General features: G+C 43.5%; 2 protein-coding genes across 3 annotated transcripts; one reads left to right on the plus strand and one right to left on the minus strand.

Moving 5' to 3' along the window:
- The first annotated feature begins 293 nt into the window (after positions 1–293).
- GPHA2 (glycoprotein hormone subunit alpha 2) lies at positions 294–4,247 on the plus strand. Its single transcript, XM_075837161.1, has 3 exons — positions 294–390; positions 1,206–1,390; positions 4,011–4,247. The coding sequence occupies exons 1-3, from the start codon at positions 294–296 to the stop codon at positions 4,110–4,112; spliced, it is 384 nt and encodes a 127-aa protein (XP_075693276.1). The 3' UTR covers positions 4,113–4,247.
- Positions 4,248–16,075: 11,828 nt separating this feature from the next.
- PPP2R5B (protein phosphatase 2 regulatory subunit B'beta) lies at positions 16,076–109,183 on the minus strand. 2 transcript variants are annotated; one of them, XM_075838745.1, is made up of 15 exons: positions 108,176–109,183; positions 107,641–107,740; positions 106,905–107,246; positions 76,437–76,633; positions 43,820–43,921; positions 39,227–39,319; positions 38,687–38,817; positions 37,630–37,689; positions 29,793–29,901; positions 27,597–27,650; positions 26,334–26,384; positions 22,737–22,856; positions 21,773–21,900; positions 20,575–20,676; positions 16,076–19,230 (listed from the first exon to the last, which is right to left on the minus strand). In XM_075838745.1, exons 3-15 carry the CDS (start codon positions 107,095–107,097, stop codon positions 19,095–19,097), a joined length of 1,476 nt encoding a protein of 491 aa, XP_075694860.1. In that variant the 5' UTR covers positions 107,098–107,246; positions 107,641–107,740; positions 108,176–109,183; the 3' UTR covers positions 16,076–19,094. The 2 variants fall into 2 exon arrangements, with proteins under 2 accessions (XP_075694860.1, XP_075694859.1); XM_075838744.1 differs by lacking the exon at positions 107,641–107,740.
- Positions 109,184–144,179: the final 34,996 nt, after the last annotated feature.

Raw genomic sequence — 144,179 nt, forward strand, 5'->3', positions numbered from 1 at the left:
CATATCCACAGGATATGTCATAAGTGTCAGATAGATACGGGTCGGGTTTTGGGGGCTCCGTTCTAGAGATTGGTGCGGGTCCCAGAAGTGGGACCCACATCTATCTGACATTTATAAATGTCCCTCATGGGAGAACCCCTTTAAGTACCATCTCTCTTTATGTTGTCATCAGTAGACACTAATGTCTATATGTGCTGTAGAAGATTAGCCCAGCAGACCTATACATGATCTTGTTGGATTTTGCACATTTGGCATTTAATGCTGCATTCATTGATTCCACAGATATTTTCACCATGTCCCTTACTTCAGCACCCGTCTTCCTCATGTTGGCTGTCTTGAGCTTTGAGACGCAGAGTTTTGATGCCACCACTCCAGGATGTCACCTCCATCGTAAGTGATCATTGCGGTAGGAAAAGTTCATGGAATGTTATAATGACAGGTTCAGATTGCCTATAAATGGTTTTCAAAGTAAGGCTGGGTTCACACGAGCACATTAACGTCCGTAATGGACGGACGTATTTCGGCCGGAAGTCCCGGACCGAACTCAGTGCAGGGAGCCGGGCTCCTAGCATCGTAGTTATGTACGACGCTAGGAGTCCCTGCCTCTCCGTGGAACTGCTGTCCCGTACTGAAAACATGATTACAGTACGGAACGTTGTCCTGCAGCGAGGCAGGGACTCCTAGCATCGTACATAACTATGATGCTAGGAGCCCGGCTCCCTGCACTGAGTTCGGTCCGGGACTTCCGGCCGAAATACGTCCGTCCATTACGGACGTTAATGTGCTCGTGTGAACCCAGCCTAAACCAATAGGTTCATTGCTATGCCAAGAGTGAAATCCATGGCTATAGCCGTACCAAAATCTGCATGTAACACGTGGATTTCATTACGAATTTTGGTATAGATTTTTAGAACGGTGTAAATTTTTCGCTGTGTGTGAACCCAGTTTTATAAATTTTTTCCTACTTTTATTTCTGGTCTTGGTCATATTTGTGTAAGTGTTCTTAAATGGAAATTTTGATATGTAAATACTACTTTCAAGCATATCAATGAATACATTAATATTTAAGCATCATAGACTGGTAAGATTTTTCCTCTAAATTCATGGTATTCACTTCAAATTGAATAGACTCCTGCATTTTATTATTCAACATCCGTTTTAGCAGACTATACTTGCAATTACTTTTATTTTCCATTATCCCACAGCATTTAATGTGACCATAAGAAGTGACCATAAAGGGACTTGTAGAGGGACCCAAGTCATCAATGCATGTGTGGGATACTGCGAATCCAGTGCCTTCCCATCAAAGTATTCAGTGCTGGCAGCCAGTGGATACAAGCACAATATAACATCTGTATCACAGTGCTGTACTATAAGCAAACTACAGAAGGTAAGAGCAAATGTCAAAATGAACTGGAGTGGGAATGATGGCAGCTGCTTTATTGAGCTTTAGATGTCAGCTGTCATTTCTAGCTCTTTGACTAATCGGTTGTATAATTATTGAGCCTTGTAAGGTTTACCTATAAGGCTATGTTCACACAGGTCGACTGCGCTATCCGTCAAATAAACTTGAACCTTACGGAACGGAGACAAACGGAAACCATTAGCAACGGAACATTACCATCAATGGTAAATCAATGGTAATGCAAACGGAAGCTGTGGTTTCCGTTTGCCTTTCCGTTGATGGGTTCCTCTGATGGAAAGCTCGATGTGAAGAGGCCCTATAATAGACTCTTGTAGGCTGTGTCCGGTATTGCTACTTATCTATGTTCACATGATTATGGCTGGGCTGCAATACCAGACACAGCCTATGGATATGAGCGCACACATTTTTTTTTCCTAATCTCATTCAACCCCTTTAAAGACAACCTGTCTGCTCTCCTGATTTGTTTGTTTCAGTAAATACTTGTATTTCCCACGAAACAACAAATCTGGAGCATCTTTTCTTACAACAGAGGAATGGCACATGTAGAATTCTAACTCCTATAAATGTATGAATAAATTGACCGCTGGGTGTTACCATTCACCTTGTCAAAGGGGCATGCCCCATACGGAGTTTCACTCTTTCAGCACTGATTGGACAGTGTCAGTCAGTAGGGACACCCCCCCCCAAATGGTAGCACCTAGTTGTCAAGTTATTCGCAAATTTGTAGGAGGAATAACAGAAGAGAGGCACAACATAGAGTCCTAAAAAAAAATTCGCCAGAATTATTATTTTATGGTGAATACAAATATTTACTAAAACAGACATGTCAGAAGAGCAGACAGGTTGTCTTTAAAGAGGCTCTGTCACCACATTATAAGTGCCCAATCTCATACATAGGGAGATCGGCGCTGTAATGTAGGTGACAGTAATGCTTTTTATTTAATAAAACTATCTATTTTCACCACTTTATTAGCGATTTTAGATTTATGCTAATGGGTTGCTTAATGCCCAACTGGGCGTATTTTTACTTTAGACCAAGTGGGCGTTGTACAGAGGAGTGTATGACGCTGACCAATCAGTGACCAATCAGCATCATGCACTCTTCTCCATTCATTTACTCAGCGCATAGGGATCCTGCTAGATCCTTATGTGCTGTCTTATACTAACACATTAACGATACTGAAGTGTTTAGACAGTGAATAGACATTCCCCGGGATGTCTATTCACAATCTCTGCACTTCGTTACTGTTTCTATGGTAGTTACAGCAGAGGAAGCGTAATCTCGTTGTAACCTGTCATTTACTGCGTAATCTCGCGAGATTACGCTTCCTCTGCTGTAACTACCACAGACAGAGTAACGAAGTGCACAGATTGTGAATAGACATCCCGTGGAATGTCCATTCACTGTCTAAACACTTCAGTATTGTTAATGTGTTAGTGTTAGGCTATGTTCACACGGAGTATTTTGCCGAGTTTTTTGACGCGGAAACCGCGTCGCAAAACTCGGCAAAAACGGCCCGAAAACGCCTCCCGGGAAAAAGAAGCGACATGCCCTATCTTCGGGCGTTTACGCCTCTGACCTCCCATTGACTTCAATGGGAGGCAGAGAAAGCGTATTTCACGATGTTTTATGCCCGCGGCGCTCAATGGCCGCGGGCGAAAAACGGCACGAATATCGCTGCGAAAATCGGCGTGCAGGGAGAGGAAAATCTGCCTCAAAGTTCCAAACTGAATTTTGAGGCAGATATTCCTCCTGCAAAATACTCTGTGTGAACATAGCCTAAGACAGCACATAAGGATCTAGCAGGATCCCTATGCGCTGAGTAAATGAATGGAGAGGAGTGCATGATGCTGATTGGTCAGCGTCATACACTCCTCTGTACAACGCCCACTTGGTCTAAAGTAAAAACACGCCCACTTGGGCATTAAGCAACTGATTAGCATAAATCTAAAATCGCTAATAAAGTGGTGAAAATAGATATTTTTTTTTAAATAAAAAGCACTGCTGTCACCTACATTATAGCGCCCATCTCCTTATGTAGGAGATAGGGTACTTATAATGTGGTGACAGAGCCTCTTTAAGGCCTCATGCACACGGCTGTGCCCGTAAACATGGCCCGCGTGGGAGCACGGCCTGTAAAAAATGAAAAGTAGGACGTGCTCCATAACTCAGGGCACGGTTCTACGGCACATACACCTATCCGTAGCGATATAGAAAGGTGTCCGTGGCCAATAGAATCAGGTGGGTCCATAATTGTGGACCGTGTAACGTTCCACAATTACGGAGATTTTTATGGTCGTGTGCATGGAGCCTAAAAGAGTTGAATGAGATTAGAAAAAAAGGATTTTTTTCTTCCAGTAACAGCACCACTCTTGTCCATAGGCTGCGTCTGGTATTGCAGCTCAGCCATAATCACGTGAACAGAGATACTTTACCAGACAGAACCTACAGTGGGGCTTTTTCTGGCAATTAGCAGAGCCATTTTTCTAATCTCATAGAAACCTTTTAAGAAGTTAGAGCCATCCTTTTCCCAAAAAGAAAATAATAATAATTTTAAAAAAATTATCTTTTTTTTTTTTTCAGGTAAAGGTTCGCCTATTTTGTGGGGCATCTCGTTGGGAAGAAATAGAAATTGGCTCAGCAGAGTCGTGCCAATGTGCCACGTGTCGCTTATCCCGTTACTAACGTCACAACATTCACAATATGCTAGAAGTGGCGGGCTTTAATTCGCCAGTAATCCACAAAGTTGATAGCAGCGCTTACGCAACTACACATTCTATCCAAGATAATATACAACTACTAATAATCACCTTTTCTTCATACTGCTGCAGTGTAGGCCTGCAACCCTCCATGCACTATGGGTACTTTTATACAAGCTGGTACACAAGAAAAAAGGTGCTGGAACCCACAGCATCCAGATTATAGCTGTCCTCCTCTAGTACATTACTTATTCACCAGTTTAAGTTCACACTGAGTATTTTGGCGCTGTTTTTGACGTGGAAACCACATCGGAAGCAGGTTTAGGCCTGATTCACGCTGGCGTTGCGCATCTCGGACGTGAAAAACTGCAGTTTTCCACGTCCGAGATGCATCCGTGCTCTACGCTGCGGGACGCAACATCACGCATCCCCCATAGACTAGAGTGTGTGGAGGGATGCGTGAAAAAATAGGACTTGACCTATTTTGTCACGGGCCCTTGAAACAACGGCCATGTGAACGGCTACATTGAATTATATAGGTCCATGTGACGGCCGTTGTTTCAACAGCCGTCACACGGACATTTAACACGTTCGTGTGAATAAGGCCTTAGGCTCTGTTCACACCTGTGTCATGGCTTCCAATCATAACAGAATGGATCCGTCAAACAACGGATAGCACTGGAACTCAATGGGCCCCATTGACTTACAACTTTGGGGTTTGCGACGGCTTGTCTGTCGTATTGACGGGAAGGATAGCCCTACATGCAGCACTATTCCTCCCATGAAACCTGACGGAATTTGCGACGAAGGCTCCAAGCAAAGCCTTCAACGCAAAATGTGAAAGGAGCCTAAACTATTTATATTAAGATTGTAACTTTATTTATAAAAAAAAATATAAAATTTGTGATTAAGCTCTGAATGGGAAATCTGTTCTTTGATGTGTTATTTTATTTAAGTATTTATAATAATTATGGTTGAATTGTTTTAAAATAAAATAATGAATTTATTTATTGGCCTCAGTATTTTGTTTCATTCAAGAAATTGACGTGTGGTCACAATGTACAGATGAGATCCTGACCACTCAGTCACCAGTCCCATTCCCCATGAAATATGTATGATCACTTTTGCCAAATCACCAACTAAATTGCTGAAAGTCATTAAACATAGAAGCCCTATAAGGCTATGTTCACATAGGGAGGATATGCTCCGTAAAAGCACACTGCGTGTCCTTCCTGGTGGCCGCAGGGAATTCCGGCCGTCCCTCTGCTGTCCTGTAGCTCGGCCTCCTGGGATGAAACGTCATCCCAGGAGGCCAACATGGACAAAGTAGCACCGAATTCTGGGTAAGAAAACAAGTCTTGTTTTCAGAATTTAGATTTTTGTGGCGGAATCGCATCTTTTCCACCACAAAAATTGCAACATCTGCTGTTTGTTTGCGAGTTTCATCTGCCATTGAATTAATCGGGGAAAACCTGCAACAAAAAAGTAGCGATTAAGCAAATACAATTGACATGCCGCGAAGTAAAAACCGCACCGCAAGTCAATTTCGGAGTGTTTTTTCCGCTTATCATTTACGCAGCGTGTGGAGGAGATTTGTTCACATCTCATCCACTCTGCTGCTACTGTATTGTGCTACGGGTTTTCCGCAACTAAATATGTTGTGGAAAATCTGCAGTATTTATGCTACGTGTGAACTTACCCTAAGGGCATGGCCAGACGTGTCAGAATTGCTCTGGAATTCCGCTGCGGCCAGTCCGCTGTGGAAATCCGCAGCGGACATTTTCTCCATTGGTTTCCACACCTTTTTAGTTATGTTTGTGCACACGTGGCGTAAAACTCCGCTACGGACCATAGGCTGCGGTGCGGAATTTGGTGTCCGCAGCATACACTGGCTGTTGCGGACGTGTAGCGGACTTGTTGCGGACTTATTGCGGAATTTCTCCATTGACTTCAATGGAGTTTCAAAATTCCGCAATTAAATCCGCAGATGTTATGTGTGTTGCGTTGCGTATTGGTTTTACAAACAGGATATTTCTTCATTCTGGCTGGACCTATGTGTCTCGAGGTCTATAGCCAGACTGAGATGAAATGTTTTAAAAGACAGTAGGAAATACTCTTCACCTGAATATGCAACGGCTAATCCGCATCAATTTACTGCACATTTTAGGCAAAGCCGCAACAGAATCTGCAACGCAGATTATGTGCGGCATTGAGGCGGACAGTGTCGGCAGAAATACGCCACGTCTGGCCATGCCCTAAGTGTCCATGCACACGACAAAGCTGCGTGCAAGGACCTGGTATGGTGATACATAGAGTCCCTGCGGTTCCATATTACCGAGTCGCTATATGTAGCACTGTATGCTGCCTCTGTGAGCACTGCTTCTATAGGAGAATACCTCTGTAATATGGCATACAATGGAAAATGGCACAATTTTTAAATTTTAAACAAGAGGCACATGGAGGTTCAGTATGGGCACAGAGCAGGCTATGGATGCATTTAATGGATTTATACAGTGCGGATCTGTAATACGGCCGTGTGCATCTGATTTTGTGGCGCTTTAGATAAAACATTATGTCATTGGACTTACTATTCCTATCTTTAGTCTGCCAGGGCTACAGCTGGCAATTTGAAACTTTTGATCACCCCTAAAATATTAATGAACTGCTATGCTGCAATTTAAAATATTTCAACTGAAATAAGATTTTCCACCTTAGTCCAAGTGAACAGTCCACAAGGAGCAACAACTCTAAAATATAGACGGGTCTATAGATGGGTGTCTTTGGTTTGGCTGATAAAAGGCCAAATATTGACCTACAGGGTAGTCACCTACAGGTGGCACTAGAGAGAGAATTTTCTTCCCTCTGGAGGAGAGCTATTTTGCATACTTTTATGTAAGATTACCTTGCAGCTGACATTCAGGTAAAAGTCACTTGCATTGTTTTGCTTTTACCACCAGGTGTTGCTGCTCTACAGACGGAAATCCTTCCATGAAATTTCTAAATTTGGGGTGTTGAATCCCGTTTGCCTGAACTTTCACTGATCTCACTCAAGAGTCCAGAGTTCACACTGTACGAGAGTTCTCAAGTTCATGACTGCCAACATCTAAGGTCACACACATGTTTACATCTGTGAATCTGATGCTAGTTACAACTTTGTAAAAATAGCGATTATTGATCTTTATCATTACTAGCTGCTGCAGCAGTACCTAGATCCATATAACCCAAAAAAAGAATGATGCTGAAAAGACACGTAATTTATGAGGAAATAGAAAAATACTTTATTAACATACATAATATGAGTCAGTAGACAATGCATAAAAACAGAAAAAATCCATAGACCAACAGTTAAAAAGGGACAGTGGGCTGTGTATCTGTCAAATACTCATAAATAGCAGATAGGTAACTGTGATTTGACTTCCAGGAAATAGCATATATGAGGAGACCAAGAGGTAGAAACTATATATCTTGTAAGTTTGTGGATCCGAATGAGGTCCACAGATAAATAAGTGGTTTAACAGAAAGGCCATATATAAACATAGCACTGAATAGGATGGCGACAGACCATGAATATAAAATATTGGTGAACTACATGAACACAAGTAGCAAGAATACATAGACCATATGTATGGTCAAATGTGAGTAGGTACAGCAATATAGATACAACAATATATAGTACAAAGTGTGGTCGATATGTATATAAACAAATACAACCTGGAAGAAAAAGTCAATGAATGCATGGTAGAAGTGGCAATTTTAGCAGAGGATAAACCATACCCATAATGAGATGCCAGGAGAGACACACAGCCAACGTCCACCCCAACGCGCGTTTCGGCCACAGAAGAAGGCATTTGCGCCGAAACGCGCGTTGGGGTGGACGTTGGCTGTGTGTCTCTCCTGGCATCTCATTATGGGTATGGTTTATCCTCTGCTAAAATTGCCACTTTTACCATGCATTCATTGACTTTTTCTTCCAGGTTGTATTTGTTTATATACATATCGACCACACTTTGTACTATATATTGTTGTATCTATATTGCTGTACCTACTCACATTTGACCATACATATGGTCTATGTATTCTTGCTACTTGTGTTCATGTAGTTCACCAATATTTTATATTCATGGTCTGTCGCCATCCTATTTAGTGCTATGTTTATATATGGCCTTTCTGTTAAACCACTTATTTATCTGTGGACCTCATTCGGATCCCCAAACTTACAGGATATATAGTTTCTACCTCTTGGTCTCCTCATATATGCTATTTCCTGGAAGTCAAATCACAGTTACCTATCTGCTATTTACGAGTATTTGACAGATACACAGCCCACTGTCCCTTTTTAACTGTTGGTCTATGGATTTTTTCTGTTTTTATGCATTGTCTACTGTCTCATATTATGTATGTTAATAAAGTATTTTTCTATTTCCTCATACATTACGTGTCTTTTCAGCATCATTCTTTTTTTGGGTTATATATATCTATTGTGATGCTTTTCGGTGAACATCCTCGGATCAGCCCGTGTGACTTTGTCTAACATTTTTTCTACTTCGTATATATCGTGGGCTATATTGATCCATGCTGCATTTTCGGTTGTAGTACCTAGATCCAGTTTGACAAATGTGCTCACTCTCATTATTGAAACTGTTAAAAATCCTTATTTAAAGGTTTGTCCTAACCCTAAAAGTAAATGACTACGGTGATCAGCTAAGCACTAGGGTTGTGCCTGTGGCAAACAACTTTTATCACTGTGGAAAACTGACGGCAGCAACTTATTTTCCCTGCAACAACATAGTGGAGGACCAACTAGTGCATATAGACATGGTTGTGCAGTTTGGACGATCCCTTTAAGTGCTGCAAACCTCCATCTCCCCTCTCAGTTCTGTGGCCATTATGATATAAATAATCTGAAACAGACTGGTTATTATGGCAATACTACCTGACAACTCCGTTGGTAGGACTGTGCTTGCTAGGTAGTGTATTCCTAGGTAAGCAAGACATCACTCTATAACATGACTCTACATGACTATTCTGACTGCATTGAAAGAAAAAAGCAGCTTTGCAGTAGTCAAACCATCCCATCTCCCATTTCAAGCTGTGTTATTAATCCGATTTTTTATAAAACGACAATTCTGTGAAACCTTTAAAAGGAGCAATGCAGTGCAAGCCTGACACACTCTGTGCAATGGTTATTGCCCCTAAAGGGCATCAATAATAGCATCACCTATCACAGGATGATAAATATCTGGTTGGTGGGCGTCCGTCTGCTGGGACCTCCACAGATCTCGAGAATGGTCTTACGTGGCACCCCATATGAATGGAGCTGTATTGCGCATGCTCGGCCACTGCTCCATTTACTTTCCATGGGGCTGCCGCTCGACTATCTCCACCAGCCCATTAGAAAAGGAATTAAACAGTGGCCGAGCATGCTCAGTACGGGTTTCATATGGGGCGCATAGGGACGGCCCGTTCTCTGGATCGGTGGGGGTCCTAGAGGTTGGACCCCTACCAATCAGATATTTATCAACTGTCCTGTGGATAGGTGATAAATATCTATTCTTGTAAAAACCCTTTAAAGTGAATGTCCACCCTTGAACACCATCTTTATTTTTATATATATATATATATATATAGGTTCAAAATCCTGTTGTGCCTATTCATTTCTTAATATATCTTTATAGATGTCGGAGCTGAGTTTTTCTGATGCAGAGCTACAAATCTCCAACATAAACATAGATATTAAACATAACATTGTGGCTGTCTGCCACCACTAGAGGGAGCTTACTTTATACTGTTATACGTATCTTAGCCAGTGTTCACATCTGCGTTTGAGGCCTCCATTGCAGATTCTGTCCAAAAAATCCCAGACAAAATAGCGCAGCATGTAGCTGTTATGGAATCGCTAGTTGAGCAATTGCCAGAGTGATAATTTATGGAAGAGCTAGGTGAGCGATTCCCCAAAAGGCTGCTTGAGACTGTCAGGATCAAGTGAGCAAGTAAATACGCAACCTCAAATATGTCACAATTCTGATCAACAGAGTCTAAGACTACACTATAGTTTTCGCCAGAGCCCACCGCAAGGCAGGCTGGACTTTGCAGCATAGAACCCTGTTTTTTTTGTAAGAGAGTTCAGTATTGGATAAGAGGTGCAATACAGGCAATACCAGAACAGGTAACAAGACAGCCAGAGGGTAAACAGAGAATCCAACTCAAAACGCAGGTGGATGTCAGGAATAGCAGAGGTCAGAACAGGCCGGGAACAGGCAGTCCAAATCAGAAAGCAAGGGGTAATCCAGAGACAAGCCGAGGTCCAGTTCCAGGAAGTCAAAAGCTAAAAGGGGATAGTCAGTAGCTTGATTAAACACAGGAAACCAGGAAATTCACAAGCAAAGACACAGAAGCAACCCAGGTTTAAGTACTCCACCTTTCCACCTGATAGCAAAAATGACAGAGAAATGGGATAGGCTCAACACTAAAACCAGAACCGCTCAGAAGCTAGACTAGTAGTCATGGTAATCTTAAAGGGACGGACGTTTCCTAACAGTACCCCCTTTCCACGAGAGGACCCTTAAACCTCGTCCTAGGTTTCAAAGGAAACTTTAAATGAAATATTTTAACTAAACGATTAGCATGTAATGAAAAGGCAGGAACCCAAGTTCGTTCTTCTGGTCCATACCCCTTTCTGTGAACGAAGTACTTCTGGAATCCACAATTCTCTGAACCTCAAATTGCATATCTCCTTCTACCTTAACTGGAAGAGGAGGTTTTTTTTAAGTGGATTAGAAAGTGAATTATTTTTTTTTTAAGGAGAGATTTGTGGAAAACATCATGAATTTTGAAAGATCGCGGAACACGAAAAGTCACAGGTTTAATACCTTCAACAATTTCATATGGACCAATAAACCTAGGAGCAAACCTATGAGACGGTACTTTCATTCGCAGATTTTTCGTAGAAAGACACACTTTTTTACCCATACAAAACACAGGACCCACCGTAAGTTTTTGTCAGCATTTTTCTTTTAAATAATTTGGGAGTTCTTCATGTTCAATTGAACCTGAGCCCAAAGTGAGCACAGTTTATTTTATTCAACTTCTACCTCAGGGTTATCACTCGAAGAGGCGGAAAATGAACCAAAACGAGGATGAAAACCATAATTACAGAAAAACGGCGAGGCATCAAGAGAAACATGGTTACGATTATTTATAGCAAATTCCGCCTTGGAAGATGTGATACCCATTCATCCTGGTTATCAGCAATACCACGCCTAAGATATTGTTCCAAGGTTTTATTTAAGCGCTCAATTTGACCATTAGTCTTAGGGTGAAATGCAGAAGAGAAAGATAACTGTACACCATGTTTCTTACAGAAAGCTCTCCAGAAGTTAGCCACAAATTGTACACCTCTATCAGAGACAATATTTTCCGGAATACCGTGCAGATGAACTACCTGATCAATAAATAATTTAGACAGAATTTTGTGGTTTAGGGAGTTGAGGCAATGGAATGAAATGACACATTTTACTGAAACGGTCAACCACAACCCAAATGACAGTTTTCCCTTCAGAGGGAGGCAAATCGATGATAAAATCCATAGACAGATGAGACCAAGGTTTCTGCGGAACAGACAATGGAAGTAGTTCACCCATAGGACGAGTTGAGGAGTCTTAGCGCTGGCGCAGGTATCACAAGCAGAGACATAAGAACTAACATCACGAGATAAAGACAGCCACCAATAGAACCATGAGACAAATTTTTTAGTACCAGTTATCCCTGGATGACCACACAAAACAGTATCATGCACTTCATTGAGCAAACAAAATCTGAACTGAGGAGGTACAAACAATCCCCAAGCTGGAATGGTTTGCGGAGCGAGTTGCTGACATTCATTAATTTCAGTAGCAAGATCGGCCGATATAGCACAAACCACTATCCCCTTAGATAAAATAGGTTCAGGATGAATGTCGGGGACCTGGGAGGAACAGAAACTTCGAGATAATGTCTCGGCTCTGACATTTATAGACCTGGGTCTGACGGTTACAATAAAGTCAAATCTGGTAAACAACAAGGCCCACCTAGCCTGTCTGGGATTGAGTATTTTGGCTGATTCTAAAAAAGTCAGGTTTTTATGGTCAGTCAGTACAGTAATTTGATGTGTAGCCCCCTCTAGAAAGTGGCACCACTCTTCAAATGCCCATTTAATAGCAAGATGCTCACGATTACCTATATCATAATTCCTCTCAGTGGCAGAAAATTTTGTGAGAAAAAAAAGTACAGGGACGCAAATTAGTCAATACAGAAGATCCTTGAGACAACACAGCTCCCACACCTATTTCTGAGGCATCAACCTCAACAATAAAGGGGCTAGAAAGGTCAGTTTGAACAAGTACAGGCGCTTCCGAAAAACACTGTTTTAGGGTTTGAAAGGAGGAGACCGCACTAGGTTTCCAATTTACAAGGTCAGAACCCATTTTCGTAAGATCCGTCAAAGGTTTGGCAATAGAGGAAAAATTATGAATACCTTTTCGGTAATAATTAGCAAATCCCAAGAACCTCTGCAGCGCTTTTAGTGAAGTAGGTTGGACCCAATCAAGAATTGCCTGAACCTTAGTGGAGTCTATACGAAAATCATGAGGAGACAGCATATATATCAAGAAATTAACTTCCTGTATTCCAAAAATAAATTTTTCTAATTTCGCATAAAGACAATTTTCCTTCAGTACTTGAAGGACGGACCTTAAATGTTGAACATGAGAGGACCAATTGGAAGAAAACACAAGAATATCGTCCAGATACACAACCACAAAGCGCCCAATAAAATTTCTGAAAATGTCATTAATCAGGTTTTGAAAAATCGCAGGAGCATTACTTAAACCAAAAGGCATGACCAAATACTCATAATAACAATCTGGAGTATTAAATGCTGTCTTTCATTCATCCCCTTTGCGGATACAAACCAAATTGTAGGCCCCAGGTAAATCTAGTTTAGAGAACCACCTGGATCCTGAGATCTGATTAAACAGGTCTAGGATGAGTGGAAGAGGATTTTGACTCTTAACGGTAATCATATTTAATTCATGATAGTCGATACAGGGTCTTAAACCGCCATCTTTCTTTTCAACAAAGAAAAAACCTGCACCCACCGGAGAAGTAGATGGACAAATATGACCCTTACGGAGACTGTCTTTAATATAATCTTTCATGGCCAGTCTTTCCGGAGCAGAAAGATTACAAATCCGCCCATTAGGCAGCTTAGCATTAGGGAGAAGTACAATTGGGCAGTCATACGGCCTATAAGTAGGGAGAGATTCACAAACAATTTCAGAAAAGACATCCTCAAAATCTTGAATACACTCAGGCAACCATAGTGTGTTGCAAGATACAGTAGTAGTAGACAAAGACATGCAATATATCATGAGTCATAACATTTAGAATTCCACTTAATCAAATCTGCTTTTACCCAATCAATAACAGGATTATGTGACTGCAACCATGGAATACCCAATATTACCTCAGAAGGCAAATTTTCTAGGATAAATAAAGAGATTAGCTTAATATGCAAGGTACCCACTTCCAAAGTAACAGGCGGAGTAGAGAACTTTACTGTCCCTTGAGAGAGGGGTATTATCTATAGCAGACACTTTTTACTGGGGTACTCAACTGAACAAGAGGGATAGCCAATCTTTTTGCAACCTGAAAATCCAAGAATTTAGCCGCAGAACCACAATCTACAAAAGCTTGACCAGAAAGACAAACATTACTAAATCATAAGATTTTTTGAGAAAATGTGGGAAAAACCTGACTGTCCAGATGGCATTCCCGGGGACCATCTAGGCTCTGAAGTTTTCCGGAGCTGGATATTTTGGAACAGTTCTTGAGTATATGACCAGAGTCCCCGCAATAAAAACACAGCCCATTGCTTTTCTGGAAAAAGTCTCCATTCTTGAGATGACATAGTGGAGCCCAAGTGCATGAGCTCTTGTGCAGGGAAGGGGAAAGGCCATTGCTAATCTTTCATTTTTGCACTCTCGTAGTCGTCGGTTAATATGCACAACAAGAGTCATCGTATCCTCCAAAGTCAAGGGCAGAGGGTAATTTATTAGAAGATCCTTCAAGGTTTCAGAAAGGCCTCGGTGGAATTGACATCAGACCACCGTCTAAATTCTGAACAATAATCTTCAACAGGACACGGTCCCTGCTGGAGAAAATAACAGATTGGCCTCAGCCACTGCAGTGATATCTGGTTCTCCAAATATTAAACGTAAGGTCTCAAAGACGATCTCCACATAAAAAAGTTCAGGGGCATCAGGTCTCAGCGAAAAGGCCCAGGTTTGAGGATGACCCTGCAAAAGTGAAATGATGACACCAACTTGCTGCTGCTTAGTTCCAGAGGAGAAAGATCTTAGTCGAAATACTACTTACAACCCTCTCAAAAATTAACAAAAGACTTGCGATCACCAGAAAAACTATCAGGTAAGTTCACTTTAGGTTCAACCGGAGTTGCGACTGGAATGAATGCTTGGACCTGCGCAGTTTCATGATGCTTAATCCTTACGGCCAGACCTTGTACAAGCTGAGTTAGATCTTCCATCTGTTCCACTAGGGCGTGCGTATGTTCCATAGTGAAAAAAAAATTAAAATGTTATGGCTTGTAAATATGTTATGGAATCGCTAGATGAGAAATTGCAAGAATTATCATTTATGGAATTGCTAGGTGAGCGATTCCCCAAAAAGGCCGCTGGATACTGTCAGGATCATGCGAGCAAGTAAATCCGCAATCTCAAATCCATCACAACTCTGATCAACAGAGTCTAAGGCTACTCTATGGTTTTTGCCAGAGCCTACCGCAAGTTAGGATGGTTTTTGCTGCATAGAACCCCGGTTGTTTTAACAGAGTTCTGTGTTGGATAAGAGGTATAATGCAGGCAATAGCAGAGCAGGTAACAAGACAGCCAGAGGGTAAACAGAGAATCCAACTCAAAAAGCTAGGGGATGTCAGGAATAGCAAATGTCAGAACCAGCCGGGAACAGAAAGTCCAAATCAGAAAGCAAGGGATAATCCAGAGACAAGTCAAGGTCCAGTTCCAGGAAGTCAAAAGCCAAAAGGTACAGGGGATAGTCAGTAGCCTGATCAAACACGGGAAACCAGGTTTAAGTACTCCACCCTTACACCTGATAGAAAAACAGACAAAGAAATGGGAAAGGCTCAACACTGGCAGGAAACTAGACTAGTAGTCATTCGTCAAAATGACAGAAACATGACAGATACCCTATGGAATGCATTAAAGTCAGGTTGTTCAATCAAGCGCCATTGGTTTCCATCATGTGATGGATCCATCACTACCGTAATTTTTGTTGTTCTGCTCCTATGACAGAATAGAACAATGGAAATGACTACTGAAAATGTGAACTAATGATAAGACAGTATACAGTAAGCTCCCTCTAGTGGTGACCGCAGCAAGCCAGAACATTGTGGGGGGAATTTAACAATAGTTCTACGCCAGAATGTTGATGGGTTAATGAAAGGGGGCCGGTCTTCCACGACCCGACAAATTTACTGCCAGAAACTGGTGTCAATTATAGCAGAAATCTACTTCAGCTCGTAGCTGGTATAGATTTTTCTATCTGGCGCACGGATGGCGAGAGAAGAGCCTAATTTATTAAGAGGTGAGCGCTTCTTAATAAATTATGTGCATCTTACTCCAGCGTTCTATAGATTAATACTGGCATATAAAAAGCCAGTCTTAATACATTTCCCCATTGTTCAAATCTATGTCTATACCGGGATGTTGATCTTCGTATCAGAAAAACAGGGCTCGGTACGTAATTTTGGACCTAAAAACGACAAGATGATAAAAGTTGGACATTACTTTAAGCCAAGTTCTCACATTATGGTTCATTTACTGTTTATGTGTTTTTTTTATTTCTTTCATGCTGTCTGAACGTACTCTTACAATGGTTATAACACTTAATCAATACCATCTTGGGGAACACCGAGATTAAAATTTTGTTTCAAGCACGTTTTACTGTGAAATGCAGTTTTGTATTGTTTGCCACCTGTGTGTGTATATAGCAAGTGTGTTAATAATTCCAGATAGTAAAACATTACAATGTCAATACTAACAAAGCATCACTCAGACATGATCTTTGCCCTTATTTTACTCAGCAAAAAGAGTCATGCAAAACATATCGTTTCCATAAAATAATACATTTTTCAGTATTAAGTTTGTTTAAAAAGAATCCCTAATAGGCACCTGACCTCACTGACTATGTACTAAGCGTCCCGTTAATCAGTCATGGACAGCGAAATTGTACAAATATTAAACTCGACTTCTATAAGACATTCTTTCTTTTATTGTTCTTAAAGCTAATGACTATGTGTGCGAATAAATATATGCCATCACAAGTGTAGACATAAAAACAGGACATATTTCAGAGACCCAGCATTTAATTCAGCAGTGAACAGGTTAAATATCATAGTCACCCCCACTCCTCCCCCTTCCCTCCGTGAACTGAACAGATCAAACGCTGACCATATTAAATACGAAATAAATAATACAATAAATAATTATTTAAAAAAATAAAATTAAAAATGAAAACATTGCACGCAATATATTTGTATTTATATATACTCTTTGCGAATAGGTTATTTTAGACCGTTAATAAGGGGTACAAGGCCCCCCCCCCACGCACACACAATTGAATACAATGGCAGGAAATATGAAATCTTCTGCTCATATTTTAAGGTGGTTAATGGATATTCCTTTACAGCAAGGACTAGCTGCGTCAGAGCAGTATATGTTTGGAATGAAAGAAGAACATCCAAGATCTAGGACACTGTTTGGAGGAATAATTTAGAGGTGTCAGTCACATTTATCCTCATTTAAAAGAAAATCATGGTCTGACTCGCGATCACTATTGAGGTCAGTTTTGTCCCAGAATCCTTGACAAAAAAATAAAATGTTATAACATGGTGGCCAAGACATCTCGCCAGTTTGTTCTCTGCTGAAATATGCAACAATTCCGTGATTTCAGTAACCGATACAGATCTCTGCTAATAAAAGGGTTTCACTCATAGATAAATGGGAAGAATCGGGTTATTAAGAGACATATTTGATACAATCATATGTTCCTCTGACCATCTTGTAAACTAGAGGGATACTAAATCTATGTGCCCTTCACCAAAATCAGAGTCTGAAAAGTTTTACACTGTTTTGCCAAGTACACGGAAATAAACAGGTAGATCACTATTGTGAAAGATCAACTCTGGTCATTTTAGACACCAAGTGGACACCTTATTGCAGTGATATCTAAGAATGTAGCTACTGGGTAACCGGCTTGCCTTGCAATTAGATCTTCACTGAAATTGGTCAAAGCTTCATCAGAAAATGCCGATATATTTATGTGTATTATATTCCTGCTATTTAGCAAGCATACGGTCCTCGCAGTCAGTTCAGCCAGTCCAGCTGACCACAGCACAATTCAGTTGTCCGCTGTGAAATCCAGAAGCCTTGTTCTCACAGATGACAATATGAAGCAGTAACATCGGAGGTTGAATTTGAGATGGGTAACTACCATCAAGCCCTTTGCTGCTGAACATGAAGCTACTTCTTTAATCGAGTCATGATTGTGTTCATTCCCGAGAGCTTCCATGAAATGCTTGTTCATCTTGTTATTCAGTTACAACTGGGAGAACGCTATATTGACGACACATTAACTATCTGTATGGGGAAAGCTAGATAAACAAGAATAATTTGCTCTTGTTAAAAAATAGGTTTCCCCGTGTATTATTCCATGAACAATGCGGTGGTATCATTAAAATGCTACTTTCCCACAATCACTTTATTTAGCAGCATGACATCTTTTAGAAAGTCTTAGGATTTAAGGAAAGGATCTGATGCCAATTGTTATGCAAAACTTTCCATCACAAGTTATTCAATTTCAAGTCATTGTCTTTCATGTATTTTCAGAATCCATATATTCTCCTTTTATTTATTTCTATTCATCTTCTGCACAACAGCATTGATAACTGGTCATGTACATTCCTACGATGCAAGCCAACTACTGGGTGGTGGCGGTGGTGGGACAGAATAGGCTACAATGAATACTTTGTGCCCCATGAACCCAGCATAGTGTTTAGTTCAGAGATTGACATTAGTTTGACATTATTTTCTCACTAATGCTTACAACAGTAGTAGTGTCTGTGAGTGGGGGTGCAGGGGTGGTCATGGTCATAATAGTGGTTCAGAAGTGGCTTCCCAGAAGCCTTGTCTCTTATTGACGGACTAAAGATGATTGCTCCAGAGACTTTCCCAGAAGTCTCTGCTCTCACAAACAGAAAGTGACAGACAGGAGACATAGGCCTTTCCAGAAGCCTATGTTTTTACAAACAGAAAAGTGACAATGGTTGATTATTAAGAAGGCTTTCCCAGAAGCCTCAACTGTCATGGTCAGAATATGACTGAAGTAGATCTGTGACAGGCTTGCCCGGAAGCCTTTGCTTTGACAAAGAGTGATAAGTCCAGGGAACTTCCCAGAAGCCCCTGCTTCCACTGGACAGAGAATGACAAATTGTTTCACTGTTCTTCTCCAAGGAGCCTTCAATGTGGTAGAGACCAGTGCAGAAAACCTTCTTCATGTGACTTCACAATGTCATTTGATAAGACGCAACAAAAGATGGACAATGGCTTTTCCCAATAGTCTTTTATGTTGTCAAAAGGGGTCGGTGATTTGTACACAAGCCTTCCAAATGTTTTGCCCCCTAGGAACAGGAAATGCACCAGCTACATCATGAAAGGTAGACCTGTAATGTTCTAAACCTTGTGTCACTGATGGTCCTATAAAACATCGTGAGCTGCTGCTATTCCCCTCTTTGGGAAGAAGTGAGACATTTTTTAAACAAAGAAAGGGTATAATATGGGGAGGAGGGGTGTGGATTGGCTGCAGTGGTCTTAGTGGAAAGTGGTGTTGGGGTCTCCTAACTTTTATTCCCTCGGCTGTGCTGTAAATTAAGCTGGTTCATCTGCGCTTCTTCTAGGCCATTAAATTTTTTAAGTCGAAGTTCATCCAGTTTTCTCCAAAGCTCCTGACGTTCTTTTTCTCGCTTCAACTCCCTGCGGGATAAAGTAGACATGTATGGGGTGACTTAAGTATTATACACATTCGCATTCTATAATTTGTATCAGACAGTGCAGACTAGTCTTAAAATTTAATTATTGTCTGCAAAAAGCGAGACACCAATTTTTTTAAGGGTAAAACACGAAATGTAGCAGAGCCCTACATGAGTAATTTATTAATAAATATGTAATTTCTGTTTAAAGTGTAGCTAAACCTTTGACAAACTTCAAAGTCAGAAGTTTGGATTGGTGGAGGTCCGAGCACGGAGACCCCCACCAATCGCTAGAACGAAGCAGCTGAAGTGCTCCTGTGAGCGCTCAGCCGCTTCGTGTCTGTTCGGCTTTTTCCGGAAAGCCGATGTATAGGAGTATGATCCAAAGAAGAAATATGAAATCCCCTTTTGTGGCGCCGTTCCTCTGTGAATAACCTTGGATGTTTCCTCAAATTTCCATATGATGAGGTCGAATGGTAAAGAAAGGGAGGTAGTCTGTAGTATTAAGTATTTTTGAATTTATTTAATGTGTTTTGAACCGGTCTCTTCCTCAAGCTAAAAACATAATTTATTTAAACTATTTATTACTAAACAAATTTTTAAAGATAGTATTGAAGTCACCTTTTTTGATATAGGCATACATAGTCGCACAGATATATTTTCAAGCGTTTGAAAAAAACACACCCTACATTTAGACTTACATCCAGTGTTACACATATAATTAATTATGAACCCTGACCTCTGACCAATGAGTTTCCTTCCAAGAGCTACGGCCCGCTATGAAAGGTACATTGAGGATTGTTTTTAGTCATTGTGTTTTTAGCCTGAGGAAGAGACCGGTTCGGTCTTGAAATGCGCTGCTTTATTACTTTAAAACATGTAAAAATAAATTCAAAAATACTTTATACTACGGACTACCTCCCTTTCTTTACCATTCGATCTCATCATATGGAAATTTGAGGAAACATCCAAGGTTATTCACAGAGGTTTTCTTCTCTCGCTTTGGATCATATTGCCAACAGAACCTGTGTGGATCTCCGTACGAACCCTGAGCTGCAGCATTCCTATACTTTATATACATGTTAAGGCGTTGTGGGTAAGGAGGCCCATTTCCCTTAAAATATGACTACAGTACATCCTATTGCCTATCAGATTGTATGTATGGGTCTGCACTTCTTTTAATGGTGGGCCATCAGTGAGGGCCACAATGTGCTGATCAATGAGCACAAAGCTCTTTGCGAAAAAGTTGTTGGAAAGCAAGTGGCCCACATAATATTTGCACAGGGACCCTCTGCTATCTGTATCCGCCTCTTAATCTGTCCATAAGATTTCTAGAAAAGGCACTTACTGTTGCCTGTCCAGCTTATATGATGCTGTGAGTTCATCAAAGAGCTTCCCATTCATCTCCATGAAAGTCTTCAAGACATTATATATCAAGGAGACAATTGTTCTAGAAAAATACATACAAACATAGTGAACAAGTGTAGAATGGCAAAACATATGGATACCTAAAATGTAATGCTGCATAGTGTTGCCCTCTGTATACAACAGATTCTAAAAGGTATATGTACCTCCACAGGTTTTATCAGAATAAATTCCCATGTATACCACCATATAAGTTCAGAGTTGAACGGAGCCGTAATATGGCACCCATAGAAGGTTTTTTTTCTCTTGGATTCATATGGCGTATAAGAGAACAAAAATTGTGCCATGTGTTATCGGATGACATATTTTAGGAGAAATGCCTCTAGGAGTGTATACCTCCATAATACGATGCTTTATGGAGGCACCATACAATGGCATGTAGAGTTCTTACGGCTCCATAGTATGGAACTGTAGGGACTACGTGTGCCAATATACAGACTCAGTGCCTTCGGCGGGTTTTCCACGGGACGGATATGCTGCGTAAAAATCACGCAGCGTGTCCGACCTGGAACCCGCAAGACATTTCCGTCAGAAAAATCGCACCACATTGGTGCGATTTTTCTAAAGGCAATTCCGATGCAGAAGAAAGCCGTTCATACTTACCCCCTCCCTCCTCGTACGTCCGCTCCAGCCTTTCGGGATGACATTGCAGGCCATGCGACACTTTAGCGTGTGATTGGCTGCAGAAGGCACATGGGATGCAACATCACCCCAGGAGGCGGAACTACAGGAAAAATTAGGGCGTTCTGGGTAAGTATTACTTTTTTTTCTTCCGGCGTTGCGATTTTTGCAGCGAAAATGCTGCGATTACCCCGCAATTGTTGCAACGCCGGACTTTCTGTTGCGGGTTTTGCATTTTTATTGAATACAATAAGGAAACCCCGCAACGGAAAATCAACAAAAATGCAGCATAAATTGACATGTTGTGGCGTTAAATTCCACACCGCAGGTCAAGTTATTAACGTTTACGCTGCATTTTTTTTCCTCACTGCATGTCCTATTCTTCTGCGGTTTTTGTCCTATAATAAATTGTGCGTTCATGTCCTATAATAACCCATGTATGAATGTAATGTGGGCCTGATATGAGACAGCCTGCTCTTCCCTTCTGGTCCAACACTTACTGGTTCCAATGTTCTTTGGAAACCTGGTACAGGGTGCCAAATATCAGAGGCAGGATAGTGTGACAGTTCTCCTCTATCAGACTAAGGATATACTCATTGTTCCAGAAATAAAGTGCCCGCTCAGCAACCTGAGAGATGATATTAGGAGATATAATAACATCATGATGTAAAAGATAGGAAGAGAGGAAAGAAGGAAATGACAAATAGTGAATAATGGGTGTTACATTTATCTGCTAGTTGGGTATAGATGTGTGTAAACATTGTGCTACTGCAATATCTATCTATCTATCTATCTATCTATCTATCTATCTATCTATCTATCTATCTATCTATCTATCTATCTATCTATCTATCTATCTATTTCCAAACGAATAGGCAGCACTACACAGGACTCCAATTGAGTGAAAAAAAGATTTATTCACCCATACGTCGGTGCAACGTTTCAGCCCACATGGGCCTTTCTCAAGCATGCTTGAGAAAGGCCCATGTCGGCTGAAACGTTGCACTTACGTATGGGTGAATAAATCTTTTTTTCACTCAATTGGAGTCCTGTGTAGTGCTGCCTATTTGTTTGGAAATATATATGTGGGACCGGAGTCTGAGGTCCTAAGGCTTGTGCACACACAACTACGCATATTTTGCATTTATATGTGCTGCTCTTCCTTTTTCTACTCTATCTATCTATCTATCTATCTATCTATCTATCTATCTATCTATCTATCTATCTATCTATCTATCTATCTATCTATCTATCTATCTATCTATCTATCCATCCATCCATCCATCCATCCATCCATCCATCCATCCATCCATCCATCCATCCATCCATCCATCCATCCATCCATCCATCCATCCATCCATCCATCCATCTATCTATCTATCTATCTATCTATCTATCTATCTATCTATCTATCTATCTATCTATCTATCTATCTATCTATCTAAAGAAGGCTTAGATAAATACCTGAAAATGCGGGCTAGAGACACAGTGGGCGATTTGTTTAAAAAGTGGTTCCTGGATCTTAACAAACTGGGATGGTTCAATGACATCCAAAATCTCTTCCAACTCTCCAAGGAACATCACCTGTCAGACAACACCATGAATTATATTGTTAGTGAAATATCAGTTTTTGGTTAAGAAGTCATAGCAATGTAGTCACACTTAGCAGATCAAAGACAGAACCAAGGCTTTGTAAAATTGACCACTTCATTAAGTATAACGTAAGGAAAAGTGACAGAATGCTCCCTGGACTACCTTGAAATTACCGACAGCATAAAATGTGAATTTCATAGACTAGACAAGTAGGTTGCGGAGCTTTCCCTAAACTGAAAGAAAACCCCCAATGCCAATAATTCGATTTTAGAAATAACAAGCAACTAATGTGATGATTATATGTAAATCTACGGCTGTGCGTACAAGTGATATACAAGCGATATATAAGTGATATACGTTTACACATTGCTACTGAAAGGAGTGGTCGCTGAGCTTCAGGCACATCTTGTTGGAACCACTGTTTGCCCTCTGTATTAGACATTACAAGGTGGAGGCAGATTTACACGTGTCACATTGTACCATACGTATAGAGGAATATAAGATCCTTGGATATCCCATATACAATCAATGCAATATTGATTTAACATTAGGATTCTGACAACAAATAGGATGTGCACGGCAGGTGTGCCAGAATAAAGGCTCAATTTGAGCCAGAATTCTGGTGCATTGTCATTAGAAAAATCTGCTCCAATGTTTCTGAAATAAGACTGAACCATCAGGGCACAGGCCAGGCAGTGTTATCACGGAGACTCCCTACCTAAGGGCAACGTAGAATACAGCTTGGGAAAATGAACTTGGGAATATCTAATGTAAACGTATGGGGTGCAGAATTTATAAGCTGATACAAGGAAAGTTGTCAATCACTTTGTGTGGGAAGGGGAAGCGGAAGTGACTGCCCAACCTAATAATAACCTGACATATTTAATTTTGCATTATTCATGCACATTTAAAACAGTTATTATAACTTTTATATGTGACAAATCCTAACTGGTGAGGGCTTGTTAAAAATTGTTCTAGTAGATCATACCGCTCTCTAACCTGTTAAATCGTGCCTCCCGTTATAAAACAACTCTTTATAAAAAGTACAGTTCAATATAAAATACTTTTTAATATATTTTATGAAAGAATTATGCTACCTTCTTCCCTTCTCATGCTGCATACCTCCCACTTCTCTTCACTCAGCCTCTTACCTCTAAGAATCAGTCAGACTTCTCCAGCCTCACACGCAGAAGTTTATGAAGAGGGGAGGAGGGATGAGGAGGCAGCTAATTGATTTATTACTAACTCTAAACAGTAGTAGAGCATTATCTTAGTAGGTATAGCAGAAGTGCTAGATGTAGTAGAGCTAAGAAACTGCAGTTTGTGTGTATCTCTTCCAGCAGCTTTCTCCTTCCCCCTCCCCTCTCCATAGACTTCTATGTTAAAAACAGAAGAGAGCAAGACAGCCTGATAAATTGAGTAAGAATCATATTTCTTTAATAACATATATTACAAAGTTTCTTATATTTACCAGAACTATTCAATGGTAAGAAGTTGTTTTATAATTGGAGATACACTTTAAGGCAACCTTGGTATTGGCCGGATATTTCCTTAAATCAGCAAATCCAAAACAATAGGGTAGATTTATCAGTGTATTTATGGCAGTTTCCTGTCTTAAATACATAGAAAATATGGTGTTCTCGCTGAACACCATATTTATGAAGCCCCTGCGCCACTTTTTACAGTACATGGAATGAATATTATGGTACCACAGACAATGAATATTGGTAATGATATTGCCATTATTAGTCAATAAGGCAAAAAGTAGTTACATTTATGGCTAGCTTTAGTAATCTCTAGAACAAAACAGAAAAACTATAGCTAGCAAAACCTGTTTCCATGGATACCATGGTTGCTAAGGAATGTCAGATATTCACAAGATATCTGCTGCATAGGTACAAATGGTGTGTGATCATCATATGACACTTCCATATAGACCTAAAGTAACTGATTTATAAGTAACAAATGCAAACCCAAGTCCCTGAAAGAAAGTCATGCAGACGACAGCATTATAACACAAATTATTATTTTTTTGTCATCACTAGACCAGGTTCACACACACATTTTTAATGCAGTTTTTGGCTCAGTTTTTTTGAGCCAAAGTCAAAAGTGTATCTAAAAGGAAGGAAAGGTATAAAGAAAAGACTGATGCATCTCAGTTGTTTGTCTCTGCCTGTTTTTGGATCAAAAACTCATCTGTACAAAACTCTTCAGTCTAAGTACAAAGATATAAATGTGATGGGGTAATATTACCTGGTGCCCTAAAATGGCGGATCTATGGCAGAGGGGCACAGCTGGAGGGCACCAGGTAATATTACTCCATATACTCCATCACATTTAAAAAGTACTGTCCGTTTTTTTTTGCGGAGCCATACACTAGAATGGTGAGACAGACTGCAAATACTGCAAGAATAGGACCTGTTCTCTAATAAAAAAAGATTGTGTAATTGGCGCCATATAAATTAATGGTTCAGTTTGCTATCGGCAAAAATTGTCCTCTTCTACCTTTGTTTCAGTCTACATATAGTGGTGCACTGCGGGTAGAACTTTTGAGGGCACTAAATTTCACAGTATGGGTAGCAACAGGCCTGTCACTAAACAGGGGGCAATGTGGCTCGCTATTTGTGGAGGCACTGTGGCTAATCCCTGTTGAAATCTTACTGTGACTTAAATTATTTCTGTGTAATATATTGTCAGTATAAAGTTTGCACTTCTTTTAGTATTTTGTGAAAGGTAAAAGGCAGGCAGTCGCAAGTGGTATCAATAGTGGCTTTTATCCCCACAGTAGTCACTAATGCGAGTGTCTGTTAGTAGTACATTCAAACACAACTGAGTCTTGGGCTTCTTAATAGGGTCAGGGACAGAAAAGGAGGAAAGTTATATTGTTGTCTTTCCTATGTATGGGTATAAGGGCAAATGTGCCTGCTCTGGCATCCCTGTGGTTCCTTAGCTTTTAAAGGGAACCTGTCAGTAGGTTTGGAGCCACTAAACCACCAGAATGCCGTTATACAGCTGGGATTTAGTGTTCCAAACCTGCCCACATCAAAAATGTCTGTTTTGGGAATAGTTAGCAAACTAAATTACACCATACCGTGAGGAGTCCGGGTAAAGAATCCAGTGGCATCGAGGCATGCGCATTGTACACATGAAGCCTAGGTCAGTACTCCTCGCTTAACTGTGCATGCGCAATGTACTGTACTCAGCTTCATGTGCACTGCGCATGCTCCAGATGTCGCGTCCGGGCTCATCCCGGTAACTTATAAGTTACTTTAATTATTATTCCCAAAGCCGGATCCGGTTTAGAACACTAAACGCCAGCTGCATAACGGCATGATGGTGGTTTAGTGGCTCCAAACATTGTAACAGGTTCCCTTGCCATCTTTTGATTTGTGCTGTAGTCTCAATTGCATTTGCATTCTCCTTTTCTATATGTATTCGGCCTTTATAATATCTTAAACATTGACTTACCTCTTTTTGGGTACAGGTCTTTGGCCAATACTTTAGTAAACCTCGAATTACCTGCAAAAAAAGAATTTATTACACCTGAAGTTATTCTCATGAACAAAAGAACATATTTAATTGTTCTGTTTAGCTGATATCAGTCGGTGACCGTATTCAGTTAGTGTCAAGGGAAATGTTCAATAGGTGGGAATAAGTCTAAGGGGTTTGCGTATTTTAAGAGGGCTGGATATTTGTTAAGGAACAGAGATGAAATTCAGTGTTAATTATGCTTTGTTTTGACATCAATAAAGGAAGAACAGCATATAAATGCTGCAAAAATAAAGCATGCTACAAAGAAAAAAATGCAATATTAAAACGTATTCCCCCTTAAAGGCTATTCCTATCTTAGCAAAAAATGAGCATTATGGCCCATCCATTCTAGCGATCAGTGAGGGATCCAGAGGTCGGATTCCCACCAACCAGCAAGTGATGACATATCCTAGCGATATGCGTGAATGAAACTTAAAAAAAAGCCCATTCACTACTGCTGTGTGAAAAACACAGTGGATAAACGTAAAGAAACCTGCCCAAGTGAATATACCCTTGTGTACATTACTCTTCTTATGTTTATATAGATACAAACCCAGCATATGTGTGAGCACACAACCTTACAGGAGCAGAGGCCAGTATGATCAGAACGTGTTTACAGTCTCTGGATATAAAAAATTTTTCTATAACTTTTTTTTAACTTCATATAATAACTAAATCTTATAGACAGGACCTTAAGTTTGGTGGAGGCCCGTGGGCCAAAAATTTGGTGGGAGCCCACATCCTACCTCTGGAGCCTGGTCCACCCCCTATTGCACTAACAGAAGGCAGAGGGGGCCATGCATGCACATGACCCTCTCCACTGAAGTCTATAGGACAGCCGAGCCAGCAACACTCACTCGGGCCCACCTCTCCACCTCTGAGATGAGAAATGTGTACACTACAAATATAAATAGCTCCTTTGCACCCACCGGACAACTATTCTCCTGATCTGGTTGTAATTTTTACATCTGGATCAGAACAAGCATGTGGAGAGTAAAGGCCCTCCAGGTTCCTAATATGGTAGAGGCCCCGGGCAAGTGCCCTGTGTGCCATCCCTGTAAAACAGCTCTGCCTATACAAGACTACAGAACCCCGTTAATATCTCACTTGATCACTGTGTTATAGTACAAACAAATACAAACTAACAATACAGATACTGATTAAAGACTGAAGTAAGAGAGATAAAACAATGGTACTTACATGCTCTGTTAATGAGGAGTCTTTTTCCAGGAACTGAACGGCACAATAAGCAAGCTGAGAATAGAATATATCAGCTGTTGTTAGTTTCAAATTCTTCCACACATGAAAAAAGAAAAATGGCTTTCCAAATGAAAATGAATTGGGTGGAGGCCTCCCTCCAGATAGACTCATTTGTCCAACGCTACGATGAAATCTGGGAAACCGTCATAATGCTTCTACCTCAACACATCCATTCAAGATTGTTTTAAGCTGACAACCTGGTTCCAGGTAAGGATCTAAAAGTGTGATGACCTTATCTCGTATAAGAAACTTATAGTATATACCAAGTGGAAGTTTCACGCCACACACCATCATGATGGGATTCAATCAATTATCTAGGTCTGAGATTCCACATTACATTTCATTATTAGTTTTTTCATATTGTCATCGGGCTGCCACCTTAAATACTGTAAGATGATAAGGTTGGGAAACAAATGTTGATACTTTTTCTCTCATTTATATTCATTCTCATTTAAGGATATATACTGCCTTGTTTTCCTCTCCAATCCCCTTTCCGCAAGCCCCCTCCATTCAAGCTTAAAGAGGCTCTGTCACCAGATTTTGCAACCCCTATCTCCTATTGCAGCAGATCGGCGCTGCAATGTAGATAAGATTAACGTTTTTAAGTTATGACCATTTTTGTATTTATGCAAATGAGGCTTGCAAAAGTACAAGTTGGCGTGTTTAAAGTAAAAGTCCAACTGGGCGTGTATTATGTGCGTACATCGGGGCGTGTTTACTACTTTTACTAGCTGGGCGTTCTGATGAGAAGTATCATCCACTTCTCTTCACAACGCCCAGCTTCTGGCAGTGCAGACACAGCGTGTTCTCGAGAGATCACGCTGTGACGTCACTCACTTCCTGCCCCAGGTCCTGCATCGTGTCAGACGAGCGGGGACACATCGGCACCAGAGGCTACAGTTGATTCTGCAGCAGCATCGGCGTTTGCAGGTAAGTCGATGTAGCTACTTACCTGCAAACGCTGATGCTGCTGCAGAATCAACTGTAGCCTCTGGTGCCGATGTGGCCGACACGATGCAGGACCTGGGGCAGAAAGTGAGTGACGTCACAGCGTGATCTCTCGAGAACACGCTGTGTCTGCACTGCCAGAAGCTGGGTGGTAACGAACAGAAGTGGATGATGCTGATTCGTCAGCATCATACACTCCCATTCTTAACGCCCAGCTAGTAAAAGAAGTAAACACGCCCCGATGTACGCACATAATACACGCCCAGTTGTACTTTTACTGTAAACACGCCCAGTTGTACTTTTGCAAGTCTCATTTGCATAAATACAAAAATGGTCATAACTTGGCCAAAAATGCTCGTTTTTTAAAAATAAAAACGTTACTGTAATCTACATTGCAGCGCCGATCTGCTGCAATAGCAGATAGGGGTTGCAAAATCTGGTGACAGAGCCTCTTTAAAGTCATCACAAAATACCACTGTGTGCCTCTATTTAAAAACTGTAGGCACATGAAGGTAAAGTATGGGCCAATAGCAGACTATGGGGCTGTATTACATACCATTCAACACAGTAGATAATACAGCCGTTTGTATAAGGCCTTATTTAAAGAGTTGCTGACAGACAATATCTAAACTCCAACCACCTACCACCAGGACATCAATGCACTGATCATATGGTGATGTCTCTCAGTGCTCTTAGCCAGAGAGGAAAGAAGAATAAGGCTATGTTCACACGCTTAACAAAAAACGTCTGAAAATACGTAGCTGTTTTCAAGGGAAAACAGCTCCTGATTTTCAGAAGTTTTTTAAGCCACACGCGTTTTTTGCTGACATTTTTGGAGCTGTTTTCCTATAGAGTCAATGAAAAACGGCTCCAAAAACGCCTCAAGAAGTAACATGCACTTCTTTTTTGCGGGCGTTTTTTTATGCGGCCGCTTTTCAAAACGGCCCCGTAAAAATACGCCCCATCGGAACAGAACGCCGTATTTCCCATTGAAATCAATGGGCAGACGTTTGGAGGCATTCTGCTTCCGATTTTGTCGGCCGTTTAGGGCCCGAAAAATGGCAGAAAATAAGCCGTGTGAACATACCCTGACAGGGACTAGTGCTAGGACTAGTGATACAAAGAAAATAAAATCTCTTCTCCCTTGATAGAGAATGCAGTAAATTCTTAGCTATTCACGTCTCTTACCTGTGCATGAAATATAGAAAGGGATTTTGCAGAGTGCAGTGGTATCAATACTCGGACGAGAAACTGCTTGTGTTCAGATTTTAGAGGTAAAGCAAATCCATTGATGATACTGTACAACATGAAGAAAACTCAGTATATATTAAAGAAACATGAATCCACCTATAGAGACATTTATTACCTATATACTGGATAGGTGATAAATATTAGATGAGTGGGAGACCGAACTGATCACTAGAATGGAGGACCCCACTCCTCCTCCCCAAACCTCACTGCACGACAGTGCAACGGAGGAATTTGAATGGAGCGGTGGTCGAGCAGTCACGCTGCCGCTCAATTCAAACTTTATGGGAGTGACGGAAACAGCCAAGCTCTGCACTAACATATTATAGAACTTCAAGCAATTTACTGAAATACATCTATTACCTACTGAGCTCCAGCAACTAAATGCATGGATACACTTAAAGGAATCATGGACACACCATTAGGAAAACTGAACATACAAACATAAGACAGGACATTTTGGACATTTTGGAAAAACACTATTAAAATGGTTTCCAGGAGATATTAAACAATTATTAGATTGTGAATTTTTGAAAAACAGGTAAAATCACTACAAAATTGCAGCATAAAATTAGTTTTGACAACAACGTGTGAACACACCCTAAACATTCATGATTCAACAGACCAGCTCAATTCTTTGCAGGTGGGAGGATTATAAGCCCCTGCCAGACACATAGCCTCTTATCTTAGGGAAACAATGCATTCAAACATATAAAGTCCAACCTATCCCATCTAATAATTTATTTTTCTCCAACATCAAACATTGGGCTATGGTCAGCTGATCTCACCAAAATTGGCAGAATCTGTTATTACTTTTTGAAACTTTCTGGGTAGCTTTACTTTTTGAAGAATATAAATAGCATAACAAGTATAAAAGTAAAAAAAACAAACAAACAGATTAGCAGAGATGAACAAACATTAAAGATGTTTAAAACGGGGGGGGGGGGGGGGGGGGGGGGGGGGGCGTGGCCAGCTACTGATGTGAGAGGACGTGTGTGGCGATAGCTCCGGGCCGGCATCCTGTATTATATCCTCCTGACGGTACTGTACTCCGTGAAATTTGCCAAAATTCCTTACCAGCTGCGTCGGAAGGGAAGGACATCTTCCAAGAAAAAGATGAGTCCGCCTAAAGCGATGGACGCGGCGGAAAAGCTGAAATCATATGCCCGCGTGGTGATCCAAGTTGGCGCCGGCGGGAGCTCTGCTGGGCAGGCCGCGGCAGTGGCAGGGACAGCCACCCCTGTTTCCTCGGAACAGGATGCGGGAATCACGCTGCAGGAGGCATCGGATAAGCTGCTGACAGCCATCATTGAGACACGCACGACACTCACGGCTAAGATAGATGAGGTTAGAGTGGACGTGGGCCTATTGAGGCAGGACCTGCAGAATGTGCGGGAGAGAGTCACGGAGACGGAGGGCAGGATTTCGGCCTTGGAAGATCTTACTGCTAATATCCCTGCGGCTATTCAAGATCTGCACCGTAAAGTTGATCTGTGGCGCCAGAAAGCCGACGATTTGGAAAATAGATTGCGCCGCAATAATCTCCGCATTGTGGGGTTGCCGGAGAGGGCAGAGGGGCAGAGATCTGGAGAATTTGTGGAGAAATGGCTGAAGGAGACCTTCCCAGCTGCATCATTGTTGCTGGCGTATGCGGTAGAAAGGGCGCACAGGGTCCCAGCACGATTACCACCTCCGGGTGCTCCCCCAAGACCTCTGCTTGCTCGGATGTTGAACTGCAAAGATCGGGACACGGTTCTGCTGGAAGCTCGGAAGGCCGGAGGGATCCGATTTGAAAATGCTTCTGTGTCCATATATCCGGATTTTTCTCCTGATTTGCAGAGACAGAGAGCGTCTTATGTCCCTATCAAGCGCCGGCTTCGGGACCTGCAGATTCCTTATTCGATGGCATATCCGGCTAGATTGCGGGTTGTGGATGGAGATAGAGCCATATTCTTTACGGATCCAACTGAGGCGGAAGAATGGCTTACGAGAAAGCATAGGCAATCTCTCCGACGATGAGTGCTGTGGCTGTGCAGGATGGGAAGTTGTTTCCGACATATGGAACTCATGGATACCCCATATTGCTTATATTACAGAAGTTCCAGTTGAAAGTATCCTTATAAGATAATGATGTGATGATGTACCATATTATCTGCAACATGTTATGGGGGGCATGAGGGCCCTGTTATAAGCTGGGCAGTTTAATCCCCATAGTCTCATCCTTATATGTTCTAAATAGGAGGGATGGGGGACCGATAATATGCGTCAGGTATTAAAATGTCTTTATAAATACCTGGGGATGCTGGCTGGGAGAAACGCTATACCTATACAGATAGTGTAATTGCGGCAGAAATACGCTAGCCGTAGAAACTACCCCCTAGAGTATAGGCTACAAAGGTTTGCTCCTGTTGAGCAATGTTTGGTTTTGAGGGTGTTATGAAGGATATTGAGTCAACTCACATTACCGCAGAAATCGGCATTGATATTGCACACCTACGAGTCATGGAGGGTACTGTATACGGGAGTGGGACAATTGTCACTCAGGGGTTGGGGGGTAGGCTCCAGGGCAATGGTGCTCCAATATGTGTTAACAGTATGAAATGGCAGGATTATGGTTAATGTCCTGGAATGTCCGGAGAATGGGGTCTCCTGAAAAGAGGCATATGATATTCGCTACTGTGCGGGGACAGCGTCCACATTTAACGTGTCTACAGGAAACACACATGACACCGGATACTGTGTCGAGTCTGAATAAGCCCTGGGTACAGTGGGTGGGACATGCCTCGCACACCTCTTTCTCCAGAGGGGTGGCCATCTTAGTGCACGTAGAGCTTCGTTGGAAATTGCTACAATCCAATATGGACCCGGAGGGGCGGTACATTTTTTTACATGCGGTCCTAGATGACTGACCATATGTGATCTTGGGGATGTATAATCCTCCACCAGCCTCACTGGCAATAATCCAGGAAGCCGTCCGATTTGTATCAGCACACCCGGGGGTTCGAGTGATCATGATGGGGGATTTCAACTTGGTTATGGACCCAGGTATAGATAGACTGCAGGGGAATGGGAGTAGAGGTCCTGGAAGCCCCACTCAGTTGAACCTGCTGGTAAAGGAAATGGGATGGATAGACTTGTGGAGGGTGACACATGAAGGGATCAGAGAGTTCACATGTCACACCCCGCAATACAATGCTCTGTCCAGAATTGATTATATATTTGGATCACATGCGGTTTTCCAGGAGGTGGATTCTGTGGATCATTTACCGAGGGGGATCTCGGATCATAGCCCGATCTTATTGACATTAAAAAGGCCACAGGTAGGCAGAAGGGGGATGGGTAAAATACACCCGTTTTGGCTTCAGCTCATCTAACAAAATGATCGCGTACCGGAACAGTTATCAATATTTATAGAAGCGCATGCTCAGATGGAAAATCGGTCACTGGTGTGGGATACCCTCAAGGCCTATTTGAGGGGTTGTCTCCGATCCTCCATATCCTATGTAAAACGAGCTTCCGCCCTGCAGGAGGAGGACTTAGCATATCAATGTTCACAGGCGGAAGGGGCATTTGTTCAAGATCCCACACCAGCTAACCGGAATGCATGGCTGGATTTGGGTAGACAGTATTTACAAGTCTTGAGGGATAAGACGTCGCGTAGTTTATTCTTTAGAAAACAATCTCATTTTGAATTGGGCAATCAATCGGGTAAAATTCTGGCACATATGGTGCGGAACAGTTCTAGATCCCCCCCGGTGATGGGTATAGCGGGGCCTGGAGATAGGATCTACACCTCCCCGGGAGAGGTTCTCGAGCAATTTACACAGTTTTATGATCAGCTGTATGCTTCAAAAGTTGATTATAGGATGGAGGAGATGGAGAGGTACTTGGATGGAATATCGTTTCCTACATTGACAGCGGAGGGGGTGGCATTGCTTGAGGCTCCATTTACGGTAGATGAGATTTTGGAGGGAATGGCTTCATTGGCTAAGGGGAAGGCTTCAGGGCCGGATGGTATTCCCCTGGAGGTATATCTACAGTATGGGGAGCTGCTGGCCCCCCAATTGTTGGCCCTATTTGAACATAGCTATCGGAGTTCTGCTCTTCCGGAATCCATGTGTGACGCCACCATAATTGTGTTGCTGAAGCCAGACAAAAAACCAGATGAATGTGGTTCATATAGACCGATCTCGCTGCTGACAGTGGATTACAAAATCTTGACTAAGATGTTAGCTAATAGGCTATGCAGAGTGATAAAGGAGATCATCCATTCAGACCAGTGTGGCTTTATACCCGGCAAGTCCACCTCAAAGAATATTAGGCGGGTACAGGTGGTGACGCAGATTGGATGGGAGGAGCAGCAGGACTGGGCGGTGGCATCTCTGGACGCGGCAAAGGCATTTGACTCGGTAGAATGGCCTTATCTGCTGGCAGTGCTGCGAAGATTTGGGTTTGGGGAAGGATTTATTAATTGGGTCTCCTTGTTGTATAAATCTCCACGAGCGCAGGTGTTGGTGAATGGGGCCCTGTCCCCTTCCTTTGGCCTCCATAGGGGCATGAGGCAGGGGTGCCCACTTTCGCCACTTCTCTTTGCATTGGCCATTGAACCACTGGCTCTTAACATCAGGAGGGATCCTGCATATATGGGAATTAGAATAGGGGATAGTGAGGACCGGATAGGGTTATATGCGGATGACATGGCGTTGTTTATGGCGAACCCCAATGCCACCCTTCCTAGGGCCATTTCCCTCATTAATGTTTTTGGAAGATACTCAGGGTTACTAATTAATTGGTCCAAATCGTATCTGATGCCTTTGAGGCAGGATAACTGTGGATGGGGCGCTCAATTTTGCGGACTGCCAGTAAGACCAGAGTTCAAGTACTTGGGGATTAATATTGCCAGGGATAGCTCTAGATCGTATGGGTTAAATGTAGCACCCGTGGTCACGTATCTAAGGGACAAAATACAGGTGTGGAAAGGCCTGCCTTTGTCAGTGGCAGGACGCGTCAATCTATTAAAGATGATAGTATTGCCGAAGTTCTTGTACGTGTTGGAGCATATGGATGTGCTGGTGCCTAAAAGGTTTTTTAAAATAATAAACTCGTTGTTCATGCCGTTTGTTTGGGGGGGGGGGGGAGATCTAATCTCAAGCTGTCGATTCTACAAAGACCTAAAGATGAGGCTGGGGCTGCGTTACCGGATGTTTTTCTATATTACTTGGCGGGTCAGCTCAGGTACTTGATCTCTTGGGTCTCCCCCCCCTAAAGACTAATGCTGAGTGTCATCTAGCCTTGGTACTGGGCTTAAAAACCTTGTGGCCGATACTGGAGCCGCATGATTTCAGACACCGCTCCCTGTTACCCTTATATAAGTTGGCCAGACGAGTCTGGCAACAGGCTAAAGATCTACTGGGGTTTGTGGGGGTGGTGGCGGAGAGCCCGCTGTGGGATAACCCGAGCTTTTCCCATCTGCACGGGATGGTGGGGAAACGTTACTGGGCCTCTAGAGAGGTAGCCGCTCTGTCACAATTGCTAACGGAAGAAGGGTCGGTCATGACGGTGAGTGAGATTCGGGCAGCATTCAATATACCGCCAGGGGATGAATTATATTGCATACAGCTCCATCATGCTCTATTAGCACAATTCCCATTGAACTCTGTGACGTACTCTAGTTGTGATTTGGTGGTGAGGTTGAACAAGCCGTTTACAAGAGGTGTAGTTTCCCAAATATATTCTTTTCTAATGGAGGCTAAAATGCGAATGGAGCCCCTGGGGGCTGAGGATAGGTGGCGTGCATTAATTCCACAACTCACAGCGGAGGAATGGAGGGAGGCACAGGGCTCCCATTTGCTGGTTTCCCCAGCGGCAAATAATAAACTAGTGCAACTGTTCATCATCCACCAATGTTATTTAACGCCCGTAAAGTTACATCGTATGGGAAGAATGGAGTCCTCACAATGTCATAGGTGTGGAGAGATACGGGCAGACTTTATACACCTAATGTGGGGTTGTCATTGGATTCTTAGCTTTTGGGAGGAGGTGGTTGCATTATTAACGGCAGTGATGGGGAGGACGATACCTTGCAGGCCGGAGGTGTGTCTACTCGGACTGCTAAATGAGGAGCAATGGTCAATATATGAGAGGATTTTTCTCAGAGAAACACTATTTATGGCAAGGAAGTCGGTGGCCATGAGATGGATGGCGGATAGGACCCCGACAGTAGCGCAATGGCGTAAATTGGTCAATGACATGCTTCCATTTGAGAAAATAGTGTATAAACACCGGGGAAAACCGGCTAAATTTGATCTGATCTGGGAAGGTTGGTGCTCATCGAATCTCACTCACTGTACAGTCCAAGGGCTTTCGGCTGCTCTGGCACAAGCTGGGGGTGAGAGCAGGTAAAAGAATCGGGAGGAGGACACGTCCAGGTGCTTCGATATATGACGTACGAGATGATTGGGGCGTTATGGCAGAATAGTGAAATTGGGGCGTATTCCTATTTTCATGATGTACTGTAATAAAAGTAGGGTTGGATTGACTTGATCACCCTGTACTATGTATATGTGGTCTGCGAACCATGGGTTAATATCATGGATACCTGCGAGTATACCCTTTGTATATATTGAATCTTCTGACATATGTACTATTGAGTGTATAATGTTACCCTGATGTATGTGATGGTTTGACTCTGACAGTTACTTTTAATAAAACGAGTTTAAAAAAAAAAAAGATGTTTAAAACATTAAACATTCCCATTTTAGGCACCACTGGGAACCTCACCTACTGGGAGAATGGGGAGGCGCGATTATGGCACAGTGTCCATACAGCTACAAAAGAGTTGGAAAAAACCTAAGTTGATCAACCTTTTACAAACCCCAGGTGATCGAGAGGAAATAAAAAAACACCCCTGAATGGCAAAGACCCAATTTGCCATAAAGTAGAAAAAAATCCTTCCTGAACCCTACTGGCAATCGGCCAGATCCCTGGATCTACATTCTACATTAATACCAGTAAGCTGTTATTCACACGAACGTGTTAAAAGTTTGTGTAACAGCCGAACCTATATAATTCAATGTGGTCGTTCACACAGCCATTGTTTCAATGCATTGTGTGAAGGGTCCGTGAGAAAATAGGACATGCATCCCTCCATAGACTCTAGTCTATAGGATATGCGTGATATTGTGTCCTGCAGCGCAGACCACGGACGCACCTCAGACGTGAAAAACTGTAGTTTTTCATGTCCGAGATGGGCAACGCCCGTTTGAATCTTGCCTTACCCTGTGTATTCTCTTGCCCCAGGAGGATGCCTAACCCTTTCCTAAATCTATCCACACTCTCAACCATTACCAAATCTTCTGCAAGCAAGTTGCATACCTTTATGGTTTGGTTTGGACAGTAAAGTAATACTTTCAAATATTGTAATGAAATGTGGCCCTCACTATTGACGTCTATGGAAGCAACAGAAAGTGCTGAGCAGGCAGTGTGTGTGCACAACCACTTCTTCACTAAACTATATGGACACTGCGTCATCCATGTAGATGCGCGCAAGAGTCACTAGAGACCCGCTTTCCTGATAGGTGAGAGTCCCAGAGGTGGGATAGGCAAATACGAGATACTTATAGCACATCTTGTGGATATGTTATAACTGCTTAATATGAGAGTATCCCTTTAATGGAAAGTAACATTTGGAGATTAGTGGTCTCTTTACTTAATCTGAAAATCTGTAATGTCACCCACTAAGAGTACTGTAAGGCCAATGCTTTTGTGCACCACTCACCTGCCCAGGATTTCAAGCAGTTCGGCCACACCATTAAACCGCTCTGTCTCATAGATAAATCTGCAACACAAAAGAAAAATAATGAATAAACACTAAATAGAACAACACCCTGTGAAACCCGTGTAATGTCACGAACGGACTGCAGTAAATTTAACATAAAACTCTAACCCTAGGATAATAGTGTTGCAATATACAACTCCAGTCCAGACCAATAAAATGTTTGATGGATCAATGTCTCAAAAACTCTATATGTCAATCCACCAAAAGAACTGACAATGTTAGTGATGATATGCAGTATATGATGACACATGTAATACTGGGATGCAACACATCTGACTGGCCAGGAGCTGAACAATCTTAAACCTGGAAGAGATATTACCAGAGATAAGTAACTTGTTTCTTTTATTATTACTATTCTATTATAACTTTTCAGTATTTTATATTATTATTTAGAGTCAGACTGGGTCAAAGGAGTATAGGAGCATATGGTCCCAGGCACAGTAATGGGCACCACAGGTCCAGCAGAAGACAACCTTATTTGCAGCCAATCACTTGGACATTTCCTATAGGTTGATTCACAAATAATCTATAAGACTTTATTAATAGGTCTTGTGTGTACAACGATAACAGTAAAGTGGACGGACACATGTTCTGTATTGATGGAGGGTGAACATTTTCTCTGGTGAGCTTAAGGTACTGGAGTCCAAAACTGTTATTATCATCAATATGGATATGTAAGAGTAATATATAATTATCCTAAAGTATGTTTCATGTTTTAGGGCCTGTTCACATCAGTGTCGGGTTCCGTTTGGGGTTTCCGTTCATCGATTCCGTCAGAGGAACAGATGAACGGAAAGCCGAATGGAAACTACAGCTTCCGTTTGGATTACCATTGATTTAAATGGTAATGCTACCGTTTCAATTGGTTTCAGTTTGTTTCCGTTCAAACAATTATCATTGGTAATGAATGGTAATGCAAACGGAAGCTGACTTAATAGATGAACGGAAACCCCAAGCGGAACCGACGCTGATGTGAACAGGCCCTTATAGCCTATACCTGAGAAAGATGTTGTTGCACTGTTTTCTGATATAAGCTCTGAGTCCCAGGAACTTTCCATAAACACGATGCAGAATGGTCTTCAAATATTCTCGCTCACGGGGGTCCTCACTGTCAAACAGTTCCAGTAGCTATAAGAGTATGAAGATCAATAAAGAAAGGAAGTAAAAGTCTCCACAACCTTAGATGGATTTCTTGAAAGCATTATTATCATACAAGACAAGTTCTCTACGTCAAGTAATCTCCATAGCACTGGAGTACGAACGTTAGCAGTTATATTTCATTCTTTACAAATTGTAGCTATTAAGAGAGACAAATCGAGGAGAGGGTGGTAGATGGAAGACAGTAATGCACACCGGAGAGTGTAAGTAGGTGATATTATATCTGTCGGCATAAAAATGGTTACCTAGTAACATCAATATTAAATATGTTTGCGCTGATTATGGAAATTACAGTCAGGACCGCTTATGTTGTGAGCTCCGAGAACAATGCAGAAGTCGAGGAACTTGGTTTCTGGTAGTGATATGTATGTACACTCACCATAAGGACAAACTTCTGGTCCACATATCTCTTGGCCAATGAAGGCTGGAAGTCCTGGCTTTCCAGGAATCGGAGAAAGAACTCATATACCAACTAGAGATATAAACAGAGAAGGAGGAAAATAAGAAAGAAGTAGAACATAGGTATCAGTCTGGGGTATTATACGCCTTTTTCTGTTAACTGATTCTCGGCCATAGGTTTTGTCAGGGATCATTAGCCTGTATATTGCTTGCGAAAACATTATTACTTTATATCAGTATATTCCACAAAGAACCTGAATGTAACAAGATGGAGCCTGCATCGGGAACACGCCTATGGAGACGCCGCCCCTGGAATGCAAGAGGAGTGTACAGATGAACTCACAGCTGAATAGAGCCAATAGGGCTTAAGCACGTCCCACATATCTAGGGAGGAGATTTTGTAAATTCTTTGTTCAATAAAGTTAGTTGAACTTCCTGTCTCACTGAGGGAGGATCTCTACCAACATTTGTCTGTCTGGTACATATCTTCCATGCATGCGCTCAGTTTCCAATTTACAGAGTTGGCTATTCGATGCGGAATAACAGTGAGAAGGAAGTTTCCCTGACAGTTTTACTCGACTCAAACATCAGGTTTGTTTTCAAGTTTTATATATTTTATTAATAGTAGTAATACGGAATAGTTCCATTAATGCTGTACCCCTGGCATCCAAGTGGCGTTGGATTATCAAACATTCTGGATTATCAAACATGCAATAAAATGTAAGGAAAATGTCTGTAGTATAGAGACACTCCCATGTGGACCAATGTAAATAATTGTGAATAATTTTTGTTTAAAATAAAATGTTATCACTGAATCAAATGTATATTCTAATTATAATCTAAGTTTCTCACTTCCATTCAGGTAAATCAAATCAAGTGCTAGACTATAGTAATTGTTGGTATAGAAAATTTTGACTAGACAGTATTTTTTTCCATTGAGAGGATAGACTATCAATGTTTGCTTGGTGAGGGACCGAACCCTAGGACCCCCACCAACCATCAGAACGTGAGGGTTTATTTAGGCACAGAGACTCATCCACATGTGTGGCTGTGCCTGGTACTGCAGCTCAACCCCATTAATGTTTCATTCCCCGGAATATCACTTTAAACCTTTTTATGCTTTTCCATTTAGCATATTGAGGTGAAATATATCACGCCAGTTTTCTGGCGTTAAAAAAGTTGCACATTTTGCCGCATGCCATAGTTGTGCTAAAATTTGTGACTCTTTACTATTCTCCCCCCTTTGGAAAGAAAAGAGGTCAGAGTTTGGCTAAAGGGGCGGGGCTCCACCGGAACAATGGATTTATGATTATTTAGACCAGTAACTGGCGTAAATTATGGCGCAATTCTGCACGACTCATAGAATGTGTAGATTTGCATTTCTGTCACATGGACAGCCAAAAATGCAGCAAATATATTAAGAGGTTTGCACCTCTTAATATATTTGGCACATTTACCACCAACATAAAGAAGTTTAAAACTGGCATTTGAAATGCCAATCTTAATATATTCCCCCTATTGACATTATTTTTCATGCAGTTTGTCTGGGTATGTAGGTGCCACAGATAAGTGCATTGGGTGAGCTGATGTTAGATCATGTGGGAGACTGCTGATACTTTGTCAGTGTTTTCTCCCCAAAAAAAGATGACCAGAAGATCAACCATTACATTTTGCTATTGGTGTCCCTGGTGAAAAACTGTCTTCAGTAGAGTTGTGGTCAATGATTGATACTCTAGATGCTCTACTGTCGTCCAAAGGTTCCGTGCCGCAACAGTTATTCTTCAACTTATTTATAAGTGATATAGATCATGTCATTCATTGCACTGTTTTCCATGGAAAATATTTACAGGCTTTCCCAGACACATTATTATTTTGGGCATCGACCTGGAAAATTTGATTCAATATAGGTAAATATAAAACTATGCATCAGGGGGTTAATAAGATACTTGCGCTATACATCCTGGGAGATGTTAATAGTGCTGGAGAATTTCTGCTGGCGACGTACCTGTGGGTATTTGGATGTTAAAGATGAAGTAAAAGCATGTAATGACAATCTGCTGCTTCTGAGGTCCGCAGTATACTTTATGTGTTAGGCTATGTTCACACGCTTAGCAAAAACGTCTGAAAATACGGAGCTGTTTTCAAGGGAAAACAGCTCCTGATTTTCAGCCGTTTTTTAGCAACTCCCGATTTTCACAGCGTTTTTTACGGCCGTTTTTGGAGCTGATTTTCTATAGTCAATGAAAAACGGCACTTCTTTTGCATGGGCGTTTTTTTACGCGGCCGTTTTTCAAAAAGGCCGCGTAAAAAACGCCCCGTCGGAACAGAACGCCATTTTTCTTATTGAAATCAATGGGCAGATGTTTGGAGGCGTTCTGCTTCCAATTTTTCAGCCGTTTGCGGCCCGGAAAACTGCCGAAAATAAGCTGTGTGCACATACCCTTAAAGAATCATAGACTGAAAACGTAATAATGCCACTAAACAAAGCATTAATGCGGCCTGATCTTGAATATGCAGCTCAGTCCTGGGCACGAGTTTATAAAATGGATGCCCTGAAGTGCAAAGAGAGATGCCAAAAAATTGATAAGAGGCCTGAAAAAGTTCAGCTATGATGAAAGATTTGCAGGGTTAAATGTATTTCATCATTAATAATGGAGACATAATTCATTTTTAGAAATGGTCCTAAGGTGTAACTTGATGCTCCCAGACCCCACCTACATTGTGTAAGACCGGTATCTTCTTATGTGGCAGATGGCCCTTTGTGGACTAGATGTGACTGCTATCTCTGCACCCTCTATAGCCATGCCCCTGAAATGGTCCATTCATAAAAAAACTGTGAAAAACTATGAGGTCACACAAAAGACAAGAAGGCGCCATCTCTAACTGGCGAAAAAAAAATTCTATCTCCAGTTGTAAAAAAGGCTTCTTTGTCGTAAGACCTGTGAAAATAATATGAAGCGTTATGTAAATATATAAAATACTTAGTTGATCATTAATCCCTCTTATATCTTATATCCACTATATGAATTTTTCCCTTTCATGCTAAAATAGACAATGTACTGTTAGGGTATGTTCAGACAGCATATTTTCAGCCGTAAACTGAAGAAAAACGACCGGAAAATCGGAAGCGGTTCCGACGGAACGTTTTATGCTGCGTTTTTTTTACGCGTAAAAAAACGGCCGCGAAAAAGATGTGCAGGGCACTTCTTGGGACGTGTTTGGAGCCGTTTTCCATAGACTCTATTGAAAAAAGCTCCAAAAACGGCCGTAAAAAACGCTGCGAAAATCGCGAGTGGCACAAAAAACGTCTGAAAATCAGGAGCTCCGTATTTTGAGAAGTTTTTGACTTGCGTGTGAACATACCCTAAGGGTTTTTCCACCTCATCTGGATTAAATCATTTTAAAGGGGTTGCCCAGGATTCTAAATCGTTTTTTTTTCCTGCCCATGGGTTGTTTCTCGTATTGAAGCTCATCTATGCATGACTCATGGAGAAGAATGGCGCTGTCTCTACTTTACAAGCCCTTTAACTACTATTCTTTTTGGTCTGTTTTTTGTTTTGTTTTTTTCCTCCAAGAACCCCAATCTTTTTTATGCTTTTCTCTATCTTCCACAACATGTTAGCAAAACTATAATATGCTAGTTATTGTAAAATCCAACCTGCAGGATTGTAAGAACCATTAAAGGCAAAAAGAAACAAACTACTTACAGGTTTACTAAAGCTGAGATTGTCATGCAGACAATGCACTATGATATAAAATTGTTTTATCAGATATTTTCTGTAGAATTGCAGGTAAACATATTAAGTTACCATGGAGAACATAAAAGCAGTTAAATGACTAAAAGTGGTTTTACACGGGGCGATTATCGGGCAGACAACCGTTTATAGAAGACTCGTTGCCGATAATTGTCCTGTGTAAACAGGGCAGCGATCAGCAGATGAGCGAGTAAACGCTCGATCATCTGCTGATCGTATCGTTTTTAAAAAGAGAAATATTATTGTTGTCGGCACCACATCCCCCTGTGTAAACCGGGAGACGCGCTGCCGACATGATAACAATGTATGGGGACGAACAATCGGAGTAACGACCGCTCGTCCTCATACATAGCTCTGTGTGGCAGGAGCAAACGAGCGCTGATCAAAGAGCTGTCTCCTTGATCGGCGCTCGCTGCACCGGCCAAAATTGGCCGGTGTAATAGGGCCTTAATTCAGCTCTGTCATATCTGTATGAACCTTATAGATTCCAGCTTGTCTATACTCTCCCTTGAACTATAGAAAAAAAATTGACTCTAGAGGAAGTCCAGAAATGTGCATAGTGAGGAAGTATGTTTTTGGGCAGCGGTAGTATGTATAAAGCAGCATGAAAGATGGCCATTATTATATTCTGCATCAACATCTCAAAATGCCTGTGAAAAAAATATTTAAAATTATGATCATCATATAATTTTCTAGACCAAAAAAATTCATTATGTTTTTAAAAAAATAGAGGAATTAAAACATCAACATTTATCCAAGTATCAATACATTTCAGAAGTCATTGCCATAGCGCCCAGTACAGGCGCATCCGTAGTTACCTGAAGGTGTGGCCAGGAAGGCTCAAAATTAGGCTCATCCTCCTCAGGGTCAAACTCTGGGTTGTCAGTTGGAGGCAGTGTTCGAAATATATTCACTGAGATCTGGGGAAAGAAGCATAATATTTGATGTATTATATGTAAGGATGTAATATTCTAATTTGTATTAAACTTCCATTGTTCTTCAAACTCCCCTTTAGGGGAATTGTGACTTAATAGAGTAGAGTCCACTATTTAGGACCCTCATCTACGGTATTAGCAAGTGCAGACGACTACAATAAGCATCTCTAGCTCTAGCGGATAGCCTATTGATTTCAGTGCAAAATGTGTAGTGCTTCATTTCCACGTGGTGGCGCTGCAGGAAAATTGAACAACTGCAGCTGGGTACCCCCCAAAGATTACAGCAGAATACTAGGGGTCCCAGCAGCAGGACACCCTGTTATCAGCTTACTGTCAGGTCACTATTTTACCAAAAAGAGACTGTCCAAAGTAGGCCGTCCTTTTAATTATTTTATTTAAGCATTACTCGCTATACACATATATGCAGGGCCGCCATCAGGGGGGTATTAGGGGTAGTGGTGTGAGGGGCCCGGCCAAAACTAATTGAAAGGGGGGCCCGGCAACTGCCTCGACATTCTTTTGGTAGGAAAAAACGGGCCCCTGCAATGGGGCCCGTTTTTTTCACCATAAGAATGTCGTGAGCTGCTGCTGCTGCTGCGGGCCCCCTCCCCTCGTCATGGGGGGCCGTCAAACCGTCCGCCCGCGCGCGCACCCGATCGCGCGCACAATGAAACTGCCGCGCGTGCGCACTCGCGAGCGCATCCAGGAACGCCCGCACTGGAGACCGCCCGCGCGCGCACCCGCGATCGACCACGCGCGCACCCGCGATCGACCGCGCGCGCACCCGCAAACGAAGCGCGCGCACCCGCGACCGGCCGCGCGCGCACCCGCGAACGAAGCGCGCGCAGCCGCGGACACACATGGACAAAACTTACCTGGAGCCTGGCTGGAGGTGAAGGACTGGACGTCTGGACCGAAGACCTCCCCTGGAAGACATCGCCGGAAGAGGACTGGAGTGGGAGTAGCTCTTCTGACAGTGAGTAAATTATCTCAAAGTGTTGTTTATGTATGGCCCTGTTCACACAGTATTTTGCAGGCAAAAAAAAATCTGCCTCAAAATTCCTTAAAGAATTTTGAGGCAGATTTTGACCTGCCCACACTATCTTGCTGCGTTTTTTGCCCGCGGCGATTGAGGACAGCAGACAAAAAACGCAGCGAAAAATGCATTTTCTGCCTCCCATTGATTTAGATGGGAGGTCAGAGGCGGAACCGCGGCAAGAAAGGACGTGCTGCTTTTTCTTTTTTCCGCGACTGGCTCCCATTGATTTCAGATTAAATCAATGGGAGGCGGTTTTGGAAGTTCTTTGGTGCTGATTCTGACGCAGTGTCCGAGTCAATATCAAGGCCCAAAAACTCTGTGAACTGGGCCTTATTGTTAGGGCTTATTCAGACGAACGTGTAATACATCCGTGCAACGTGCGTGATTTTCACGCGCCTCGCACGGACCTATGTTACTCTATGGTGCCGTGCGGACTGTCAGTGATTTTCACGCAGCGTGTGTCCGTGTGTCCGCTGCGTAAAACTCACGACATGTCCGATATTTGTGCATTGTTCGCGCATCACGCACCCATTGAAGTCAATGGGTGCGTGAAAATCACGCTCAGCACTTCCGCAGACGTATAAACTATGAATGAAATTAGAAAAGCACCGCGTGCTACAAACATACAAACAGAGTGTCATAATGATGGCGGCTGCGCGAAAATCACGCAGCCGCGCATCATACGCTGCTGACACACGGAGCTGTTATGGACCTTTTGCATGCGCAAAACGCCACGTTTTTTGCGCGTGCAAAAAGCACATGCTCGTGTGAATCCGGCCTTAGGGTAGGAACACTCTAGGCATGAACACTGCGGATTTTATGCAACACATTTTATTGTGGATAATCCGCAGTGTATTTACAGTCGCAGCAGAGTGGATGAGATATGAACAAATCTCATCCACACGCTGCAAAAAAAATGGACCTGCAGTGTGGCTTTGGCTTTTTAAGTCGCATGTCAATGTATTCTGTGGAATCGCTGCTCCTCTGTTGCGGAAATGCTGCGGTTCTGCCGCAAAAATCACACAAGAGAAGAAAAAAAAGGTACTTTTTTAAATTGATAAAGTTTAGACTTGCCCCGGCCGTAGTCCTGGTGACGCGATCCTCTATTCTTAGCGCAGCCCCGCCTCCTGTCATGACGTTTCATCCCATGTGACTGCTGCAGCGGTCACATGGTCTACAGCGTCATCCCAGGAGGCGGGGCTACGTTCAGAAGAGAGAGATGCGGCACCAGGACTACGGCCGGGGCAAGTCTAAACTTTTTTTTCCCTGCAGGATTCCCGCAGCGGACACGCCTCACGAAACCTGCGCCGCTATTTCGTGCGGTTTTGCTGGCAGAATTCCCTGCGGCTCCCGGGATAAGCTGTGTAGTTTTACTCAGCATATCCGCCTAGTGTGTCCCTTATGATGTCGCTCCTGGAGCTGCTGCCGCTCTCTAAATAGGAAGTTGGTCCAGTAGAATTTGGAATTATTTTTTTTTGTGAACCAGCTTAAAAAAATACAAAACTTTTGTGTTAGGGCCTGTTCACATCACTGTTCGCTTCCGCTCCGGGGTTCCGTCTGAGGTTTCTGTCGGGTGAACCCCGCAACGGAAAGTGAAAGTGATAGCACAGCTTCCGTTTCCATCACCATTAGCGCAGTCGACTGCGCTATTAATTCCGTCCGAAAACCAGCCGGAATGGTGACGAACCACCGCTCCGGGGTTCCGTCTGAGGTTTCTGTCGGGTGAACCCCGCAACGGAAAGTGAAAGTGACAGCACAGCTTCCGTTTCAGTCACCATTGATCTCAATGGTGACGGAAACATCGCTAATGGTTTCCGTTCGTCACCATTCCGGCTGGTTTTCGGACGGAATTAATAGCGCAGTCGACTGCGCTAATGGTGATGGAAACGGAAGCTGTGCTATCACTTTCACTTTCCGTTGCGGGGTTCACCCGACAGAAACCTCAGAAGGAACCCCGGAGCGGAAGCGAACGGTGATGTGAACAGGCCCTAACACAAAAGTTTTGTATTTTTTTAAGCTGGTTCACAAAAAAAAATAATTCCAAATTCTACTGGACCAACTGCCTATTTAGGGACCGGCAGCAGCTCCAGGAGCGACATCATAAGGGACACACTAGGCGGATATGCTGAGTAAAACTACACAGCTTATCCCGGGAGCCGCAGGGAATTCCGCCAGAAAAACCGCACCAAATAGTGGCGCAGGTTTCGTGAGGCGTGTCCGCTGCGGGAATCCTGCAGGGAAAAAAAAGTTTAGACTTACCCCGGCCGTAGTTTAAGTGACGCATCTCTCTCTTCTGAACGTAGCCCCGCCTCCTGGGATGACGCTGTAGACCATGTGACCGCTGCAGCAGTCACATGGGATGAAACGTCATGACAGGAGGCGGGGCTACGCTAAGAATAGAGGATCGCGTCACCAGGACTACGGCCGGGGCAAGTCTAAACTTTTTTATAAATTTAAAAAAGTGGCTTTTTTTTTTTTTCTCATTTGTGATTTTTGCGGCAGAACCGCAGCATTTCTGCAACAGAGGAGCGGCGATTCCACAGAATACATTGACATGCGACTTAAAAAGCCAAAAAGCCACACTGCAGGTCCATTATTTTTGCAGCGTGTGGATGAGATTTGTTCATATCTCATCCACTCTGCTGCGACTGTAATACGCTGCGGATTTTCCACAATAAAATGTGTTGCATAAAATCCGCAGTGTTCATGCCTAGTGTGTTCCTACCCTAAGGCCGGATTTACACAAGCGTGTGCTTTTTGCGCGCGCAAAAACGTGGCGTTTTGCGCTTGCAAAAGGTCCATAACAGCTCCGTGTGTCAGCAGCGTATGATGCGCGGCTGCGTGATTTTCGCGCAGCCGCCATCATTATGACACTCTGTTTGTATGTTTGTAGCACGTGGTGCTTTTCTGTTTTCATTCATAGTTTATACGGCTACGGAAGTGCTGGGCGTGATTTTCACCCACCCATTGACTTCAATGGGTGCGTGATGCGCGAACAATGCACAAATATCGGACATGTCGTGAGTTTTACGCAGCGGACACACGGACTCAAGCTGCGTGAAAATCACTGACAGTCTGCACGGCCCCATAGAGTAACATAGGTCCGTGCAAGGCGCGTGAAAATCACACACGTTGCACGGACGTATTACACGATCGTCTGAATAAGCCCTAACAATAAGGCCCAGTTCACAGAGTTTTTGGGCCTTGATATTGACTCGGACACTGCGTCAGAATCAGCACCAAAAAACTTCCAAAACCGCCTCCCATTGATTTAATCTGAAATCAATGGGAGCCAGTCGCGGAAAAAAGAAAAAGCAGCACGTCCTTTCTTGCCGCGGTTCTGCCTCTGACCTCCCATCGAAATCAATGGGAGGCAGAAAATGCATTTTTCGCTGCGTTTTCTGTCTGCTGTCCTCAATCGCCGCAGGCAAAAAACGCGGCAAGATAGTGTGGGCAGGTCAAAATCTGCCTCAAAATTCGGTGCGCGCTTCCAGGCGGTCGCCGGTGCGCATGCGCGGGAGTTTGCGTGGTGCGCGTGATCGGTCGCACGGGCGGCGGTGTTTGACGGCCCCCATGCTACCCAGGGCCGCCATCAGGGGGGTATTAGGGGTACTGATGTGAGAAGCCCGGCCAAACCTAATTGAAAGGGGGGCCCGCAGCTCATGACATTCTTTTGGTGAAAAAAACGGGCCCCATTGCAGGGGCCTGTTTTTTTTCTACCAAAGGCAAGTCGCGGCAGTTTGCCGGGCCCCCCTTTCAATTAGGTTTGGCCGGGCCTCTCACATCAGTACCCCTAATACCCCCCCTGATGGCGGCCCTGGGTACCATGATATAGTACTGGACGGAGTACCGTTAACAGGCGGTGCCACGGTAGGGGGGCCCAGAAAATGTAGCTGTAGGGGGCCCTGAAATTCCTGATGGCGGCCCTGCATATATGCAATAAATCTGCCTCTATTGCATTGAGCAAGCTGGACAAAAACAAAATATTAAAACTCATAAATGTTAAATCAGTTCTAGTTCTGAGACAGTTTAGCTTTATTATGCACGGTACTATAATATAACTGCTCCTTTTAGCGTTCCTGACATGTCTGTTTTAGTAAATACTTGTATTTGCCAATAAAATAACTATGTTGGGTTTTTAGTACGTTGCGTTGTGCCATTCCTCTGTAATTCTTCCTGGAAATGTATTAATAAATTGACAACTGGGTGTTACCATTCCCCCTGTCAACAGGGTTTGTTCCTACACAGCCTAAGGGCACGTTCAGACGTGGCAGAATTGCTGTGAAATTCCGCTGCGGACAGTCCATAGTTGAATTCTGCAGCAGACTTTTTTCCATTACTTTCTATGGCTTTTTAGGTAACTTAGTGCAGACGTTGCAGAAAAAGTCGTTGCGAAAAATAGGCTGCGGTGCAGAATTTTCATTCCGTAGCATGCAAGGCCGCCAGCGGAGAAGCAGCGGATTTTAACTGTGGATTTCAGCCTTTGCAATGCAAAGGTTGAAATCTACGGCAAGTCCGCTTTGATATCCACAACGTCATTCTGCCCTGCCAATCAACGATGGTAGCGGCACTATGACGACATCGCAATGCTTCCGTTGTTGAAGGGCGCTAATTGACGGGGCATGTCATTCTGCCAGGCCAATCAGCGGATTTCAACGACGCAAGCGGCGTGGGAACGGGATCACGGTGAGTATGTAAAGTTTGTTGTTTTCAACGAAAAAGTGTTGCATTATCTACAGGTGGGGGGGAGCTATATGTGGGGCACAATCTACAGGGGAGGCTTTATTTGGGTCACAATCTACAGGGGAGGCTTTATGTGGGACACAATCTACAGAGGGACTATATGTAGGGCGCTATATGTAGAGCGCCATCTACAGGGGGCTATGTGTGGGGCACCATCTACAGGGGAGGCTTTATGTGGGACACAATCTACAGGACGACTATATGTAGGGCATTATATACAGGGTGCGCTATATGTAGAGCGCAAGCTACAGGGGGCTATATGTGGGGCAAAATCTACAGGGGAGGCTTTATGTGGGACACAATCTACAGGGGGACTTTATGTAGGGCACTATATACAGGGGGCGCTATATGTAGAGCGCTATCTACAGGGGGCTATATGTAGAGTGCTATCAACAGGGGGGCTATATGTGTGGCACTTATCTACAGGGGGTCCTATGGGGGCACTATCTATGGGAGCACTCTCTACAGGGGCTCTATGGGGGCACTATCTACAGGGGGCTCTATGGGGGCACTATCTACAGGGAGCAATGTGTGTGTGTGTGTGTGTGTGGGACACAGTGTATGGTGCTATTATAATCAGGGACACAGTGTATGGCATTATTATAATTAGAGGTGCAGTGTATGGGGCTATTATATATAGGTACGTATTTTGCGGCACCATGATAACTTTATCTTTGTTTATAGATGCAGAAATGTTTGAAAAGTGGGAAGCTGAAGACATCTGAGCGGAAAACTGCAGAAATATGTCGTGGCCAGGAGAAGTTATCAAAGAGGTCTGGACCGGATGGAGAAGAAAAGAGAAAAAGAAGAACTAGAATCTGAAATGAAGTCACTGGTGAGTCACTTAATGTAAATGTTTATTCTGCCTCTAATCAGTAATGTAGTCACTGTATGATCTGCAGCGAGATGAGTGGTATGATATTTTTTGGGGGGAAACAGCAACTCCCAGCTTACCATTGTTCGGGCCATGCTGGGAACTGTAGTTTTATCCGTACAAACCTATACGTCAGGGGTTGCATTAAATTGAACTGTATTTGTGCTGGTGCTGTATTTATGTGCTGAGCTTGGTTCTGGTGAGAATATATGTGCTGAGCTTTGTTCTGGTGCTGTATTTATGTACTGAGCTTAGTTCTGGTGCTGTATGTATGTACTGAGCTTTGTTATGGTGCTGTATATATGTACTGAACTTGGGTATGGTGTTGTATTTATGTGCTGAGCTTGGTTCTGGTGTTGTATATATGTACTGAGGTTGGTTCTGAGGCTGTATACATGTATTGAGCTTGGTTCTGGAGCCGTAAATGTCAGAGCTTGGTTCTGGAGCTGTAATTATATAGAATATATTTCTAATAACAAAATTGCAGGGCAGATGGAATGGTTTTCAGGGGTTGTTTTAACCCCTTGAATCGCCACCATGCAGTGATACATAACCTGACAATATTTCCAAACATTCTCCTGTATGTTTTTTTCAGATGCAGCAAAATCTATAAAATCAACTTTTAAAACGGCGCACATTATATGCTAATTACTCATTAAAGGGTCATGGGGCGGTGCTGCTATCCTAAAGAGTCACATAGTCCTGCCTTTAAACCCACCTTTCCATGCTTGATTGACATCCCCCCGGCTGTTATACATCACTACCAGTCTCCTCCAACTTTCTCGGATGCGCCATTCCCTTGTACTACTTGGGCACACACCGTGCAGCGAGGTATACTCTGCCCGGCTGCACCGTGCATGCCAGTACAAGGCAACGGCGCATCCGCAAGAGTTGGAGGAGGCTGCTAGTGATGTAGAAAAGCCAGGGGGATGTCAATCAAAATCTGAGGGGCGCCATTTCAATTTTCGCCTCAGGCAGTAGAAAATCTAGAATCGGCCCTGGGGGAGGGACAGCATTTGCAGGGGCGGGATAGGGCTAGCAGACGTGCATCACAATAGGCACATCTGCTAGCGGTAGAAGTTAGAACACGCCTCTGTGACAATGTACGCACCGCCAGAAATGAACAGGAAATCAGGGCAGTGGTCATGCAGTGAGGTTAGTGTGGTACTCGCCCCCTGCCCCAGCCAACTTTAAACTGATCGGCCAATGCTAGGGAGAGATTCGATTAATTATATAGCCAGTGGGGGTCCACCTAACTCACTGCAGAGGACTCTATGGGGGGATAACAATATCCCTAACAATGTCCCCCCCCCCATAGAGCACTCAGTAGTCAGACTCTCAACCCCCTCTGCTGTATAATAAATACTGAGGGCTCTATGGGGGATGGGGGGATTACTCCCCCTATTCATAGAGTCCTCGGCAGTCACTTATATGGTTAGACTCCCCTTTCAGTATAATCCCCCCTTGCCTTAGAGCTCTCAGTAGTTACTAATACATTGCAAGGGGAGGTTGTCTGACTGACTGCTGGGGACTTTATAGGGGGGGGGGTCTGAGCGACTATCTGCTGAGGTCTCTATGGGAGGGATATCCCCGCCCACGGAGACGTCAGAGTCAGTCACTCAAACCCCCCTATAGAGCCCTCAACAGTCAGTCGACAATCTAACCTCCTCTTGCAATATAATCTCCACATACAGCCCTCAGTAGTTCTTTTACTACAACGGGATGGGTGTCTGACTACTTAAAGGGGTTTTCCCATTAGGGACATTTATGGCATATCCACAGGGTATGTCATAAATGTCAGATAGATGCGGGTTCCACCTCTCGGGCCCACACCTATCTCTAGAACTGGGCCCCCAAACCCAGTTCTACCTCTTTCTGCTCTCGCTGCCTCCTGGCCACTTTCTGACTTCATGGTCGGGAGTTACGAAAACAGCGTAGCACGCTGAGCTACACAGTTTCTGTAAGTTCCATAGAACTGAATGGTAGTTACGGAAACAGGGTTGCTCGCATGCTACGCTGCTTCCGTAACTGCCATTCACTACTATGAGAGTTACGGAAAGTCCATGGTCAGGCAGTGGCCGAGAGGCAGCAATAGCAGAAAGAGATAGAACAGGGTTTAGGGGGCCCGGTTCTAGACATAGGTGCAGTTCCCAGAGGTAGGACACGCATCTATCTGACAGGATCCACAGGATATGTCATAAATTTCCCTCACGGGAAAACCCCTTTAAAATGTGACTAAACTTCTAAAAAACTTCTGACATGTCATAGTGAAATGTCAGAAGTTTTGATCGGTGGGTTCCGAGCACTGAGACCCCCATGGAGCGCTAACAAAGATGACCGCTGTGCCACTTCGTTTCTAATCTGCTTTTCTCGGAAAGCCGAGAAAGCAGTGTACGGACGTACACCACTCCGAGGTATGCCGATTGGAAACAAATCGGCGCAGCATTTAATCGTGCGCTTCTGCCGTTTCACTTTAGCGATCGGTGGGGTCTCAGTGCTCGAGCCTCCCACCGATTAAAAGTTCTGACATATTACTATGACATGTTAAAAGTATAGTTACAGTTTAAAGAGAGGTGTTATAATTTTTTATTATTATTATTGTTATTATTATTATTATTATTATTATTATTATTATTATTATTTTCTCTTTAATAAAACAGTCTATCAGTGTGTTTAGTGCAACTTTCTAAATGCTTTTTCATTAAAAATGATTTTTACTTTTTGAGATACAGCTGCTTTATATCCTGAATACACAGCAGCTGTATCTAGTGCTAAAACCCCTATCGGTCAGATCAGCGGTACTGAAGGGTACGGTGTCAGCGGATTGGGGGGGTTGAATTGCGTGTGAGGGGGAAGGAGGGGGCCCAAGTTGTGTCAACAGCCCAGGGCCTATGGTACACTTAATCTGCCACTGATAGCGCCACACACATCCCCCCCTTGTAAATAGCTCCACACACAGCCCCCCTTGTAGATAGTGCCACACACAATCCCTCTTGTAGATGGTGCCACACACAGCCCCTCTCTTGTAAATAGCGCCACACAACCCCCCATTGTAGATAGCTCCACGCAGCCCCCCGTGTAAATAGTGCCACACAGCCCCCTTGTAAATAGTGCCACACTGCCCCCTTTAAATAGCGCCACACTGCCCCCCTTGTAAATAGTTCCACACAGCCCCCCTTGTAAACAGCGCCACACAGCCACCCTTGTAGATAGTGCCACACATAGCCCCTCTTGTAAATAGTAGCACCCAGCCCCCCATGTAGATAGTGCCACACACAGCCCGCTGCCCCCCCTTGTAGATAGCGCCACACTCCCTAAATAGCGCAACACTCCCCCCTTGTAAATAGTGCCACACTCCCCCCCTTGTACTTAACGCCACACTGTAAACAGAGTGGAGAGCGCTAGCCTACCGCTACCACTCTTCGCTCTGCCTGACGTGACTCATCGGAGGAGCCGGGCGCAGGCAGCGGCGGAGTTCCTTTTTACTATGGTCAGTGACAGCACAGGAGTGGACTAGTCCAGTCATCTGACCTGAATCATCTGATTGCCATGACTAAGAGCACAGGACGTGCTCGAAACTAGTAGGCCAGGGCAGAACCGCCTACTCACATTCTTCTTGGGACTGCGTCTCCCTACAATTTTAATCTACATCACCCCAATAAAGGTGGGAACATCGCTTCCTTTTTAACTCACAACAGGACTCAGCGCTGGATCATTTCTTCTGTTTCTTCCAGTACTTCTTCTACACCGTAGGAAACATCGATGTCACTACATATGTATCTCACCACCAAACAGAATTAGAAAAAACTTATCACTGAGATGAGAGAGAAGAACTAGGCCATGTCTCCAAGTCTAGGTTGTCAACACCACATGATTGCAGGAATATGACACAATATTGATTATGGAAGAAAGTGAACAGGATATAATTCTGACTGGTCTGTACCTGGCAAATCGAGCGGCACTGCGAGGCATGTCCCCGTTTCCTCACCTCAACCAATCATCTGAGCGCAGGCATCAACACGTCACACAGCGCAGGCAGGGGAAGAAGTTAATATAATGCTATTCTAGTGCTTTTAAGTGGGTCCTGGTGCTGTCACTGTTCTGGGAGCACTGTGGCTGGCATTGTTGAGCGGTACTGTGCCTGAGAGAATGTGGCTAGCAATATAGGTACACTGCGGCTGGCATTCATGGGAAAATGTTTGCTGGTATTTGTAGGGGCAGTGTAGAGTCACCCATAATCCCCTTTTATAGCGGATGATAAGACTTTAGAAAAGGTGGCTTCCCTCATTTTCTTCTACTCCCTTCTGTTTCTGAGGATTCCTAAACGTAAATGTTTGTGATAGTATAAGCCAAAAATACATCTGCCCGGCCAATGAACATCTCATGTAAATGGCCAGCTATACTCACAGCATTAAAATACTATAAAATCCTAATGAAAACATCTGAGGACCCACTGCAAAATATTAAGAAATATTGGGAACAAAATCTTTTTTGCTTCTATTTCTGATATTCAATTAGAAACAGCCTTTATGGCCCTTTTCCATATGAATGAATCACCTAGAAAACCTCCGATAGGTCCCTTATAGATGGCATCTCCCTCCCAATAGAATACTCAAGATTTTCCTGAATACATCACCACGCTGCTGGAAATATAATCATCTTTGGTGGTCCTGCTGAGGGTTTTTCAATTTATGCAAACAAGTATTTCAATTAATCTCAGAGATTGCTGGCTCCCAAATGATGCCTAACCCATGTCTAAGGCACTCTTCATTAGGCGGATTTTGCGTGGCGGGTACCGCCACAAAATCTGCTATGGAATTATTCCTGCCGTCGGCAGGAAGATTCCTCCTCCCATTGACTTCAATGGGAGGTTCGGGTGGAATCCGCCCTGAAGATTGAGCAGGACGCTTCTTTTTCCCACTTTTTGTATTCCATTAGTCCCCTTGATATCAATGTATCACTGACCGATTGCTCTTTTAACCAAGGCATATGTATTTTCTATTGAACATTATTATTATAATAACTTTATTATATTATTGTTTTTTTATTTTCCTTTTTCTTTAATGGGGTTTTCTAGTCCCTAAAAATTGATGGCCTGTCCTCAGGTGTAGCAGCAATTCACAGGTATTGCAGCCTTCTTCGCCTATTCCCTTCAATGGGAGAAGAAGCCTGCAATACCTGTGAATCGCCACTAAATGCGCGTCGATGATGTATGGTGAGCAAGAAGAAATTAAGGGGAAGCAGTACTCGTAGAAGAGCTGCACCCCTTCAAAGCAGCTGATTGTCGGGGGACCCGGGAGTCGGAACCGACCGATCAGCTATTGATGGCCTAGGCCATCAATTTTTAGGGGCAGGAAAACCCCTTTAATGATGTAAAAAAATAAAATTCAAGAAAAAAAACTAATGTTTCAAAAAAATAAAACACAATGTTATGCAATCCAGCAGTCTGTGGGTAGGTCAGCGATGGGTCAGTGTTTTTTTATGTTGTTTTTTTTTTAAGCATTCATGTTGGCGAACGCTAAGACAAGTCTTTTAGAAAATTCATCATAACCTGTGGCATCACTATGGCATGTCATGTACTTCATGCCTACTGTCTCTGCATTGTCACTGGTACATCATGAATCAATAGACTAAATATAGATATGCAGCTGAAAAACATGCATCACATTATCGCAGTAAGTGTATTACTATTTTTAAGTTCTAGATGGTCTTTTTGGCAAGGATTTGTCACGGTGGAGTAGGAGGGGTGCACTGATACCTCTGTTTTGGCCGTCGATCATTGCCTTTATGTAACAGAAATGAGGAGAAGCAGTGACACAAAGCTGCCAAGGGGAATTTGCATCAGAGATTCATATAAAACAACCCACGTAGCTGACTCTTCCCTAGGTCTATGTAAAAGGGTGCCTGACTTCTGTTGAGGGTACCGATAAACATGTTTTTCAGCAGAGATTGACTAATATTGCACCCACAGTGGCAGAGACTGGGCGACGGTCAGTGGCATAACTACCGCCGTAGCAGCCGTAGCCCGCGGTATGAGGGGGCCCGTGTCGCCCGCCGGCACGGGCCCCCACTATGGCCGGAGGCTCCGCTAGCAGCCGCTATGGCTGCTACAGCGCGACGACACTGAACACTACGCAGAACAGGGAGGTATCTCCCCGCTCTGCCATCAAACAAAAGACAAGTATCCCCTATCTACAGGATAGGGGATACATGTGTGATCGCTGGCATTGATAGGGACAAACGGGTGACTGAAAGTCCCCTGAAGTTCACCCTCACAAACCTCAGACTTCCGGGGTCTGTGTCGGCAGCTCCGTAGAAATGAATGGAGCGTCGGTCGCGCTTGTGTGCATGCGTGACCAGCGCTCCTTTAATTTTTATTGAGCTGCGCAGACTCCGGAATTCAGAGGTTAGTCATGGAGAACTTCGGGGGACTTTCGGTCCCCCGTTCTCCTTATCAGTGCCAGCGATCACACATGTATCCCCTATCCTGTGGATAGGGGATACGTGTCTTTTGTAGGACACACTGTAGGTCGCATTTTTTTGCGGGGTTGGGGACGCTGTATGGCGTTCCCTACAGGGGGGGGAGCTGTATGGCGTTCCCTACAGGGGGGGGGGCTGTATGGCGTTCCCTACAGGGGGGGCTGTATGGCGTTCCCTACAGGGGGGCTGTATGGCGTTCCCTACAGTGGGGGGCTGTATGGCGTTCCCTACAGGGGGGGGCTGTATGGCGTTCCCTACAGAGGGGGGCTGTATGGCGTTCCCTACAGGGGGGGCTGTATGGCGTTCCCTACACGGGGGGGCTGTATGGCGTTCTCTACAGTGGGGGCTGTATGGCATTCTCTACAGTGGGGGCTGTATGGCATTCTCTACAGTGGGAGCTGTATGGCGCTCTCTACAGTGGGGGCTGTATGGCGCTCTCTACAGTGGGGGCTGTATGGCGTTCCCTACAGTGGGGGCTGTATGGCGCTATCTACAGGGGGGGCTGTATGGCGCTATCTACAGGGGGGCTGTATGGCGTTCTATACAGAGGGGGCTGTATGGCGCTATCTACAGGGGGCTGTAGGGCGCTATTTACAGAGGGGGCTGTATGGCGTTATCTACAGGGGGGCTGTATGGCGTTATCTACAGGGGGGGTCTGTATGGCGTTATCTACAAGGGAGCTGTATGGCGTTATCTACAGGGGGGGGCTGTATGGCGTTATCTACAGGGGGGGTCTGTATGGCGTTATCTACAAGGGAGCTGTATGGCGTTATCTACAGGGGGGGCTGTATGGCGTTATCTACAGGGGGCTGTATGGCGTTATCTACAGTCGGGGCTGTATGGCGTTATCTACAAGGGGGGGGGGGGGGGGGGGTTGTGTGACACCCAGGGGAGGGGGGCCCCAGTCAAAAGTTTGCTATGGGGCCCAGTCTTTCCTACTTACGCACCTGGCGACGGTAATACTTTTCCACTTGCCATCATCCATCCATCATGAGTTAGGGTGATGTGGGGGGAGATAATATACAGCAATGCATGCATCTCACCAAGTTGTGATACAAATTGTGTGCAGTGCAAATTGCAGTTAAAGCTGGTATTGCCATTTCAAAGGGTTATACATTTTATTTTCTTATAAAGGAGTATATTCATTAATTAAACAAATAACTTTGCAATATAAACCTCTTTTCTGCACCATTTTCCACTTTAATAAATGCAACCATCCAGAGTAAGGACTTGGATTTGATAAATACTACAATAAATATATTTATATGGAGAGGTAAAACATGACACATTGTACTACTCTGCACTTTAAAAGAAAGCGAGAGATGTAGGTACCTGCCTGTTTTTGTCAGCTGTCCTCCAGTGATGATGTGCCAACTACTTGTGCGGGTAGTCATGATCACTGCAGGACAGGTAACAAAGACCAGCAGGACCACCTGAGCAGCAGCACTGGAGTGGCGGGGGATATACCAGGTAAGTAATGTTTCTTTTGTTATTTTATCACATCCCCTGCAATTTTAGACAATTTTTTGGGGATCTCTGAAAACACCTTAAAGGGGTTATGTGGGGACCGAAAAGTATTAGCAGTGTACTGACTGCAGTATGTGACTACACTCGCTAATATACATTCCGGTCCCCTGTCACGCTGATTATGAAATTCTAATATATTTTTATAGCGCTGGCGGGGGACCGGAAGTCTAGTGGCACAGTCTTCCTTGATGACAACACGACACGTCATCATATGACCGGCCCCGCTGTACTCTATGTACAAGAAGTAGCAGTAGTACATCGATTACATAGAGTAAAGCGGGGCCGGTCACATGATGAAGAGTTGTATTGTCGTGAAGGAAGACTGCTAGCGCTATAAAAATCTATTAAAATCTCATAATCAGTGTGATGGGCGACCAGAATGTATATTAGCGAGTGTACTCACATACTTCAGTGAGAACCCTGCTAATAATTTAACCCCATATAACCCTATTAAAGTTATATAATATAGCCGGTATACTAAGAAATGTGTGTTATTGGCTGGCAAATAGTGAAAGAACTGTTAATTTTGAATTGGAAGAAAACTTGGTTAAACCTATGACTTTATACACTCTAAGGCCCAGTTCACACTGAGTTTTTTTTACATTGATTTTGACACGCAAACCACGGTGGAAATAGGGCCAAAAAAACGCAGTAAAAAAAGTGGCACGTTCATTCTTGCCGCGGTTCCACCTCTGACCTCCCATTGAAATCAATGGGAGGAAGAGAAAACGTAAAACGGTGCAAAAAGACAGGGAAAGAAATTGCAGGCAGGTCAAAATCTGCCTCAAATTTCCTGAAGGAATTTTAAGGCAGATTTTTCTGCCTCCAAAAAAAGGCAATAGCTGGTTACAGTCTATATTAATAAAGGGCTTGATATGTGTTTGAAGGAAGGTACGAGGCATTTTAAAATCCCAGAAATAATTTCGAAGTATTGGGAAACAAATAAACATAAAGTAATTTATAAATTGGTGGATAGTAAATCTACAGAAAAGTTCCAGGCTGGGGAATTCTTAGGCCTTATTCACACGAACGTGTTATACGTCCGTGTGACGGCCGTTAAAACAACGGCTGTCATACGGACCGATGTAATTCAATGGGGCTATTCGCACGGCCGTTGTTTCAACGGACCGTGTGAAGGGTCCATGAGAAAATAGGACTTTTTTTTGCTCTTCCCGCATCCCTCCATAGACTCTAGTCTATGGGGGATGCGTGATAACGCATCCCGCAGGGAATAGCACGAATGCACCTCGGATGTGAAAAACTGCCGTTTTTCATGTCCCAGATGCGCAACGCTCGTGTGAATCTAGCCTTACAGTGAAGGATTGGGAAGAGATGGAAAGGGGTAGATTACTATCTTTTGAGGAAATGAACGAGAGGTTTTGGATTCAGTGACTCATCTTTTTATATTACTTGCAAACAATATCCTGTTATAGGAGATGATAAAAGATATGAGCATTATATTATTCAAATCTTAATGTGACAAGTTGATTAATTCTATGGGTCAAAAGTTGTCTCCCTCCGAGACCTAAAGAGATTTATTGAACCAAGTATATGGCTCATGCATGGAGGAGGTAGCAGGTATATGGAGAAAAGAACTTCAACTAGAGTGTCATGAGGATAGGTGGGAAATAGTAAAGACTTTGATAAACTCAGATTTGGAGACAGACTCAATGAAAGATAATAAGATAAGAGGGGAGCAAGACATGTTAAATGTTCACGTGATTTTAGATGTGTTGGTTTGTACTAAAGAAACGTTTAAAAAAAATATATATATATATATAAAAAGCAAAATAAACAGTGGAAGCTTTCAGTGAGGTTGGGTTCACACCTGCGTCGGGTCTTTCCGTTGTTCTATTCCATCAGAGCAGAACAAGGGAAACCCGGAAGTGACGGCTCCATTGCATCACGGATAACACCGGCGGCGGACAGAATCTATTGACTTCAATGGGTTCCATCGGCTTTCCGTCGGGGTGTCCGTGTTTTTACCGGAAACAATAGCGTAGCATGCGCTCAAAGAAAAGAGTCCCACACATAAAAAATGAAAACAAATGTGGATAAAATCTGTGAAAAAATAAAATCACATTTAGAAATGAAAGGGTTAATGTCATTTAAAACTAAGGAATTATAATTCTCACTATTGTTGGCATTTCTATGTGACAATTTCACTTCTTCTCTATTGCAAATCAGTATCGCAAAGACAGTGGATTCCCTACACTAAGCCCAACTCTGAATCATAATGATTGGCACTGCTGATGCTAGGAAAAGATGCCACGGTGACATCTATCACAGCACCAGGATGCATATTCTTCAGAATAGGAAGGTACATTATGTGTAGGCGGGAATACTAATCCACCACTTCAGCGATCGTCAGCACTCTTGCCAACCACAAAGCATCTCCAGCCCGCTGTGTCATTACTGGGTAAGGGTATGTTCACACGGCCTATTTACGGACGTAATTCGGGCGTTTTTGCCCCGAATTACGTCCGAAAATAGCGCCTCAATAGCGCTGACAAACATCTGGCCATTGAAAGCAATGGGCAGACGTTTGTCTGTTCACATGAGGCGTAATTTCCGCGCCGCTGTCAAATGACGGCGCGTAAATAGACGCCCGCGCCAAAGAAGTGACCTGTCACTTCTTTGGGCGTAATTGGAGCCGTTATTCATTGACTCCAATGAATAGCAGCGCCAAGTACGTCCGTAATTGACACGGCGTTCAAGCTCCTGCACATGCCGTTACGGCTGAAATTACTGGGATGTTTTCAGGCTGAAACATCCCCGTAATTTCATCCGTTACGGACGCCCTCGTGTGAACATACCCTCACAGGTCTGGCTCTGGCATGCACCTCTAACATCCAGACCCTGATTTTAATTAATATTAGATATATTAAGCTTTCTTTGAAGCAAATGTTTTTTATGAACCTAAACAGATGTCACTGAGATTTGATGCCGCATTAAACGGACACATTCATGTTCTTCATAATCTATGGTAATCTTGGTAATCTATGGGGTTCAGACACCAATGGCCCTTTTACACCGGCAAATTATCGGGTAAACGAGTGCTCACAGGCTGATTGTGTTGTTTATGCAGCCGAAAATATTATCGTTGTCGGCAGCAAATCTCTCGGTGTAAACAGGGAGACGCACTGCCAACATGATAATAATGGATGGGGACGTAATAACGAGTGGCTGACGTCGGGTTGTGTAAGAGGACCCTAAGTCAGATATAACTTAATGTAGGCTGGGCTCATAGATCAGAAGTAGTAACCTAAGACATAATAGAAAGCAATAGTTTGAGAAACTTGGCTCCTGATTTCACGTTTCCTGGTCTTCATATTTTTTAATGATGAGACACCATTAACCAATTTTTAATACATGCTGGTTTAATGGCTATTAATGTTTTATTTGATATCTCAGCGATTTTTATGTCTCTTTTTTACTTTCGTAGACTAACAAGTATGTGTTATGGGCACCAAAGTTGGCGTTTTAATGGGTTACTTTGGCATTTGTTTGCACTACTAGAGAAAGTGGGGTTGTGTTGCTAAAGAGCAGGAGAGATGTGCTGCAAAACAGACGAGCCGTGTGGCAAACTCAGAAGCTGGATGAAGCCTTCATGACGGTCTAAACCAGGTGGAGAAAAAAGGGAAAAGAGAAATACTGCATTCTGAGAGGATGTTATCCAATGCCGGTCATACACATTAGATGTATGTTGGCTGAACCCGCCAAATTTCGGCGGGACTGGACGACCATCTAACGTGTATGGCAAGATGTCGGTGGAGAGTAGGGTCGGGCATGGTGAATTTCCACATGCACGATCCTTTTGTTTGTTATGACATAAGCTGCTGCCTGACGAGTCTGGATTTCTCCCTGAGAGCTTGGCCGAGCCGAGGCGTGCATGAGTATGGGGGAGTTGAGAGGAATGACGAGCGTTCGGCCGACAGTTATCTAAAATATATGGCCAGCCTAAGAGGATTGTATTTAATTGTTGTGTACTGTACTTCTGGCTTTTGTATCTCCATGTGACCAGTACTGTATTCTTTATCTGGTCTGCAAAGTGATCATGCTACTGCGTGGTCACATTATTTAGCCACTGCCTGACTTTATTATTCAATCGCTCTATAGTGGTATTATTATCCAGTCACTGTATGGTGGTATTATTATCCAGTCACTGTATGGTGGTATTATTATCTAGTCACAGTATGGTGGTATTATTACCCAGTCACTGTATAGTGGTATTATTACTCAGTCACTGTATGGTGGTATTATTAATCAGTCACTGTATGGTATTATTCAGTCACTGTATGGTGGTATTATTACTCAGTCACTGTATGGTGGTATTATTATTCAGTCACTGTATGGTATTATTCAGTCACTGTATGGTGGTATTATTACTCAGTCACTGTATGGTGGTATTATTAATCAGTCACTGTATGGTGGTATTATGATTATTCAGTCACTGTATAGTATTATTACTCAGTCACTGTATGGTGGTATTATTCAGTCACTGTATGGTGGTATTACTCAGTCACTGTATGGTGGTATTATTCAGTCACTGTATGGTGGTATTATTATCCAGTCAGAGTACAGAGGTATTATTTAGTCACTGTATGGTGGTATTACTCAGTCACTGTATGGTGGTATTACTCAGTCACTGTATGGTGGTATTATTATGCAGTCACTGTATGGTGGTATTATTATCCAGTCAGAGTACAGAGGTATTATTTAGTCACTGTATGGTGGTATTCAGTCACTGTATGGTGGTATTATTACTCAGTCACTGTATGGTGGTATTATTAATCAGTCACTGTATGGTGGTATTATGATTATTCAGTCACTGTATAGTATTATTACTCAGTCACTGTATGGTGGTATTATTCAGTCACTGTATGGTGGTATTACTCAGTCACTGTATGGTGGTATTATTCAGTCACTGTATGGTGGTGTTATTATGCAGTCACTGTATGGTGGTATTATTATCCAGTCAGAGTACAGAGGTATTATTTAGTCACTGTATGGTGGTATTACTCAGTCACTGTATGGTGGTATTATTATTCAGTCACTGTATGGTGGTATTATTACTCAGTCACTGTATGGTGGTATTATTAATAAGTCACTGTATGGTGGTATTATGATTATTCAGTCACTGTATAGTATTATTACTCAGTCACTGTATGGTGGTATTATTCAGTCACTGTATGGTGGTATTACTCAGTCACTGTATGGTGGTATTATTCAGTCACTGTATGGTGGTGTTATTATGCAGTCACTGTATGGTGGTATTATTATCCAGTCAGAGTACAGAGGTATTATTTAGTCACTGTATGGTGGTATTACTCAGTCACTGTATGGTGGTATTATTATTCAGTCACTGTATGGTGGTATTACTCAGTCACTGTATGGTGGTATTATTATTCAGTCACTGTATGGTGGTATTATTATGCAGTCACTGTATGGTGGTATTATTATCCAGTCAGAGTACAGAGGTATTATTTAGTCACTGTATGGTGGTATTACTCAGTCACTGTATGGTGGTATTATTATTCAGTCACTGTATGGTGGTGTTATTATGCAGTCACTGTATGGTGGTATTATTATCCAGTCAGAGTACAGAGGTATTATTTAGTCACTGTATGGTGGTATTACTCAGTCACTGTATGGTGGTATTATTATCCAGTCATAGTACAGAGGTATTATTTAGTCACTGTATGATGGTATTATTCAGTAACTAAATGGTGGTATTATTAAGTCACTGTATGGTGGTATTATTCAGTCACTGTATGGTGGTATTATTAAGTCACTCTATGGTGGTATTATTCAGTCACTGTATGGTGGTATTATTATTCAGTCACTGTATGGTGGTATTATTATTCAGTCACTGTATGGCAGGGTTGCACGATGCATCGAAACTTTGATACTGTTTCGATACTGTGCACCCTCAAACGGTTCGATACCGTTATTTCATGTATTTCTATACTAAGCTGGGCGGCCGCACATCTTAGTATAGTAACACATGAATGTATGAGAGGGGGGCTGCAGCTGTGTAATGCAGCCATTTCCTCGCTCCTGAGTCCTGACAAGTGCGTGCACGGTCAGCTTGATGTGATGCGACCAGCGCTGCACTAATGAGCGGCGACACTGAAGACAGAACATGGTGGGCGCATTACATAACACCCCCATGTTTTGTCTTCAGTGCAGCGCCAGCCGCATCACCTCATGCTGACCGCGCGCACACTTGTCAGGAGCGGGGCAATGGTTATATTACACAGCCGCAGCACCGCTCAAACAGCGGAGATGAGAGAAACCTCTCATCTCCGCAGCTATTCCCCTAAATGCTGCGTTCAAAGCTGGCCCATGGCCTCCCCAAGTACAACTAGTTTTTGCTGCGATTTTGTCGTGAATCGCGGGTAAAACTGTGACAAAACGGCGTTGTGTATGTCCTGTAAAGGACCTGCAGACATAAAGGTCACATGACCTTATGTTTGCAGTTCTTGTTACTAACTAGAGACCTGCTGGTCACATGACCGCAGGTCCTCCAACAGCAGCAAAAGAGAGGACCGTGAGGTGAGGTGAGCAGCTAGGTAAGTATAAGGGGATCATGGATTTGTTTAAGGGGTCTGTGTTTAGGGGGTCTGTAATTTGGGGTCTGTATTTAGGGTGTCTGTATTTAGGGGGTCTGTATTTAGGGGTCTGTATTAGTTTAAGGGGGTCTGTATTTATGGGGTCTGTATTAGTTTAAGGGGCCTGGGGGGTCTGTTTTTAGGGGGTCTGGTCTGGGGTCGGTATTTAGGATGTCTGGGGGCTGTATTTAGGGGTCTATATTTAGGGTGTCTGTATTTAGGGGGTCTGTATTAGTTTAGTGTCTAGTTTGGGGTCTGGTCTGTCGTTAGTATTCAAGGGGTCTGGTCTGGGGTCTGTATTTAGGAGGTCTGGGGTAGATATATGCCAGTACATTAAAGTTTAAAAATAAAAAAGTAAAAAAATAGTAATGTTAAATAAAAAAAATACACATACGCATTATTTACAAAAAACATTAAAATAAGTCTCAATACATAAAATATACACATATTCGGTATTGGTGCAGCTGAAATAATGAGCACAGCAATTTTTTTTCGTCATTTATGATGTGTACGCTATAAAAAAGTAAAATATAAAACGTCTTTCTTTTACTTATTAATGTAAGGCACAAGGTGTGATGAATTTAACTTCCATGGGCCTCATATTAATAGTAATAAACCCCATCATGTACCTTACACATTAACCCAATGTTGTCAATTATGACTGTTGGCAGAGTATCGTTTTGGTATTGAAAATCGCAATACTACACAAAGTATCGGTATCGAAGTCCAAATTCTGGTATCGTGACAACCCTACTATATGGTGGTATTATTATTCAGTCACTGTATGGTGGTATTATTTAGTCACTGTATGGTGGTATTATTATACAGTCACTGTATGGTGGTATTATTATACAGTCAGTACAGTGGTATTATTCAGTCACTGTATGGTGGTATTATTCAGCTACTGTATGGTGGTATTATTATACAGTTACTGTATGGTGGTATTATTATACAGTCACAGTACAGTGGTATTATTCAGTCACTGAATGGTGGTATTATTCTCACAGTAGAATGGTATTATTCAGTCACTGTATGGTGGTATTATTATTCAGTCACAGTACAGTGGTATTAATCAGTCACTGTATGGTGGTATTATTATACAGTCACTGTATGGTTGTATTATTATCCAGTCACAGTACAGTGGTATTATTACTCAGTCACTGTATGGTGGTATTATTATTCAGTCACAGTACAGTGGTATTATTCAATCACTGTATGGTGGTATTATTATTCAGTCACAGTACAGTGGTATTACTCAGTCACTGTATCGTGGTATTATTCAGTCACTGTATGGTGGTATTATTATTCTGTCACTGTATGGTGGTATTATTCAGTCACTGTATGGTGGTATTATTATACAGCCACTGTATGGTGGTATTATTTTACAGTCACAGTACAGTGGTATTATTCAGTCACTGAATGGTGGTATTATTCAGTCACAGTACAGTGGTTTTATTCAGTCACTGTATGGTGGTATTATTCAGTCACAGTACAGTGGTTTTATTCAGTCACTGTATGGTGGTATTATTCAGTCACAGTACAGTGATATTATTCAGTCACTGTATGGTGGTATTATTATACAGTCACTGTATGGTGGTATTATTACCCAGTCACAGTACAGTGGTATTATTTAGTCACTCTATGGTGGTATTATTCAGTCACTGTATGGTGGTATTATTACCCAGTCACAGTACAGTGGTATTATTTAGTCACTCTATGGTGGTATTATTCAGTCACTGTATGGTGGTATTATTATACAGTCACAGTACAGTAGTATTATTATTTAGTCACTGTATGGTGGTATTATTATTCAGTCACAGTACAGTGGTATTATTCAGTCACTGTATGGTGGTATTATTATCCAGTTACAGTACAGTGGTATTATTTAGTCACTGTATGGTGGTATTATTCAGTCACTGTATGGTGGTATTATTATTCAGTCACAGTATAGAGGTATTATTATTCAGTCACAGTACAGTAGTATTATTATTTAGTCACTGTATGGTGGTATTATTATTCAGTCACAGTACAGTGGTATTATTCAGTCACTGTATGGTGGTATTATTATCCAGTTACAGTACAGTGGTATTATTCAGTCACTGTATGGTGGTATTATTCAGTCACTGTATGGTGGTATTATTATTCAGTCACAGTATAGAGGTATTATTATTCAGTCACAGTATAGAGGTATTATTATTCAGTCACTGTATGGTGGTAGTATTCAGTCACTGTATGGTGGTATTATTATACAGTCACTGTATGGTGGTATTATTATACAGTCACAGTACAGTGGTATTATTCAGTCACTGAATGGGGGTATTATTCAGTCACAGTACAATGGTATTATTCAGTCACTGTATGGTGGTATTATTCAGTCACAGTACAGTGGTATTATTCAGTCACTGAATGGGGGTATTATTCAGTCACAGTACAGTGGTATTATTCAGTCACTGTATGGTGGTATTATTCAGTCACAGTACAGTGGTATTATTCAATCACTGTATGGTGGTATTATTATTCAGTCACAGTGCAGTGGTATTTAACAAAGATGTATCCTAAGCATATACCATACAATCAGATATAACTACCAATTGTCAAACTTCGAAAAATATACCTGATACAAAAATTACATCAATTCGCAATTGAGTAAAACATTTAAATCTTTATTGTCCCATTAGGGAAAAATTACCCACTGAATACATACGATTAAAGCAACAATTAATTTAACACCCCCAACCCCCCTCCCCCCCGGAATTGGAATGTCATAATCCATAGTAACAGCCATATAACTGCATGCAGAGTATAAGAGTATTGCCCAGAGATCAGGAATCTAGAATCTAATCTCCTTCAAATGGCATGAATTACTGCATAACACATGTTATATATACTAAATTATACAAATATAGATGATGTTTTATTTACCTATGGTGGACATGATGACAAATTCCCTATCCGAGGCACACCTCAAAGTGCAGTGGTATTATTCAGTCACAGTACAGTGGTATTACTCAGTCACTGTATGGTGGTATTATTCAGTCACTGTATGGTGGTATTATTATTCAGTCACAGTACAGTGGTATTATTCAGTCACAGTACAGTGGTATTACTCAGTCACTGTATGGTGGTATTATTCAGTCACTGTATGGTGGTATTATTATTCAGTCACAGTACAGTGGTATTATTCAGTCACAGTACAGTGGTATTATTCAATCACTGTATGGTGGTATTATTATTCAGTCACTGTATGGTGGTATTATTATTCAGTCACTGTATGGTGGTATTACTCAGTCACTGTATGGTGGTATTATTCAGTCACTGTATGGTGGTATTATTATTCTGTCACTGTATGGTGGTATTATTCAGTCACTGTATGGTGGTATTATTATACAGTCACAGTACAGTGGTATTATTCAGTCACTGAATGGTGGTATTATTCAGTCACAGTACAGTGATATTATTCAATCACTGTATGGTGGTATTATTATTCAGTCACAGTACAGTGGTATTATTTAGTCACTCTATGGTGATATTATTCAGTCACTGTATGGTGGTATTATTATTCAGTCACTGTATGGTGGTATTATTATTCAGTCACAGTACAGTGGTATTATTCAGTCACTGTATGGTGGTATTATTATACAGTCACTGTATGGTGGTATTATTACCCAGTCACAGTACAGTGGTATTATTTAGTCACTCTATGGTGGTATTATTCAGTCACTGTATGGTGGTATTATTATTCAGCCACTGTATGGTGGTATTATTATCCAGTCAGAGTACAGAGGTATTATTTAGTCACTGTATGGTGGTATTCAGTCACTGTATGGTGGTATTATTACTCAGTCACTGTATGGTGGTATTATTAATCAGTCACTGTATGGTGGTATTATGATTATTCAGTCACTGTATAGTATTATTACTCAGTCACTGTATGGTGGTATTATTCAGTCACTGTATGGTGGTATTACTCAGTCACTGTATGGTGGTATTATTCAGTCACTGTATGGTGGTGTTATTATGCAGTCACTGTATGGTGGTATTATTATCCAGTCAGAGTACAGAGGTATTATTTAGTCACTGTATGGTGGTATTACTCAGTCACTGTATGGTGGTATTATTATTCAGTCACTGTATGGTGGTATTATTACTCAGTCACTGTATGGTGGTATTATTAATAAGTCACTGTATGGTGGTATTATGATTATTCAGTCACTGTATAGTATTATTACTCAGTCACTGTATGGTGGTATTATTCAGTCACTGTATGGTGGTATTACTCAGTCACTGTATGGTGGTATTATTCAGTCACTGTATGGTGGTGTTATTATGCAGTCACTGTATGGTGGTATTATTATCCAGTCAGAGTACAGAGGTATTATTTAGTCACTGTATGGTGGTATTACTCAGTCACTGTATGGTGGTATTATTATTCAGTCACTGTATGGTGGTATTACTCAGTCACTGTATGGTGGTATTATTATTCAGTCACTGTATGGTGGTATTATTATGCAGTCACTGTATGGTGGTATTATTATCCAGTCAGAGTACAGAGGTATTATTTAGTCACTGTATGGTGGTATTACTCAGTCACTGTATGGTGGTATTATTATTCAGTCACTGTATGGTGGTGTTATTATGCAGTCACTGTATGGTGGTATTATTATCCAGTCAGAGTACAGAGGTATTATTTAGTCACTGTATGGTGGTATTACTCAGTCACTGTATGGTGGTATTATTATCCAGTCATAGTACAGAGGTATTATTTAGTCACTGTATGATGGTATTATTCAGTAACTACATGGTGGTATTATTAAGTCACTGTATGGTGGTATTATTCAGTCACTGTATGGTGGTATTATTAAGTCACTCTATGGTGGTATTATTCAGTCACTGTATGGTGGTATTATTATTCAGTCACTGTATGGTGGTATTATTATTCAGTCACTGTATGGCAGGGTTGCACGATGCATCGAAACTTTGATACTGTTTCGATACTGTGCACCCTCAAACGGTTCGATACCGTTATTTCATGTATTTCTATACTAAGCTGGGCGGCCGCACATCTTAGTATAGTAACACATGAATGTATGAGAGGGGGGCTGCAGCTGTGTAATGCAGCCATTTCCTCGCTCCTGAGTCCTGACAAGTGCGTGCACGGTCAGCTTGATGTGATGCGACCAGCGCTGCACTAATGAGCGGCGACACTGAAGACAGAACATGGTGGGCGCATTACATAACACCCCCATGTTTTGTCTTCAGTGCAGCGCCAGCCGCATCACCTCATGCTGACCGCGCGCACACTTGTCAGGAGCGGGGCAATGGTTATATTACACAGCCGCAGCACCGCTCAAACAGCGGAGATGAGAGAAACCTCTCATCTCCGCAGCTATTCCCCTAAATGCTGCGTTCAAAGCTGGCCCATGGCCTCCCCAAGTACAACTAGTTTTTGCTGCGATTTTGTCGTGAATCGCGGGTAAAACTGTGACAAAACGGCGTTGTGTATGTCCTGTAAAGGACCTGCAGACATAAAGGTCACATGACCTTATGTTTGCAGTTCTTGTTACTAACTAGAGACCTGCTGGTCACATGACCGCAGGTCCTCCAACAGCAGCAAAAGAGAGGACCGTGAGGTGAGGTGAGCAGCTAGGTAAGTATAAGGGGATCATGGATTTGTTTAAGGGGTCTGTGTTTAGGGGGTCTGTAATTTGGGGTCTGTATTTAGGGTGTCTGTATTTAGGGGGTCTGTATTTAGGGGTCTGTATTAGTTTAAGGGGGTCTGTATTTATGGGGTCTGTATTAGTTTAAGGGGCCTGGGGGGTCTGTTTTTAGGGGGTCTGGTCTGGGGTCGGTATTTAGGATGTCTGGGGGCTGTATTTAGGGGTCTATATTTAGGGTGTCTGTATTTAGGGGGTCTGTATTAGTTTAGTGTCTAGTTTGGGGTCTGGTCTGTCGTTAGTATTCAAGGGGTCTGGTCTGGGGTCTGTATTTAGGAGGTCTGGGGTAGATATATGCCAGTACATTAAAGTTTAAAAATAAAAAAGTAAAAAAATAGTAATGTTAAATAAAAAAAATACACATACGCATTATTTACAAAAAACATTAAAATAAGTCTCAATACATAAAATATACACATATTCGGTATTGGTGCAGCTGAAATAATGAGCACAGCAATTTTTTTTCGTCATTTATGATGTGTACGCTATAAAAAAGTAAAATATAAAACGTCTTTCTTTTACTTATTAATGTAAGGCACAAGGTGTGATGAATTTAACTTCCATGGGCCTCATATTAATAGTAATAAACCCCATCATGTACCTTACACATTAACCCAATGTTGTCAATTATGACTGTTGGCAGAGTATCGTTTTGGTATTGAAAATCGCAATACTACACAAAGTATCGGTATCGAAGTCCAAATTCTGGTATCGTGACAACCCTACTATATGGTGGTATTATTATTCAGTCACTGTATGGTGGTATTATTTAGTCACTGTATGGTGGTATTATTATACAGTCACTGTATGGTGGTATTATTATACAGTCAGTACAGTGGTATTATTCAGTCACTGTATGGTGGTATTATTCAGCTACTGTATGGTGGTATTATTATACAGTTACTGTATGGTGGTATTATTATACAGTCACAGTACAGTGGTATTATTCAGTCACTGAATGGTGGTATTATTCTCACAGTAGAATGGTATTATTCAGTCACTGTATGGTGGTATTATTATTCAGTCACAGTACAGTGGTATTAATCAGTCACTGTATGGTGGTATTATTATACAGTCACTGTATGGTTGTATTATTATCCAGTCACAGTACAGTGGTATTATTACTCAGTCACTGTATGGTGGTATTATTATTCAGTCACAGTACAGTGGTATTATTCAATCACTGTATGGTGGTATTATTATTCAGTCACAGTACAGTGGTATTACTCGGTCACTGTATCGTGGTATTATTCAGTCACTGTATGGTGGTATTATTATTCTGTCACTGTATGGTGGTATTATTCAGTCACTGTATGGTGGTATTATTATACAGCCACTGTATGGTGGTATTATTTTACAGTCACAGTACAGTGGTATTATTCAGTCACTGAATGGTGGTATTATTCAGTCACAGTACAGTGGTTTTATTCAGTCACTGTATGGTGGTATTATTCAGTCACAGTACAGTGGTTTTATTCAGTCACTGTATGGTGGTATTATTCAGTCACAGTACAGTGATATTATTCAGTCACTGTATGGTGGTATTATTATACAGTCACTGTATGGTGGTATTATTACCCAGTCACAGTACAGTGGTATTATTTAGTCACTCTATGGTGGTATTATTCAGTCACTGTATGGTGGTATTATTACCCAGTCACAGTACAGTGGTATTATTTAGTCACTCTATGGTGGTATTATTCAGTCACTGTATGGTGGTATTATTATACAGTCACAGTACAGTAGTATTATTATTTAGTCACTGTATGGTGGTATTATTATTCAGTCACAGTACAGTGGTATTATTCAGTCACTGTATGGTGGTATTATTATCCAGTTACAGTACAGTGGTATTATTTAGTCACTGTATGGTGGTATTATTCAGTCACTGTATGGTGGTATTATTATTCAGTCACAGTATAGAGGTATTATTATTCAGTCACAGTACAGTAGTATTATTATTTAGTCACTGTATGGTGGTATTATTATTCAGTCACAGTACAGTGGTATTATTCAGTCACTGTATGGTGGTATTATTATCCAGTTACAGTACAGTGGTATTATTCAGTCACTGTATGGTGGTATTATTCAGTCACTGTATGGTGGTATTATTATTCAGTCACAGTATAGAGGTATTATTATTCAGTCACAGTATAGAGGTATTATTATTCAGTCACTGTATGGTGGTAGTATTCAGTCACTGTATGGTGGTATTATTATACAGTCACTGTATGGTGGTATTATTATACAGTCACAGTACAGTGGTATTATTCAGTCACTGAATGGGGGTATTATTCAGTCACAGTACAATGGTATTATTCAGTCACTGTATGGTGGTATTATTCAGTCACAGTACAGTGGTATTATTCAGTCACTGAATGGGGGTATTATTCAGTCACAGTACAGTGGTATTATTCAGTCACTGTATGGTGGTATTATTCAGTCACAGTACAGTGGTATTATTCAATCACTGTATGGTGGTATTATTATTCAGTCACAGTGCAGTGGTATTTAACAAAGATGTATCCTAAGCATATACCATACAATCAGATATAACTACCAATTGTCAAACTTCGAAAAATATACCTGATACAAAAATTACATCAATTCGCAATTGAGTAAAACATTTAAATCTTTATTGTCCCATTAGGGAAAAATTACCCACTGAATACATACGATTAAAGCAACAATTAATTTAACACCCCCAACCCCCCTCCCCCCCGGAATTGGAATGTCATAATCCATAGTAACAGCCATATAACTGCATGCAGAGTATAAGAGTATTGCCCAGAGATCAGGAATCTAGAATCTAATCTCCTTCAAATGGCATGAATTACTGCATAACACATGTTATATATACTAAATTATACAAATATAGATGATGTTTTATTTACCTATGGTGGACATGATGACAAATTCCCTATCCGAGGCACACCTCAAAGTGCAGTGGTATTATTCAGTCACAGTACAGTGGTATTACTCAGTCACTGTATGGTGGTATTATTCAGTCACTGTATGGTGGTATTATTATTCAGTCACAGTACAGTGGTATTATTCAGTCACAGTACAGTGGTATTACTCAGTCACTGTATGGTGGTATTATTCAGTCACTGTATGGTGGTATTATTATTCAGTCACAGTACAGTGGTATTATTCAGTCACAGTACAGTGGTATTATTCAATCACTGTATGGTGGTATTATTATTCAGTCACTGTATGGTGGTATTATTATTCAGTCACTGTATGGTGGTATTACTCAGTCACTGTATGGTGGTATTATTCAGTCACTGTATGGTGGTATTATTATTCTGTCACTGTATGGTGGTATTATTCAGTCACTGTATGGTGGTATTATTATACAGTCACAGTACAGTGGTATTATTCAGTCACTGAATGGTGGTATTATTCAGTCACAGTACAGTGATATTATTCAATCACTGTATGGTGGTATTATTATTCAGTCACAGTACAGTGGTATTATTTAGTCACTCTATGGTGATATTATTCAGTCACTGTATGGTGGTATTATTATTCAGTCACTGTATGGTGGTATTATTATTCAGTCACAGTACAGTGGTATTATTCAGTCACTGTATGGTGGTATTATTATACAGTCACTGTATGGTGGTATTATTACCCAGTCACAGTACAGTGGTATTATTTAGTCACTCTATGGTGGTATTATTCAGTCACTGTATGGTGGTATTATTATTCAGCCACTGTATGGTGGTATTATTATTCAGTCACAGTACAGTGGTATTATTCAGTCACTGTATGGTGGTATTATTATACAGTTACAGTACAGTGGTATTATTTAGTCACTGTATGGTGGTATTATTCAGTCACTGTATGGTGGTATTATTATTCAGTCACAGTATAGAGGTATTATTATTCAGTCACTGTATAGTGGTATTATTATTCTGTCACTGTATGGTGGTATTATTCAGTCACTATATGGTGGTATTATTATACAGCCACTGTATGGTGGTATTATTATACAGTCACAGTACAGTGGTATTATTCAGTCACTGAATGGTGGTATTATTCAGTCACAGTACAGTGGTTTTATTCAGTCACTGTATGGTGGTATTATTATTCAGTCACTGTATGGTGGTATTATTCAGTCACTATATGGTGGTATTATTATACAGCCACTGTATGGTGGTATTATTATACAGTCACAGTACAGTGGTATTATTCAGTCACTGAATGGTGGTATTATTCAGTCACAGTACAGTGGTTTTATTCAGTCACTGTATGGTGGTATTATTCAGTCACAGTACAGTGGTATTACTCAGTCACTGTATGGTGGTATTATTATACAATCACTGTATGGTGGTATTATTATCCAGTCACAGTACAGTGGTATTATTTAGTCACTGTATGGTATTATTTTTCAGTCACTGTATGGCAGTATTATTCATCCTTTGATTCTTTATTTGGTCACTGTATGGTGTTATTAATTTCAGTAATATGCAACTATTTTGTTACTGCATGGTGGCATTATTTAGTCACCGGGTATTGAGTGTAGTACCCTTATCACCTCAGGTGGCAGAAACCGATCCTGCCTGTTAATGTAAAACCATTTATGTGTCCCTAAAATCTAGTCCTAACATTAATTTCCAATGTGTATTTTTAACATGTGGACGTACATTTTTTTAAGTTAGTACTAGGTCTATATAAAGGAGTTTTCTATCACAATAAACTTTTTGATGGCATTATAAATATATATATATTTTTATTTTTTTGGTTTTTTTTTGCATTACAGTTTTCATCTGTAGCTGGAGTTAAATGATAAGGTTGTTCTGGGTAATGTTTGACTCATCAGATCTGACTTTAATACTAAATCCTGGTGACCACATTAATACCCGGATTAATACTTCAGTTGGCACTATATAGAGAGTTGTGAAATAAAGAATCTGCCTTCTCTCTGGAAGACAGCCAAAAAACCTTGTAGATTTGCGCCATTTCCCCTTACTTTAGTTAATAAATGTGACCTAAAATATGTCTCCTTAAAGACCACGTCCACTTTTCTCATCACTTCGCAAATCTGCTGAGTAAGGAGAAGGGTTCCATATTTTTGCACAAATTTGGCGCACATCACGATGCAACTTTTTAAAAGTCACATTTCACCCTAAAACTGGTGTAAACAGTTTGATAAGTGTGGGCCATTGAGTCTACTTGAGGTCTGCACATGGTTAATTGTGATGCCATCTATAAACTTCACGCACAACTGAGCTGTGTCCCTCCTGCCAAGTACATTTCTTGAGATGCTGTATGTAGACCACTTTAAATATAAAGGGGCCCCGTATTTTTAAAATTATGTAAATAACAATAATTTTAACTATTAAAACTTAGCTTATAGTTTGGATCTCTCATGTCAATCTTTACATGTCATTTCTGAACAGAGACAGAGATGGGGGGCGATGTAGCATGGGATTTTTATATTTTATTAAATGCAATGATAATAAATCTTCTTCCCAATGTCAACCCGTTGTGAATTACTCACCATTTTAATGATCTCAGGATAAACGGGTTCTATGAGCACTCCTCTGTTTGTGGCAATACACTCGACCAGCTCATTTAAGGCGGCCCTCTTAATCTCCTTGCCTTTCAGGTCGGCCACACAGTCCATAAAATGGAAGATAACTGAGCATTGTTGCAGCTTCTTACAGAACAAATCGTGTAGCTCAGAAACAGGAGCATCTGCAAAGAAAAGCAAAATAAAATTCCAATCAATGTTGCTTCGGACATATTAAAGAGGTTCTCCAGTCAGAAAGACAAAGCAAAACCCTCTCCCCAACAAACTCAAAGTCACATGGCAGTAGGTGGTTAATATGTTGCTGCCTAAGAAGATGCCATGTTTCCACCGGATGCCCTGTGCCTGTCTTATCCTGACCTCAGTTGCGGAGCCTTCTTATAGAGTAAGAACATTAGGGGGTTGTTTTCTGGTTTCAGCAAATGAAATTTTTTTTTGTATAATTAAAAGTTACACAATTTTCGAATATAATTTTTGCAAAAATTCATCATGGTTTTCAAGATTTCTGCCTGTTGTTATTCAGTAGAAACCTTCATTATTTACTTCCAGTGGATAAAATTCTGTCCATGGTCATGTGATGGACACACAGGTGCATGGCTCGTTACAGTAAGGGTATGTTCACACGGCTTAACAAAAAACGGCTGAAAATACGGCTGTGACATTTTTTAGCAACTCGTGTTTTTCGCTGCATTTTTTACGGCCGTTTTTGGAGCTGTTTTTCTATAGAGTCAATGAAAAACGGCTCCAAGAAGCACTTCCTTTTCGCGGGCGTTTTTTTTTTTACGTGGCCGTTTTTCAAAACGTAACAGAACGCCGTTTTCCCATTGCAATCAATGGGCAGATGTTTGTAGGCATTCTGCTTCTGATTTTTAGGCAGTTTTTCGGCAGTTTACGGCCCGAAAAACGTCCGAAAATAAGCTGTGTGAACATAACCAGACAGTATGTGTATCAGAGCTGTGTCTTCTAACAATCACAGCATCTGCGTGTTCATCACATGACCATGGACAGAACTTTATCCACTGGAAGTGAACAATGAATGTTCCTACTGAATAACTTGTGAAGGGAAGAGGGGAATAGTGTGTGGTTCTACAACCTGAGAGAAACTATATTGACACACAAATAAATGTTATTATAAAAGTGTCCAATGTGGATCTGCATGAATCTGAGTGCAGAAGACCAAAATTAGCCTATAAAGATATTTCTATCCAACAGTGCCAGCGGCAGTGGTCACTGTTTTACCAATGCCAGTCACCACTCCTGCAATTATCATATTTAGTGTCCCTATTGTATGAATACTGTAGGAAATGGCAACTGGATAAGCCAAAATAAATGTCACTTGTTATATGATTTCCTGGATAATGTTGATGGCTGTTTACATTAATATCAAAATTCTCTGGAACATAGATGATGACTGCTGGCCAAAGGCTGGTAGTTCCCTATTCAGGAGAACTAAACCAGCAAAGTGACCAGCAGATAGGTCTTTATAAGACTAGGGCAAGGTGTGTCGTGGCATCGACTCACTCTGTACCTAGTACGAGGCAGTGAGCCCTGGGTTAGCCCCTCTCACCTGCACCACTGGTAACAGTGGAGGAAGTGACAGGCGGTAGTACGATTGAGCTCCGGAGTCGGTCTCAATTGCGTGAGCCGCTCACATAGCAATAAGCCACTCATAGCGTGTGACGCTATGTGTAATGCTCTGTCAGTAATGTTGAATCACCTGACAGTGGACACCGCTGAGTTGCCTCTCACTCACCCCGCTAGTGGTAGAAGCGGAAGCAGCGAGAGAGCACAAAACCAGGGTTAGCCAGAGGTGGACACTACTTGCTGGCTCTGTTGGATACTAGAGAGACCCTAACATATGGACCATTAAAACTGAGCATCGGACGCATTTAAAGAGGCTCTGTCACCAGAATATCAAATCCCTATCTCCTATTGCATGTGATCGGCGCTACAATGTAGATAACAGTAACGTTTTTTTTTTTTTTTTTTAAAAACGATCATTTTTGGCTAAGTTATGAGCAATTTTATATTTATGCAAATGAGCCTTTCTAATGGACAACTGGGCGTGTTTTCTCTTATTTCCAACTGGACGTGTATTGTGTTTTTAGCAACTGGGTGTGTTTACTTGTTTCACTGCACAATCACACTGTGCTGTGGATCATGCTGGGCTGGAACAATGAGAAGTGCAGGACACTGATTGGTCACTGATTGGTCGGCCTCATACACTCCTCTGTACAACACACAGTTGGTAAAAAGTAAAAACACGCCCAGTTGTCTAATGAGAAACTCATTAGCATAAATCTAAATCAGCTCATAACTTGCTCAAAAATGATCGTTTTTCAAAATAAAAACCACTGCTGTTATCTACATTACAGCGCCGATCAGATTATGTAGGAGACAGGGCACTTATAATCTGGTAACAGAGCCTCTTTAAAAATGCTCAGAAACGAGCGCTGCAGGTTTTTTCTGCCTCCTATTGATTTCAATGGGAGGTCAGAGGTGGAAAACACAGCAAGAAAGGACATGCCGCTTTTTTTCCCCGCGAGCGGCCAAATGCTGCCCGGGAGAAAGTAACGCCTTTGCCTCTAATTAAAATCAACGGGGGACAATTTTGGAAGTTTTTTGGCGCTGATTCTGACGTGATCTCCGCCTCAAAATCAGCGCCAAAATTTTTTAATAATTTGGATAATATTTTCTGCAGTGTTGGCTTCTTGGCTAGTATTTACCCTGCTCCTTTAGAAAAGAGTTATGATCAGTGACTCAAGCTTAGCTGCATTGGTGAGAATTGTCTAAGGGTGCAGTCACACGCGCCAGGTTTTGCTGCAGAAATGCTTGCGACTGAAAATGAATACCATTCATCTGAATAATACTTGCAGAAGTCCATGTGCTTGCTGCAGAAATAACAAAACTCTCAACTGCCGGTGGGGGAATAAGCTACTGCCCGAGACCACCACCATTAGTTGTGAGTTCAAGAAATGGACAGTTTATTGTTATTATGGTATTTACTGTCCATTATGTCCATTATTTCCTTCATTGGCGTCTTGGTGTTCGGCATTCCTTTATTCCATTGCCTCTCCCTCTGTTCTCACTTATTATTTCTTATTCTTTCTCCTTTCACAGTGACCACTAATATCCCTCATCTGTGAGTTTCCTTTTAAGCTGGATTCACACAAACAGCGTTTACTTGGTGCTTTAAATAGCATTTTTTTTCATGCATTTTTAAGAGATTTGAAATTAAAGTCTATAGTAAAATATCAAATTACGTCACACAACTGCATTTTGGTAATATTCCACAATAAGAACTCATGCACGCTGCAAAGTCGTGTGAAGGCGGCTGTACAGCAGCACAGGGAGTCCCCTGTGTCTCCTTACTATGCCATATAATGCTCTGTATAGTGACTATGTCCATATACAGTGATATACAGTATGTCAGAGATATTTTCCTAGAGAATCAATGCCTCTAGGTTAGCATAGCTCTGTAATATGCCATCCGATAGAGCACACAATGCGTAATGAAAGAATGGGACTTCATGCTACAGATTACAAATCTAGGGAGGTGTTAAACGTTTATAGCAGGGGTGTGCAGATTAAGGCCCCATGCACACAACCGTGCCCATAATCACAGTCCGTAATTACGGGCACGGACGGCCGTGGACAGCCATCATGCCCGTGCTCCCATATAAAGTATGGGAGCACGGACCGTAAAAAGCAAAAAATAGGACATTTTTTACAGAGCCTTTCTACGGCCCGGACACCTTCTCGTAAATAATTCCAATAATCAGAGTTTTAGGAGGTAATAAAAATAAAGTTTCAAATAGGGAGGTTATCAGGAAACGCACTGTTTTAAGGGCACATTCAGACGTGGCGGAATTGCTGTGGAATTCGGCTGCGGACAGTCCGCAGTGGAAATCCTTTGCAGACAGTTTGTTCATTGGTTTCCACACCTTTTTAGTTATCTTCGTGCAGACGTTGCGGAAAACTCCGCTGCGGACCATAGGCTGCTGTGCCGAATTTTGAGTTCGCAGAATGCACTGCCTTTGCGGAGAAGTGGAATTTCACTGCGTATTTCAACCTTTGCAATGAAAAAACCTAAATCTGTGGCAAGTCCGCTGTGTTTTCTGCAATGTCTGAATTACCTGTCAAATATCCAAATGTTGGTGCAGATTTGTTGCGTAATTGCCCCAAATCTGCACCAACATTTGCAGCGGAAAAATTCTGCCACGTCTGAATGTGCCCTAAGTGTGGCACCTCCTGACTATAGGGGGAAGTTAGCGTTAATTTTGCTGGGGATGAAGGGACACACCTGATTGGGCATTGCTTGTCAGGTGGGTTATATATCCCTGGCTGGTTAAATTCATGTGATTTCCTGGGGGTGGTCCCCAGTGAGAGTTGTCCGGCCTTTCCTTCCCTTTTATTTATTTTGGAATTTTATTTTTCCAGTTTCAGACAACTGTGCATTTTGCAAATGTTTTAATTCACAGCTTGCAGAAAAATAATGTTATGGTAGTTGGGGGTCATTGGGTGGTACATGCTGCTGGTTCTCTGTTTAAGGGCATTTCCACGCTGATGGCGTTTTACATAAATAAGAGAAAGAATGTTTTTAACATCTGAAAATAAAGTTGTGGCCGTTATAACTTGTGTTGTCTCGTTACTATTATTGCCAAATTATGTGTGCCTGTTGATGGAGAGAGAGGGTGAACGTAGGTTTTACTTTTACCAGCATTCATAGTTGCCAGCTGTCTGTGAAAAGTATCACCCAGAAATAAAAAAGTTAAAATCAGATAGTAGTAAAATAGTAATAACATTCTGACAGTACTGAATCCTCTAGTTTCAGTCTATTAACATCCCATATGGCAACACAGATAAGGGTATTCCTTTTATATAAAGCTGTGTCCCAGGTTCCCTGTCACTCTACCACCGGGTTTCCTACATGCAAAGCACTTGCATGTAAGGCTATGTTCACACGGAGTATTTTGGGGGAGGAATATCTGCCTCAAAGTTCCAAACGGAATTTTGAGGCAGATATTCCTCCCCCAAAATACTCCGTGTGAACAGCAATTATCGCGCCGTTTTTCGCCCGCGGCCATTGAGCGCCGCGGGCATAAAACAGCGAGATATACGCTTTCTCCTGCCTCCCATTGAAGTCAATGGGAGGTCGGAGGCGGAAGCGCCCGAAGATAGGGCAGGTCGCTTCTTTTTCCCGCGAGGCAGTTTTACTGCTCGCGGGAAAAAGACGCCGACGCCTCCCATTGAAATCAATGGGAGGCGTTCTCGGGCCATTTCTGCCGAGTTTTGCGACGCGGTTTCCGCGTCAAAAAACTCGGCAAAAGGGGGGGGCGTGGCCAACTGCCGACGGGACCGGTCGCATGATTTAGGAGCTCCGCTTTCGGCCCCGATTTCCCTACATTTATCCTGCTGACATACCGCTACAATTCCTCACAGAGCCAGAAGACAACCTCGCCGACATAAAGAGGGTAACATGAACCGTACACGGCATTCCATGGCTGCAGAGAAGTTGAAGGAGTTTGCCCGCGCTGCTCCTCAAGATGGCGCCGACGCCTCTTCCTCCTTGCCGCCTCCTCCACCAGAGAACACACAGCCAGAGGCTCAGCCTGCTCCTGAGCCGGAACTAACGCTGGCGCAGGTATCAGCCAAGCTCCTGGACGCTATACAGCTCTCCACCTCTTCCCTGACAGGAAAGATTGCTGAAGTAAAGTCGGATGTGGGACTCCTCAGACAGGACCTGCAGAACTTAAGGGACCGGGTGAGGGAGACGGAGGACCGCATTTCTGGGCTAGAAGATAAAGTGGCGCCACAGACAGGAAAGCTGGCACAGCTGGATAGAGTGGCGACTCAATGGCTACAGCGAGCAGACGACCTGGAAAATCGCCTGAGACGCAATAATATACGGATCCTTGGGCTCCCTGAGCGCTGTGAAGGCAGAGACCCCAGTTCCTTTATTGAAGCCTGGTTTAAAGAAATTCTACCAAATGCTGTATTATCGTCATCTTATACCATTGAAAGGGCGCATCGTGTACCTGGCAGACCACCGCCGCCGGGCGCCCCACCGAGACCTCTGCTAGCACGCTTCCTCAGCAGTCGGGACCGGGATGCTATCCTGCAAGCTGCCCGTACGCATGGAGAAATCCGATTCCAGAATACCACTATCCTGCTCTTTCCGGATTTTTCTGCGGCATTACAGAAAACGAGGGCTTCATTTGTACCAGTCAAGAAACGGTTGCGAGATCATCAAATTATTTATTCAATGGCGTTTCCAGCGCGATTGCGGGTTATACACCAAGACAAGACGGTTTTCTTCAACACACCGTTGGAGGCGGATGAATGGCTGTCTTCACTGGGACGCTCTCCTCGAAGATAGAACTGGAGACTGCAACAACATATGGAACTGTTCACTGTGAACACTTGTTACACCTGCCTTCCTACACGGGATCTCGTTTTGGATGTCCAGATGAGTATTAATCTATCTTATCCTGGAACGATGTTCTCATGCAAGTTCTGCCTTATATTATTCTCGTAATTTCTTATATGCAAAGTTCTGAGAGAAGAATTGCGAAACATGTAGTAATACCGTTGTTTATTATTATATTGATGTAATGGGCGCCGTAAAGCAGATGACTATAAAGGGTATTACTCTCTGTATACATGACCCCTCAAGTTAAGTTGATAATTTGCATAATGGGCGGGTGGAAACTGGCTTATCTTTTCTAAGAAAAACAATATGTAATGTTTGTAGTTAGCGGACAATTACCCGCGAAATTGGGAATCACAACGCCGGTTCCTTTTACCTCAATTGTGCTTCCTTCCTTTTTTTTCTTTGTTCCTGCTCACCTGTATTAGTCATCTGATATATAGGTGATCCCCCGTTTTGCCTCAATTATCACTTTTGTGATAATAAAAAAGCGTAGCAATCAGTGCATAGCATTGGTTGTTCTATATTTGTTATTGCTGATAACCTGACTGTTTTACTGCATATCTCAACTGAAAGCATTTAGCATTGTTCTCTTATTGGTATATTCTTAGCAATTGAAGTATTATGACATTATCTATTCTTTCTGTGAATGTGAGGGGTCTGGGAGACTCCCATAAGAGGAACCTGACTTTTTCATTTATCCGGCAGCAAGGTCCACAGATAATATGCCTTCAAGAAACACATCTTATACAATCTACTGTCAGCTGCTTAAATAGAACATGGATTCAGTGGTCGGCCCATTCTACGCACAGTACATATTCTAGAGGGGTTTCCATTTTGATACATAGATCGCTCAGATGGGAACCGGGTGCACTGCAGACAGACAAGGAGGGCAGGTCAATTTTTGTGCATGCATGGATTGAAGGTCAGCAGTTCGTACTGATTGGGCTTTATCTTCCTCCTCCGGCCTCCATGACTGTGTTATATGAGGCGGCCAAATTTGCATCCCAATTTCCAGCAGCTGGGGTGATATGTATGGGAGACTTCAACCTTCTTCTAGATCCTTCCACAGACAAGTTTTATCCAGGTCCGGTCCCTGGGCATCTGCCCGGGTCTACTCCACTGGCGGGCTTTTTGGGGGAGATGGGTTGGATAGATATGTGGAGACAGCGCCATCCCAATGGTCGCGAATACACATGCTTCACACCTGGGAGAAACTCACTATCCAGGATTGATTATGTGTGTAGTAACGCCAGAGCTTACGGCATGTTGGAAAGTATCTCTCACTTAACTAGAGCAATGTCAGATCACTCTCCTATAATAGTAAAGCTCAATTTACGACCCCATCACCTATATAGAGGGCCTAGGAAAGTTCACCCATTCTGGCTTAAAGTATTTGGGGATCAGGACCGCATCCCGGATCAATTGACCGTGTTCTTTGCAGAAAACCTTCCCTTTGACAACCACTCAGCCTTATGGGACGCATTGAAGGCATACCTGCGTGGGTGTTTGCAGTCCTCGATCTCCTACCACAAAAGGCAGGCCTCTGAGGTGGAACAACTGCTGGCAGCTGAATGTACAACTTTAGAGGCCGCATTCATAGAAGATCCCACCCCATTGAACCAACAGACGTGGCTACAGAGAGGCAGGGAATATGTTCATCTCCTGCAGGAAAAAACGAAGCGTCGCATATTCTTCTCCAACCAGAAATACTTTGAACTGGGTAATCAATCCAGCAGCTTGCTGGCACACATGATTCATAGTAATTCGTCCTCGCCAGCAATATTGCGTATTCACTCCGCGGCAGGGGTAGTGGTACACGACAATGAGCGGATTATGTCTCGCTTCACTGAATTCTACAAAGAACTCTACGAATCTAAAATACAGGTGTCTCCACAGAACATCAGGGATTACCTACTGGACATGGAGATTCCACAACTAACGGAGTCACAGAGGGAGTTTATGGAAGCCCCTATCACGCTACCTGAACTATCGGAAGCATTGACCACCATGGCAAAGGGCAAGGCATCGGGCCCTGATGGACTTCCCCTGGAGGTATACACTAAATATCAGGAGCAACTCCTACCACAACTACTGGAAATATTGAATGCCTCCTTTGGAAAAGGAACTCTGCCGGCCTCAATGTATGATGCGACTATAATTGTACTTCTGAAGCCGGATAAAACTCCAATGGATTGCGGATCTTACAGGCCCATCTCTTTACTCAACACAGATTACAAACTGCTGACTAAAGTACTGGCTCTTAGACTAAATTCCGTCATCTCTGACATTATTCACCCGGATCAATCGGGGTTCATCCCTGGGAGGAGTACGTCTGATAATCTGAGGAGAGTCCAGACGGTGGCGCAGATAGGCGAGCGTAACAAAAACAACTGGGCCCTGGCCTCCTTGGATGCGGCTAAGGCTTTCGACTCTGTGGAATGGACCTACTTAGCTAGTGTTCTGTCTAGTTTTGGATTCGGCCCTGCATTTGTGTCATGGATACAGATAATTTACAAGCATCCCAGGGCTAATATAGCGCTGAATGGCCTCACATCTACCTCCTTTGACCTAGGTAGGGGAACTAGGCAGGGCTGCCCCCTGTCACCCCTACTATTTGCACTGGCAATGGAACCATTGGCAATACTCATCAGATCAGATCCGGAAGTAAAAGGGGTCCCACACAAGACGGGTGAGGACCGTATTGCACTGTACGCAGATGATATTATGTTATTTGTTTCGCAGATACAGTCTTCCCTCCCGAGAATGATGCATCTTATAAACACCTTTGGAGATTACTCTGGACTGCGCATTAACTGGTCCAAATCGACCATCTTGTTTTTACAGCCTGGGGAAACACAGTCGGCGGGCTCCACGAGAGAAGGACTTGCTGTAGTTGACCAATTTAAATACCTGGGTATACTCATTACCAGAAAGGCGGCAATCTCCCTACAACTCAATGTGTATCCTCTATTATCCATTGCCAGAGAAAAGTTTAAGATATGGGCGGCCCTCCCATTGTCGGTCATGGGACGAATTAATCTGATTAAAATGGTGATACTTCCTAAGAGTCTTTATATTTTACAACATATATTCACTCCCATACCAAAGTCCTTCTTCCGGAAACTGGAGTCCCTCATCATTTCCTTTATATGGGGAAGGTCTAGGTCAAAACTGGCCTTACAGAAGCTACAAAGACCAAAGGAGATGGCTGGTATTGCTCTCCCGGACATTTATTTATACTATCTGGCCGGCCAACTCAAATACCTAAGCACCTGGACGCAAACCAAACGGCCCCCGGGCCTTGAGGGTATGTTACTGGACTATTCTGCACATAAGTCATTGTGGCCGTTGTTGTTTCATCAGGACGTGCCAAGATCCTCTTTACTGCCTGTCTGTCGAGTGGCAAGGGAAGTCTGGAAAGTGGCTATGACTATATCGAGTTCTTCAGACATCCCCGCAGAAACTCCTCTGTGGCATAACACGGTGTTGGAATCCTTGGTAAAGTTCCCAGATGCCGCATACTGGATTGATGTGGGTGTCACAGTGCTTGGAGATGTGTATGAAAATAATATCCTTTTGTCCTTCGAACAAATGCAAGAAAAATTTCGGCTTCCTCGACAGCATTTCTTCAGATATCTGCAGATGCGTCACCTCCTTGCTGAGCAGTTTCCGAGACAGCGTCAACCCATCTCCTCCTACCCACTCATCGGGGTGGTCCGATCACAGGGCCCCAGGGGTCTGATCTCTACTATTTACGCTCACTTGATTGAACAGAAGGCTAATGCGAACCCACTGCCGATTATTTCCAGGTGGTCTCAACTAATCCCTTCTTTGACGGAGGATTCCATTGAAGACCTACTACAATCACACTTACATGTGTCACCCGCTGCTAATAATAAGCTCATCCAGCTGTACTATATTCATCAGGCGTATCTGACGCCTCAGCGCCTATTTCAAATGAAATACATATCAGAACCGGCTTGTCCGAAATGTTCACATGCCCCAGCTGACTTCTGGCACATGGTATGGAGGTGCCCACACCTCCGCTCTTACTGGTCAGAGATCATCGGTTTCCTCAACTTAATGTTACCATTTCCTGTTGTAGGGACTCCAGAGTTGTGTCTATTTGGAATACTGGAGGAAGACATATGGTCCCGTCATACCAAAATATTTCTACAAGAGACCCTTTTCTTGGCCCGCAAAGGCATTTCTATGAGATGGATGGATCGTCGACCTCCTAAGGTTACAGTATGGAAGCAGATGGTTAATTCCACTATATCATATGAACGTATCATTTTTAAACATAGAGATCGGCCGGACAACTTCCACAAAATATGGGACATATGGTGCAACAGCACTGAGACAACATACACTCCGAGGGAAATAGAGACGGCTGTGGATGCAAGGAGGGGGGGGAGGAGAAGATAGGCAGGTAGGGATGAGACGGATAATGTAGTGGATCTCCCGGACCTCTCACATATAAACATATTGTGTGAATTTTATACAGTTGTGAAAATGTGAAGCGAATGGATGTACTATCTGTTAAAAAAATTTTATTATGCCTTTTTTTGGGTAAGTGAAGTAAACAGGATGGCAATACTGTTGAGATTTGTTCAGCACCTGCGAGTGCTTAGGTGTATTGATAGGGACACTGTTGTCCTTTGCATTTTGTTTTGTTATTCTTCATAATGTGATAAAACAAACTCACTTTTCAATAAAAACAAGTTTAAAAAACTCGGCAAAAGACCCCGTGTGAACATAGCCTAATTCTGCTCTTGGCCAGAAGAGAACCATGAAGTATGCTCCCAACCATCAACCACCTCACAATTTTCACCCTTTCGGACATCATGGCCCAAATACAACTGTACCCACTTTAGCAGGGTATAACAACCGTCGAGCCCCGGCCCCCATGCGAGCATCACTTATTATGGCAGAACAGTGAGCTATTGGCTCCCTGCCCAGCCATTTCTCTGGTAATCGACAGATTGTATCAGGCCTGTGCCTACCAGAGGTCAGAAAGACGCATTGGATGTCAGCGTCCCAGTCCAGGCGGCACAATCATGTCACAACTTTCTTTGGTGCGAAGTTGGCACTATTAATGGAGTGGGGCATCTTTACTGCATATCGGGGCACTAATAATGGAGGGGGCTAATTACTATACGGGGAGCCATCTACTATATAGGGGCAAATAACTACTATATGGGAGGACCAAACTTCTATATGGGGGCACCTAACTACTATGGCCACTATTAAAGAAAGGGGCTAACTACTATATGGGGACCAATCTACTATATCGGGGCACATAACTACTATATGGGGGCCTTACTAATATATGGGGGCACAAAAGAGAACTACTACTGTGTAAATGCTCAATGGGGACATTACTATTATGTTGGGGAACTATTACTGTTTGAAGCCTGAAGGGGGCACTATTACTGTTTGGGTGACACTATTACTGTGTGGGGCAATAAGAGGAGAACTATTACTATACAGGCCTAAAGGGGGAACTATTACTGTTTGGGTGTCACTATTACTGTGAGTGGTACTAAGAAGATAACTATTACTGTGTGGGCCTAAAGGGAGCACTATTGTTGTTTGGGGGCACTATTACTCTGTAGAGCACAAAAAGACGGAAGACGGTGCTATTACTGTGTGTGGCACCAAGATGGGCATTATGACTGTTTGGGGCAGTATGGATGGCGAGTTTACGTAGAGTGTTAGGAATAGGTGGGAAGGGTGCTGAGAAATCAAGGAGCCAAAGATGTCTGGGCTGTAAATTCTACAGACAAGTCATGGTTGGGAAAAGTTGCCATGGCGGGTTTGGCCGGATGAAAAAGAAAAGAGAAAGTGCACAACCAATAAGAGAAGATGTCACCTGTGAGTCACTGGATTTAGCTGTACTGTATTCACTTATATGGTCTGCAGAGTGCCTCTGTTGGACTGGTATCTAACACAATACGGTCACTGTATGGTAGTAATATAGGTCTTAGTATAGTGGTATTAATAAGTAACAGTATGGTGGTATCATACCTCTCAACTTTGAAGTTTCACTAAGAGGGAGAACCGATACGCCGCCGCAATTTTTGTTTCTTTTAAGCCAAGCCTCTAATTCCACCCAATCCCCACCCATACACACCCGGTTCAGCCCACACAGTATCATGCTCCCATAGAGCCTCCCACACAGAATAATGCCAAATCGCTGTCCCACACAGTATTATGCCCTCTAGCTGCCACCATACAGTATAATGCCCCATAGATGCACCCATACGGTATAAAGCCAACACAGATGCCCCCATAGAGTATAATGCTCACACAGATTCTCCCATTCAGTATAATACTCACACAGATGCCCCCATACAGTATAATCCCAACACAAATGCCCCAATGCAGTATAATGCTAACACAAATTCCCCCATATAGCATAATGCCCCATAGCTGCGCCCATGAAGCAAAATGCCCCCATAGCTGCCCCATACAGTATAATGCCCCCATACAGTATAATGCCCTCATAGCTGTCCCATACAGTATAATGCCCCATAGCTGCCCCATACAGCTTAATGCCCCCATACAGCATAATGCCCCCATAGCTGCCCCAATACAGTATAATGCCCTCCTAGCTGCCCTTATACAGTATAATACCCCCAAAGCTGCCCCTAGTGCCAGTGCCCACATATAAAGTGCCAATGTCCTTGTAGATAGTGCCACAGTGCCAATGTAGATAGTGCCCCTGTAGATAGTGCCCCTATAAAGTGCTACAGTGTCCATGTTGATAAAGCCACACCTCCTTGAAGATAGTGCCACCCCCCTGTAGATAGCGCCATTGGGACTTCCTCTAGGAGCGGAATCCCCAGCCAGAGCATAGGCTGGGGATTCCGTTCCTAGAGGGAAGCCCTGATGTCACTGTCCATATATGGCACACAAGAAAATGGTGACAGCCCCCTGCGAACACCAATGTCACCTAAACCTCTAAATATAAATAAATATGCATTACTGCTAAATCTACTTACAATAGGGAGGTTCTCAGTGCACATTTTGATCAAATTGTGTGAGCCCATCTGCCACGACAGTGACGTCAGTGGCTACTCCTTGAGCGGAATCCCCGTTGCCTACTCTGACCGGGGATTCCGCCCTAGGAGGAGCGCCTGACCAGAACACCCAGCCGGATCATCGGCAAAGGAGATTCCGCTCAATCAGTAGCCACTAACGTCACTGTCCATATATGGAAGGGACATCAAGAGCTCCCACAAACAGAGCGCTTAAAGTAGCGCTGTGCCAGGGGATTCCTTGGCGAGCGGAGGAGCTCCCTCTGCTCCTCCACTCTGAACTAATTATGAAGCAGGGTGCTGATAGTTTCATGCTTCAGTATTGATTTAAACTGTATGGGTATGTTCACACTACAGCGTCCATAACGGCCGAAATTACGGGGCTGTTTTCAGGAGAAAACAGCACCGTCATTTCAGCCGTAACGGCATGTGCAGGCGCTTGAACGCCGCATCCATTATGGACGTAATTGGCACTGCCTTTCATTGGAGTCAATGAATAACGGCTCAAATTACGCCCCAAGAAGTAACAGGACACTTCTTTAACGCGGGCGTCTATTTACGCGCCGTCTTTTGACAGCGGCACGTAAATATACGCCTCGTGTGAACAGACAAACGTCAGCCCATTGCTTTCAATGGGCAGATGTTTGTCAACGCATTCAAGCCGTAATTTCGGACGTAATTCGGGGGTTAATACGCCCGATTTACGTCCGTAATTAGTGTGTGTGCACATACCCTCTCTGTGTCCTGAGGACCCAGATAGGGTATGTTTACATGCTTAACAAAAAACTTCTGAAAAAACTGAGCTGTTTTCAGAGAAAACAGCCTCTGATTTTCAGGCGTTTTTGAAGCTGAAAATGAAGCTTCTTTTAATTTAGGCTGGGTTCACACGACCTATTTTCAGGCGTAAACTAGGCGTATTATGCCTAGTTTTACGCCTGAAAATAGGGCTACAATACGTCGGCAAACATCTGCCCATTCATTTGAATGGGTTTGCCGACGTATTGTGCAGACGACCTGTAATTTACGCGTCGTCGTTTGACAGCTGTCAAACGACGACGCGTAAATGTACTGCCTCGGCAAAGAAGTGCAGGGCACTTCTTTGCCACGTAATTTGAGCTGTTCTTCATTGAACTCAATGAAGCACAGCTCAAGATTTACGAGCGTCTCAGACGGCTCGCAAAATGCGAGGAGCATTTACGTGTGAAACGAGGCAGCTGTTAACAGTCTGTCTTTTCACACGTAAATGCCTCTCATCGTGTGAACATACCCTTAGAGCTTCTTTTCAGGCTTCTTTTGAGGCGTTTTTTTGAGGCGTTTTTCATATTGTTCAATGGAAAATCAGCTCCAAAATACGCCATGCACTTCTTTTTGCGGAGCATCTTTTTACGCTCCGTTTTTTAAAACAGCGGCGTAAAAAGATGCCCCGTATGAACTACATGCTGTTTTTCCCATTGATTTCAATGGGCAGATGTTTGTAGACATTCAGCTTCCGTTTTTTCAGGCGTTTTTCGAGGCATAAACTCCCCGAAATACGCCAGAAAACACTGGGTGTGAACATACCCATACAGTTGACAGCGAGACATACCCAGGGACAGCGGGACACCGCCCAGAATCCAGGACTGTCCCACGGAATCCGGGACGGTTGGGAGGTATGTGGTATTATTTATGTGGTGGTTTAATGTAGTCATGGTGTGAGGTATTTTTCAGTAAGAGTATGGTGGTATTATTCAATCAGTATGTGGTGGTAATATGTGGTCATGGCGTGGGGGTTTTATTCAGTAGCAGTATGGTAGCTTTATTCACACAGTATGTGGTGGCGGTATGTGGTCATGATGTTGCGGTGTTATTATACCATATACCATGATATCACTACTGATGGGCTGTCCACAATGCACACAGAATATCACTGAAAAGGAGATAAAATCTACACATTTTTAATGAAAAAGCCCGTACTTACTACACTGATACAAGCGCAGGTTAAAACCCCAGTTCCCAGCAGGATGCAGACAACCATGGTGTTATATTGGGCAGGTCGCATAGGTGTAAAATGCTGATGAACAGCCACTCACACATTTACCATCCTTGAGGGTAAGGGGCTGCTTAGTATTGTAATTGCACACAGATAAGGCTTATATAAGGTGTCAGTCACACTGTGACATCTGGCTTTTTAACCTCCCCTTGAATCAGTAAGTATGACCTTTTCCACAGTGCACCTAGACAACTATTCTGAGCAGAGGTATATTGTTTTGACATTGAAGACCACCGCCGTCTTGCTGGTGAAGGGCTCCGAGCCTAGAGGTAAGGGCATGGCCAGACGTAGCGGATTTGCTCTGAAATTCCGCTGCGGACACTCCGCAGCGGAAATCCGCAGCGGACCTGTTTCTCCATTGCCTTCCACAGCTTTGTGATTGGGTTCGTTTTGCACATTGCGGACAATTCCGCTGCGGAGCATAGGCTGCGGTGCGTAAATTGGTGTCCGCAGCATACAATGGTTGTTGCGGACGTGTGGCGGACTGGTTGCGGACTCATTGCGAAATTTCTCCATTGACTTCAATGGAGATTCAAAATTCTGCAATGAAGTCCGCAGATGTAATGTGTGCTGCGGAGCGTATTGGTTTTTTAACATGACATTTCTTCATTCTGGCTGGACCTATGTGTATTTCTAGGTCTACAGCCAGACTGAGGAAGTCAATGGGGCTCCCGTAATTATGGGTGACTACGTGTGTGCACCCATAATTACGGGTGACTACGTGTGTGCACCCATAATTACGGGTGACTACGTGTGTGCACCCGTAATTACGGGAGCGTTGCTAGGCGACGTCAGTAAATAGTCACTGTCCAGGGTGCTGAAAGAGTTAAGCGATCGGCAGTAACTGTTTCAGCACCCTGGACAGTGACTACCGATCACAATATACAGCAACCTGTAAAAAAAATAGAAGTTCATACTTACCGAGAACTCCCTGCTTCTTCCTCCAGTCCGGTTTCCCAGGATGACGTTTCAGTCTAAGTGACGGCTGCAGCCAATCACAGGCTGCAGCGGTCACATGGACTGCCGCGTCATCCAGGGAGGTCGTGCTGGATGCCGAAAGAGGGACGCGTCACCAAGACAACGGCCGGTAAGTATGAAATTCGTTTACTTTCACTGGGGAAAGTGCTGTCCCTTCTCTCTATCCTGCACTGATAGAGAGAAGGGAAGTACTTTCACCTCAATACGCAGCAGCTAGTCCGCATCAATTTATTGCCCATTTTGGGCAGATCCGCAACAGAATCTGCAACGCAGATTCTGTGCGGCATTGATGCGGACAGTTGCGGAAGAAATACGCCACGTCTGGGCATGCCCTAAGGGTGTGCCTCATAGTTTGAGAACTGTTTCACTAGATGCTGCTCCTCTCACTTTCAAATACATTTTGTAATAACATAAATAATTCATAATCTCAGTAATGGAAGATGGACAAATATGCAGAATTTCTCTATTGCCTCTAACTACTGTGTAAATGATCCCTATAGCAGTTATCTCTTTTTCATCCTTAGATGTAAAGTCATATGACAAGCTGGAAATGTATGTATTTATACCTCACAGATAAAATTCAGGAATACATTATACCATTATAATACATTAACCAGGCAAAAAGCGATCATTCTCAATAAATGTCCATTCAGAAAGCATTAAAAGATAGTCACCATGCCAAATGAATTCCAGCAGAAATAAATGCATGGCCATTTATTATTGTATGACGGCCTATGAAGTTAGATACCCAATTTCCATTGTGCAGGAAAAGGAAATTACTGTTGGCAAAGTGAATCTTGGCTCCAAACATTTTTAAAATATGAGTGAAATCCATAAACAACTAATCATATTCCAGCTTTTATTTCTCAGAGCCTCTTTAAGAAATAAAAACAGAAACGATTGGTAGCTTCAGGATACTCTAGTTGCCTCTTACACAAGTTTTTATAAGATTTGACTAGAATATTGTTTTTGCTGAGTCTGCAGAATGAACGCTGGTTAGGAACTACCGGTGTAAGAAGCTTAACTGGAAAAATATCGGTATCTTTGGTTACATTAATTTCCTAGTAGCAACAGTCCCTGTTCTATCTATCTATCTATCTATCTATCTATCTATCTATCTATCTATCTATCTATCTATCTATCTATCTATCTATCTATCTATCTATCTATCTATCTATCTATCTATCTATCATCTATAGATTATAATCTATCTAACAAGTGGTGTACATAAAAGACGGGGGCCCTATAGCAAAGATAAATGTTATGCCCCTTTCAGGTTCTACACAACCCCACTACGAATCACCCGAAACAGAAAGCTTTGGTGCCGAGGGCCGGACTGCCCATATGGCAATTCTTGGCCACTCTGTCAGTCACCCATGCCCTGCAGCCTCCTCTCTTCTTCCTCCTCAAGAGGCTCCTGTAGTTCATCCGCCTCCCCTTTGACTCTCTGCATGTGGCAGCCTCAGCAAAAGGGTGGAGTGTACTGTGCCTGCAGAGGAGAGACGAGATGGCAACAATACAGCCGGAAATCCATCCCCAGTGCTGCCAAGCTGCTGAGGAATCCCAAAGTCTGTTCTCCTGCACAGCCTGCCCCTGTGACCAGCCCTAGGATAGCATTTTTTATTCATTCATTATAAGGTTATGCTGGGATTTGCAGTGCTTCAGAGGTCCACTGTGTATTTATTACTTGGGTATACCGGGACTTTTAGTGCCTTGGCATTTAAAAAGTAATGAAGGAAAAATTGTGGAGGCTGATGAGCAAAAAGCTAAATTTATATTTAAAAAAAAACATAAATTCCCCATTGTGTTCACAGAGCAGAATGAAATGTTAGGTGAAATTCAGAGGAATAAAGTAAATTCCCCATTAAATTTTACCTGTCTAACCCAGGAAGTGGTGCCGAGCCGCATTAAACCCTTAACGACATGGCATGGGCTTAGCGCGCTCCATACTTAGTAAATTTTGTAATACAGCCAACACCTGACTGCAACGGATGGAGAATCAGAGATCACTTTGATTCCGCTCATTTAACCAACCTTGTTTAGGTGCCGCGGTCAATCGCGACTGCGGCATCTAAAGTGTTAGAATGAGGGGCGGCCCCCTCTGACGTGCATTAAGCCCCCTGCGACATGATCTTGGGATGTCGATGGATGTCATGGCAGCCTGGGGGCCTAATGAAGGCCCTTAGGTCTGCTATCTTTGTACACCTATTAAGCCCTGCTCTGACAGGAGCCTGTCAAAATCGCTCTATACTGCAATACATTATTATTGCAATATGTAGTGCAAGCGAACGAACAGTAGCTGGCTCAAGTTCCCTAGGGGAACTTCTAAAAAACATTTAAATAAAAAAAAAATTTAATGTTCCAAAAAAAAAAAATATTAAAAGTTTAAAAAAAACGTTCCCATTTTTTTCCCCTAAAGTAATGTTAAAAAGAAGTTAACATAACTAGTATCGTCAATAAAAGTCTGAACTGTTGCAATATAATGTTGCTGAACCTGCTCGGTGAATGGCGTAAAAATGTAAATGTAAACACCCAAATTGCGGTTGTTTGGTCACCATAGCTTCCGAAAATTTTTTAATAAAAAGTGATCAAAAAGTCACATGTACCCCAAAACAGTACCAATAAAAACTACAGCTCGCCCTGCAAAAAAATAAGCTAGAAAGAAAAATAAAAAAGTTATGGCTTTCAAAATATCGTGACACATATATATTTGGTATCGCCATAATGGTATCAACCCGTAGAATAAAGCTAACATGTAGTTTTTACCCCACGATAGCGCATTTGCTATTTTTTGCCCATTTCACACCACAAATAATTTTTGTTCGTTTCTCAGTACATTAGGTGGTACATTAAATGGTGCCATGGAAAACGAAAACTTGTGCCGCAAAAAAACAAGCCCTCATAGGCCTATTTTGATGAAAAAATAAAAAATGTATGGCTTTTGGAAGGCGGGGAAAAACGAAAATAAAAAAACAAAAATTGTCTGTATCATTAAGATGTTAAAAAGATTAAAATAAACAAACCACTGGGTCCAAATGGCATATACCCATTAATTCTCAGGGAGTTAAGTACAGTGATAGACAGGCCATTATTTCTGATATTCAAGGATTTAATAATGAAAGGGTCTGTTCCAAGGGATATCATGGGATGTCATGCCAATATTTAAAAAAAAGGAGGTCAAAAAGTGGGCCCAAAAATTATAGGCCTCTATGTTTAACTCTCTATTGTGAGTAAAATGTTTGAAGGTTTTCTATGAGATGCTATCCTGAAGTATCTCACTGAGAATAAAGGTATAACTCCATTTCAGAAAGGGTTTATGAAGGATTTTTCCTGTCACACTAATCTGATCAGCTTCTATGAGGAGGTAAGCGCTAGACTGGACTGGGGTGAGTCATTGGATTTCATATATCTTTATTTCTCCAAATGATTTGATACTGTGCCACATAAAAGTTTGGTACATAAATAAGATTGCTGGAACTAGGGAAAAATGTGTGTAAATGGGTAAGTAACTGGCTCAGTGTTAGAAAGCAGTAAGTGGTTATTAACGGTACATACTCAGATTAGGCCAATGTCACTAGTGGCGTTCCTCAGGGGGCAGTATTGGGTCATATTCTCTTTAATATATTTATGAATGACCTTGTAGAGGGGATTGCTTAGTGAAATTTAAATTTTTGCAGATTATGCTTATTTGTGTAAAGTAAATAGCACAAAGGAGGACAAGTTAAATGCTTGGGCAGAAACCTGGAAAATTAAGTTTTAGGCTGGGTTCACACGACCTATTTTTAGGCGTAAACGAGGCGTATTATGCCTCGATTTACGCCTGAAAATAGGGCTACAATACGTCGGCAAACATCTGCCTATTCATTTGAATGGGTTTGCCGACGTACTGTGCAGACGACCTGTTATTTACGCGTCGTCGTTTGACAGCTGTCAAACGACGACGTGTAAATTGACTGCCTCGGCAAAGAAGTGCAGGACACTTATATACATTATATGCAGGACACTTATATACATTATATGCGGGACACTTCTATACATTATATGCAGGGCACTTATATACATTATATGCGGGACACTTATATACATTATATGCAGGACACTTATATACATTATATGCAGGGCACTTCTTTGCAACGTAATTTGAGCCGTTCTTCATTGAAGTCAATGAAGAGCAGCTCAAGATTTACGAGCGTCACAGACGCCTCGCATAATGAGAGGAGGAGCTTTTACGTCTGAAACGAGGCAGCTGTTTACTCCTGAAAACAGTCTGTCTTTTCACACGTAAAAGCCTCTCATCGTGTGCACATACCCTAACGCTGATAAATGTAAGGTTATGCACTTTGGAAGGGAAAATACACGTCACCATTACATATTAAATGGGAAAATACTAGGTAAAACTGACATGAAAAAGGAATTAGGAATTTTAGTTACAGTCAACTTAAAGAGGCTCTGTCACCAGATTTTGCACGTCACTTCCTGCCCCAGGTCCTGCATCGTGTCGGACGAGCGAGGACACATCGGCACCAGGCGACAGAGGCTACATCGACTTACCTGCAAACGCCGATGCTGCTGCAGAATCAACTGTAGCCTCTGTCGCCTGGTGCCGATGTGTCCTTGCTCGTCTGACACGATGCAGGACCTGGGGCAGGAAGTGACGTCACAGCGTGATCTCTCGAGAACACGCTGTGTGTCTGTGCACTGCCAGAAGCTGGGTGTTAACGAAGAGAAGTGGATGATGCTGATTCGTCAGCATCATACACTTCTATTCACAACGCCCAGCTAGTAAAAGTAGTAAAAACGCCCAGATGTACATACACAATACACGCCCACTTGTACATAACTTTAAACACGCCCAGTTGTACTTAAGAAAGCCTCATTTGCATAAATATAAAAATGGTCATAACTCGGCCAAAAATGCTCGTTTAAAAAAAAAAAACAAAACTTTACTGTTCTACCACTTTATAAATCTCTAGTAAGACCGCACATGTAACAATGTGTATAGTTTTGGGCAACAGTGCACAAGAAAGACATACAGATGTACACAAGTTTATCTTGACTCTGATAACTTGCTTCAGCGTGATATCACACAACATAAGCCATTGAAAAGCCAATGAAAAAGTTACGTTAAAGTTTCTTGACACTGTGTATTTAATGCGTTAAAAGTCAAGATAAAGACGGCTACATCTGTAGTAGAGCTTTAGCGGGTTCAAAGGCAGGCAACTAAAGTAATAAATGGAATGGGTGGACTACAGTACCCAGAAAGTTTAGCAAAATTAGGGTAATTTTGTTTAGAAAAAAAAAACGATTGAAAGGGTGACCTAATAACTATGTATAAATACATCAAAGTCAATACAGATATCTCTCTCATGATCTATATATATCCAGTACTGTAACTATAACAAGGGGACATTCTTTTCATCTAGTGGAAAGAAGGTTTTTGCACAAACATAGAAAAGGATTATTTACTGTAAGAGCAGTGACACTATGGAACTCTCTGCCATTGGAAGTTGTTTTTGTGAATTCAATCAAAGAGTTCAGAAGAGGCCTGGTGCCTTTCTTGAGTGTAGTAATATTACAAGTGATGTTTACTAGATTACTGTAGAAGGGTTGTTGATCCACAGATTTATTATAATTGCCATATTGGAGTCGGGAAGGACTTTTCCCCTAAAATTGGGAAAATGTACTTTTGCCTTACGGGGGTTTAGCCTTTCTCTGGATCAACATTGCAGAATAATATTCTAAACTGGATAGTCATATGTCTTTTTTTGGCCTTACAAACTTTGATACTATGATCTACAGAGGGCACTGTGTGTGGCACTCTCTACAGGGGGCACTGTGTGTGGCACTCTACAGGGGGGTACTGTGTGTGTGACACTATCTACAGGGGCACTGCGTGTGTATGACACGCTCTTCAGAGGGCATTGTGTATGTGTGACACTTTATTTTCAGAGGACTCAGCATATGGCACTATATTTAGAGGGTACTGTGACTAGTTGTTTATTTTCATGGGGCACTATTTTCAAGGGGAACATAGTGTGTCAATAATTTTAGCTGGTACTGTGTGTTGTGCTTTATTTTCATGGGGCACAGTCTATGGCACTATTTGTAGGGTGCACAGCGTGTGACAATAATTTTATTTTCAGGGAGCACAATGTGTAGCATTATTCATATTCAGTGACACAGTGTGTAACAGTATATTCACAGGAACAGTGTATGGTTCTATTATATTCATTGGCACAGTTTGTGTCAGTATATTCAGGGGTACAGTTTGCAACAGTATATTCAGGGGCACAGTGTATGGTGCTATCATATTCAGGGGTACAGTGTGTGGCACCTGGAGAATCTTGTGTTAGTATATATGTGCTGATGTGTTGGAAAAGTGAGGAGCCGAAGACTTCTGAGTGTCACACTCTGGCCGCTCAAATGTCTGAGGAGGATGCATAAAAAAAAGAAAGTGAACGAGTCCAATCAGAGAAGACGTCCCCTGTGAGTCACTGAATATAAATGCTTACTCTCTATCTGACTGATAAGCACTGTATTCACCGTATGATCTGAGGTGAGATGATGGGTGGTGACATTTTTTTTTGTGAAACAGCAACTCCCAGTATGGCTTTAGAAATGTTTAGGTCATACTGGGAGCTGTAGTTTCATGTTTATATGGCAGGGGCTAACCTAACTTAGCAAATAATCTTTGTACTGAGCTGTATTTGTGCTGGTATTGTATATGCACTGAGCTTGGTTATAGTGCTGTATTTATGTACTGAGCTTGGTTGTGGCACTGTGTTATGTACTGAACCTTGTTCTGGTGCTGTATTTATGTTATGAAGTTAGTCCTGGTACTGTATTTATGTACTGATCTTGGTTCTGGTGCTATATTTGTGTTATGAGCTTGGTTCTGGTGCTATATTTAATGTTATGAGGTTAGTTGTGGTGCTGTATAAAGTGCGGAGCTTGGTACTGGTGCTGTATAAATGTATTTAGCTTGGTTCTGGAGTTGCATTTATGTGCTGAGCTTTGTTCTGGTGCTGTATATATGTACTGAGCTTTGTTCTGGTGCTGTATAATTGTAGTGAGCTTGGTTCTGGTGCTGTACTTATGTACTGATCTTGGTTCTGGTACTGTTTTTATGTTCTGAGCTTGGTTCTGGCATGGTATCCATGCATAAAGCTTGAATGTGATACTGTATCTGTAAACTAAACTTTAGTCTTTTTGGTTGTCGCAAAAATGCTACGTTCAGAAAATGTGGGCAGAAAATCCATAGCGTATTACAGTAGCAGCAAATTAGAAGAGATTTTAACAAATCCCCTCCCAGTGCTGCTGAAGTTTTCTGTTCAAAATTTGACCTGCTCTGTGGATTTTTAAATCCACAGCAACTCAATTTATGTTGTGGAATGGTTGCGTATTTATTGCAGATTATCTACACTAATTTCGAAGTTAGATTCTGCAGCAAATATCAAATGTTGTGTTTTCTGCTGCGTAAAAACAGTGTATCCGTAGCAATATCGCAAGTAAAAAAAAAAAAACTTTCTCAACTTTAAAATAAAAAACACCATACTCACTTCCCCAGGCGCTCCCTTAGCAAAGCGTCCCTGCTCCCACGGCTGATCTCAGTGCAGTTGGTAACCTGGGATGACGGTTTGTCCCATGTGACTGAGACCAGCCGGGCTAGGGATCCTTTGCTACGGGAACACCAGGGGAGTGGAGTATGGTCTTTTTTTTTTATATACCCTTTGCTGTTCTCCACGGCTGTAAATACAGCCGAAAAATTGTACCAAATTCAACACGATTTGGTGCGGACATTCAGATGGAATACCCTGTGGAATCTGGGTCGGATTTGCTGTGTCATTTTCAGCAGCGAATCCAATGACTATGAACATACCCTCAAACAGTAAATATTTCTTATAGATGCCCTCATCTAGAGAAGTGGGCGTGGGGGCAGCATGTGGTTGATTGTTCTTTAATTGTGTGTAATAGAGACTATGGGGGTCTCTATTACAAATATGGCGCTGCCTCCCGCCAATATCAATATAAATTGTCCCGGAGGGAAATTTAAATTTTACATGGTGTCACACTGGTTTTGTCTACAGATGATAGAGAGCAGTTTACACACAGTATGTATTCTGTAAAATGTGATGTTCACCCTGATCAGCCATAACTCGCAAGTGCACAAACTTATTTCATATTTACCACATAGCAAGTGAGCCTGTGTGCAGATGGGGACTAGAGTAGCCTGGAATTGGTCCCCTTCCTCTAGGGGTCTAAACAGCTATCTATCTATCTATCTATCTATCTATCTATCTATCTATCTATCTATCTATCTATCTATCTATCTATCTATCTATCTATCTATCTATCTATCTATCTATCTATCTATCTATCTATCTATCTATCTGTCAGTCCATCTTCTATGTATCTCATATCTATCCCATAGCTATCTACAGTGCTTTCGGTAAGTCTTCAGACCCTTTCACTTTTTTCACATTTTGTTATGTGGAGGTTTTTCCTTATCGTTCTGCACTCAATATCCCATAATGATAAAGTAAAGACAGAATTTTACAAATTTTTGAAAATGTATTAAAAATGAAAAACTCAAATTTCGCATAGACTGAAGTATTCAGACCCTTTGTTATGACACCTGAAATTTTGCTCTTGGGGCCTCCTATTTCTCTAGATAATCTTTGAAATGTTTCTTAATTGGAGTCCACCTGTGGCATATTCATTTGATTGGACATGATTTGGAAAAACACAACCCTGTCTATATAACGTTTCACAGCTGACAATGCATATCAGAGCAAAAACCAAGCCATGAGGAGGAATGAACTGCATGTAGAGCTCAGAGACAGGACTGTGTGGAGGCACAGATCTAGAATAGGGTACAAAAAAAATTCTGCTGCACTGAAAAATCCCAATAGAAGTTTGGAACAACTAGGACTCTTCCTAGAGCTGGCCTACCCACCAAACTAAGTAATCAGAGAAGGGCCATAGTAAGACAGTTGATCAAGAACCTAATGGTCAGTCTGGCTGAGCTCCAAAGATCCTGTGTGCAGATGGTTGACCTCCTAGAAGTTTTTCCCATCACTGCAGCTCTCCTCCAATCTGGGTTTTATGGCAGAGTGGCCAGAAAGAAGCCTCTCCTCAATAAAATACATATGAAAGCCAGCCTGGAGTTTGCAAAAAAGCACCTAAAGGACTCTCAGACTGTGAGAAACAAGATTCTGTGGTCTGATGAAACCAGGATTGAACTTTTTGGAATCAATTCTAAGCATCATGTCTGGAGGAAACCAAGCACTCCTCATAACCTGCCCAATACCATCACTACAGTGAAGCATGGTGGTGGCAACATCATGCTGTGGGGGTGTTTTTCAGCAGCTTGGACAGGGAGACTGGTCAAGATTGATGGAAAGATGAAAGGAGAAAAGTACAGAGATATTCTTAATGAAAACATGATGCAGAGTGCTCTGGACCTCAGACTAGGCCAAAGGTTCATATTCCAATGAAACAGTGACTCTAAGCACACAGCCAAGACAACACAGGCCAGAGGCCTGACTTAAATCCAATCGAACATCTCTTGAGAGACCTGAAAATTGCAAAATTTGTACAATTTCAGGTATACAAACCTTGTGGCATCATATTCAAGAAGACTGGAGGCTGTTATCACTGCCAAAGGTGCTTCAACTAAATACTGAGTAAGGGTATGTTCACACTGAGGAATTTTGAAGGTGAAATTCCGCCTCCCATGAATTTCAATGGGAGTCGGACGCTTCTTTTTCCCACTAGCTGATTATTTCAGCTAGCAGGAAAAAGAAGCGTCCTGCTCGATCTTCCGGGCGGATTCCGCCCAAACCTCCCCATGATGTCAATGGGAGGGAGGAATCTTCCTGCCATCAGTAGGAATACTTACGCAGCGGAGTGTGGAGCGAGACCCGCAACGCAAAATCCGCCGTGTGAACTAGCCCTTAATACTTATGTCAATGCAATATTTTAGGTTTTCCTTTTCAATAAATTAGCAAAGATTACTAACATTCTGTTTTCATTTAGTCATTATGGGGTATGAGTGCAGAATGATGGGGAAAATTTGATTTTTTTTTAAATTTTAGCACAAGGCCTCAACATAAAATGTGAAAAAACTGAAAGAGTCTGAAGACTTTCCGAATGCATTGTATCTGTATGTTGGTCGATCTATCTCATATTTATCTATTTGTCTATGTCAAACCTCCATAGATAAAAAAAAAAAAAAGGTCTTTCTCTCTCTCTCTCTCTGAAGAAAATCTAATATACCATAGACTGTATGACGCGGTTTGTGTCTTATTTCATTTCCTGAGTGGCTGGATAATGATTTGCTGACAGCAGAAAGAAATGAGAGTAAGATGAGCGTAGAACAATACACAAGGGAAAAGGTGAATGGAAAGAAGGGGGGATAGGGAAATTTGGAGTCAGAGAAAAGGAGCAAAGAGGAAGGGTTGGGTTGAGAGCAGCGAAAATGTAGATGAGACAGATATTTATCAGAGGGAGATAAAGAAAGAGGAAAGGATGAGAGACAGTATGTTACAAGCAGCAATGGAGAGGGACCGGAATATACAAAACAGAATTGGGAGACATACGGCATAGACAGATACACATGGGAGAAAGCCCACAGAGACTGTAACCAAGGACACCCACAGAGCGCCTCTGTCACCATATGCCTCACTCACCAAACTGAGCTCTATCATGGTGCCAAGAACACGTTACAAAAAAAAAGCATAATACACTGAAAAATGATCATGTAAGGCAAATAATGTATTTATGATACATATGAGGTCTCTATGTATATTTAATTCGCTTGCTATATTGTATATCTATGTAGAGTATCTACAACGTGTGCTCAAAAGGAGCATGAAAGGAGCATGTAAGCTGTAAAGGATCTGCCAGGCACAGCTTCGGGGTTAACTCCCTTAATTAATCAGTCTGCACCTGAATCTACATCCCTGAGACTGACTCCAGCTTCCACCACTCAGGCTGGCAGGCTTAGGAGCGGGAGAGCCTATCGCAACCTGGCCAGACTCAGCTAGCTCCCGCCCTCGGTCTATTTAAGCCTGCCTTTCCTGTTCCTCCAGTGCTTGTGATTCTTTTTCGTGTGGTTTCCTGGCCCAGCTACAGCTCCTTCTATTTTGTTCGTGCTCCATACAGACCCTGGCTTACTGACTACTCTTCTGCTCTTCGTTTGGTACCTCGCACACTCCTGGCTTGACTCGGCTCGTTCACCACTCTGGTTGCTCACGGTGTTGCCGTGGGCAACTGCCCCTTTCCCTTGCTTGTATTCCCTTGTATGTTTGTCGTGTTTGTCGTGCACTTACTGAGTGCAGGGACCGCCGCCCAGTTGTACCCCGTCGCTTAGGGCGGGTCGTTGCAAGTAGGCAGGGACAGAGTGGCGGGTAGATTAGGGCTCACTTGTCCGTTTCCCTACCCCCCGGTCATTACATAAGCTTTTCTAATATTAGTAATGATAATAATATATTGTCATATTTAGACAGATTTTAAAGAAATTACAATATTCTAAGAAATCTTTTTCATTGAATCTCACTATGTCCTCTATATTTCTGAATCCCAGCAATACCACCAAAAAGAGAGGGTACAATATAGATAGATTAACTTTTTTTTCCCCTAGCTGTCAAGATGGCACCAACACACTTCAGAAGACAATGAAATAATACTGCTGCTGACTGGCTCACTGGAGCCTTTACACAAAGGGAAACTACCGCGAGCTTGGCACATGTGCTTCACCTTCTCCTCCTGACCTGAAGTACCATGCCAGGTCAGGAAGAGAACTTCTGGCGATGAGGGAACATAACATTTTATCATGACACTGAGTATCTATGAAAAACTTAGAGCCAAATTACATTAAGTATTGATGCTGTAAATATATATATATATATACATACAAGCTAGTATTTTTTATAAAGACTGTCTAATGAAGGGAATATGGACATCATAGAATGGGGTCCCGAGCAGGCAGTTAGCTCGGGGACACCACTCTTTGAACCATAGTGTGAAGCCGCTAAATTAAAGTGACTCCCGCTATGGTGGACCTGGCCTGTTCATGTATTACATGGTCAGCCATTCATTTCTTTGTTGCCCTTATAAGGCAACTCATTCAATTACCTTTTTATGGTTTGCTCTATTTTTCAGTGTGTTTTTATAGAAACTATTCTCCTTTTGGAACCTGGAAACAGTCAGCAAAAAGGCTAGCTGCCTTTGGCGGATCTTATTCTGTGTCTCGGCTCAGTACTAGGTACACTGTTTTGATTGGGATTTGGGACTGATGGCTCATTAACACCTTAATACCCCTTGCAGTCTAACTTGTTAATTTATGGATATTGACTATAGATGTTTATTCAATTAGGCTACAAGGGGGTGTTAAAAAATGTATGAGCCAGTCAGGTCCACAGACCATGAGAACAGTAAACCAATGTACATTGAAAGTACAGGAGGCACATAATGCCAATCATATGATCAGTCAACAGCAGTTAACCGGTCTGTTGACAGTTTCCAGGTAGCAATAAGCTTTTTTTACATTGAAGAGTGCTACATTTTAAAGACAGTCTTAAAGGTGGAACATTACTTTAACTATTTACAGCCTGCTACGCTATTGTTTGTCCGCATTGACCCAGATAGCAAAATTGCTCATGTAAATCCACATCCAAATATATGATAATGTGTATATGCTGATAAAATTCAGCTTCAAATATTTTGTATCTGTACTGTAAATTAAGAGTGATGACGTTCTGTGCTTTATAGTATGTGCATCCTTATTGTGCATGCGCTCAGCTAGGAGATGCTCCGCCATGCAGTGCACATTAATATTTAACACCAGGATGGGCTGGTGTATGGAATATGCTACAATGAATGTTCTGCATTATATAAGAATAATAATGTCTTCCGAGCTAGTGCACATATTGCATAGTGGATGGCTTCTCCCAGAAGACTGAGTGAGAAAAGAAGAAAGAAACGGGAAGGATAATGGCAGGATGGGCCCAACCTCTAGAATGGCATTAGAAAAGATGATAATGTTATCTGAAGAGTTAGAGCTATTGATCTGAGGATCAGCATCATGGAGAGTGAAAGGAGGGGCAGAGAAGATGGACGAGATGGAAGGGAGAAGACAAGCAAAATAGATATGAGGGGTGGGAACATAAAATGGTCAAAAGGAAAAGGCTGAAACCTTCAGACAGATTAACAAAATTAAAGGTGTTAACAAACAATAGGCTTAGGTGAAAAAACCCTTTTCGATTGAGTTATTACATAATTTGCAAAACTATATAGAGCAGGAAAATGCAGTAGACAGCGTGAGCCCATGGACAGTATAGGCCTTTAGCAGTCATAACTTTTACACTAGTACAAACTGGGTTATGCAGCGTTTATGTTTGCGTTATATACAGTATAGGTGTAGCTGAGCTGAGTTTATCATTTGGAGCAAAACACCTTCATACCATGTATCATGTAAACATATAGTATTGTCTTAAAGGGATATTCCACCTTAGACATTTATGGCCTATCCATGGGATATACTGTAAATATCTGATAGATGCGGGTCTCAAGTCTAGGGCCCCCATCTATCTCCAGAAAAGAGTCTCCTGACTCCATCACACCTGGTGAGGAGACCGCCACATTGAGGTGGAGAATAAATGAAGATGTGGCTGCACTGTGAACGACTTTCCATTAATTCCTATGGAAGTTACAGAAACAGCCTGGTTGCGCTGTCCGCCTCACCAGGTGGGACTGGGTTCGGGTGACTTCTGTGCTGCGACCTGCATCTATCATACATTTAATATCTAAGGTGGAAATAACCTGGAAGAGGTTTGTATGCTACATGAAGTAAAATGGTCTGGACCACCATCATGGAGATCCAACAATATTCTTAATCAACTGGAAATTAGAGATTAAACAAAGGGCAAGACACTTTGGGAAGACCTGCCTACCTTTCAAAGGAGGTAAAGGTGTTAGCTCTTGTTGCTTGCTCTGGTAGCGGAACTGAGAAGAGCTGTGGGATCTTCGCTGACGGGAGCGAGGAAGAGTGCGACGGGAAAATCCATCTACTTTGTCTGCAGCCAAGACAGGGGAGAGGCCCGGGGAGGATGGACTAGTTGGGGTAATGGGAAGCTTGGTCTCCATGAGTGTGTTCAAGGCAGCAACAGTAGGAAGATGTTGGTGGTTGTTAGCGCTGCAGAAGATGACGGATACACACTGGCGAATTATTAGCAATCTAGGCCCAGGTGGGTCCTAGTGGAAGCAGGATCACCCATGGGCAGCAGATGGAGAAGCTGAAGGAAAAATATTTGTATGTTTCACAAGATAATGAAAAGTATAATTTAACAAGTAAAAAAATATATTCAAGTAATAAAATGTCATTAAGATTTTGACATAGATGACTGACATGTTCATAAAGTTGTAGATTACAGAAAATATAAGAATCGTAACAAACCGCTTATAACTCAGTAGTAATATATGGCTGAAAAGATGGACTAAACATATCTAGGCATGCATACAAAACATCACAGCAAAAGATAAAAGGCTGTGTCATATGAAATGACTATCACCTAAAATGTTGAAGATGGTGCAGTAAAAATGCCCATCATTTTCTATGGCACAGGCAGAATTGAACCAAGTCACATTTTCCTTTTTTTCACCATGTGTTACAGGATTTATGTCATTTACCTTATGTTGAGAAACTTCTGTTGGATCAATTCCAGACGTCACTTGTCTACACACCTTATAATGGTCACCGTCAAGCCCTCAATCATGCCATGAGAAATCCCTACCAGATACTGCAGTCAGTGCTAACATTATAAAGACATGTCTATATTACAACATCTCGGTGCATATATTATTTTGCTCGGATCCTTCATTTCTTATCAGACTACATTTATAATAAATATCAAGTGACAAAATACAAAAAAATGACATCCTGAATTTTATTATAACACAAAGAGAAACCCTATTCATTTTCAAAGACTAATGGTAATAAGGCCACTTATGGCACATTAAATTAGCTTTATGAGCATCTTGATTTTTTTTTTTAAACTGACATTTTAGACTAGGTCTCCACACTTTAAGGATGATTTTGATACATTCCATGTTTCTGAGTAACAATAATTGGAATCCTTTGTGTAATACTATCACCCACTCCCAACATAACAGGTAAAACTTACAGCTACAGCTTTGCCAAGAGGCTCTTGCTTTAATAATTTACCTTTCTGTATAGATCTTTGTATGAAATTTGCATCCAATGTCTAAACTGATCAATGAAGATTAGGCCGCAAGCAGGATGAAATTTAAATTTACAGTTGAAAAATTTCCAGAGAGCCCAATTGATCGGAGGTAGAAACAAGTAGTTTACGCCTCTCCTCTGGATTTGTAGAAGTAGGTCCTTCAAGAGGTTCTAGAATGAATATAGATGATTCCTGCCCAAGACCGCACCATGCAGACTCTACATAATTCTTCGTAATTTGTATGGTTTGGTTAAATGTTGGAAAACCGATTCTCTGGTCTATAGCGGTAATAATATATCCTCAGGCTATACACAGATGTCAATATTCCAGAGATTGAAATTCTCTCTAAGACACAGAGAGAGCAACGTATGGGCTGTGCAGGATCCAGAAGAATAATATATTCAGGAAATTGATATTGGCAGTCAGTATGGTGTGCTGAACCAGTGCATTCCTAATTTTTAATAGGACTTGAGGCCCGGAAGATTCTGCATTAACCCTTCAACCTTCTCTGAACCAGGAGCATCAATAGGAATGAAAATGCTACTGAAAAAGAAGCAATGTTAGGTAGAATCACCGGTTCGCTGCTAGCTTCCCTGTGGGATCAGGTGGTGTAGCATAAAATAATCCTAAAATGAGCCCCAGACCTGTGATTATAATAAATTCTGTAGGATGGTAATTGTAGAAGGAGCCGGCACAGCTGGGACCATGTGCAGTGAATAGGATCCTAGTTTTAGGTTTTCCTCCTTTATGGGATTTTGCATAGGCCCCTGTGACTCTCCTTTCTGTCAACCTGTCCTTGGTCCATAGAAGCCGTCTTCACGTGATGTGAAAGATCTGCAGTTTCCCTGTCTCCGGTTAGTAGGCAGATGCAATGATTATATAGAATTAGGAGGATTTCCCTTTTTTTTCTCCTTCAATAACAGCAGCCTTGGTTTATCTCTAGCTGCAGGATCAGTACAATGACAAAACCCAAACCTATTCCTCCCCCCTGCACTTCTCCCAAATGTCATGTGACCATGAATGAGCAGAGGATTGGCCTTTTAATAATAGGGTCTGCGTCACTGCTGGGGGGTGATGTCACTTCTCTATAAAACCATTGGCTGCAGTCATGCTGGATTTAAAGAGACAGCTGCCTGTGCAGTAGTGCTGTGCTGCTCCATGAAGAGGGAGGAATGAGTGTGTGTATACGTATAAAATATATATGTATACAGTATAAATATATCTTTGTAGCCATATTCTAGTAGTAGCTAAACACATGTGAATACTCTCAAGGCACATTAGTAATATGTTTTTATAGATCTAAACCAACGGGCACAATGTGAAGCACACATCTTTAGGACTATTTGCATATATTTAGAATATATACATGCATGAATAATGATATACAGTATATTCATTTGTTTTTATATCCACATGCAGCATTTTTGTGTGTGTTATTTAGGAGAATTTAGATCATACAGGCTTGTTTTTTGTTTTGCCTTTTAATCACAGCATTTGGGGCAATTTTGTGGCAATTTTCAATGTAGACAAATTTCATTAACACAATGCGGCTAAGAACTGTGATGCTTCATGCTGCATTATTTTCCCAATGAAATCTTTAGCTTTAGAAAGCGCTGTTGTGGTTTTTACGTAAAATACTATAACAGTTTTCCATAGAAACAGTCTCAATCTTTTTTCTACAACTGTTTAAAAAAAAAGGGTCTCTGTATTTACTTTTGGAATATAAAAAGAGGTGAAATGCTATAAGCTCTAGCATCAAATTTATAAAGCATCTGGCCGTTATTTTGGATGTATGTCAAATAAACGGTCTAGGCCAGGTTGTAACCTGGGGTTACTGGAGTGGTTCCCCTTTAAAAAGAAGACAATCACAGACCAAATAAAAGTTTAAACAGTTTAATTTTGCTGAACACAACTGCAATTACAGTGGCACACAAAGCGTAGAGGATACTAACTCTTTAATTGGTTGACAAAGCATGACATATGAGGAGGACTAAGGACGTTCCCGCATCATGACGAGCATACTCGTCATGCTGATCGCAAGTGTGAGATCAGGAGCGGGTCAACAGCTGTAACACACAGCCACAGCCCTGGCCTGACTGTGGAAATCAGAGAAACCTCTGATTGCTGTCAACCCCATGAATGCCGCGATCAAAGCTGAACTCGGCATTCAAAGGGAATATAAGAAGTGGGACCCACCTTTGATCGTGTCACATGGAATCCCTGTGATGCGATCGAGGGACATATCCGATATGGTCAGACAGCCAAGGGTCCATTGAAGACCCCAGGCCTGTCTGACCATATTTGTAGGCCCTGTACCGCTTAGGGAAAGTGTCAGGGACTGTAATGGAATGTGAGGAGAAAGGGTTATATAATTTGGAAAATGCCCATAGACCAGGATTGGTTACAGGGTATCATGAGGGGCGTGGTATAATCAATAAAAGTAAGGGTTCAAGGGCAGGTCACCCTCTTACCTTCTGCTCCAGCGAGAAGTACATCCTTCTGTTGCAGTGTGAGGATATTGAGACTCCATTTTCTTCTTTTCCTCTTCCTCCTCTTCTTACAATGGCTGATGAACTTCTACGGTAAGTAGCTCAGCGGGTGGCTTCGGAAGGGGCCGCTTGGCTGGAGACACTACTAGCAGGACAATGAAGGGGTATTAGTGCACCAGTCCAGGAACAGCTGTAGACGGCTACCCAAGTTAGGCCGCAACGTGTTACGTGTCCCCCAGTCCGCCTAAGCCCCAGTGCTGCTTCTTGTCATCCTGCCCACTTGATCCCTGCTCCTGCTCCCGGTGTTGTTAGTGCCGTGGGTGCCACTCCTCCGGCCTGTGTGCTTAGCCAGCCAGGACGGAGGTGTCTTTCCCCTGATCTCTCAGCGAGAGATGTGGTACCTCCCTCCCCCCGCCCAACATATTCTCCTGCTATTCCGCCGCATGGTACACAAATTACTCAGCGGATGGAATACACTCTGGAGACGTGATGACCTCTGATCTGGGTGAGTCTGCATGCGATAACGCATGGCTCAATAAAAATGTTTTATCTGGAAATGACTTAGTGTCTGTTTTAAAAGTCGTGGTGGCTGGCTTGAACGTAAATGAGGGAGTGTCTGCTTCCTCTGTTCCGCCAGGTGGGGCTAAGACACTGTCTGTGAGGAAATCAGAGTTATCTAGTTTAAAGTTTAGTGATTCATTGATTGTGGCATGGCTCTCATGGAACTCAATTGTCGACAGAGACCAGGGAAAAAATATAGAAAAGTGACTTCGATGACATTTGGTCCTTGGTTTCTGTTGAACAGGTGACAGTCGACAAGGAGCGCACTTTCAAGAAGGGATCGGATAAGAAGGTGAAGGTTGCGAAAACTTTTACTAACTGGCTCCAGGGTTACTCTACCCTGGCGCACGTTATTTGTCGACACTTCCCTGAAAAAGGAGCCAAATTATTTGCATATTTCGATATGATATTTAGCGCCCACAGGCTGCACGGGGGTGCGGCCTGGTGGCGCTATGATGAAGAGTTTCATCATCGTTTGGCTTTGGCGCCTGAAAATAGTTGGGTGTCAAAGGCAACTGATGTATGGTTGCAGCTTATTTTAGCGCAGACCGGGAAATCTATGCAACCCTCTCCATAGATCTGTTCCCCAGGAGGCGGGAGGCAGGGCTACTCATTGACGGGTTTAGTTATGGTTTTACTATACATTATGAGTATTCATCAACATTGTTGTTGTCTGACGACTTGCAGTCGATCTATGAGAATGTTGATGTAGCGTGGAAGAAGATTGCTAAAGATCTTGAATTGGGTAGAATGTCTGGCCCTTTTTCTGAGCCCCCGTATAATAACCTGAGGGTCTCTCCCCTTGGCTTGGTGCCTGAAAAAGAACGAGGAAGTTTTAGACTTATACATCATTTATCCTTTCCTCTTGGGGCATCAGTCATTTCCAGGGAAGATACGATGGTTTCCTATACTTCATTTGACATCGCGGTTCAATTGGTCACAGGCTGGGCGCTTTGTTGGTGAAAACAGATATTGAAGCTGCATTTCGTTTGCTACCTGTTCATCTGGAATGTTTCCACTTATTGGGTTGTTGTTTGGATGCTTGTTTGTATGTTGACATGTGTTTGCCCATGGGCTGTTCAATATCCTGTAGTTCGTTTTTGGAATGGGTAGTCTGTTTTGAATTTGTTTATTCTTCTGTCATACACTATTTGAATAATTTTCTTTTTGTCGGTCCAAAAGATTCTGGTCTGTGTGGTTACTTGTTGAAGGTTTTTCAATTCATGATGACATGTTTTGGTGTGCCAATTTCCAAAGAGAAGACAGAAGGTCCATCCAATGCTTTGTCTTCATCAATCGAAATTGATACGAACCTCATAGTTTTTCGACTGCCGGAGGATAAATTAGCGAGTTTGTTGTCTTAAATTGACCATGGTCAAAGAAGGTAACATTGAGACAGTTGCAATCACTGCTGCGCTTTTTGGTATTTGCCTGACGAATTATACCTATAGGTAGAGTTTTTTCGAGGCGATTGTCCCTGGCTACTAGGGGTATACAACGTTCGGATAATTTTATCCGGGTTACAGCCAGCATGCGTAAGGACTTGGTTGTGTGGCAGACCTTTATGGTTTTGTTTAACGGGTGTGCAGTCTGTCAAGAAATGCAAGTTTCTAATGTGGATTTGGAGTTATTCACAGGTCCGGCTGGTGGTGACGGTTTTGGTGCGCTATTGGGCCGCAGCTGGTGCAGGCCTCCCTGGCCGACTACTTGGTTTGAGCTAGGTCGGACCAAAAGTTTACCTTTGTTGGAAATGTTTCCTATCATTGTTGCGGTTGAGCTGCGGGGTCATGAGATGGCCAATAGGCAAATTTGTTTTTGGACAGATAATATGTCAGTAGTTCACGCCGGAAATTACTTGTCATCGGTTCATTGCCTGTGTTGGCTCTTTTGCGTTATTTCGTTTTGAAGTGTTTGCATTTTAATGTATGGTTTTGTGTTAAACATGTTCATGGTGTTTGTAATAAGATGGCTGATGCTTTGTCTCTTTCACAGATGTCGGTTTTCCTGGAATTGCATCCGCTGGCGTTTGGAGAGGGGGAACCCCCTCTTCTAATTCTGATTCTTTTAATGGGTTCTATTGTTCCAGCTACATGGAAGAGTCATTGTAGAGCGTGGTGTTTGTGGTTAGAAGCTGCTGGAAACAATTTCCCGGTGGATGATAGTCGACACTTGGATTTCACCTTGGATTTCCTTGTGCATTTGCGACACCGTGGCAGCGGTGCTACTACAGTTGGCAGCCATTTGGCCGGCGTGGCATTTATGCTGAAGTTGTGGGGTGTCACGGATGTCACCAAGTCTTTCATTGGTACGGCAGGCGCTGAAAGGGTGGACGAAAGAAAACGTTACACGTGATATGAGATGTCTTGTTTCTTTTGTGTCGTTGGGTACGATTTTGTCAGCGGTTGTATATGTTTGCTGTGATGGTTATGAATTTGCAATGTTCCGCACGGCTTTCTCGTTAGCCTTTTTTGAAGCGCTGCGCTGCGCTGCGAGTTGGTGGCGCCCAGCGCTGGAAGGACAGGGGTGTCTTTCATGTACCAACGTGGTGGTAGGTCTAGATTGCTTAAAACTTTGTGTGCGTAAATCAAAAACTGATCAGTTGGGAAGTGGTTCCTGGTTGTCTATTGGTAAGAATGCGGGACCACACTTCCAGTGGTTACAGTTACCGAGTTTTTGCGGATATGGGCCGAGGTGTCACAGTTTTTGTTACATGCTAATGCAGCCCCCCTTATGCGTTTTCAGTTACATAGTTACATAGTTAGTACGGTTGAAAAAAGACACATGTCCATCAAGTTCCACCAAGGGATGGGAAAAGGGAAGGCGAAAATTTCTACACGTAGGAGCTAGTATTTTTTCGTTCTAGTAAATTATCTAAGCCTTTTTTAAAGCCATCTACTAGTTCAATTCAGTTTTTAAATCGTGTTTACGACATTTGGAGTTGCCTGCATAGGAGTTCAGAGTGCATTCCTTCCGTATAGGTGCAGCCACCGAGGCAGACGCTTTAGGGCTAGATGTCAACGCTATAATGCGTTTGGGCAGATAGAGTTCTGGCAGTTTTAGATCTTATGTCCGTCCGGATTTAGTGGTCAATGAACGCTGATGCTTTCAAATTATATAATTATGGATATTATTTTGTAATTTGTTTGTTATGATTTAGGAATTTTCGGTCATTGTTTATTTTATCTGTGTTATTGTTTTTCTTCGGCAGGACCGGTCAGGCCCCAGATTTGGATCCTGGGACACTCATGTGTGCATTGGGCCGCTATCCGTGCAGCATGGTGGCCGCTTTGTGCTAACTTGGGTTTGGCGCAGGCTGACGTGTGACAGCAAGGTTTCAGGGGATTGCGGTGGGTACAGCTGCTGCAAAAAATTGTGTCACTTAGCAGAGATACGATGTCACCTATAGTCCTTGCTGGTGGGAACGATATCGGACAGGTTAAATTGGCCGGGCTCCTATCATAAATTCGCACGGATCTAGATAGTTTCCGACAACCATTTTCCCAGTGTGTGATAGTTTGGTCTGAGGTGGTAGCCAGGACAATCTGGCGCAGCGCCAGGGATATGTCGGCGTTGGAGAGGGATCGGAGGTTGTTGAATGGCTGCATTTCACTTTTTGTGCGTTCCATAGTTGAAATTGCTCTACGACATTGTTCGTTGGAAGGTGACAACACGGAGCTGCTGACCCCGGATGGGGTACATCTTAATGACATCAGGCTGAACATTTTCCTGTTGGATTTGCACAATGGGGCTGAGCAGTATCTGGCGCTTCTTAGTGGAGGTGGTCGGGGAACCGAGTAGGTTTCTCGGTTTCCCTCCTTGGCAGGGTTTTTATGGCTATGAAGGCGAGTTAGCACCCTAAAAGCCCGCTGTAACAGTAGTTCGTTGGCATCGCAAGTTTTGAAAGAACGGAAAAGTGAATAAATCCTTCAAGCTGATTTAAGTTATATTTATTAAATATTAAATTGTTATATAATAAAGCTGTGGCCACTTCCACTTACATACAATGTGTTTTGATTTATTTAAGGTGAATATAACAGTGAAATAAGGTCCTGGGCAGAATAGTTCTCAGGTTGGTGAATACCAATGCAGTCTCCCTGTTGTTAGGGCATACCACTCATAGTTGTACAGACATCTTTAGCTCCACGTTTTCCCAGAAAATCCCCATTCTCGTTAATCCCCATCCTTACACCATGCTTTGTACAGTCATCTGATGTAGAGAGGACAAACTGCCTCTTGTATTATAAGCTATAATATCCTTGTTTAAACATGTGGTGAGGTTTCAGGTCAGCTGGTCCTTCTTCAAGTTGCAGAGCACATCTGCCCCTTGGTCTGAAAGCTCGCCACACGTTTGAACAAGGATATTAGTAGGCTGAAGAATTAAATGAAATAATTTTTTATATGCAAGGAAAAGTTCTGCTGTGTCTAATGTGTGTATATATATAAAGTATATATACACATTACTAGCCTATACATATAATACTGCCCTACTATATAGGTAGGGTCCCCATTTAGGGCCCGGCAGTACTGCGCTGGCAGGCAGTAAGAGAGTTTAAATAGGTACATTCTCAATATGCCTGTGTCTAGAAGATAATAGATAGATAGATAGATAGATAGATAGATAGATAGATAGATAGATAGATAGATAGAGATGGACCGATGATAGATTCCTCTGGATTCCTCCAGCAAGTCTGGCTGGAGGCAATGGAGGGGGTAGAAAAATAATATTTTGTTTGATGGCGCAGCGCCCTGCAAGACGCCACTCTAGTTACTGTACCTCCAGTGCCTAGGGGCAAATATGGCCCTGGGCTCTGTGCAGGCCACTGGAGTTCCTAGACACCAAATTCATCAAACCTTGTTTTTATGGATCTCGCTTTGTGCACAAGGTCCACAAGGCATGCTGGAACAGTATAGGGCCTTCCCTAAAGACAATTGCCTAAAACATCTTTGTTTGCTATAGAATTAACATTGCCCTTCACAATACCCATGGGCCTGGACCAAACCCTGAAAACAGCCCCAGACCATTATCCCTTCTTCACCAAATTTTACAGTAGGCACTATGCATTCAGGTAGGTAACATTCTCCTGGCATCAGCCAAACCTGGATTTTCCAATCAGAATGCCATAGTGAATCGTGATTAATCACTCCAGAGAACACTCTTCCACTGCTCCAGAGTCCAGTGGCAGCGTACTTTACCCACTCCAGCTGGCGCTTGGCATTTGCACATGGCGATCTTAGGCTTGTGTGCAGCTCCTCGATCATGGAAACCCATTTCATGGAGCTCCCAACTCTCAATTCTTGTGCTAATGTCACTTCCAGAGTGTAATGATACTGACAGAATCCCAGTCCAGCAAAAAGCGCACCCACAACCAGACTTGGTGCAAGCTGTCAGACAAGGCAAGTGGTTGAACTCAACCTGCCTACCAGGGGAAAATCTAAATGAGACGTGGCATTGCTACCTGACAGATAACTCGGGCAGTGGGCAATCTAGGGACATGTAAAGATACAGACATCCTGCAGGTGAAAAGGTGAACTTGCTTTCGCCTGGCAGCTGCTGGTAGGTAGAGCGGACAGGTAGAGCAGTCAAATAAGCAGAGGTAATAACAAAGAGGTAACGTAGTACAATGCAATAAAACACAGGATAAGTCAGGCAGTCCGAGGTCAAAACACTATATATAAAATAAGGTACAAAATCGGAATACTAGAGAATGGTCAGGGGAGCCGGGGTCAGACAACAAGGTAACAACAAACAGATCTCACAGCAGCCAAAGAACAATGAGCCACAGTAAATTAATCTCTGGCAAAGAGGTCTAGCACCACGGGTGTTATATCATTGGATAAGGAGAGTGACAGCTAAGAAAACCACTCAAGATTGTAACCCTCACCTACCTCTCAGACCAGCTCTGATAACAGGGAATGTGACACAGAGGCAGTTTGGAAGTCGTGTATATTGACGAAGCCTCAGCGAAACGCACATCGGGTGCGCGGTGGTGCTCCTGGGTTCGGTCCGTCTTTGGCGTTGTTATTTGTCTAAATGCATTTCATGTATGTATTTTCCATTCAGGGGTAACTATTTATGTCTTTGTTATGTGACTGCATTATGTACTACTGACTAATTGCTGCAACACTGATATATTATTATTATTATTTGAAACATTTACTACGGTTTAGCCTCGTTTGGGATATTCTTACCAATTGCACTGTTTTACAGCATGTATTGACCTTGACACAGCGTCTCTACTCAGCCCACATACCGTGCTTGTTTCTTTCTCCCTCTATTTGTAAAGGTTGTATTCTTATTTTTATCCTTGTGTACTATTCCATACTGTTTATTATGCTTCAAAATAAAAACTGTTCTTAACCATTTTTGAAAATAAGGTCGTGTTATTCCTCAATAGGTTTCCCAGTCGTGTATATTGCACAAGACAATAGGCGATTTTTACATGCTACATGTTTCTGTACTTGCCGGCCCTGCTCTGTGAGTTTGTGTGGTCATGGCTGAGTTGTTTTGTTACTCCTAGACACTTCCACTTCACAATAATAGCACTCACAGTTTTCTTGGGCAGATCTAGTAGATAAAAAAGTTCACAAACTGCCTTCTAGCCACATTTAAAGTCACTGACCTGTTTAGTACGAGTATATAAATATATATATATATATATATATATATATATATATATATATATGAAAAATAAAAGTATAGGAGCTGCACCGTAGCTTGCAGTGAGGGTGCTATCCTCAGGGGAGACTTGACATGAAACCCCAAATACGCACAATCGCAATCCAGAGGAAGAGAGGCAGCACTCCAATATTATAAAGATCCAAAATTTTATTCACCCAACATAGAGGCAACGTTTCACCTTCCCATTGAAGGCATTTTCAAGCCACATTTAAAGTCACTGACCTGTTTAGTACGAGTATATAAATACATATATACATATATAGAAGAAATCCCACAGCACACCAAAGTAATCAAAAAGAGTGGTTTATTCAGCCAACTCAGCCGGAACGTTTCTTAGAATGTGGGTGTTGTACACAGCCTTATTGTAAGGGCAAAAATAGAAAACTTATGCTTCAAAAGGTAATGCTGTTTATTATACCCGCTTACATGCTGGTCTACTACATCAGCGGCGAGTATGTCTTTGATTTTGCATCAGATGGGTACAAAACCTATAAAATGTAATCCAAAAACAATCTTGTGGCTCTAAACAACATGCCATTGTGTTGACAACAGAAAGCCACGGGGGAAGTATTCCAGAATTTTTTTTCAAAATCCTTATAATGGGGCGGAAATATAATACTTTAGCTTTTGTTTATCAAAAGTAGGATAGTTTGGGAAGGCAAGCAGAGCCAGAACACTGAACAGAACTCTGTGCTAACATTTATAAACTTATCCCCTTATAACCATTTGAACAAGGGCAACCAATCACTTGAGGGGCAAATAAGTAGTTTAAGCAGGACTCCCCACCGCATTTATAGGCATTTACATTAGGGCCCCTTTACACGAGACAACTTTTTAAACCACTGATGAATGATCATTTGAAAAGTTGTGCATCGAAAATCTGATGGTCTTTTCCATCAAAATGATCCTTCCTTCCGGCAGCATCTACTGAGGACTCTGCGGCAGCATCAATAGAAGACTCTGCGGCAGCATCTACAGAGGGCACTGCGGCAGCATCCACAGAGGGCACTGCGGCAGCATCCACAGAGGGCACTGCGGCAGCATCCACAGTGGGCACTGCGGCAGCATCCACAGAGGGCACTGTGGCAGCATCCACAGAGGGCACTGCGGCAGCATCCACAGAGGGCACAGTGGCACTATCTAAAAAGGGGCTGCCCAATCTTGACATGTGTGTCTGCCAAACGCTGCCAACTGAGCCACCGGACTGCATTTAGCGACACTTAAACTGGAAAACTGGATTGTTGAAATAAGCACGTGGAGAAATATCTCAAATTTTAAACCTAGCCGTATTATTATAGTAATGTAGTATTAATTTTATAGTAATGTAGTATTATTATTATAGTAATATAGTGTTATAGTAGTTCAAATAAGTAATTTATTAACAATAATTTTGTGTTGTATCAAATTTGAAAGTAATGTGGCCCGTCAACTTACCGTGCCGAGTTTGAGACCCCTGATCTAGAGGATGGGATTAATAGCACTATTTCTATTTTTGCAGATGACACCAAGCTATGTAACATAGTTCAGTCTATGGAAGATGTTCGTGAATTGCAAGCGGATTTAAACAATCTAAGTGTTTGGGAATCCAGTTGGCAAATGAAGTTTAATGTAGATAAATGTAAAGTTATGCACCTGGGTACCAACAATTTGCATGCATCATATGTCCTAGGGGGAGCTACACTGGGAGAGTCACTTGTTGAGAAGGATCTGGGTGTACTTGTGGATCATAAATTAAATAACAGCATCCAATGTCAATCAGCTGCTTCAAAGGCCAGCAAGATATTGTCGTATATTAAAAGAGACATGAACTCGCGGGACAGGGATGTAATATTGCCACTTTACAGAGCATTAGTGAGGCCTCATCTAGAATATGCAGTTCAGTTCTGGGCTCCAGTTCATAGAAAGGATGCCCTGAAGTTGGAAAAAATACAAATAATAGCAACGAAGCTAATTAGGGGCATGGAGAATCTAAGTTATGAGGAAAGATTAAAAGAATTAAACCTATTTAGCCTTGAAAAGAGACGACTAAGAAGGGACATTATTAACTTATATAAATCTATGAATGGCACATACAAAAAATATGGTGAAATCCTGTTCCATGTAAAACCCCCTCAAAAGACAAGGGGGAGAAAAAAAGGTCTAATCTGCAGAGGCGACAAGTCTTCTTTACTGTGTGAACTGTGAATCTATGGAATAGTCACTGCAGGAGCCGTCACAGCAGGGACAGGAGATGGCTTTAAAAAAGGCTTAGATAATTTCCTAGAACAAAAAAATATTAGCTCCTATGTGTAGAAATTTTTCCCTTTTCCCTTCCCTTGGTTGAACTTGATGGACATGTGTCTTTTTTTCATTCGTACTATGTAACTATGTATATAGTGCTACACAGCCCCCATCCCTTGCATATAGTGCCACACAGCCCCCCTGTAGATTCTGCCACACACAGCCCCGTGTAGATTGCACCAGACACCGACCCATGTAGATTGCACCACACAGCCCTCCCCCTTGTAAAGTGCTACACAGCCACCCTAGTAGATAGTGCCACACAGCCCCCTCTTAGTAGTGCCATACAGCCCCCCTTGTATATAATGCGACACAGTCCCCCTTGTATATATTGCCACCCTGCTCCTCCCTTGTATATAGTGTCACTCTGCTCCCCCCTTGTATATAGTCCCACCCTGACCCCCTTGTATTTAGTACCACCCTGCTCCCCCTTGTATATAGTGCCATGATGCTCCCCCTGTATAAAGTGCCACCCTGCTCCTCCCTTGTATATAGTGCCATCCTGCTTCTCCCCTTGTATTCTGTATAGTGTCACTCTGCTCCCCCTTGTATATAATGCCACCCTGCTCCCCCTTGTGTATGCCCCCTGTTCCCCCTTGTATATGCCCCCTGCCTCCTTGTATATAATGCCACCCTGCTCCACCTTGTATATAATGCCACCCTGCTCCCCTTGTATATAATACCACCCTGCCCCCAGGATATAGTGCCTGCTCCCCCCTTGTATATAGTGCCACCCTGCTCCCCCTTGTATATAGTGCCACCCTGCTCCTCCCTTGTATGTAGTGCCACCCTGCTCCTCCCTTGTATATAGTGCCACCCTTCTCCCCCTTGTATATAGTGCCACCCTGCTCCCCCTTGTATATAGTGCCACGATGCTCCCCCTATATGAAGTGCCACCCTGCTCCCCCCTTGTATATAATGCCCCCCTGCCCCCAGGATATTGTGCCTGCTCCCTCTTGTATATAGTGCCACCCTGCTCCCTCTTGTATATAGTGCCACCCTGCTCCCCCTTGTATATAGTGACACCCTGCTCCCCCTTGTATATATTGCCATGATGCTCCACCTGTATATAGTGCCACCCTGCTCCCCCCTTGTATATAGTGCCACCCTACTCCCCCCTTGTATATTGTGCCACCCTGCTTCCTCCATTTGTATATAGGGCCACCATGCTCCCCCTTGTATATAATGCCACCCTGCTCCCCCCTTGTGTATAATGCCACCCTGCTCCCCCTAGTATATAGTGCCATCCTGCTCCTCCTTGTATATAATGCCACCCTGCTCCCTCCTTGGATATAGCGTCACCCTGCTCCCCCTTGTATATAGTGCCACCCTGCTCACCCCTTTGTATATAGTGCTACCCTGCTCCTCCTTGTATATAATGCCACCCTGCCACCTTTTATATAATGCCACCATGCTCCCCTTGAATGTGCCCCCTGCCCCCTTGAATATAATGCCACCCTGCTCCACCTTGTATATAATGCCACCATGCTCCTCCCTTGTATATATTGCCAACATGCTCCCCCCTTGTATATAGTGACACCCTGGTTGCCCCGTATATTGCCACACAGCCCCCATAAAAATAAATATAATGTATTTACCTTGCCCCGTTCCTGTGACGGACGGAGCGCTTTACATCCTCTGGGCGGTACGCATTCGCAGACAGCGTGATGCAGTGATGTCATCACGCCTTCCTGCGCAGGGAGTCTTCCCAGCGCCTTATAGGCTGCAGGCCTAACGTGGCAGACAGCCCATAATATTCATTTGGATCTGTGTCCTGAGGACGCAGATGCAAATGAATGTGGCTGTCGCCCGTGCTGCCCAACCCTTAAATGTTAGGGGCAGGGCGGCGCGGGCACCGTAGTGGCGTCGCTACCGCTGTAGCATAACTAGCAGCATCACCGGGCATGGGGGGGCCGTGTCGGCGGGCGACATGGGCCCCTCAAGCCGCGAGCCCCGTAGCAGCCGTTACGGATGCTACAGTAGTAGTTACGCCACTGACCTGATGTCTAGCATCTCAGAAGGTTGTTGACCTTGTTGTCCTTCCAGCAGACAATAAAGCCTGCATTTCTACACAACAGGGGATGCATCATTACACATCAGGGGATGCAGAATTACAATGCCAATGACAGTTGCATTCCCTGCAATATAGAGCAAATGATACAACACACTTTTAAAAGCAATTTTCCAGAAATTGTAACAAAATCTTGGATATGTGCAATAAAATATGTTACCATTGTTATTCAGTAATGTCCCAGGCTGAGACTGTCAGCTATAATAATTTCTTTTAAACCCATTTAGGAGAAGGAGCTAGCAACTTCCTCCAAGCAATGCCGGTTTTAGACAAAGTGTGGCCCTGGGCAAGGTTAAAAGTGTGGCCCCAAATGCTGAATTACGGCCTGTTCACATCTGCGTCGGGGTTCCGTTGATGGCTTTTGTCAGACCTTTCCGTCAGGGGAACCCATTAACGCAAACCAAACGGAAACCATAACCTGATTTCAATGCTAATGTTTCCGTTGCAAATGGTTTCCCTGTCTCCGTTTTGTAAGATTTCGTTTTTCTGGGCGGAAACTATAGCGCAGTCGACTGCCACACCATAACCACATAGTGACTGAATAATACTCCCATACTGTTACGGAATAAAAACCACTATACAAAGACCAATATTACCACCCTGTAGTGACCATATAGGGGTAGATGCTAGTTGTACACAGGAGCTTTGCAGACGATATAAGTGATTACAGCACATTTATATCTAGTGACTTACAGGTGATATTTTCTCTGATTAGAGTCGTTCACTTTCCTTTTTTTTCTCCATCCGACCTAGACCACTGTGATGACTTGTTCCAGCCATGACTCATCTCTGCAGAATTTGACACACAGACATGTTGGTTTCTTGCTTTTCAAGCACCCTCCACACATATACCCCATCCTCTAAACAAACACGTAATTTACTGTGCCCAAAAAATTGTAATAATGATCCCTCAGTGCTCGACACAATAAAAGTGCCCCATCAGTAACTGTGCCCCCTTTGTGCCCCCCACAGCAGTAATGCCCCCTTTGTGCTACCTGTAGATAGTGCCACAATCCTCCCCCTTATATATAGTGCCACACAACCCCCCTTAGTAGATAGTGCCACACAGCCCTCCTCCCTTGTATATAGTGCCACACAGTACCCCCTTGTATATAGCGCCACACAGCCCTCCTCCCTTGTATATAGTGCCACATAGCACTTCTCCCTTGTATATAGTGCCACACATCCCTCCTCCCTTGTATATAGTGCCACACAGCCCACCTTGTATATAGTGCCACACAGCCCCTCCTTGTATATAGTGCCACACAACCCCCCCTAGTATATAGTGCCACAATTCCCTCCTCTTGTATATAGTGCTGCACAGCCCCCCTCTCTTGTATATAGTGCAACACAGCTCCCCCTTGTATATAGTGCCAAACAGCAATCCCCCTGTATATTGCCACACAGCCCCCCTCCCTTGTAGATATTGCCACACAGAACCCCCTTGTATATAGTATTACACAGCCCCCTCCCTTGTATATAGTGCCACACAGAACCCCCCTTGTATATAGCACCACTCAGCGCCCACCTTGTATATGGTGCTACCCAGTGTCCCACCCTCCCATTGTAGATTGTGCTGCACAGCGCCCCCTTGCATATACTGCAACACAGCGCCCCGCCCCTGTATATAGTGCTACATATCTCCCCCTTGTATATAGTGCTACACAGCACCCCCCATGTATATTGCCAGACAGCCACCAAAAAAACAAACAAAGTATACTTACCTTACCGTTCCCGCAACAGACCGAGCGATGCACAGCCTCTGGGAGAGATGCATGCACATGTGATGCAGTGACGTCATCATGCCGGCCGGCGCAGGAAGTCTTCCCAGCACCTTATCGGCTCCAGGCCTAACGTGGCCTGCAGCCTACAATATTCATTTGTATTCATCAGTATTCACTTGTATTCATCATATAGAAGTGAAGCTGGGGCCCCTTCGGTGCTAGAAACTCCACCGGGCATGAGGGCATGATTGTATTGTACTGTTACTTTAATGGGGCACGGTGATGGCGGCCATGCAGTGGATTTGACAACATGCGGATGAATAGCATGACAACGATGGGGAGGAGTTAATAATCTTTATATAGAAGTTATAGTGACACAGTAATGACAGGAAAGGAGTATATGAGTGAGCCGCCAAAGTTACGCAAGTGGGAGGAACAAGCTGCCAGTCTTAAAGAGATTAGTTGTGTCAGTAAGGTGGTGAAGTGCTAAACTGGGTGCAAACTTACAAGAGCCGGGCAGGGTGCAAGCTGCTGGATAAAGAGAGGCCTAGGGAGAGATGACTGTATTGTGGCAGGGGGATCGCAGGAGGTGCCCACTGGGGAGTGCAGATCCATGACGGGTGGACAAACCATCCCCCACGCCACAAGCTAAGACAAGCCCTATCACAGTGTACTGTCATTGTTTGTAAAGACTGTAACCGCCAAGCATTGTGCCTCTGAATGAGCGAAACTGTGTATTGTAATTGTCAAAAAGTGTGTCTATAGTGAGAACCATTAAAGGGGCTTACCCATCAGAGACATCTATGACATATCCACAGAATATGTCATAAATGTCAGATAGATGCGGGTCCCACCTCTGCGGGTCCCACCTATCTCCAGAACGGGGCCCCCTAAACCCCGTTCTACCTTTTCTGCTCCCTCTGCCTTTCTGGCCACTTCCTAACTATATGGTCAGGAGTTACGAAAACAGTTCCCATAGTAGTGAATGGCAGTTACGGAAGCAACGTAGCATGCGAGCTACACTGATTCCGTAACTACCTGTAGCGTCCATGGCCGCGGGCCGTCGGGTTTACTCACCTCCCGACGCCCGCAGCCATGGATCCGTGAGTGCTGGCCCCCATCTCCTTCCTAGGAGACGCCAGCGCTCACTTCCGCTTCGGTCGGCTGTGCCCCGTAGCGTGCGCGTGCACGCTCGTGCCGGCCTTAAAGGGCCAGCGCACAAAGGAAATCGTCATCATCATCAACTGCCACGATTTCCTGGTCTATAAGAAGGCCCCAGGCCTTCTGATCCTTGCATGAGCGTTGTTAGTTTTCCCAGTCTGTCTTGCAAATGGTCCCTTTGTGTTTCCCGTTCCAGTTGTTACCCGTGCCTTGTTACCTGTTCCTGTTTCCCGTGCTGTGCCTTTAGTATTGAGTCGTGGCATGTCCCGTGTCATCTGCCACATCCAGAGGAATCTGCCACGTCCTGTGTCATCTGCCACGTCCGTAGGAATCTGCCACGCCCTGTGTCATCTGCCACGTCCAGAGGAATCAGCCACGTCCTGTGTCATCTGCCACGTCCGGAGGAATCCGCCACGTCTGGCACAACCTGCGGCACCTGTGTCATCGACCACGTTTGGCGTTATCTGCTGCACCCATCTCCATCAGTGCCAGAGCTGCGGCCACTGTCTGGACTGTCCAGGTACCCTTGTGCGGGACATTGTATTACTGGGGTTTCCTGTTGTTTGGCCAGCTGCCTCCCCGCTACGGTGGTACAGCCTAGTGGGTCCACTACCCGCTCCGTGACAGTACGCTCAGGCCATGGATCCCGCTGGTCAACCTGAGACTTTGACGACACAAGCCATGCTGGCCGAGATGGAGGATCTCCAGTCACGACAAGACCAACTCCTCCTGTCGGTGAACGCCATTGCCCATCGGCTGCTTGCTCCAACCACAGTCGTCACTGTACCCATTCCTGCTGTTCCTCCACCTACACTTCCTGTCTGTACCGGTACCAATCCCCTGTGTTTCTTGCCGCTACCTCCACGCTATGACGGAGACCCGAGGACCTGCAGGGGATTTTTGAATCAGTACCTGATCCACTTCAGACTACCTGCCAGGTCCTTCTCTTTGGATGACGTCAGGATCGCCTTCATCATCTCTCTCCTTACTGACAAAGCCCTGGCATGGGCTAATCCTCTGTGGGAACATCAGGGACCAGAGACCCGTGACTTGCAGTGCTTCTTACAGACCTTCCGCTTGATCTTTGAGGAACCTGGGAGAGTTTCTTCGGCTGCTGCATCCTTGCTGACCCTACATCAGGGATACCTCTCCGTGGGCGAGTAGGCCATTCAGTTCCGTATCCTGGCTGCTGAATTGACCTGCAACAACGAGGCTTTGGTGGCCACATTCTGGCAGGGACTGTCTTCAGGGATCAAGGACGAGCTGGCTGCTCGCGATCTGCCATCTACCCTGGACGATCTTATCCTACTTGCCTCCCGGGTTGACATGAGGGTCCGGGAGCGTTCCCAAGAGGTTCTCCGGGAGAGAGAACTTCCTAGGCTGGATTCTACTTTCCAGCAATCCTCCACAGTCGTCCCACCAGAGGATCCGATGCATAGTAACTATGTCAAATTGTCTACCCAGGAGAAACAACGCAGACGTACTTCTGGACTTTGTTTGTATTGCGGCCTCGGATGCCATATTGTGCGTCTGTGTCCCCAGAGCCAGAGAGACCCCATTGCCTAGGACTGATTGGAGAGACAACCCTAGATGGAACGGTACCTAATAAAGCATTCTGTTCCAAGCTGACTATTCCTGTGACCCTAGTATCCGGCGACAAGACGCATCAAGTTTCTGCCTATCTTGACTCTGGTTCTGCGGCAAACTTCATCCAGAGAGAGCTTGTGGATCATCTTCAGCTGTCCTCGGTCCCCCTAGAGATGCCTTTGGCTGTTACCTCAGTTAATGGACTGCCTCGGCCTGATCCCATCATTTCTAAAACCAAGCCGTTGAAGCTCCAGGTTGGAGTCCTTCATTTTGAACTCATTTCTTTCCTTGTTTTGCCCAAGGCCATCAATCCTGTCCTACTGGGCCTGCCTTGGCTTCGACTACATGCCCCAGTCCTGGACTGGAATTCTGGAGAGGTTCTCCAATGGGGCTCCAAGTGCCATGGTCGTTGTCTGTTGCAGATCCATCCTGTCAAGCCTCCTCTGCCTCAGTCATTGGCGGGATTGCCTCCACAGTTTGCTCAATATGCAGATGTTTTCAGCAAAAGGGAGGCTGAGACGCTGCCTCCACATCGGACTTATGACTGCCCCATTGAACTGGTTCCTAATGCCTCTCTCCCCCGTGGTCGAGTAAATCCTCTCTCCTTGCCTGAGTCTCTATCCATGTCGGCCTATATCAAAGAGAATCTGGAGAGGGGTTTCATACGAAAGTCTTCCTCCCCAGCAGGGGCTGATTTCTTCTTAGTTAAAAAGAGGGACGCATCCCTTCGACACTGCATTGACTACCGTGGTCTCAACCAGATCACGGTCAAGAACAAATACCCATTGCCACTTATATCTGAGCTGTTTGATCGCATACGAGGAGCCAATATTTTTTCTAAGCTAGACCTGCGGGGGGCTTATAATCTAGTCCGGATTCGCCGGGGTGATGAATGGAAGACGGCATTTAACACCCGGGACGGGCACTACGAATACCTAGTGATGCCCTTCGGACTGTGTAACGTTCCCGCAGTGTTTCAGGAGTTCGTTAATGATATCTTCCGACATCTCCTCTATGTCTGTGTTGTTGTTTAACTCGAAGATATTTTGATTTTCTCCCCAGATCCGACGACTCATCGTAGGCATGTCTGTCAGATTCTACTACGATTAAGGGAGAATCATTTATACGCCAAGCTGGACAAATGCGTCTTTGAGAGGAGTTCTCTGCCCTTCCTGGGCTACATCATCTTGGATCAAGGTCTCAAGATGGATCCTGAGAAAGTGAAAGCTGTCCTGGAGTGGCCACGTCCTCAAGGCTTAAGGGCCATACAGCGGTTCCTGGGATTCGCCAATTTCTACCGGCAGATTATTCCTAACTTCTCTTCTCTGACGTCTCCCATCTCTACCCTTACCAAGAAGGGTGTGAACGCCATGGTGTGGACTCCAGAGGCAGAGTCCGCATTTATTAGCCACAAGAAAGCCTTCACTTCAGCTTCGATCCTCCATCATCCTGACGTATCTCGGCAGTTCTCACTGGAAGTGAACGCTTCCTTTGTTGGTGCTGGTGCACTTCTGTTCCAGAGGAGCTCCAAAGGAAAGGCAGTAGTATGTGGCTACTACTCAAGACTTTTTTCTTCTACTGAGCGCAATTACTCTATTGGAGATCGGGAGCTGCTGGCCATCAAATTGGCTTTGGAGGAGTGGAGACATCTTCTAGATGGCGCTACTCACCCCATCCTAATCTTCACCGACCACAAAAATGTTACTTACTGTAGCGTCCATGGCCGTGGGCCGTTGGGTTTACTCACCTCCCGACGCCCGCAGCCATGGATCCATGAGCTCTGGTCCCCATCTCCTTCCTAGGAGACGCCAGCGCTCACTTCCGCTCTGTTCGACTGTGTCCCGTAGGGTGCGCTCGCACGCTCGTGCCCGGCCTCAAAGGGCCAGTGCGCGCAAATAGGAGGAAGTCAACTGCCACGATTTCCTGGTCTATAAGAAGGCCCCTGGCCTTCTAATCCTTGCCTGAGCGTTGTTAGTTTTCCCAGTCTGTCTTGCAAATGGTGCCTTAGTGTTTCCCGTTCCATTTGTGACCCGTGCCTTGTTCCCCGTTCCTGTTTCCCGTGCTGTGCCTTAGTATCAAGTCGTGCCACGTCCTGTGTCATCTGCCACGTCTCGTGGAATCCGCCACATCCTGTGTCATCTGCCACGTCCGGAGGAATCCTCCACGTTCTGTGTCATCTGCCACGTCCGGAGGAATCCGCCACGTCTGGCGCAACTTGCGGCTCCTGTGTCATCTGCCACGTCCGGAGGAATCCGCCACATTCTGTGTCATCTGCCACGTCCGGAGGAATCCGCCACGTCAGGTGCAACTTGCGGTTCCTGTGTCATCCGCCATGTTTGGCGCTATCTGCTGCACCCATCTCCATCTGTGCCAGAGCTGCGGCCACCGTCTGGACTATCCAGGTACCCTTGTGCGGGACATTGTATTTCTGGGGTGTCCTGTTATTTGGTCAGCTGCCTCCCCGCTACGGCGGTACGGCCTAGTGGGTCCACTAACCCGCTTTGTGACACCTACCTTCAGTCTACACAACGACTGAATCCCCGTCAAGCCAGGTGGTCGCTGTTCTTCACCCGTTTCCAGTTTTTGCTCCACTACCGTCCCGTGGACAAGAATGTGAAAGCCGATGCCCGGTCCAGATACTTTGAGACGGAAGACACGGTGGAGTCCCTTCAGACTATCATAGACCCGTCCTGCATTGTCACTGCTAATCCTCTGCAGGTTAGAGACATCCCTCCTGGGAGGACTTTTGTTTGGTTGGCAGACAGGAGAAGAATTCTCCGCTGGGGTCACAGTTCTAAACTGGCTTGGCACGCTGGTGACCATCAAAACCCGAGACCTGATTGCTCGTCACTTCTGGTGGCCCACGCTACCTAAAGATGTTCTGGACTTTGTCTCTTCTTGCACGGTGTGTGCCTCTAACAAAGTTACTCACTCCAAGCCTGCCGGCCTGCTTCAACCTCTGCCTGTACCCATGCACCCTGGCAGCACATTGTGATGGACTTTGTCACAGACCTTCCCCCCTCAGCAGGTTGCAACACTGTCTCGGTGGTGGTGGATTGGTTCTCTAAGATGGCACATTTTATCCCGCTGTCCGGCCTACCTTTTGCTCCTCGTCTGGCGAGTCTCTTAATTCTACACATCTTTCGCTTGCATGGCTTGCCTCCACACATTGTGTCCAACCGGGGGGGTTTAGTTTACTTCAAAGCTCTGGACAGCCCTCTGTAAACTCCTGGATGTGAGATTGGACTATTCCTCAGCTTATCACCCCCAGTCCAATGGGCAAGTTGAGAGGATCAACCAGATCATGGAGAATTATCTCCGCCACTTCATCTCTTCACAGCACGATAATTGGGTACAGCTTCTTCCATGGGCCGTGTTCTCATACTACAACCACACAAGTGAGTCCACCACTTCCACTCCATTTCACATTGTGTACAGTCAACGTCCTAGAGTCCCTCTTCCAGTGTCTACCACATCTCAAGTACCCGCTACTGACTCTGCTTATGGGGACTTTTTGGAAATCTGGCAACAGACCCGGTCCTCTATTTTACTGGCAGTTGATCGCATGAAGCGAAAAGCAGATACTAGGAGAAGAGAGCCGCCTCAGTATCTTCCGGGGACTAAAGTCTGGCTGTCCTCTCGGAACATTCACTTGAAGGTGCCTTCATACAAGTTTGCTCCCAGGTTCCTTGGTCCTTTCGAGATTCTGTAACAGATAAACCCTGTCTCCTATAAGCTGCGGCTGCCTCTACCCTCAAAATCCCCAACTCCTTTCATGTGTCGCTCCTGAAGCCAGTGGTCCTGAACTGCTACAGCAAGAATTCTAGTTCCTCAGTTGCTCCCAGCGGTTCTTCTGATATATTCGAGGTGAGGGAGATCCTGGACTGCAAGAGGGTAGGAGGAAGGACTTTCTATTTGGTGGACTGGAGAGGGTTTGGTCCTGAGGAGAGGTCCTGGGAGCCAGAAGAGAACCTCAGTGCCCCTGCGCTTATTAAGAAATTCCTCTCTCGCTTTGGACCCAAGTATAGGGGACGTAAGAGGGGGGATACTGTAGCATCCATGGCCACGGGCCGTCGGGTTTACTCACCTCCCGACGCCCGCAGCCATGGATCCGTGAGCGTTGGCCCCCATCTCCTTCCTAGGAGATGCCAGCACTCACTTCCGCTCCGTTCGACTGTGTCCCGTAGGGTGCGCGCGCATGCTCGTGCCCGGCTGTAAAGGGCCAGCGCACGCACAAAGGAAATCGTCATCATCATCAACTGCCACGATTTCCTGGTCTATAAGAAGGCCCCAGGACTTCTGATCCTTGCCTGAGCGTTGTTAGTTTTCCCAGTCTGTCTTGCAAATGGTCCCTTAGTGTTTCCCGTTCCAGTTGTTACCCGTGCCTTGTTACCTGTTCCTGTTTCCCATGCTTTGCCTTTAGTATTGAGTCGTGCCACGTCCTGTGTCATCTGCCACGTCCGGAGGAATCCGCCACGTCCTGTGTCATCTGCCATGTCCAGAGGATTCCGCCACGTCCTGTGTCATCTGCCACATCTGGAGGAATCCGCCACGTCCTGTGTCATCTGCCACGTCCAGAGGAATCCTCCACGTCCTGTGTCATCTGCCACGTCCGGAGGAATCCGCCACGTCTGGCGCAACCTGCGGCACCTGTGTCATCTGCCACATTTGGCGTTATCTGCTGCACCCATCTCCATCAGTGCCAGAGCTGCGGCCACTGTCTGGACTATCTAGGTACCCTTGTGCGGGACATTGTATTACTGGGTTTCCTGTTGTTTGGCCAGCTGCCTCCCCGCTACGGCGGTACGGCCTAGTGGGTTCACTACCCGCTCAGTGACACTACTATTCAGTTCTAAGGGACTTAGCGAGCTAGGCTGTTTCCTAATTCATGGTCGGAATTCACCTGCTTCTGCCACAACACAGAGTGGCAGAATGGGGTTTAGGGGGCCAAGTTATAGAGATAGGTGCGGGTCCCAGACGTGGGACCCGCATCTATATGACATTTTATGATATATCCTGTGGATATGTCATAAATGTTTCTCCTGGGAACAGACCCGCCATCAGGGCAGTACTAGTAGTACTCCCGTCAGGGGCCCGGACACATGGCTGAAGAAAAGGGGCCTGTCGTCCCCCCTCGCGGCCCCCCCCCTCGCATTGCTCGCGGCCCCCCTTCGCAACGCTCACGGCCCCCCTGCAGACCTGTTGTAACTTCACGAACTGGACGGGGAAGATGGTGCATGAGAAGCAGAAGCTCCTTCTCTACACAGCCGACTGGACCTGCAGGCTGGTGAGTGTTTCCCCCCTCTGCATCCTGCTTCCCATCCTTGCTGACCCCACTTGTAGAATATATAAAGTATGTTAAAATGTTTTTTTGTTTTCCTAGAGTTTTTTTGTCGTGATTTTTGCAATCGCGGCAACAATGGCACAGTTTTGCCGCGATTATATAAAACTCACGGCAGAATCGCGTGATTTGTGCCGCGATTACAAAAATTGCATAAAAAAAAGATACAAAACATGAAAAAAATTGTGCTGTTAAGCTATATTCTCGTCAAATCACATTTTTGGCAGAATAATGGGATTTGACTGCACTGTGTAACTAGACTAGGCCTTATTCAGACAGCCGTGTTTGGTCCGTGATATACGGAGCGTGTATCGGCCGTATTTCCCAGGCCGACCACAATTCAGGGAGCCGGACTCCTAGCATTATAGTTATCAATGCTGCTAGGAGTCCCTGCCTCTCCACGGGAATACTGTCCCGTACTGTAATGATGTTTTCTGTACGGGATCGGGGACAGTATTCCCATGGGAAGGGAGGGACTCCTATGATTATAGATAACTGTGATGCTAGAAACACGGCTCCCTGAACTGGGGTCGGTCTGGGAAATATGGCCGATACACGGTCCATATATCACAGACCGGACCCTCAGACTTGAGTCTATTGAGGGATCTGTGAAAATGCACAAAAATAGGATATGTCCTATTTTTTTTACAGGCCCTTCACACGGTCCGTTAAAGAAACGACCATGTGAATAACCCCATAGAAATACATGCAGCCATGTGATTGCCATTAAAAAAACGTCCTTCACATTGACAAATAACACGTTAGTCTGAATAAGCCCTAACTCATGTGAATGGGGTTTGTCAAAACCTCATGCACGTGCAGCAGAAAAAAAATCTGCATGGTATTTAGGACATGCTGCTGATTTATAACCCCTTAACGCAATATCACGTAAGTGTACGTGATAAGGGTTAGGTATGTATGGGAAGTATAGAGCGAGCTCACGGGATGAGCTAGCTCAATACACAGCGGGTGACGGCTGTGTTACGCAGCTGACACCTCACTGCAACGGGCGGAATCAAAGATCTCTTTGATTCAGCCCATTTAACACCTTAATTGCCGCAGTCAATCGCGACTGCGGAATTTAAAGTGTTAGAATCAGGGGGGCGCCCCCTGAAACAAGCCATCACGCCCCACCCCCTGCGGCATGATCGGCTGTTAACAACGGTTGTTATAGCAGCCTGGGGGCCTAATGAAAGCCCTCAGGCCCGCCATCTTTGTACTCCTTTGAAGCTTTGCCTACATCTATATGTGGGCCACTATATACAGGGGGGTCTATATGTGGGGATGTGGAGCACTAGCTACAGGGGTGGTCTGTATGTGGGGCACAATCTACAGGGGGTCTATATGTGGGCATGTGGGCCACTATATACAGGGGGGGTCTATATGTGGGGATGTGGGCCACTATATACAGGGGGGTCTATATTTGGGCCACTATATACAGGGGTGGCCTATATGTGGGCCACTATATACAGCGGGGTCTATATGTGGGCCGCTATCTACAGGGGGGTCTATATGTGGGAATGTGGGCCACTATCTACGGGGGGTCTATATGTGGGCCACTATCTAAAGGGGGGGTCTATATGTGGGGATGTGGGCCACTATATAAAGGGGGGGTCTATATGTGGGCCACAATCTACAGGGGGGTCTATATGTGGGGATGTGGGGCACTATCTAAAGGGGGGTCTATATGTGGGGCACTATATACAGGTGGAGCTATATGTGAGACACTATACAGGGGTGGGCTATATGAAGAGCACTATCTATAGGGGAGCTATTTTTAGGGCAATTTCTATAGGGGTGGGCTATATGTGGGACACTATATACAGGGGTGGGTTATCTGTGGGGCCCTAGCTACAGAGAAGCTATATGTAGGGCACTGTCTACAGGGGTGGGCTATATGTGGGACACTATATACAGGGGGAGCTATATGTGAGACTATATACAGAGGTGGGCTATACGTGGAGCACTAGCTATAAGGGAAGACATATGTAGGGCAGCACAGTGGCTCAGTGGTTAGAACTATTCCCTTGCAGCTCTGGAGTTCATATGTGGGCACTATCTACAGAGGGCTGTATGTGGGACACTATCTACAGGGACTTCTATGTATGTCACCATCATCAGAGGCTCTACTATCTACTGGGGCTATGGGGGCACTATCTTCAGGGGGCACGGTGTGTGTGTGTGTGTGTGTGTGTGTGTGTGTGTGTGTGTGTGTGTGTGTGTGTGTGTGTGTGTGTGTGTGACTGTGTATGGTACTATTATAATCAGGGACAGAGTGTATGGCGCTTTATTATATTTAGAGGTGATGAGAATTTTAACTTTGTTTATAGGTGCAGAAATGTTTTAAAAGTGAGAAGCTGAAGATATCTGAACAGAAAACTGCAGAAATGGGTCATGGCCGGTAGAAACTATCATAGATGTATGGACCGGAGGGAGAAGAAAAGAGCTAGAATATGGGACGTCACTAGTGAGTCACTTAAAGTAAATGTTCATTCTGCCTCTAATCAGCACTGTAGTCACTGTATGATCTGCAGCGAGATGATGGTGGTATGATTAGGATATGATTTTTTTTGTGAAACAGCATCTCCCAGCATATCCTCACCATTGTTCCGGCCATGCTGGGAGCTGTAGTTTTACGCTGTACAAACCTATACGGCAGGGGTTGCACTAAATTGAGCTGTATTTGTTCTGGTGCTGTATATATGTACTGATCTTGGTTCTGATTCTGTATGTAAGTACTGAGCTTGGTTCTGGTGCTGTATATACGTATGAGATTGGTTTTGGTGCTGTATGCATGTAATGGGTTTAGTTCTGGGGATGTATATATGTACTGAGGTTTGTTCTGGTGCTGTATTTATGTACTGAGGTTGGTTCTGATGCTGTATATATGTATGGGCTTGGTTCTAGTGCTGTATATATGTATGGGCTTGGTTCTAGTGCTGTATTTATGTACTGATCTTTGTTGTGGTACTGTATGTATGTACTGAGCTTGGTTCTGGTGCTGTATATATGTCAGAGCTTGGTTCTAGTGCTGTATTTATGTACTGAGCTTGGTTGTGGTACTCTATATATGTCAGAGCTTGGTTCTAGTGCATTATTTATGCACTGAGCTTGGTTGTGGTACTGTATATATGTCAGAGCTTGGTTCTGGATCTGTAATTATATAGAATATATTTATAATAATATTTTTTTTTTAGGGCAGATGGAATTGTTCTCAATTCATTGTATATTTCTTGGGAACCTGTCTGGTAGTTTTAACCCCTTGAACCGCCACCATGCGGTAATACATGACCTGTCAATATTTCCAAACATTCCCTTGTATGTTTTTTTCAGATGCAGCAAAATCCTTAAAATCCACTTTTAAAACGATGCACACTATATGCTAATTACTCATTAGAGGGTCATGGGGCGGTGCCGCTAACCTGAAGAGTCACATAGTCCTGCCTCCAAACCCACCTTTCCATGTTTGAGTGACATCTCCCTGGCTGATACAACTTTCTCGGATGCGCCATTGCCTTGTGGCACTATACACAAGGACGGCGGCTGTGTGGCACTATACACAAAGGGGGCTGTGTGGCACTATACACAAGGGGGAGCTGTGTGGTACTATACACAAGGGGGAGCTGTGTGGCACTAATTACACGGGGCTGAGTGTGGTGCAATCTACAGGGGTCTGTGTGTGGCAATATCTACTAAGGGGGGGCCTGTACTGCACTTTCTACTAAGGGGGGCTGTGTGGCACTATATACAAGGGAGGGGGGGCTGTGTGGCACTATATACAGTGGGAGCTGTATAGCACTACATACAGTGGGGCTTTATGGCGATATCTACAGGGGGGTTCTATTGCACTATCTACAAAGGAGAGGTGGGGCGCTATCTACAAATAGGGTGTGACACTGTCTATAGGCGGGGCTATACAGCACTGTCTACAAGGGGGCTGTATAGCACATTCTACAGGAGGCACTATTTATAAGGGGGGCTGCTTGTGGCACCGGGGGGGGGGGGGCCCGGTCAAGAGTTTGCTATGGGGCCCAGTCTTTCCTAGTTACGCCCCTGCTCCTGACATCAATGTCCATATATGTAAAGTGACGTCAGGGCATTCTCCAGGGCCGTAATCCCTGGCCAGAGCGTTGCCAATGATCCGGCCATGTACTGAGGCTTTGCAAAGCTTCGGACGTCACTTTACGTATATGGACATCAGGAACAGCGCCATAGTCCCTGGGCAGAGCGCTAGTAGAAGGCTCCAGCCCTGTTCATGGACAGTGACTTCAGGAGTTTCCCCTGGGCCATTCCCCGGGCGATGTATCCCACTGTATGCCATACAGCCGGATAAGTTTTGGCTAAATAAATCAAAATCCGGAGCATTAACCGGTCACTGCTTGCTCCATGGTTTCCTTCACTGTAATTGACATCAGCACCACAATCAGTTAATGCGTATAAAGTACAAACATGAGTGCCACACTTTCTGTTGCCCAGCCCCGGTAATGGGTGGGGGGGGGGGGGGCAGGCATCTTGGCTGTATGGGGCCCAGAAATTCCTGATAGCGGCCCTGCCTGGGAAAACCCCTTTAAGCGTGTGGCCCAGCTGAAGTAAAACTTATGTTATGCAGTTTACTCCTGTGTCGCCTGTTAATTCTTCCTGTGCCATTCCTCTTTGGGGCAACGCCCCTGGCCTACCGTTACTATCTCGACACATCCCATATATATGTGTGTGTAATGTGTATATACTGTATGTATACATGTGTTTGTTATGTTTATTCATGTGTTTGCGTATGTAGGTGTGTAATATGTATGTGTATGCTTGTATATATATGGTACAACAGTACTATATATTTGTGTTTTATAGCAGTATTATGTATTGTGTAGTGTGTGCGGTATAGCAGTACTATGAATGCGTGTGGTATAGTGGTACTATGCATGTGTGTGGTATAGTGGTGCTATCCATGTGTTACAGCAACATTTATGTTACGTCATGTTTTATGAGGGGGTGAGAAAATTTAGTTAAGTTCCAGGTGTACGTACATGGGGGGGGGGGGCGGTGCCACACTGAATCTTTGCCTCGGGTGAAGAAATGCCTAGCTACAGCTCTGACTTAAAGAGGCTCTGTCACCACATTATAAGTTTCCTATATTGTACATGATGTGATCGGTGCTGTAATGTAGATTACAGCAGTGTTTTTTTAAATTAGAAAAACGTTCATTTTTTACGGAGTTATGACCTATATTAGCTTAATGCTAATGAGTTTCTCAATGGACAACTGGGCGTGTTTTACTATATGACCAAGTGGGCGTTGTGGAGAGAAATGACGCTGACCAATCAGCGTCATACACTTCTCTCCATTCATTTACTCTGCACATAGTGATATAGCTATATCGTTATGTGCAGCCACATACACAAACACTAAAATTACTGCAGTGTCCTGACAATGAATACACATTACCTCCAGCCAGGACGTGATGTCTATTCAGAATCCTGACTACTTCTCTGCATGTCTCTGTGATTTACAGCACAGCACAGCGAGATCTCGCTGTAAATGACAGTTTACAGCGTAATCTTGCGAGACTACACCTGCTGTGCTGTAAATCACAGAGACGTGCAGAGAAGTGTCAGGATTCTGAATACACATCACGTCCTGGCTGGAAGTTATACGTATTCATTGTAAGGACACTGCAGTAATGTTATAGTGTGTTTATGTGGCTGCACATAGCGATATAGCTATATCGCTATCTGCAGTGTAAATGAATGGAGAGAAGTGTATGACACTGATTGGTCAGCGTCATACACTCCTCTCCACAACGCCCACTTGGTCAAAAAGTAAAACACATTATGTACAATATAGGCCACTTATAATGTGGTGACAGAGCCTCTTTAAGCCCCTATTACACTGGGAAATTATGGACGGTGCAAAGAGCGCCGATAAACAAGTCAGCTCATTGATCGGCACTCGTTTGCTCCTGTCACAAGGAGCTATGTATGGGGACGAGTGGTCGTCCCCATACATTATTATCATGTTGACAGCTCGTCTCTCTGTTTACGAAACGATCAGCAGATGAACGAGCGTTTGCTCGTTCATCTGCTGATCTCTGCACTGTTTACACTGGGCAATTATGGGCAACAACGCTCGTCTGACCGATAATCGTCCAGTGTAAAACCCCCTTTACTCTCTCAGGACTGAACTATATTTCCTAACAAACTTGTTTCATGGGTGAAGGTTCCAGTCTGTCCAAGGGACAAATATAAACGTGGTCACCTACACATAAAAACATTTGACACACAATGGGCATAGATTTAAGTAACTGGGATGGAAGTGGCATGTTCTTGGCTCTCACTGTCACTTAAGGGGGTTTTACGCTGAGCGATTATCGGGCAGACAAGCGTTCACAGAAAGCTCGTTGCCGATAATTGCCCTGTGTAAACAGGGCAGCGATCAGCAGATGAAAGAGCAAATGCTTGATCATCTGATGATCGTATCATTTTAAAAAAGTAAAATATTATCATTGTCGGCAGTACATCTCCCTGTTTAAACAGGGAGGAGCACAGCCGACATGATAATAACGTATGGACATGTGTCTTTTTTCAACCGTACTAACTATGTAACTATGTAACTATGTATGGGGACAAGTGATCGAAGTAACGACCGCTCATCCCCATCCATAGCTCCGTGTGACAGGAGCAAACAAGTGGCGATCAATAATGTCTCGTTCATTGGCGCTCACTGCACCGAACGATTATTGACCGGTGTAATAGGGCTTTTACTGCTAGGGAGAATTGAGAAAGGTAGAGTAGAGCACCCTATGGGTGACAGCCTGTGGGAGGTAATATGACTTACAATAGTAGCTGCCGGATAAGCAATATTCAATTGTGCAAAAGTAGGTAAAGGCTTCAATGTAGCTTCACAGTCCTTAAAATTACCAATGTACAATTATATAGTTGTACAAAACATGAATTATACATATATGCAAAATAACCCGACACTTTATACTGGCAATTCATACACTCAGCATGCTAACAGATGGTAGATTCAGGAAATGGCTGGCAAGAAGAAAAGGGAAACAGTTAGCCCTTAGGCCAGCCTTGTTTTTGCAGATGAGGTCTGGCACTGAGGGGTTTTCAATGGCTCACTTCTTGAAGATGATCTAGGCTTGAATTGGGTGAGTACAAATCATTCTCCTGCCAGTGGTTCAAAGCTATCAATAAAAAATAAATAAAATAAAGAAATAAAAAAAAAAAAAAATATATATATATATATATATATATATATATATATATATATATATGTATATATATATATATATATATATATATTATACATATTAGTAACAGATAGTCTCCTCCATTCCCTCTTTTAAAGAAAAGGCAAATTATTTTACTGAGAAGGGCTCATACAGTAATATTCAGTCAATTTGCTGTTACATCTCTGTGTTATAGTCTTGTAACTCGCTTTTCCCTGCTCTAATGTCAGACTTTTCAATTACCTTTTCCAGCTCCAGCACTCTCTCTTATTGACTAAATGGCAACCAATGCAGCCTGATGACATCATCGGCGTCATTCTTTACTTGAAGAGAACCTTTCACCTGCCCATACATGTGCAGCTTACATATAGGCACTGCTGCACAAACCTTGTCTCACTTTAAAAAACAATTTCTATCCTCCTCCGTTATTTAGATATCGGTGCCGTTATATTTGACGCCCAATATGTAAATAACCCCCATAACTCTCAATGGGGCGATTCTTTAATTCTAAATGGCATGGGGGCATGTTGCTTATCGATCTGAGACTGCAAGGACCCATTATCCACTTTACCTGCCCAGGACCTTAACCATCCTTCTTTGAATTAACACACCAACACCTTCTTTATGCAAATGTGGAAGTGGCCACAGCTTTATTATTATTTACAACCATCGGCATGAAGACATATATATATTTATTTATTTCCTCTCCTCCTGAAATGCCGATGCTCCCTGTCTCCATCAGGCATGTAGGGTGCTACCTCCGTCTTCATCTGCCGTACTTTCCGCCAGCTGTGACATCTACGAAAAACCAGAAAAACGCCAGAACAAGAATATAACCGTAGAAAAAATTTATTAAAAAACAAAACCAAAACCACCAGGGGAGGGAGGGCGGGTGTTTCTTCCACTGCAGCTTGAAGGTAAGAGGGCTTCCTGCTCCAAACCTCTGCCTTATATCTTCTTAACCACGCCCCTCTTACCCCTTGTTGACCAATCCTGATCCTGGGCATTATTTTAAACCGTTCCATCCTTTCTTAACCCCTTGCAGTCCCTGACACTCTCCCTAGGCGCTTCAGTGTCTACAAGACTGCAAGGACCCATTATCCACTTTACCTGCCCAGGACCTTAACCATCCTTCTTTGAATTAACACACCAACACCTTCTTTATGCAAATGTGGAAGTGGCCACAGCTTTATTATTATTTACAACCATCGGCATGAAGACATATATATATTTATTTATTTCCTCTCCTCCTGAAATGCCGATGCTCCCTGTCTCCATCAGGCATGTAGGGTGCTACCTCCGTCTTCATCTGCCGTACTTTCCGCCAAGAAGGGGGAACTGAGAAACCTACTCAGTCCCCCGACCACCCCCACCAAGCAACGCCAGCCCTCTCTCGGCACCATCCAAGAGATCCAATAAAAAGATATCGACCCCGATATCATTCAGATGCACTCCATCCGGTGCCAGCAGATCTGCATTATCCCCCTCCAGGGATTGGTGTCGCAACCCGATCCCCCCTATAGAGCGAATGAACCGCGACACCCGCACATTAATTAACCTGCGCACTCTCTCCAAAGCTGCCATATTCCTCGCTCCTCGCCACACCGTGCGCGCCACTATTTCGGACCAAACTATCACGCAACGGGCGAACAGATCCCGAAAACGCGCCAAATCAGTTAGTATAATTGACAATAACTCAGCCATTTTCACTTGGCCGATATCATTTCCACCCGCATGGATGATTAGGACAACAGGTCCGTACGTGTGCCTTGTAACTGCCACTACTTCTGGCAGTAACTGCACCCACCGTAATCCCCGGACACCTCTCCAATGGACGTCGGCCTGTGCGAGGCCCAAATTCGGACCTAATGGCCTTCGACCCGCTCGAACCGCTGCCCAATGCACATACGAATGCCCCAAGATCCACACTTGGGGGCGCCGCAACCCTAACAAAGAAATTAAGCTACATTCCGGTCAAATGAAAATTACAGGCAGGGTTAACATAACACTCCATATAACAGGAAGGAAAACAGGGGGGGGGGGGAAGGGGAGGGGGGGGAAGGGGAGGGGGCGACCTTTCTTATGAAAACTTCCAGCTTACACCATCTTTAAAACCAGATCAGGTCGCACATATGACTTATAGCTATTAGAGCGCCATCTACCCAGACTCATGATAGCCGCTGAATCCAAACCCAAGGCATCCGCCTCAGTTGCCGCACCTATCCTAAATGAATGTGTACCAAACTCGCCCGGCGGCAAACCTAGATACTTCAAGCCGGCCTCGGATCCATCCTGATGGATCAAGAATTGCGTCCCGGGCACTCGGACCAACACGAATTCCTGGACCCATTTTACCGGGCAATACTGCCCCCCAATCCTCCCAATCGACAGCCAAGCCCCCTTTCCTACCACCTCAGTCTTTGACCTCCGCACACAGACCCTGAGAGAATCTCCCAACGTTACTACATCCGATCCGAGAAGACTACCGCTCGCACTTACTCTGTGCGGAACCAGCTCACTAACTCGCAAAGCGGCAAAGACAGCCAACGAAAACGCCGCGCCGAACAAGGACACTTCATATTCATCCCGACACACAAAACATAAAACGGCTAGAAGCCGACCCAAAAGTGAAAAAGATACTGGCCGCCTCGTGTCCCTTGAACACGCCTCTTTTTTCCACCCTTTTAAAGACTGCCGAACTACAAATTCTTTTGTAACATCTCTGCATCCCCACAATTTTAACATAAAGGCCACTCCTGCTAAAAACTTGCTCGCCGTGGCCGCACTACCCCCTTCCTGACGTATTTGTACCAAACTTGCTATCGTAACGTCCAGGTGACACCCCTCCTGTGATGGGAAGTCATTCCCCGCAATCTCCAACCACCGATCCCACGCTCTGCAATGACTCTTCCAAGTCGCCGGTACCACCGAACCCCTCAACAGTCTCATAAGTTGTCCTCGACCAGGGCCCATAAGTGAAGGGGGGGGGACACCCCTTCTGCCAAAGCTGCCGGGTGCAATTCCCGAAACCGGGACATCTGTGAACGAGACAAAGCATCAGCCATCACATTACTGACACCCGGAACATGTTTTGCACGAAACCACACATTCAAACGCAAACACTTCAAAACCAACCGTCTTAATAAAGCTAATACCGGCAACGAACTAGACGACAACCCGTTCACCGCATGCACCACCGCCATGTTGTCTGTCCAAAATACAATCCTCTTATTCACCATCACGCTACCCCATAACTCTATTGCAACTATAATAGGAAACAATTCCAATAGCGTTAAATTACGTAAGACTCCCAAATCACTCCAATGCAAGGGCCAAGGGGATCTACACCAACTTCGGCCCAAAATTGCTCCAAAACCATCACTTCCGGCTGCATCCGTAAATAATTCCAAGTCTACATTAGACAACTCAGCGTCCTGACACACCGACCTCCCGTTAAACGAACTCAAAAAAGAATGCCAGACAAACAAATCCTTCCTCATACAAGAGGTTACCCTGATAAAATGATTTGGCTTCGAGATACCTCTAGTGGCTAAAGACAAACGCCTAGAAAAAACACGACCCATTGGAATTATACGACAAGCAAACACCAGCAATCCCATTAACGACTGTAACTGTTTTAACGTCACTTTTTTCGACCCCATGACCTGGTCAACCTGCGTCACTAGCCTTGCCAATTTATCATCCGGCAACCGAAAAATCATCCGCTCGCTATCTATTTCGATACCTAAAAATGACAAAACCGTTACAGGACCTTCCGTCTTATCCTCGGAAATAGGTACCCCGAAACGCGACATCACCTGTCGAAACACTCTCAGCAACGTGCTGCACAACCCAGAGCCCCCCGGGCCCACAAAAAGAAAATCATCCAGATAATGAATGACCGAGTCACAACCAGACTCCAAACGAACTACCCACTCTAAAAATGACGCAAACATCTCAAAGTAACTGCATGATATTGAACAACCCATAGGAAGGCACATATCCACGTAAAACCCTTTGTCTAAACAACAACCCAGCAGGTGAAAACACTCCGGATGAACCGGCAGCAAACGAAAGGCCGCTTCAATATCAGATTTGGCTAACAACGCCCCTTGTCCAGCCGCCTGTACCAACCTTACTGCAACATCAAAAGACGTATACGAAACCGCCGCCTCCGCCCTAGAAATACCGTCATTAACAGAACCACCGCGAGGAAAAGAAAGGTGATGAATCAGCCTAAACTTTCCTCGTTCCTTCTTTGGAACTAAACCAAGGGGGGAAACTCGCAGATTCGTATACGGCGGCTCGCTGAATGGACCTGCCATTCTTCCTAATTCCACTTCTTTAGCTAATTTTAACCGCGCAATGCCCACATTCTCATTGATCGACTTCAAATTGTCAGCCAATGACAATGTCGCAGAATATTCAAAAGGAATCTCAAAACCAAACGAAAACCCGTTAGTGAGCACCTCTGCTTCCCGCCTCCTGTGGTACCGCTCTAACCATGGGCCCATCTCGAGCACGTTCACCGGCGTTCTCCGCTGCGCCGGAAGGAGGTGCCTTGACCGGCTGCTTACCTCTCCGGAAACACCGGAGCGCCGAATGAGCGCCCCCACAGATGGAGCATTCATGTCGAAATTTGCACGTGGCAAAGAAACGACAGTGGCCCTCATTGTAGAGCCAACAGGCACCTGTGGGCCTAGCGGCCGCAACTCCAGGGGCGGGGCCCGGTGCTGCGGCCGCACTGGGAAAGGGGCGTTGTTGCCTACTCCCTTGCGCTAAAATAAGCTGCAACCACACGTCCGTTGCCTTCGTCGCCCAACTAATATCAGGCGACAAAGCCAAACGTCGCCGAAATTCT

The sequence above is a fragment of the Rhinoderma darwinii genome, chromosome 9 (assembly GCF_050947455.1).
Source record: "Rhinoderma darwinii isolate aRhiDar2 chromosome 9, aRhiDar2.hap1, whole genome shotgun sequence".
Lineage (NCBI taxonomy): Eukaryota > Metazoa > Chordata > Amphibia > Anura > Rhinodermatidae > Rhinoderma > Rhinoderma darwinii.

Excerpts from the sequence above, each read along its gene's own strand:
- PPP2R5B (XM_075838744.1), bottom strand. The coding sequence starts at position 107,097 with ATGGAGACCAAGCTTCCCATTACCCCAACTAGTCCATCCTCCCCGGGC. Across the intron at positions 76,634-106,904 it reads ACCTTTACCTCCTTTGAAAG|ATGCTCCTGTTTCTGAGCTA; the intron begins GTAGGCAGGTCT and ends TTTTCTTTGCAG. Across the intron at positions 20,677-21,772 it reads TCCAAAGAACATTGGAACCA|AACAATTGTCTCCTTGATAT; the intron begins GTAAGTGTTGGA and ends GTATTTTTCTAG.
- GPHA2 (XM_075837161.1), top strand. The coding sequence starts at position 294 with ATGTCCCTTACTTCAGCACCCGTCTTCCTCATGTTGGCTGTCTTGAGC. Across the intron at positions 391-1,205 it reads TCCAGGATGTCACCTCCATC|CATTTAATGTGACCATAAGA; the intron begins GTAAGTGATCAT and ends ATTATCCCACAG. Across the intron at positions 1,391-4,010 it reads CTATAAGCAAACTACAGAAG|GTAAAGGTTCGCCTATTTTG; the intron begins GTAAGAGCAAAT and ends TTTTTTTTTCAG.